At 43.5% G+C, this 144,179-nt stretch overlaps 3 protein-coding genes across 8 annotated transcripts in view; 2 read left to right on the top strand and 1 right to left on the bottom strand.

Annotated features, from left to right (window-relative positions):
- Positions 1-4,404, top strand: part of plpp2b (phospholipid phosphatase 2b) — a 17,947-nt gene extending 13,543 nt beyond the window's left edge. Inside the window, exons 5-6 of the mRNA XM_084548498.1 lie at positions 308-484; positions 1,527-4,404. Coding sequence (XP_084404624.1) covers positions 308-484; positions 1,527-1,685 — 336 coding nt within the window. The 3' untranslated portion in view covers positions 1,686-4,404. The remainder of the gene's footprint in view (positions 1-307; positions 485-1,526) is intronic.
- Positions 4,405-24,461: 20,057 nt separating this feature from the next.
- tle2a (TLE family member 2, transcriptional corepressor a) lies at positions 24,462-62,645 on the top strand. 3 transcript variants are annotated; one of them, XM_084547566.1, is made up of 20 exons: positions 24,462-24,997; positions 35,346-35,509; positions 45,662-45,725; positions 48,460-48,504; positions 50,688-50,750; positions 51,110-51,151; positions 51,727-51,940; positions 52,316-52,332; positions 53,292-53,387; positions 53,796-53,840; positions 54,708-54,869; positions 55,299-55,425; positions 56,377-56,573; positions 56,890-56,969; positions 57,799-58,048; positions 58,307-58,554; positions 60,336-60,483; positions 60,579-60,729; positions 60,963-61,039; positions 61,351-62,645. In XM_084547566.1, the coding sequence occupies exons 1-20, from the start codon at positions 24,974-24,976 to the stop codon at positions 61,456-61,458; spliced, it is 2,322 nt and encodes a 773-aa protein (XP_084403692.1). In that variant the 5' UTR covers positions 24,462-24,973; the 3' UTR covers positions 61,459-62,645. The 3 variants fall into 3 exon arrangements, with proteins under 3 accessions (XP_084403692.1, XP_084403691.1, XP_084403690.1); XM_084547565.1 differs by having other exon boundaries at positions 51,110-51,184; XM_084547564.1 differs by having other exon boundaries at positions 51,110-51,214.
- A 3,701-nt stretch (positions 62,646-66,346) lies between these two features.
- tle2b (TLE family member 2, transcriptional corepressor b) lies at positions 66,347-142,806 on the bottom strand. Of its 4 annotated transcripts, none has more exons than XM_084548671.1 (20): positions 142,024-142,806; positions 130,904-131,001; positions 129,332-129,395; positions 111,505-111,549; positions 92,900-92,962; positions 91,409-91,483; positions 88,866-89,046; positions 87,488-87,504; positions 85,330-85,470; positions 83,623-83,676; positions 80,164-80,331; positions 79,665-79,815; positions 78,598-78,767; positions 76,851-76,927; positions 75,602-75,851; positions 75,037-75,284; positions 74,349-74,496; positions 73,416-73,566; positions 73,232-73,308; positions 66,347-69,831 (listed from the first exon to the last, which is right to left on the bottom strand). In XM_084548671.1, the coding sequence occupies exons 1-20, from the start codon at positions 142,045-142,047 to the stop codon at positions 69,724-69,726; spliced, it is 2,310 nt and encodes a 769-aa protein (XP_084404797.1). In that variant the 5' UTR covers positions 142,048-142,806; the 3' UTR covers positions 66,347-69,723. The 4 variants fall into 4 exon arrangements, with proteins under 4 accessions (XP_084404797.1, XP_084404798.1, XP_084404795.1 ...); XM_084548672.1 differs by having other exon boundaries at positions 88,866-89,043; XM_084548669.1 differs by lacking the exon at positions 66,347-69,831 and having other exon boundaries at positions 72,787-73,308.
- Between the last annotated feature and the right edge of the window lie 1,373 nt (positions 142,807-144,179).

The raw sequence follows: 144,179 nt of genomic DNA, 5'->3' as shown, positions 1-144,179 counted from the left end.
TTCCAGCTACTGTTTTTGTGCACAAGAGACACAAAATCACCTTCCAAAATATTATGCTTCTGTTATTAGTGTTTGGACCAAGACCGCATGAACAGCCTAACCAGATATCACCATATGTTGTCTAGCTAAGCAAATGTAGAGATGGCAGAAATTTGACTGCTGTACTGCCCTGTATCATGTCACTGCAAACAGAGAGTGGCCCAGACATCAGTTGTATTACACTTTAATAACTCCTTTTTGGTTTGATAGTCTCTTTGCGGTCCAAGATTTGCTAACGGCGTATTTTTCGCTCTGTTTCCCACTACAGCTTTACGTGCAGGCAAGACTGGCGGCTAAGTGGGCCAGACTTCTCCGGCCCACCATCCAATTCTTCCTGGTGGCCTTCGCGGTGTATGTGGGTTACACCCGGGTTTCTGATTACAAGCACCACTGGAGCGACGTGCTGGTGGGCCTGCTGCAGGGAGCGCTTGTTGCTGCACTGAATGTGAGTCGCCAGGACGACGTGTTTCAAAGAAAACACTGCAACAGTCAGTGATTCCTACATGAAACTTCCATGTGACAGTCAACATTTCCACCCAGGGAAACTTCTAGGATCTTACATAAAGTCCCTAGTTTATTAAAACACAAGTGACTGGTCAAAGTTTTATAAATTTGCTTAAGCTTTAACCCTCGACATCGTCTACTTTTAGCCAAGACACATGTCAAAAATTAAATCTTTAAAGCTTTCCATGTGGGCAACATTTTTCAAGACATCTCCTTTGCTGTGAAGTAGATCCAGGATCCTACCTGATGGCATCTTAACTTTGAATGTTACCCCTGTGGTTTCTAACTTTTGCAAAAGCAAACATGGGTGGGACTCTGCAAATCATTAAAATGACTTTTAATGGAAATCTTGCTGTTAGCGATACTCCCTTCCAAGGAGAACAGCCCCGATGAAACCACATATCAGCATTATTTAATTTTCGGATTTAAAATCTGCATAGACAGGAAATGTGAGGAAAGTGAACCGTGTCAGCGCCGTTGTGTGTCCTGATGCAAACCCACAAGCTCACACCTGGCAGGTCTCATTCTCCTCACTTCGTCCAGCTGGGCTTCTTTATTGTTTGGCCACTTCCCTGTTTTGATTGAACCACTGTGAGCTCTGCCTTGTGGAAATTCTTGAGTGGTGTGTGAGTGAGTGAGTGTGTGTGTGTGTCTCCATGTATGATTAATTGGGATGTGAGCCCGCGCCTTTGGCCTTCGCAGTGCTGTGTGCAATTAGAGACCCTCCTGGGCATAGTGTTTTATGACCTACGAGGGCTGTACCTGCTCTCTGTGTGTTCCTCTCAGATGTGTGTTAGTTTGTCAGTGTTGGTGTGTCATTTACCAGCTGTGCACAGACTTCTCCAGACATATGTAATCACAGTTTCCAGCCCTGCCCTTACCTCCACTGTATCCCTTACATGTTTACGCTCCGATCTCTGTGGGAAAAATATTCCCTTAGTGACCGACTGCTTTGCCTGTTTCTCTCGTCTTTTCCTGTACAGGTGCGGTTTGTGTCAGATTTCTTCAAGAAGCGCCCTCCGCGTTGCACAAGGCAGGACACAGCCGATAGCGAAGAGGCAGAGAGGAAACCCAGCATTCAGATTGCAGACTCTGAGCACAGCAACCATTACAACTACCACCACACTCCGGGCACTGTGTGAAAGGGGACTGACGCTTTGGGGAAAAAAAAAGGCTGCAGCCTGCAGACCTCAAATCTGTGTGATAATCCAGCGGTTTTGAGCTTCTTTGTGTAGCCAGCAGTGTTTAGTTCCCTGGGTCATCTGCTGTCCTGACTCTGTAGGCTGCCTCCTATCCTAGAACTGTTAAATTCTGCAATCAGCTCTTCGTATTTATGTCTGATAGGAGCAAAGCAAGGGATCTGGTCTATGACTTTCAGCCTCCACTCCCCCAGCTGCCTTCCTCTGTGTCAACCACTCACACCCTGCATGCTCCACTGGACTGACTGAGGGCGGCTGCATCTCATCGTCAGGTGCCTAAGCCCCCCCTCTCAAAGACACCATGACCTCCTTTTCTCCAGCGAGAGAGAAAGGAAATTGTTTTTAAGACATCATTATTGATGTTAAAGTGTATATGCTTAAAGCTGCATTAAGCAAAAGACTCAACAAAGCTGCAATGTGCTATTTTCTTATTAAATGCTTTAGGCCAGCGTTTTAGCAAACACGGTGCGCACAACAGAAAAAGAGAAACATGGGGCACATCGTCCCGAGAAGTGTCTCTGTCTTTGGTATAATACGTGTTCCACTTTCTTTACTCATCACTTAAATATATATATATATAATGGGTTGCGAGGTTAAAAGTTCACCTGCATGAAGTGATAACGTTTACAACACATACACACATCTGAGATAGGAACTATCTGTTGTTGCTTCACACTGTGATCAGCAACTCTTTCACGTTCACCCCAGGTTGGTTATTTCATTCATATACCGCTTAATGGAGCTTTAACACTTTTTTTTGTTTCGTGTCTAATTTCTTTTATGTAGAGAACAACATTTTCCCGCAGTGATTAAAGAAAAGCAAGAAGGTTTGGGGCGAGAATGTTTAGGAATGTCGGTGAAGACCAAGGTTTTGAGGTTGAGCTTCGTTGGCAGTGCACCTTAAAACGTCTGTTGCACAATTCACAGCGGGTTGGCTAATATTCTTCATGAGTCATCGCGGTAGTAAAAAGCCCCTAAAAAGCTAAAAGTTCAGCTGCGGACCATCCGAAAAGGAGTCGTACACCGGCTTTATTTCCATGTCAAACAAGAACATTTCTTAACTGCCATACAAACAGGCCTGGTTGTGTATTATAGCAAACAACATGACCTTTTTAAAGTGAGTATACAGGTTCCTGGTTACTCAGTAATTTAATGAACCCTGGTACTGTTTGATTTCAACTCCCATTTCTTAGTCATATTGGCAACCTTTACTGTGACCAGTGCCAGTTGATATAAAGTCAGGTAAACGCATTGAGTCTTAAACTTTGTAGAATGGCTTTATGTACAGGCTGGCTCAAATTAACCTTCAGCAAGGGCTCTGCTTTTCTAAAATGTAAGCATTTGATTGTGGCGTTTATGATTTATATTTCCCCTGTGTGAACCGGGCTGCAGAGGTAGAAATCATCGATGCGAATGTCTTCTAATCTCTGTTGAGCTTTATGTGTAATACCACTACTATATTAAGATATCTGGCCTTTATGTTGTTTTCCTTTTTTTTTCTCCTCTCTTTCGTTGTATAGTTCTATTTCACGCACAGTAATCAAAGAAGGATGAGACAACCGTTTTGAAAATGGTGTTTAATTTATTTTAAAAAGATCTTTATTTACGAGGTTGGAAATACCAGCTGGTGAGGTTTGTTTTGTGCAATCACCCCTGCTTGCCACTATGAGCCACGATTACTGTATCTACTAATGCTATGAGACATGTTTCAAGTTTTGTGAAGGATGTGTGTGTATTCATATATACAAGGTTGTATGTTTTTACTTCACGTGTAGGTAAGTTTTAATTTCACCTGTACAGTGTGCTTTGGCCCGTTCCTTCTCAGACTGGTGCCGGTTGGAGTTGCCACAAAAAAGGATCCAATTCCCGGGCCAAACATAAGCCAGATGCCTTGGCAGGGCTTTTAAAGGGCTGTTGTAATGATAAAGAGTTACATACCCAACTGTGTTTTTGAACCTTGTAACAGTCCTCTGTTCCCACTTCAAAAAGATTTGCCTGTGTTCCTTTTCCCCTTCCTGTGTCGATAGACGGGGTTAATTTGTGGATAAGGTCTCCTGTGCAATTCTCGTACACCATGCAGAACCCTGGAGGACTGACAGTACATCAGACAGACCACAAACCTGATAGGCTAGGGGCTAGGCATAGACGGGAACACAGAGGGAATCTCACCTGGTAGTGATTGGGAGGCCTGTGACTGAAGAAAGGAGGGGTACAAAAGGGGGGGAGGGGGGGAGTGTTGGGTATTCCATGGAGGAGCTTGGTCCCCGAGGTCTTGCACACACCGAAAACACACATTTACAGCAAGAAACAGCTGGAACTGGTTGCAATGAAGTGCTGCGCGAGCCCCCTTTCCTGCTCCTTACATCTAAATCATCTGTGTATTACACAGTCGGACCAATGGCACAAGTGAGGATGTAGATATATGGGGTCTGATCGCTCTTCAGCTTTTTGGAAACCAGTGTTCCCAGCTTTTCATGTGGCCACACGTGTTTTTAGGCGTTTTTTTATTTTTCTGGTTTAGTATTTTAAAATGATTTTTTTTTTGTTTGTTTATTTGTTTCATATGTCAACTTCTGGCTGTGGTTCCTGTTGCTTTGTTTTATAGATTACATCTGTAGCCTTCAAACCAGAGATTTTTTAATAAAGATATCATCCACTTTCAGATCTACAGTTTTCTAGATATTTTTTTTTAATATATGTGACGATGTTGGGGGTGGCACAGTGGTGAGGTGGTTAGCATTGATGCCTCACTGCGAGAAGGTCCTGGGTTCGAATCCATGGGCCGATTGGGCCTTTCTGTGTGGAGTTTGCATGTGTCTGCATGGCTTCTCTCTGGGTACTCTGGCTTCCTCCCACCGTCCAAAGACATGCTCATTAGGTTAATTGGTGATTCTAAATTGGCCGTAGGTGTGCATGTGAGTGTGAATGGTTGTCTGTCTCTCTGTGTTAGCCCTGTGATAGACTGGTGACCTGTCCAGGGTGTACCCAGCCTCTTGCCCGATGACAGTAGATGACAGCGGACCCCGCGACCCTTCACAGGAACAAGCGGTTACAGAAGATGAATGAATGAATGACTGGGATTGGGATAGGATTACACCAGACTCTGTAAATATATATAAAATTTTATGTCAAGTGATGGAGAAAGGAGCATTTCCCTTTTTGGGCAACAGAGACTAGAGAAATCTTTTAAAGGAAATATAATAAACTATGTCATTGCAACATGAAGATAGCAAGATGTTCTTGGCAGGAACGCTGTAATCTTGGTTGCAAGCAATTATTCATTGGGATGCTGGGAAATAAAGGTCAGAAGGTCAATGCATTTCAGTTTCGTAACAAGCCATTCAAGGTCCCGCTGGTATCATGCGGATTTCTTTGAAAATGGTTAAATAAAACTTCCAGGATTACAAATAACATCTGCTACAAGAAACCAAGACCAAGTTGGGATGTCCAAAATTAAAAAAAAACAAAAAAAACAAAAAACAACAGGTTTTAGGATATTTATAGATTTGTTGCAGTAATCTTAGTAAAAAAAAAAAAAAAAAACTAAATGCCCTTCCAAAGATAATGTTGGTGTTATTTGGGGCAGACAGGATTATTTTAGAATCTATTTATAAGAAAAGGGAAAGAAAATGCACACCAATAATATTTGTGTGAAAATGGAAACTAGTGTTTGCGACTGAATGCCAGAATGGGTGTTGTCTGAAATATGAATAATCTGATGTTTAACAATGTAGTGCTAACACAGAGAGATAATCACTTTTTGTGTGTACAGAAATCAGTTTGTTTGTTCTTTCTTATGAATGGTGAGTTATTAATGTCCCACACAACATTTTGGCAGTAATTTTGTCACTGTTGATATTTCATTTCTGTGAAGGATGAAGTGACACAAACGACCACGTCAAATGATCACACGAGGCCACAGAAGCAGATTAATGACTACAGTTGCGCGTGTTGACGTGAGCACATGGTTTGACATGCCTGCACTGCAGTGCTTAAAGATTTATAGTTTTACCTCTGGAGACTTGCTGCCAAGTTCCTAATTTATGGCATGATTTTTGTGCACGCTTTTTTTTAATTTTTTTTCTCATTTTTGCACCAAGAATAATTAAAACCAAGGGCTCTGTATGCAGGAAGGTTTAATCAAGGCGTCCCCCCTCGCTGCCTCTGTGCGCCTGGAGAATGAAACCCACCGCAAAAATAAACACATATATTTATAACGAAATAAACACTGGACCCGTGGGGACATTTTGTGGGACTTTCGCTGGCAGCGGTTTTGAAAACCACTGTCATCCCTCATTTAAAACAATATTACTCACGAGCGTGTTGTGAAAGTTGTTCGGAATGGGGTTATTTTTTTACTTCACTGTCAAAACAACTGGGAATGGAAAACATTAAAGCATTTAGCTTCTTCTTCTTCAAGGTGATTTACTATACGTTAGTTCGCAGCTATGCCATTAATTCCTCCTGAGGTGCGTAATATACCCGAATATATTCACGGAAAATTAACCCTGTTGACGTTAAGAGGGGTGGTCTCTGTGGTAACCGGGGCTGGAAGCAGGGCTTGTAAATAACCGATCGAGGCACTATCTTAAAAGCATTATCCTCCGCATACATCAGATGTGCCTGAAGGGTTAATGAGGTGGATGAAACAAATACTCTACCTGCACAAGAGAGATGAGTTCCTGTGGTATGAAAATTGTGTTTAAAAGTGTTTCTGTGCTTTAAAGTTTGAACTTCAGAATAACAACCAAATGCGGAAGTGGTGGGAAATGTATTCAGATCATTTAGCCAAATAAAAGATGAACATTAAGTTAAACTGAGTTACAGATCTTCACAAAAGTAAAATAGTCAGCCTACTCATCAAGTATCACAGTATCAAACAACTCACCTCTCTACGTTTTCTATAAAAAATATTATTTGTATTTACATTATTTGTTCTTGGATTATTAATACTGATGACTGTAGCATTTTACATTTAAATCTGGATGAGATTGTGTGTATACTAATAGGTAGTTTAATCAAAAGAATGCATCATGTAGCAGCGGAAAAGTAATATTCATTCATTCATTCATCTTTTGTAACCGCTTGTCCTGTGAAGGGTCGCGGGGTCTGCTGGGGCCTATCCCAGCTGTCATCGGACAAGAGGCGGGGTACACCCTGGACAGGTCTCCAGTCTATCACAGGGCTAACACAGAGAGACAGACAACCATTCACACTCACATGCACACCTACCGCCAATTTAGAATTAACCTAATGAACCTAACAAGCATGTCTTTGGACGGTGGGAGGAAGTACCCGGAGAGAACCCACACAGACACAGGGAGAACATGCAAACTCCACAAAGAAAGGCCCAGTCGGCCCATGGATTCATATATTTCTTAACTGTAGAAAAGCAGAATGATATAAAAAACAATTTATAATTTTTAACAGATTTGTAATTTAATTTGTAATTTTGGATTCTCCTCATACGTGCAATCAGTTACTTTCCACTTGACTGAACTATACTATAAAAAAACAATGCACCACACCCACCAACAATAGTTAAAACATAAACAGCAAAACTATCATTCCTTAGAAACCATCGCTTGTACTGAATGGTCAGGTCCACAGGGATGGAATTCTGTGAATGACTAAGAGCCTGGTGGGAACTGGCCCTTGAGATGAGCGGCTTTGGGAAAACCTCTGTGCTGGATGAAGTGAAGCGTGACAGAGAGAGGCTCTGCTGCCAGTATTTTTGATGCTGCGGTGGACGGCGCTGGACGTCACGTACCCGACGGCTCGGCCCACTCTTTGCCAGCGTCCCTGTGGACGACGGCCACGTGGTTTAAAACCGGAATTGTGGGACTAGAAACTGTAGCAAAAAAGAATGAATGTGGGATGGGGTGCTGAGAAATTCAACCAATACAAAATGCCACTGTAAAAACCAGCTTGTGTAAGTGTATTTCCTGAACATGTTCTTTCATTTTCATCCAAATGGTGGTATAGTGAGAGTTCAGCACTTGAATTGAAGTACTGTGTCTGACACTGGCACTCAGTACAGCTGCATGCATTCTCTGTGTCATATGGGTCATGCTGGACTTTCATTGACTAAAATAAGTTCTAGGGAGAGGAGAATGTCATACTGGTGTGTCGTCCTGTAGTGTCATTGTTTTGCGCTTTCCTGTGCAGCATTAAATGATAGAGAGAAGGATATCCATTGTCTCAGAGGCAAATTCCCAGAAACGTTTGAAACAAAAGAACTAGCGTTATCAACATCTGCGTTTCTAAGTATTTTATCAATATCTTTTTTGTTTATTTTCCGGCAGCATTGACTCAGAGGTGTTGCAGAGAGCAAGCTTCTGGTACTTTCTCATGCCGGTTGCCAGAGGAGACATTTTTAGCTTGGCTCTGTATTCTAGCAATTAAAATGCCTCCAGAAATGAGCAGCTAGTCTCTGTTGTTTTTCTCTTCTTATTATAGACGGCAGCCAGTCCTCCTGCGCCGCGGCCAAAAGTATTGCTTCTGCAAAGACGCACATTAATTAACGCCTCGCCGTTCCACTCCCAAACATGCACGCTCGCTTGATGTTATTAGTGCGAGTTCATCAAGGAGTCTCGTGGCCTTCTATGATTTGAAAAGCACAATATAGATGTTAGTTTTCGTAATTAAGCCCGCAAGATTTGATCTGAGGAATCGTTTGCTCCCACCCTCATACATAGGCAAGGCAAGGCAAGGCATTTTTATTTATATAGCGCATTTCATACCAAGAGGCAACTCAATGTGCTTTACATAAAAACAGAACAAATTAGAACACACAGTTAAAAGCAAGAACAAAGAAAAAGAAAAAAGAAAAAAGAAAAAGAAAAGTGTATTATATTATACATATATTAAAACGATTAAGAGGACTTACAGTGTAAATCCAAGATTACGATTTAAAATGATTTAAAAGGGCTCAGCCATATGCACATGAAAAAAGAAATGTTTTTAACCTGGATTTAAAAGTGCTTACAGTTGGGGCTGATTTCAGCTCTGCTGGTAGTTTGTTCCATTTGTGTGCAGCGTAACAGCTAAATGCTGCTTCACCGTGTTTGGTTTTAACTCTGTGCTCCACTATCTGACCTGAGTCAGTCGATCTCAGAGCTCGACTGGGTTTATACATTGCTAACATGTCATTCATGTATTCTGGACCTAAACCATTCAGTGATTTGTAAACCAGTAGCAGAACTTTAAAATCTATTCTGTAGCTGACTGGGAGCCAATGTAAAGACTTAAGAACTGGGGTGATATGCTCTGATTTCTTTGTTCTGGTTAAAACTCGAGCTGCAGCGTTCTGGATGAGCTGCAGCTGTTTGATACTTTTTTGGGGGAGTCCAGTCAGAAGACCGTTACAGTAGTCAAGTCTATTGGAAATGAAAGCATGAATCAGCTTCTCCTGATCTGTTTGCGACATGAAGCCCTTAATTCTGGATATGTTCTTAAGTTGATAAAAGGCTGTTTTGGTGATTGATTTGATATGACTGTTAAAGGTCAGATCTGAGTCTATCAGCACACCAAGGTTTCGGACCTGGTCTTTAGTTTCTAGAGACAGTGACTCAAGGTGTTTACTGACAGTAACCCTCTTCTCTTTATTGCCAAAAACAATGACCTCAGTTTTTTCTTGATTTAACTGCAGGAAGTTTTGGTTCATCCAATTTTTGACTTTCTCTAAACAGTGACACAATGACTCTATTTGACTGCAGTCATCTGGAGACAATGCAAGATATATCTGTGTGTCATCTGCATAACTATGATAGTTGACATTTGAATTCTGGATAATTTGACCCAAAGGCAACATATATAGGCTGAACAGAAGGGGTCCAAGAACTGACCCCTGAGGAACTCCATATGTCATAGCCACTGGATCGGATTTATAGCTTCCAATGGTCACAAAATAACTCCGCTCCTCCAAGTAGGACCTGAACCAATCTAGTACTGTTCCGCTGAGTCCTGCCCAGGTTTCCAACCTGTTCAGCAGTATACTGTGGTCTACAGTGTCGAAAGCAGCACTGAGATCCAACAGGACCAGAACTGACACCTTGCCTGAGTCAGTGTTCAACCTTATATCATTCAACACTCTAATGAGAGCTGTTTCTGTACTGTGGTGAGGTCGAAAGCCTGATTGAAATTTATCAAAGAGTCCACTGGAGTTTAAAAAGTTGCTAAGTTGATTAAAAACCACTTTCTCAATGATCTTGGCTATAAAAGGGAGATTTGAGATAGGTCTGTAGTTGGTTAACATGGAAGCATCCAGCGTTCTCTTTTTTAAGAGTGGTTTGATGGCAGCTACTTTTAGGGCTTTAGGAAACGCGCCTGATTGAAGTGAGCAATTTATTATTTGCTGCAGATCTGTTTGGACAGAGCTTACAATAGTTTTAAAAAAGTCAGATGGCATTGTGTCAAGACAGTATGTCGATGGTTTAAGATGCTGAACTGTGTGCTCTATGGTTTTTTGGCCAATTGTATTAAATTCTGACATCCTAGCTGATTTATTCCTAGGTGGTTTTAAGGATGGTGTCATTTTATTATTTCGACGATTTGTGTCGATATTTTGTCTTATAGATGTGATTTTTTCATTGAAAAAGCAAGCAAATTCATTGCATTTTTCTGTGGAAGAAAGTTCTGAAACTATCTCTTTTGGGGGGGTTGTAAGCTTATCAACCAAAGCAAACAGAGTGCGAGTGTTGTTGATATTCTTATTAATCATTTCAGATAAGTGTTGCTGTCTAGCCTTGAGTAACCCGTGGTTAAAATTAAAAATACTTTGTTTGTAGAGGTCATGGTGAATTTGAAGTTTAGTTTTTCTCCATTTACGCTCAGCTTTCCTGCATTCTGTTTTCAAAGCCTTCACCATCATAGTGTTCCTCCATGGTGTTCTCTGTCTGCTCAAGATCATCTTAGTTTTAATAGGTGCAACAGTATCCATGACATTTGAGATTTTCAAGTTGAAATTATCCAAGAGTTCATCAACTGTCTCTGCACTCACGGCTGGTGACATAGCTATAGCCTCCATAAACTTAGCACTGGTATTCTCATTTATGTACCTTTTTCTAACAGACAAAGAGGTTAACTGAGTGTTTGGAGTTATCTGTAAGTCAAAGAACACACAGAAATGATCTGAAAGAGCCAAGTCCTTAATATCAACAGAAGAAATGTCAACACCTTTGGAGATAACCAGATCCAGAGTGTGGCCTCGAGTGTGTGTGGGCCCTTTCACATGTTGGGAGAGGCCAAAAGTGTCCAGTAGAGAACAAAGTTCTTTGGCATTTGTGTCCATGTTATTGTCTATGTGAATATTAAAATCCCCTGTTATGATAAAAAAGTTGTAGTCCGTGCAGATAACTGACAGCAGTTCAGCAAACTCATCAAAGAATTTTCCTGGGTATTTTGGTGGTCTATAAATGATTAGAAAAATAACTTTTGGATCCCCCTTTACTAAAAAACAGAGATATTCAAAAGAGCTAAAATCACCAAATAAAGTTTCCTTGCACTGAAATACTGATTTAAAAATGGCAGCAACTCCACCTCCCTTCTTACCACTTCGACACTTATTCATAAAACTGAAATTTGCTGGTGCTGCTTCATTTAGAATGGTAGCACAGCTACATTCAGTCAGCCATGTTTCACTAAGAAGTAAAAAGTCTAGATTATAGGTTAAAATGGAGTCATTTACTAACAGAGATTTGTTGGCTAGTGATCTGATATTGAGTAGGGCTAACCTTGTGGAGATAACAGAAGACACTGGTGAGTTTCGGGGTTGACAGGCTATACTCAATAGATTGGTAGATTTAATTGAACCCTTTTTATTTCTCCACAGTTTAACTACTTTTCTGTTACCCGTCATCACAGGGATTGAGAAGACTGCCTGAACTCCATAGGGCCCTGACTGTTCCTGGGGAAGAACATAGTTGATATCAGTATTGCAGCCTGGACCCGGCACATATCAGTCAGATTCACAGATATGGTTCAGAGGAGGTGGGGGGGCTCGGTGACTTTTGGTCGAGGGTTTTTTCGGAGGTGGTGGAGTGGGAGGGGCTGGACGATGGGGGAGGTTAATGGGGGAAAATATGGGATTTTGGCGTGGTGTTAATTGGATTCCAATATTGACAAGGCTCTTCATCCTGTCGGTGAAATCCAGAAGTGGGGAGTCCAGACTGAGTGGAGAGAGTTGGGGGCTGGGTGGGGTCTGGGGGGATGAAGGTTGGGAGTCTCCTGTTGGGGCTGGGGGAGACTCCACTTGTTGGGCTGTTGGGGCTGGGGGAGGCTCCACTTGTTGTGCTGTTGGGGTTGGGGAAAACTCCTCTTGTTGGGGGGAAGATGATGATGTTGCAGGTTCTTTCTGGATCCGCTGTCCTCCGTGGTCAGTCATTATCGCAGCGCCTTCGCATGAGCGCCGTCTTATCTGTTGTTTTGGCTTGTCTTGCCTCTTGTCCTTGACAAGGGCTGTTGGTGTCTGACGCAGAGAATAAAAAATGTTGGAGCTTAGCAGCTGTACTCCTGACTTGTTAAGGCAAACTCCATCTGCCTTAAAGAGGTGCCTGCGTCCCCAAAAAATGTTGAAATTGTCAATAAAGTTCATTGATTGAGCGGCACAGGTGTCTTTGAGCCATCTGTTTAGCATCATCAGCCTGCTGAAACTCTCATCTCCTCGCCGAACTGTCGGTAGGGGTCCACTGAAAAGCACCTCAGTATTTAAACACTGAACTTTGTTCATCAGATCAATAAAGTCTTGTTTTAATACCTCCGATTGTTGCTTCACAACATCAAGGGCTCCTGTGTGTATGATGAGAGATTTCAGTGTCGGATGCTCAGCAGCAATGTTTAGGATCTTCCTTGAGATATCAGACACCATGTCATTGGTAAAACAGAGTACTTTGGTGTTTTTTTTGGTGCAAAATTGTTTTATTTCATTCACAGCTCCGTCACCCACTATCAGAGTTTGAGGCCCAGTGGTTAGCTCTTTCGGTAGCCTTTTAGCATAAGATTTAGCTTCATACCTTTCTCTGGTGCTGGGAGATGAGCCTTTTTTTGGGGAGTGAGGGTTATGTGAAAGTGGAGCAAATCTGTTCTCTAGTAGAATCCCTGTGTCTTGAGACAATTTGCTCTTCGTTTTAGTAGTAGCCTTGGTCCATGGCTGCTTTCTCCTTGGTACTGGCGTTGAAGAGACATTCCTGTGTGATGGCAGTGCAGGCCACTCGGTGTCATCATGAGTCTCCGGGTGCTGGGTTCTGCCTGATAACCGTCTTCCCATATCTGAGGGAGGCGATTTGTAGTGTTTTGGCTTTACACCAAGAGAGTTCCAGGGAGGACAGGTTGCTTTACTGCCATTTACACCTGGCTCCTGCCGCGTCGTGGTGGTGCCAGTTAGCTTTCTGTTAGCCTGTTCCCTTTCATTGTTTAGGGATATCGGTAGAGTAGTTTCATTCCCATAATGTCCATTAATCTCCACATTCACTTCGAGCCGATGAATTTTTGTTTCCAGTACTGCTATCTTCTGGAGCAGTTTGTGATAGTCATCCATGGAAAAGGGAGGCATCTTGAGCAGTAGCCTGGCTCGGTTTGCTTAGCTTAGCTCCTCAATCCCAATCACTGCAGCTGGTATAGGTGTCCTTGTAGGCCACGCTCACGAAGTAAAACAGTTTTAAAATAACAGTGGTAGCTTTCAGGAACTTTCAAAAATAAAACTCCAAGTGATATATGGGTGTCCAGGATCCACTTTCCATAAGTTTATAAGCAGAAGGAATCGATTGCAGTGGGAAAAGATAGATAAAAGTAATAAAAGCGGAGAGCAAAGGAGTGAAGCGTCTGGCTTGCAACAGAGCGACCTTCGAAAATAAATCCCTCTACATACAGTAGAGGGATTTATTTTATGGTGGAGTTCTAGCATTTAATTCAACAGTTACCGAGGATGCACTTTTGTAAGGCAGCCAGTATTGACCTAAAACCTGTTTTCTATGTAAATATGCTGCCTAATTAATTCAGGAACCGGACAGTTAATTCTAAAAGTGAGGAGCCTTACAAAAGTATTTCCATAAATAGTTTATTATTTATCAATTAACTTCACGCAAACTTTAGCAAACCCATAAACTAAAACCAAGCACAATTTGACATCTTGGAAGACTTTTCATAGATCTCCTATGGATTCAGTCTCCATCATTCGTTCATCAGACTGACTCCATATTGTTCAAACCCTGCTTCTGTTTGGGCCGACCCCTCTGGTGCAGGACTCCTTGTTCTTCTTGTGGCTGAAAGTACCTGTAGTTCTCCACAGCTGGTTGCTTGTGCTCAATTTACTTCCGCCGACTGACTTTGGGACTAATCGGACTCCTCCCTGTTTGCATTGCAAGACGACCAACAATCTAAACAGAGCCTGGATCATTTGCCCGGCGCTGTTTATGGTGGGGTTCCATCATCCTTCAAAACCCCCGGCTCATTTTTCACACTTACAGCGCTGTCACACGCTATTTACATTCACATGGAACAGTGAGTTTGTTCTTGCTGGACAACATCCTATTTTCCTTTTCATATACAATTAAATCACTGAGAGCATTTATTTTAATTCCATTTGTTTCCAGTCCACTAGCCTGCAGCTGTTTGCTTTGGGGAACATAATTACTCAAACCGAGGCTATTTTCTTTTCTTTTCTTTTCTTTTTTTTTGCTGCTTATGATTTGCATGCAAGTTTATTTCTGTACAGTTGATGGTTAATAGTGCTCCCGTGTTTTTGCTGTGAATGTTTTTTTTTCCTTTTATAATCAAGAATGCAACGGTAGACTGGCTCTGCAGCTCTGATTAATTAGCAGTGATTTGCTGTTGGCAACTATGATTACACTAGTTAGGCTTCATTAAAAAAAAGAGGCGGTTGAGATGAGGAGCGATGAAGGTGGTGGTGACGACAACAGCAACAACAACTACAGTAACACGGATACTAACATCTGACCTTGACAAAGCTAGATCTGATGTGCAGCCCAGATGCTTCATCTGGTATGGAACGGCAGCGGCGTTGTCCCACCAACATCTGTAGCACAAAGTGAGAAGAGAAGAAAAAGCTTTTACAGCATGTTGTTTGTTGTTTTGCAACTGATTTAAGAGAGTCTGAAGTTGAATGCATGTTATTATTGTACACTCTCCTAAAATGTCTTAACTTTCATTCATTCATTCATTCATATTCTGTAACTGCTTGTTCCTGTGAAGGGTCACAGGGGGGCTGGAGCCTATCCCAGCTGTCATCGGGTGAGAGGCAGGGGTACACCCTGGACAGGTCGCCAGTCTATCGCAGGGCTGACACAGAGAGACAGACAACCATTCACACTCACATTCACACCTACGGCCAATTTAGAATCACCAATGAACCTAATGAGAATGTCTTTGGACTGTGGGAGGAAGCTGGAGTACCTGGAGAGAACCCACGCAGACACAGGGAGAACATGCAGACTCCACACAGAAAGGCCCAGTCGGCCCATGGATTCAAACCTGGAACCTTCATGCTGTGAGGCATCAGTGCTAACCACCATTCCACTGTGCCACCCTGTGTCTTAACTTGTCTTGCACAAATGTTTAAATTAACCTTCTGACCTCCAGTCAAATATATGATCGGTATTGCATGTGTGAAGCGCATTCAGACAATATTCACATCCCTGGTCTGCAGACACCATTCCCAGTCCTGATTCCGTCAGCGGGTCAGTCATAGCACAGCACGTCACAAAGACCCCAGAATGGACCCACAACATGATGGAGTGATCACATCTCCCTGCAGCTGCCACGGCGAGTTGTGAACTAGTTGTTGATTTTGATGTTTTCTGCGATCTGTTCATCTTTTATTCTATCAGGACTCTTGGAAAATCCTTTTTATTCCCTCTGATGATGAGATCAGGCTTTATATGATTCATTATCAAAATCCAAATTGTATTTGTCTTTATAAAGCACCTTTCTCCTTAGTAATGTGAGAAAGTATTACTTAATTGTCTCAAGAGCAGACAGCTGAAGACCACTGGACTGCTGAAGGAGACCTCTTGTTGAAAAAGCATTTTGCAGATTAATTTTTAATCTTCTAGAGATCGAGCGTCACGGGCGTTTCACTCTCTTTGGCAAAGACTCACTGGAAAGAAAAAAGCAGAGAGGAGGAATGTATTAGCCAGCAGAAGCTTTTGGCTGTTCTAGAGGTGGTCGTAAACAGTCTGAGGAGGTATCTAAAGCCCTCTAAAATCCAGCTACCAGGCTCCAGTCTCTTGGCTCTTGCATGTTGTCTTGGACAGTAGCTCCGAGCTCAGGGGCCCGGCTGCAGGAGCCTCGGTGGACAATGGCCCAGTTCTTTCAGGCAGCCCGAGAAGAGAGCGCCAGAATGCAGAAGCAGCTTATGTGGCTGCTAGCCATCCTCACCACCAGGACCAGTGACCCTGAAGGGGGATTTAGGGATTTATGTATTTATATATTTACAGACACACACACTCCGCTCGCCTTGACATGAGGGGCTTCATGTCCTTCCCCTCCTCGACCCCACAAGTCACGTGCGACTTTATAGATTTATGATCGAGGGGAAAATGTGTCCCACTGTGGAATAGTAGCGACACGGAGAGGTAAACAAACCTCAGGTGCGTCGCTAGAGGCCATGTGTGACAGGGCCTCTGTTGGGGAACAGCTCAAGGTCCTGTTTAAGGCTGGGATGATGTCACTACAAAGGCACAGTGTAGTCAAGGCCGCGTGAATGAATTCAGGTTCCAATTATTAATGCACGAGAACGATAATCTGGAAATGGATCGTTTTGTTTCTGTGTCATGTGTTTACACTGGTAGAATGACATACTAATACACAGGGACATACTGTAAATACATGGACCACCCACCTCATCAGCCAAGGATGACATGTGTCTCCTTCATAATGCTATGTGGACCTCTGTTAGCTCAACGCACGCCAAACTCTCTAACTCAGCATTTGTACGGTGGTGGGATGGCAATACTCTAATACCAACATAATTCCTGAGTGGCACTTTTACTAGATTTTTATGGAACCCAAACTAAAAGGCCTGACTCGTGATTAAATCATCTACACTGAGTACACAATCGCTCACCCCCTGTGAGATTAGAGGGTGTTGTATATCACTCACATCTTATCATTTAACACTCCTGTTTGTACTCCAAATGTGGTCTGTCATGGTGATACATTAGTCTTCTGCTAATAATAAAACCCACGGCTCTGCAAAAGAATGTTTTACTTGTCAAAAGTTTCTTTCCATTGGCTTGTATATAGTATATACATACATAGATTAAGCATAACATTATGACCACCTTGCTGATATTGTGTCGGCCTCCCTTGGGCCTCCAAAACAGTTCATCAGAGAATGGACATGGACCTTCTCAGGGTGTCTTGTGGTGTCTGGCACCAGAATTGTTAGTGGGGGCCTTTGGGTCCAATAGGCTGAGGGGAGGGGCTTCTGTGGATCATCTCACAGATACTTGATCAGTTTGGGATCTAGTGAATTTGGAGGCCAGGTCAACACCTTGTACTGTTCTTCATGTTTTTTGACTTGTTCCTAAACCATTTTAGTGTCTGTGTCTGTGTCAGGCTGCAGGGGTGTCATTGCTATGGGGTGGGGGTGCCTGGTCTGGTCTAAGTGGGTGGTACATGTCTAAGTGACATCCACATGTCCAAAAGTTTCCCAGCAGAACATTGAATTGTCACAAGATGGTCAATGTTATTTACTTCTCCTGTCAGTGGTTTTAATCTTGTGGCTGATTGGTGAATATGCCAAAGCGGGACGGGAAGCAGGAATGATTTTTCCTCCGGACATTATTCTTTGCCACAATGGATTTAAAACTGTCTCTCTCTCTCTCCTCTGATGTCTATGTAGCAACAGCAGCAACAGAAAGAGAAGGACCACAAGGGGAAGGGGGAGGCCTGGGTATACTCACCAGCCAGCTGGAAAATACAAACTGCTTCCCTGTGCCAGAAATCTGCTCAGCGTGGAGGAATAGTGAATGAAAGAAAGGAAAAAGTTAGTGTAGATGCTGCTGGCCAAGAAGGAGAAAGAGAACGAAAAGATGGTTCGTATCCTTAAAATGTAAAAGAAAGAAAGAAAGAAAGAAAGAAGGCAAAGAAAGAAAGAAAGAAAGAAAGAAAGAAGGCAAAGTAATTAAAGACAGACTTAAGGCCTGCAGTCTGTGTCTGAGCCATGTAGGATTAGATTTCTTCAGACATACTGTAGTATATCTTACTCAAGGTTTTGCTTACATGGAAAGCCATGAGGTGGACAATGTGGTTTGAAAAATCCTGGACTACAGGGCTATTAAAAAGTCCTCAGAGCTGACCTTATGTTACCCCACTGACAAAGTAAAAAAGAGGCTCTCCCTTGGTAGAAGTCTGACAGTGCAGATCATTTCCTGTACAGTACATGATTGATTTTCACTTCAGTGTTGCCTTTCACTGCACACTTGAACTTTTCATTTCGCCTTTCAACTTGCTCTTTCGTTCTTTCACGGGCTAAGATCACATGACCAGCTCATATAAAATATAAGATGTGACACATTCCTTTACATTGAGGATTTAAAACAGTTTATTCTCATTTGACTGCAGCAGTTACAAGTAGCCTCCCAAGCTATCTGTAGTCAAGTATTGAGCCCTGATTAAGATTGTGTGATAATGGCTCTTATATAAAGTGACTATCGTGCTTCAGACATGAAACCAATTAAATTGCCATGATAGTAACAGAAAGAGGTATATCGAAGTACATACTGGAATACTCCTTATGGATGTAAGGGCCCTGAACAGCCCTAATCACTGCTAAGACACGCAAAAGACTGCTTCTGTGTAAAATCACATCCAACTGCTTTATTACTTTCAGTAAGAAATCACATGTCATATATTTTCTTAGGGTTATAAAATGGATGGGTAGGCCTAAACTGTAAATTCTGCATCCTGCTGGGGATGGCTGCTGCCATCAAGGAGTGTCATTGCTATGGGGTGGGGGTGCCTGGTCTGGTCTAGGTGGGTGGTGCATGTACATCCACATGACATCCACATGAATGCCAGGTCCAAAAGTTTCCCAGCAGAACATTGTATTGCTACAAGATGGTCAATGTTATTTACTTCTTCTGGTTTCACACATATTTAAATACACACGAGTTTTATGACGGTGCACATTTTGTAGAGATCGTTCCCGGCTGCGATAATTTCCAATGTAATGGCGGCACCGTGTGGTGCAGGTTTGTAATTGCAACCGGGGGGCTTAAAAATGGTGTCTTTACATGCGGCAGCGATTTCCACAACAAAAGGTACAGGTATGCATAATATAACAAAGAAACTGACGGCGAGTTACTTTACAGTCTTTAGATAGTTTCTGAGTGTGTGCCCTTTTGCAATTTGTTCGCTTGGTGAAAATCCTGGATTTGCTTAAACCTGTTGAGCAGCAGAATACTTCTACCTTCCTTCAGAAAATCTGACTCGGCCGAGATTTTAGTCCACTGATTTATTTATTTTTTTATGTCATTTAATTTTAAAATGATTATACTACTTTACTGCGCCTTGGAACGATTAGCAAATTAGTGTCAACTAATATTATTACATTACTTTTTCTCAACAGCAGGTGGCAGCAAAATGTAGTGTTCAAGCTTGTCCACAGGTTGAAACATGCACAAATGCAGTCTGTTTGTTGTTTAATTCAGAGTTTATCTGAAAAACTGACTACATTGAAGCAGTGTAAACTTTCTATTGCCTAAATTTACAAAAACTACTATTTTTAAACAATGTTTGTCAACCATAATTGTGTGATTTGCTCCTGATATCAATAAGAGAAGTCATATTTTTGACGTATGTGGATAAATTCTGTAAATCCAACTGATCGTGCTGTTCATATCTACATCTTGTGTCATCTTTTGCATAAAAAAATAAAATAAAATAAAACAGAAATTGTCCTTCCTAGGTTAAGTGACGCACAAATTAACACCTGACCCGCACTCTGCAGCTTGCCGCCACTCAGGTAAAGTGGAAACCTGTGGCAGTGATTGCATACACTCACCGGAGTGCCTCCCTCCGCCGTGTGAGATGAGTGGCAGCACATGCAGAGCGCTGTCAGTGGCATTTGCAAGTCAATGCTCAGAGTTAACCTCTTCACTCTCCCTTCAGTGTGGATCGACTGCCTGCATTCAGTATCAACCCCTGAAAAGATTCTCTTTTCTTGCTTTGCCCTTTTTTTTTTAGAAAAAGAAAAAAAGCAGAAAAATATGAGATGCGTGAACCATCACATTGACCTTGTCTGAGTGTTTCACTGGGGCGCATAAAGTTGTCTTTTTGCAACACGACGCCATGAGGAAACTTTGTTTTCTAAGGAGTTTTCTTGCTTCACCGTTACCTCGCTTCATTTTTGGATTCCACGGCCAAATTGTGAAAGCTGCTTCACTGACAGACGTTTGGAAAGTCCTCACCTCAGACAGAGACACAAATCACCTCATTGTTCGGTTTTATAAAGCAAAAAAAAAAAAAAAAAACAGTGAAAGGGAGAGGTGTGCATTCCATCTTCTTGAGGCTGCAGCAGGTTATGTTGAAAATAAAAGCCCTATTTACAAATAGAAAGTACTATTTAGCAAATGCCACAGAAACGAAAAGACAGTTCGGTATTGATCTCGTCAGTGTGGTGTTATGTGGTCCAAAGACTGGAGGAGACTTTTGAGCGGGGAAACAATGTTACGACGCAGCAGTGGAATTCCTGAGTTCCCAGATACACATGCCTGTGGGCGTAAATGTGTCAGCGCCTGTTTTATGTGTGCATACGTGTGTGAGTATGTGTGTCACAGAGGGTATTTATTTGTATCCGCCTGCAAGGAGGAGAGGTGTGTGTGTGTGTGTGTGTGTGTGTGTGTGTGTGTGTGTGTGTGCGTGTGTGTGTGTGAGCATAGCTGCTGCTGATGTGGGTCATTACCCCTTCTTTTCCCCAGGGGCCATGCAGCAGGAGAGGACAGAAGGGGAGGGGACGGATGGAGGGATGGAGGGCGGAGGGGAGGGGCAGAGGATGGGAAAAATGGAGGGTGGCGGAGGGAGTGTAAGGAGATTGTGTGTGTGTGTGTGGATGTGTGTGCGTCGGGGAAGAAGGGAGGGGGGAGGTAGGGTCCCAGAGGAGTAGAGACCAATAAATCACTGTGCCGTCTCTGCGCTGACACCCAGCTTGTCTGATGAGGGACAGGGGAGGGGTGAGGGGTGGAGGGTGGGCGAGGGGGGGGGGGGTTTAGTAGCGAGGCGGCTGGGAGGGGATGAGTGTGGGGGTGGGGAGGGGCTCCGTCATGACAACACTGTGGCCTTGTCTTCCTGTCAATCAAGCTCACGCCGCGCAGGAGCCACTCTCGACCAGGGCTTGAAGGCACCGGGGACATTAGAGAGATGTGGTGGAGCCAGGAAGAGTGGGACGCCGCAAAATCCAAAGTTTATGACCTGAACCAGAGCACCTTCCACCGAGAGCATCCCTTTTCCCAGGGGATGCATTTTTTTTTTTTTAAATGGTCTACAGCTGACTTAAATTAGGCTGAACTGAGCAAAGAAAGATTCTTAAAGGACAGTGATTGGTATTCCAGTACTTCCTTGGATACTAGACGTGATTTTAAAGTCAGTTTCTTCTTTTCTCAGACCTTTAAACGGGATTGTTTCCTTGTAGGGTCTGGTTAAAAAACAAAACAAAACTGCATAACACTGACTTTGGAGAACAATGTAGTCGAGCCGAAATGCAACGCGTCTTGAGGCTCCAGTGCACTGTGGTCTCCAGAGGCTGCACTGTTATTGCACAAATTGGTTCCCCTGCTGTGTCTATGATACCGTCCTGTCAGTATGATTGTTCCAAAATTGTAGGCTTGGAAAGGAGAAGGTGCTCTTTTATTCTGAAGGACTGCCTATTCCTGTATTAGTTTAAAATAACTCAAAGAGCTTTTGATTCAGCTGCGTTGTCATGTTTGAGGCTGTGGGTTGTACTACTATTGACATGTGTTGTGCCAACTCATGTTTCTATTATTTTGACAACCAGAGACAGGAACCCTTTACTTCAATGTAGTTTAACAGCACCGCAAACTACATCCTCCAAGATGATCAGACAGGTAAATGACGCCGTTTGGACATGAACTGAACATTATAACACTCAAGAAGGACAATTTAGTGCAGGGCTGTCATATTAGGATACACTAGTCACTAGTGGACCTAATGAACTGGCAAGGGAGTGCATTTTTCTCTCCAGGGCTCTAGTGGTGGGAGACCTGCATCTGACCTTTTATCACTGGGATTAAACAAACACATGCGCCGATTACTCCCTTAAGTTGGAATTTCTCGCATTTCTGAATGAATCTGCCGCTTAATGTTTTCGTGTCTGGACGAGACGCTGGTGTAAAGGGCGCCAGAGAAGCTGTCGTGTCAACAGTAGGCCGGTAGAAGCTGTCGGCCGTTACCGGGGCGTCACTTAGTATTAATATCAGCTTGACGTTAACACTACGGTTGGCAACCACTAAGGAATGAAGCTGTCCCTGAAGTTTGGTGGGAAGTGGACTTGTTTTCATAAGCTCACTCAGAAACCACTCCCTCCTGGTGTTTTGCTGCTTCTTAGCGATAAAATTTCCCCTCCGCATGGACAACCGGTGTCTCTGCTTACTGTCTTTCTTTCCTTTAAGTTGCTCCCTTGGGCACTTTTCCACTGTTTTCCCTTTGAGACAGGTGTGTGTTTAGGTTAGGATGTGTTTACTCAGACTCGGCGTGCGCGCTTGACGTTTGACAGAACTGTCTCTTAGAACAACCTCGCGCCGTCGAGCTAAAACCAAAAGGTCCCGCGGCGTTGCAGCCACCGCTGTCCTCACCCACTTTAAGATGTCCCATTGCTCCTGAGCCTTTGAGGAGGAGAGAAGGGCACTGTGGACTTAGTGTATTTAATCACTGGAGCTCAGCCAACACACACACCTAGCACACTCCTTCATCTGACCTGCCAATAGCAATAATATGTGTCCTTCACTTATCATTTTCTATCATCTATATTATTATGCCCCCCTCCTCCCCATCCCAGCACAGCCGGGCTCATACATCCTGTGAGCCCTCCCTTCCTCCCCCCCAACCCCAGCACACACACAAAACACACACACAACACGAACCATCTCCCTGTGCAACAGCAGCAGACCTCAAAGCACTGCATTCCTCTTTTTTTTTTTCTAATAAATGTGATCCCAGAATCCGAGAGGGAGACCAGTGCCGTGCATTAAAATTCATGGGAAAAAATGGCAATAAAATCTTTCTCTCTCTGTCTTCCTCCCTTTCTCTCCTTTCCTCTCCCCACTTGCTCCCCTCGCCCTTCTCTCTTTTTCATTCCCTCACTTGACACACATGCACACTTCTTTTTTTTTTTTCATCACCCGTGCACTCTCTCTCTCTCTCTCTCCCTCTTTCTCTCTCCCTCGTTCAATCTCCCAACCCTCCCACTGGCTCGTCTTTCTCAGCATCCCCCCTGCCGTCCTTCATCCTTTATTCTCTTCCCCCTCCCTCCCCCTATGCCTTTTTCTCTCTCTCCATCTCACACACACACACGCGCGCGCACATATATGTATTCCCACACAAACACACACACACACACACACACCCATCTATATTTTCCAACTCCACCTCTGGCAGGTTGTGATTTCCACTGTCAGAAATTGCTTTTTCAATATCTCTCTCTCTAATTATGAGCCCAGCTAAAGGGGTCGTGCCACCAGAATACCAATTTTTCCACCGTTTCTGCCTTCTTCGCCTGAATAAATCTGCCTTTACAGGTAACAGCGGTGTGCACATTCAAAATACAGCCACGCAAGTCTTGCAGCATTGTCACTATTGTGCTTGTGTGGCTTCTGGTGCTTTATTGGGCTCTCCCATAAGATTTTTGTTTTATGTTGGGTCAGTTGCTCATGACTCATTTTCCGAAACTAGAAATTATGCAGACGTTATTTTGATCAAACAAAGATGAAATGGTGGGGAAATGTAAGATTTTATTTCTGAATCCATTGCCGGGTTCGTGGGGAGGAAGAGAGAGGGACAAAAAAAAAAAAAGGGGAGAACCACTGAATCTTGATACAGCAACCACACAACTCCTCGCCTTCTCAATCACTCCCAGGAAAGGGTTAAACCTCACGGAGCGGTTGTAGGCTGCTTTGATTGACGCGAGGAGCTTTGTGCTACCTGTGTCCTCCAATCAGCAAACGGTCACCACACCCCACGTGGGGCTTTCTCGACGCTCATTGGCTCGTTTTAGCAGTGTTTACTGTGCCGAGGCCGAGCCCCACGTGGAGATTTCATTCAATCACTGAACAATTCGTCTGAACCTTTCTTACTAAAAAAAACTAAAAAAATCTTTTATTTCTTTTTTTAATAATTTGTGTGTGGATATATTTTCAATTGCATGGCTATATGGGGATGAACCTAATTGCAATGCAACACTAACAAGAGATGAAACCCCAGCAAAGGTGTCTTTGCAAATATCATAAGGGTAGTTTGAAAAGCAGCATCGTGTGTGAATGCTTTAATTTGATTATTTAGAGCTTGGATGGTATAATTATTTTTTTCTGTGGAAAATCATTTTTTATAAAAACCAATTATCGAGGGGAGGGGGGGGGCGTCTCGAGGTCTCCCTGCTTAAAGGACTCGTATGTAATGTCCCATTGAAGATCAGAGAAGGGGGGGAGTGAGAGGAGTGAGGGACTGGGAGTGTTGTGTGAAAAGAGTGCAGGCCATCGAGCGAGACAAAAGAGGCTGCGGCTGCATTCAACGTGCTGCTGGTGTGTCCGTCTCCGAAGCCACAAGCAAACCACATTTCACCCCCTCCTTCTCTCCCGGCCCTGTGCGCGACAGACGGCGAAGATACACCGACGAGGGAACCGTTTCGCGATACTGTAATAGCTGGAAGAAGTTGAGGACTTGGAAACCAGAGCTGCCTGCCTCCCTGGGCCGGGTGTTTCTCCTCTCCTCTCCTCTCCTCTCCCCCGTCCTTCCCTGCGCGTCGAGTGCGGTGCGGTGTGGGGCTGGAGATATAACCCAGAACAAAGGAGTCTTGAAGCAAGGAATGAGCGAGTCGAGACTAGCGTTTTTGCCATTTCATTTGAAACCCGGCCAAATGCCTCTGTGAGACCGACGGCACCGCACACCGAGCTGCTCGTATTTCTCGACGAAGCTCTCTGCCTCGAAAGGGAGAAAGAAGACGGACGAAAAATAAAACGCGCACACGTCGCCCGGCTACAATGTTTCCTCAAAACCGACCATCGGTGAGTAAGCTAGCTACTATGAAACAGTCTCGTTTCCGTGGGGGGTTTAGCCTCTCGTGGGCTGAAACTCTTATTGAATAACCTCTATTAATTGTGGTGTTATTTGTCTCGTGCGTCGGGTTTACACCTTATTCAGCCTCATTGAGAAAGTACAAACCGAAATGTATCATCCTTGCCGAGCATTTCCGGGGACTCCTTTGTGGGGGGAAAGTATGGCTGCACTCTGCACAACATCATCTGTTATTTGTCTTTATTCCACATTTGCCTCACGAAGGGCTTGTAGGTTGTTGGGTAAGGGTGAAGCCTCCCTCATGCAGTCAAGCCAACTTTGCTGACTGTCTTTGTGTGAATCCCATGTCCTTGGTGGCCACCTCAAGAATCATGGAGCCTCCTCCTATCTCCATACTATTGTGGAGTTGACCCAGATGATGAAGTGTGTGTGTGTGTGTGTTTGTTTGTCCTCTTCCTCGGGAGCCATAAGTGTGGATGGGGGGGTAGTGAGTCAGCTCGACTTGTTGTCCCCGACTCTCAATGGTCTGCCCTTCTCAAGTGCCACTCATTGTTTTCACAAATTCTGCCGTTTTTCCTCCAGCCACATGAAGTGTGATTCATCAGCTGCCAGGTTTACAGATTAGATAGAAAGCAATAATCCCACTGTTTATGACAATCTCCAAAAAGGCTCTGCTCCGTAACGGCCGGTGATGCGGCTGTGAAAGTAAAAAAAAAAAAAGAAACCGATTGTGATTTGAGAAAGATTCCTGCGTGGTTATGGGCAGAAATTCGTGGCTTTAATTTGTTTTAGTGGAGTTTAGGTGGAGAGCCTTTGAGCGGGCTGAAATACATAAACACTGGTCCTCCAGCTGTGTGAAGTATCAATTAAGACCCGCTCATTTGCCTAACCCTCTTCTACACCCCTCAGTCATGCCACCCTCCTGCACCCCACCCCTGACAGTGTTTTGACATTCACATGCCTTGTATTGAAATCAGATTGAGCACACTGCGAAGTTCATGTTAATGTGTGTGTGTGCCACTTTAATGAATTCTTCACAATCCAGTTGAGCAGGTGAAGCAACAGAAAGGAATTGTGTTATTTATTTTTTTTAAGCTTATGTGTGTTTGCATGATTCTTTAACGCCATCGTGCATCGTTACTTCCATTTCAGCCTATGCTTCCTGGAGGCCTCGCGATTCCCCCAAGCCCAAAGATACAGCGTATACAGGAACACGACACACAAACACCAGCCGGCTCTGTATGTAGTGTAGCTGAGTGCAGGAAGGCAGGGCAGGAGGCAGACTGTGGGTCTGTGGTTTGCACTGTAAACCCAATCCCTCTCATCCAGTCTCTCCTCGCTGTGTTCCTGTGAGAGCTCCAAACCACATCTTAATGTATGGGCAGGCGTCCCAGGGTGAGAGTAGCAGGCTGTGGCGGGTCTGGGTGGGATGTTTAGGCCAGCGGCCCCGTTTCATTTCAGCTCTCCGCAGATCTCAGCCGTGCCGTGTGAGCCGCGCCGTCATGAGAAAGTCTCCGGTCATCGGCGGCTCTTGTTTGCACCTCGCAGTGAAGGGCCACTCGACCCGGCAAACTGTTTAATCTCTGAAATGCTAGACTGACAGTAACCTGTCATCGGTGGGTATTGGTGTGCTGTGATGGAAGTGACCAACTCATTACATAAAATTGTTGTCGTATATTCTACAATATACGGTGCTCTTTCATTAAATGATAACGTTGAGGTGCATTTTTAAACGCAGAACAAGAGACTTTGCGGTTGCATCGGCCAGGCAGCAGGTAATTTAACCCGCATCTTTATAGCTTCTAACACCAGATCTTCTTTCTGGATTCTTCCTGTAAAGTAGAAACTTGGTTATCGCCCGCCTGAAATATTGCTTTAACTTTTACAGAGTATGCACATACTCTTATGGTTTATGAGAACAACAAGCTAAAGGTCAAAATTTGAGCTGCTTTAATCTTTCACATCAAGCAGGTATGCTTACTAAACACAGCGCGTGCTCAAGCTAAGCCCCTCCCCGCCAGAAAGTAGGTAGTTTGTGCATGGATGTAATCGCACTGTTCTTTTAAAATGACAAACGACACACACAAAAAAAACCCCACATACTTTAGGTTCTCGGGTGATTTTAGGAGGCAGCGTGATGTGGTAGACTATCGGAGAAGAGTATAGGACAAGGCAGGCATGGCTGGCTGTCTTAGATCTTTAGTCTTCTTTCAGACGGTGACCACAGTGGCGGAAAACACTCGAGCAAAAAAGGAAGAAGGAAGTAAGAAAATCACAAAAGCTCAATGTGGAATTGTATTCAAATAAGAATATTATGTTTGTTGGCCTGACCGTAACCATCCAGCAAGCACTTGAAACACACTGGCACAAATGCTTTCAGAAGGAGGAAAATTGTGTTGGGTGGTTAGCTGTACGTGTTCATCTGCTTAATTTCAGTTGTTTTACGGATCTTTCATCTTTAGGACATAACAAACTTATCACTAAAGACGTCCAAAGGGCACAATAAGATCGGTCACAACAGCCCCAACAGCCCATCTAACAACCATTTCAACCTGAACAAAGCCCCAGGCCGGGGGGATGGGTTTGTTAAGAGGCCACTGTGTGGGGTCGGGACCTTGGTTAAAGTTTTGCAGCTCAAGACATCGTACCTTTCAAACAAACGGTGGTTTTGTTGTCGTGCCAATGTACACGCTTTAAACTACTATTCAAGTACAGGTCGCACGTCCACCACAACAAAATTAACTGCAAACTCCCGACACAACACACCCCAACAATTTACATCTTCAACGAAGTAACATGGTGAAGTTATTTTATTACGAACAAGACAGCTGGGAAGTATTTTGGAAATTTTGTCCATCTTTTTTTTTTTTTAAATCTGTATCTAATAGTCAGACATATGTAATTCCTTATTTTGGTATAGTGCCCAAATGTCAATGGTAAGCTGGTAGGACCTTTGGGAATATCAGGGTCAAACAGAATGATAATTTCAAGAAGTGTATCTTAATAATCAAGGGAAGACAAAAAGAAGGGTGTTAAAGCGGAAATGTGACCATGACCTTAATTTTCATCTCTTATCTTACGAGAGAGAGTCTTCATAAATTAATATTTAGACTGTGAAGCGCTAGTAGGGTCAGGTAGGGAACACAGACTCTGACAGAAGAGTGGCTTTAAGTGACTGAGATGAGGTCCTCTCCTCTCCACCCTTAGAGCCAGCGTAAAGCAAGCCTCCACTTCCTCAGACCTAGCATGCTTTTAGCTCTTTATCACCACTGTTGTCCAGTGGTGAGAGTGTGGCTATCGATCAGGAGCTTGCCTGCCTTGCTCTGCCAGCGATTAGAGAGTGAGAGAGAGAGGGGGGGGAGAGAAAAAAAAAGAAAAGGCAGAGGAAAACGAAGGAAAAGAGGCTGGAGGGATCTCAGGTTTACACAAGCTGTTGTGGAGGTGCGTCTCGGTGGAAGGAACAAACGAGCTGGGGGGCTTACCTAATAAAAGAAGGCACCTCCAGCAATTAAGCCAGCTGACAGGCAAACTGTGGCGCTTCGCTAATGTGGGCTGACAGCAGGGAAATTTGAATAACGAGACTTGCGGGAGGAAGGAGACAAGAATGAGGAGGCGGCGGCGGCGGAGGCGGAGGGGGGGCGACTGAGAAAGAAAGATGTGTGGCGCTAATGAAACAGGTGCCTGGCAGCCCCTCCCCTCTAAATGGAGGAATCATTGAGAGATTACCAACTCCTGCTTAGAGCCAGGCTGATAGCTACTTGATGTAAGGCGGTGGTGATATATGTGAGGACGTCTTCCACAGTGCAAATGACTGCTGAATGTTGACAGTCACGCTTTAATAATTTGATATAGGAGACTTTAATTTCACATGCTTTCGAGAAAGGAGAATAGATTGACATGAACCTCAGAAATGTGCCGTTTTAGGTCAGGTCAACTGTCACGGCGCCCTTGGATGTAGCAGGATAGGAGAGAGAGAGCGCTTGGTGGGTGTTTACTCTGATGATCGACTCTGTGGGTAAGCAGTGTAATTAGTGGCCTGACTAATGGGCTGAGCTGAATGAAGGGAGACGGCAGCAAAGCATATTCCCAGTTGAAAGGGAGCGATACAGAGAGATTGAGGTTTGATGAAACAAGCATATATTTGGCGAGGTAGTTTTTTTAGCTAGCTCCTCTGGGGGGACCAGTCGATTGATTCGCCCACTTTGCTTCACATGGAAATATGTCAACATTTATATTAGGATGCAGTTTTGTGAATATCTTTTGTTCCCATGCAATGAATGGACCCCACTGACTTTGGCGATCCCCTGACACGTTTCTGGTTTTGGGTGAGACGTGCTAAATTATGAAAGCCATAAAATTTGTTAGACATTTATGTTCCCCTCGAGATAATTGTTTTTGCCCGCAGACTTTTTATAACGTGACATCAAAATTTTTAGTGTACCAAGTCTTAATGACAATTCCATCACCCTCAGCTGGAGCCACTCACAAACCCTTAAATTTGTTTTTGTCAGCAGCGTTTTTAAATGAAACTTATTTTGATACCGGTTGAATTTTGGTCTTAAAACATATAGAGGTGTGACCAGTGCTTAAAATTTGAAATGAGAAATCAATGTTGGGCCTTTTGTTCTTTGTGGAAAAACACATTTTCAGCAGTAAATACTGCAAAAGCATGAAAGACAAACGTCTCGTCTATGAGAAGCGTATTCCTCCCCTCATTCTTACAAAGAAGCAGCTGCACAATGTACTTTAAAGCGAACCTATTATTTCTATGGTTGCACGGCCACAACTTAACAGTGACGGCCGCATTTCAGCTCCATTAGCAAATTAAGCATCACTGTGGGTCAGTGTGGGCAGCGAGGGTTGAGACTTATCTTGCGGGTTCCTATCGATATTGACGTTGAAGCTGCAGTCATGTGTGAATGCAATAAAGTGCATGTGTGCTTGTAAATACTTGTGGGAAGCTGCACCGAACACATATCCACTTAATGTTTGTAGTCGGCATGTGTGGGCGTGTTGTCTCATCTGTGAGTGTATGTGTGTGCACATGTTTTTTTTTTTTGGAGGGTGGGTGGGTGGGTGGGTGGGGGGTTGAGCAAGGATGTGAGGTCATAGTGGTTTGCTGCTTGTGGTGTAATTAGAGGTAACTCGAATGAAAACAGGAATGATTTCGTTCAGGGAATGCCACGATCATAATGGTGCCTTCGTGTCAGAATTTAATGTCTCGGTTAATATATTTTGTGTACGTAGAGTTTGTGTTTGGATCTTAACATTAATGTCTGCGCTGTGGTTGCAGAGACTAGATTCTAGTTTCTTTTGAGCAAGTACTAGTAACGGGGCACAAAACAATCAGCACAAATTTAACAGAAAAAAAGAATCTCCGACTTTTTTTATGGATTAACATCAGAGTATTGCTTTGTGTAAACAAACAAGTACAGCAGGTTGGGCGTCAGGATGGGGCTTAAAGCGGTATGCAGAAAACCTTAAAAGGAAGTTAATTAATTCTTTTAGTCCATGATGAAGACCTGGAAGCAGATAGAAAAGCTGTACTATGTGCTGAGAACTGGGTTGGTATCATGTTATTTTGTTTTGACATGGAGATTGTGATGGTAGATAGAAAACACATCCAGCTACACTTGCAGACGGATATTCTTTTTGTCCTGGTTTCCTTGTAGCCCCTGGTTCGTTTTATGATGCTAGCAAAGCGTTGGTAACATGGCAGCCACTACCAACCAGGCTACTGTCCAGCACAAGAAAGAATCTCAGTTTTATAATAAAGCACATTCTGGTTGTATTAATAAGTTGGCAGGTTTAGGATTAATGCCAACTGAATCTATGTTTTAAACCCTCTTAAGTCCCGGGGCTCTCTCCATCAGCTGAATTCACATCCCATGTTCATTCTTGTTCTTCCTTGTGTTCCTTCCATTGCCTTTTCAATGAGGCTCTCTTTCTTTCACTGGATGCAGTTTGCACAGTTGTTGTTGTTTCACCGTCCGCCATTTCCGCCACTTGGGAAAAGCTAACGATAGATACAGAGGAAGACAAAATAGCTATGCTCTTTCCGTTACGCACTTTTTTTTTTCTTCAATAAATTAAGCCATTGTTTTCCTGGGAGATTTCACACCTGGTGGCGAACAAAAGTTTGCACTGAATGCGAGGCTTATGGGGAGTCGACATCAGTGTGAACGTGATTCTGTAGTCACTACGTGTGCAATCAACATTAACTTCACAATGATAAGTTATAGCAAAACAATAGTCTCACTCACTCACTCACTTAATCTTTAACATCTTTATTGGATTGCTTCCACTGTCCTATCCCAATAAGGGAGGTGGGATTTGATTTAACACATTTCTGTCCTCCCAGATGACTTGTGCTCTCTCTCTCTCTCTCTCTCTCTCTTCCCCTCATCATCACAACCTCGTTTAATCATTGCAATTGACTTAGACCTTCCAGCACTGAGAGAGATTAGCGTGAATGTGTGTTTGTTCATTTGTTGTAAAAGGGTCACATCTAGGTTTCCCTCGTTGAGCTTGTACAACTCCTTCAGCTTTCTCAGCTGGCTTTCAGCTGGGAAAGAACCGACCGCAGTGGGGCTGGATAACACGTGACCGCTTGGGCCCTGTAAACACTTCTACCGATTTATCTAAATAGTTGAGTAATCAGATGATCTCTAATCATATCAGGGCAAAGCTTTCCCTCCTCACGTCGTTCGACCTTGTGCAATCCTTTCCTAGCATTACAGAATCTGACTTTACAATCGTGCAGGCCGCAGAAAGATCTGGCCTGTAATTGTGTAACAGTGATTTTCAGTCTATGTAAGCTTTGTTCAAGGGCAGACGGCATGTCTCTTGTTTGCTCTCGAGCGGGGACACGACAGAGAGGGAGGGAATAACTGACTGTGGGATTATCAGGTGAGGCTCCCTGCCCAGATCCATTCCCAGAGGTCACCAGGTCAGCTTAATGGCCTGACCTCTCACTTTCAAGCCTGCTCAGCTGTTTGCCAGATCAGGAGTTGGAACAGACTAATAGCATTGGTACATTGGAGCTGTAAGGTGTTAGGAAGGAGACTACGTGCGCTGCAATAGGATCAGCGTGTTTTAGAGACGGCATCTGTCACGTGCATCTCATCTAGTTGGGTGTGAATCATCATAACAAGAACCCTAGCCAGCAGACTGGAGTTGTACATAATGTCCTGAGGGCCTGAGCCAGCAGAGAGACAGTGGTTTCCTCCATCTTAAAAAAAAAAAATAATAATAATAATAATATTCTCTTGAACATCAGAAAATGGACAGTTCTCGAGCATCCTCTATTTTTGAGGGAGATGCTAGTTCTCCTCCCACCTGTCCTCTGGAGGCATGGCTGTGAGGAAGAAAAGAGAGACCCTGAAAATGTTGAGAGGAGGAAGGAGGTAAGGGAGCGATAAAAAGAGCGATATTCCCCTCTTTCTTCCCTCTTCCACCCTCCTATAAAATGGCCTTGGTGCTCTTTTTTTTCCTCCTGTGAAGAGTAATTGCTTTCCGTGTGTGTGTGTGTGTGTGTGTGTGTGTGTGTGTGTTTAATCATCATGGTTTTTTTTTGTCAGAAAATGGGGAGTGTGTATGTGTGAGCAAGACTGACAAAACGTGTATGTGTGTCTTTGTGGGGGTGAGTGTGTGCAGTAGTGGGTTTGAGTGTGCAAAGGGAAAACAGACTGTGTGTGTGTGTGTAGCCCTCTATGCTCTAGGAGGGGGAACTGGCCGACAGATTGAGAGCAGCTTGTTAGAAAGAAAGAGGAACAATGAGGCCACAGCCCCTCTTCTATCTTCTATTTTTTTTTCTTTCCTTTCTCTCCTATTTACATCTGCTTTCAGAAACGATTCTTCTTCCGAGTCTTCTCTGTATATTTCTAAAAATAGTCTCATCCATCTTATCTGTCCAGTTTTACTTTTCATCCATCTTATTATCGGTTTTCCTTTAAATTCTCCTCCCCCTTCATCTCTTTCTTCCATCCATACTCTCCCCCTCTTTCCTCACTATTTGATTTCCTCTCCTCAGATATCGTTCACCTGCTGGCACACCTTTCTCTCTCTTCTCTTAGACGCACCTGGCGTTCTTTCTTTCTTTTTTTTTTTCACGTTATCACGTTGTGATTAATCCATTAATGAGACATTATTAATGCATGGCTGACGCTGGGGGTGTATAGGACATCAAGTAGGAATTGTCACAAATAATTGCAGCTAATTGTCCCTTTCCCCCCACCGCACTGAACAGCCACATTTCTTTGGCCATTGTGTTGTCACCACATTAAAAGTTAAGTGCCTCAAGATGAGCTCTAATTTTACCCTCAGGTGCCGTTTATCCATAGCAGAGAAAGAGGGTGCAATGATTCGACAGCCTTAACAGACTGCCCGTCAAACCGCAAATGGCAGAAAATGACAAATTGTGGTGAATATATCGCATTTATTACTTCAGCAGTTATTCTACAGATGAGTGTAAACCTTCTTAGGTCCTAAATGATCATGGTCAGGTCAGATAATTGCAATTAAGCGATCATTGTGACTTTGTATTGTGATTGTTTTGTTGAGCTGGAAAGGTGGGCAGCTGTGTGTTTGGGACACGATATGTCGCCTTAACCGTCATGGTGTGATTAAACCAACCCTCAGTCAGGACAATTTAATGGGACGGTCCAATATGTCCCCAGAGGTTAGGACTTTTTACTCACTATAAATTCAAATAGACATTTAAATTGCCCTGCCATAAATTTCAGCCATCTTGGTTTTAAGGAAAGGTTAGCATACACGATGACAAAAGTCTCAGGTGTAGATGGGAAATGGAAGGTGTCTTGTAAAGAAGAAGCAAGAATGACGGTTAGCCTTTCATGTGTATGACATAAAAAGATGGTGTGTTATGTTCTCCGGTTTGGCAGATGCAACAGCGAACATACCTTTGTGAAGGAATAAAATAAAAAAGATGTTCCACATTATAACAAATCCCAAGGGAACCACACAAAGGCTGGTGAAGCTACATGAATACTAGTTAAGAATGCATACAAGGGAAAGACGAGTTGCACTCTTCGACTAATTCCTAGGAGAATGTGTTGCTTCAGGGCTAGCTGTGCGGCACCGGTCAGCAAGTTGTCTCTGCATCCACTGGAATTTAAAAAGACCCACTGTATTATATCATTGCTACGTCCTCTGAATATATTTTCTTTCTTGACACCCATCACTGGCTAAAAAAAAAATAATAAACATATCTGAATCACTTCAGCCTTTAGAATCCAGTTACCTGCAGGGGCTTATGAAAACTAATGAGCGCTTTCCTGCAATGACTATATAAGTCATATTACTTATCAGGTCATATTACTATAAGTGATAATGACTTACTTGATCATCATGAAGCTTGTGAACCAGCCTTTCCCAGACCCCGTCTGCTTCGGCACTCTGTTATTTTGACAGCGAGCCAATCGGACGGACAGACGGACAGCCCTGACCACCCTCCTAGGCCAGCTCTCAGCCCACTTTTGTCTGCCTGTCCTGCAGCATTACCCCTGTGGTTGTACTCTTCTAATTGCTCTGGACCCTGCAGAGAAGGGAGACTATGCACCGAGCTTGGGAGGGGTCTTCAGCCACGATGGGGTCCTTTCCCTCCCCCTTTCTCCCTCCCACTGCTCTATTTCTCTCTTTATGTCTTTCTTCTTCTCAGACTTGCAATTAAACAAAGTGTGCTCATTTGGCTGAGAAACTCTTGTACCTCTCAGCCCTCCCATGGAGGTTCTGCTGACCGATTCACATCTGGCTCCGCTGGCAGTGACGGTATCTGGTACTGTCGCTGGTACTCACGTATTTTTCTGCTTCTTGTGGTTGTTTTGTAATGTTGATCGCTTGAGTTGCCCTTTTCTTTTGCCCTTTTCTTGGGGGCGCCTGTGGCTCGACTGAAGAAGAGCGGGTTGTCCACGGCCCGAAGGTTTAGCGACCTGATCCCTGAAACACGGCGAAGTGTCCACATGGTCAAGTGTCCTTGAGCAAGCACTGAACCCCCAGTTGCTCCCAGTGCCTGTCCCTGGTGTATGAATGTTTGTGCGCTCATGTGAGCGAATGGATAGATGTGTCACCATGACTGTAAAGAGCTTCGAGTACCGATAGGTAGAAACACGCTTTATATAAAAATAAGACCGTTTACTATCTTACTGTGTGAAACAAGTCATTTTATATTGAATTCCTCAACGATTAGCCCGAGGTTATTGACATCATTTAAAAACCTAATGCCAAGAGTAATTTCTTTTGGCACATGTCTTGCACTTGTAAATGTGCTAAGTGTGTTCTCACTGAAATCCCTAAATCTGTCGTTTCTTCTCTTCTCAGGCACCTCTGCAGCCACCCCCGGGGTCCTCAGCCTCAGTGGTGGCAGCTGCAGCAGCGGCGGCGGCAGCAGCTTCGGGGACACCCCAGTCACTGAAACTAACCTATCCAGAAACTTTAGACCGCATTAAGGAGGAGTTTCAGTTCCTCCAGACCCAGTACCACAGGTGGGTGTGTAGGAGAGTTTAGAGTCTTTTTTTTTTTGCTGTGTGTTTATTGTTGGTTTTTCCCTTCAAGTCTCAGATCAAGAACTTGTTTAGAAAATGCAGGAGCCTGTCATTATGTTATTGGTCCAAGTAAAATGAACTAGAGAGTTAATTTTTCGTCTGCCAAAAAACTGTTACATCTGTAAAGATTTATCACATTGGCTATTATTTTATTATGAAAGACTGAGAGGTAAACGTTACCAATAGCAAGTAATATACAAGGAATGAGCGCCTACATGTTTCATCCATCAGTACACTGCGCTGCCAGATGACTGTGTATCAGTCGTGTGAAAAGTTGAGGCAAGTTGAACTTTATTTGCCAAGCCACACATTTTTCTTGCCCATTCTTGCTCTCTTGTCACACACAGTCTAGCACACTCGACCTCTGACTGAGATAATGCTATGTGATGTTTTGACATCTACTCCCTTTCCATGACTGTATAGTGTGTTTGATGTGCAGGAATGTGCCCAGAATCCCTTTGAATGTGGGATTTGGGCTGGCTGTGCAGTCCCAGCCATCTTTCTCCCCGTCTCTCTGCTCTCTTGGCACACCTTCACAGGGGCCCGCACCCCACTCCACTCCTCTCATCCTGCATAGATTTTTAGCTGGCCAGAATCTCCCCTCCGTCCCTTTCTGTCCCACTTTAAACTTCTTTTGTACACCCCCCTGTCCACAGCCCCTCTAACCCCTGCGGCTACTGTTGCCCTCTTCACACAAATGCCTGTATATGCGTGTGTGCTCTTTTTTTCTCTCACCACAAACTCAGAAGTCCCACTCCACGAGACCCAGAAGCTAGGATCGTTGCATCACACATTCAGATACTTTTGTTTTGACCACTGAGAAATAATGCCTAAAATATGTATGAAGATATATTATCAAATTCAGTTTGATAGCCATAACAACAGTAATCCTATCTGATTTTAGTGTTACAGGTCAGAGAGACTGGGCATGTGTCTATTTGTTTGGCCTAACTTCTCCTATATGTTGTTGGTTGTTGCAGCTAGTTTTCAGTTTAGAGACATACCTGTATATTAAAAGTATGAGTAGATTTAGAGAAGAGAAATATTCATAATTTGGAGATAAATTGGTTATGGTGCTTTAAGTTTCAACCTTAAGTAGTCTTTACATTTGTGGAGGTGTAGGTTAAAAGATTATTCGGGAACAAGACGGCAGTGTGTTGGGGTTGTGTTCATCTCTTTGTGTCAATTATTGCCACCTAGAACCTTGTATGTGTCTCAAGATGTGATAACTATTCTTTGGTCCTACCACATAAACCACTGCTTTGTCAGGTCCTCCACACACACCTATTCAGGGTAGCTGTAGAAGCTGTGATACTGGCCGCCTCTTTGACCTAGAATATTTTCTAATATATTTGTTCACTACAATGAACACTGAGTTTCGCCCCAATGTGGGAGACTGCCTTAAAAAAAACATTGGTTCTCGGCAAACCAGAGGGCAGCCCAAGGTTATCACATTGTGAACGATTTTTTTTTAAGGCCCAAAAATATTTGCAGTGTCCCTGTCATACAAGCCGTCTCTCCAGTCAAATCCAGCCATTCAGTGAACATGAGTCACCTCTGGATCTGTTGGTGGAGACTGTGTGATCGGCTCCACTGGCAGCAGTTCAGCATTACACCTCGTGTTACAAAACACCTGGATCAACGCCCACTTGCCAAGCACTGCTACTGAGAACTGGTGAGCAGGATCAACAATAAATGAATGATGAGATTAAGAACTCGATTGGGAGCAAGAGCGAGCTTGTGATTCCCACTGTATCTTCTAATTCAGTGCGATGGCATGCTGTGTTGGCAGGTCTGGTTCAGGTTTCTCGGGAAGATTGTTTAACCATTCTTCAAGCTTTTCCAACAGCCCAAAGACAATCCTGAGCACAAAAACACAGGAGATTATTACACTGCATATGACTGAACTGAAAACTAATGCTGTTAGCACCGACTTTAACAATAGCAACAGTTACTGGAAAAGTTTGTGTTATCAGACATTTTTTCTTGTATTAATCTGGCAGGTGGGTATGAACCTGTTAATTGGAACCACTGGCTTGGTTTGCTGATAATTGGCTTATAAACAGCAGAAAACTGTGACTGCTGCTCATGATGTATTTGAGGCCGCCGCACATATATTGATTTTCAAGACTGAACTATTCAGTCAGTGGAGTTTTCCTTAAGAAAAATACGAAATGAAAAATTGCTTCAGTTTTCCAAGCAAAGTCAAATTAAAACTAAATATTAGGTTTTTTTTTTTTTTTTTTAAATACAAGGTTTGATAAGAGTCCTACATTGAACACGTTGGCTCTATTTTACTACTTTTATTTTGGATACAGGTAATAGTAATAATAATCTTTATTTGCATAGCACTTTTCAAATCAACATAACAAAGTGCTTCACAAAAATATCAAAAAACAAATTTGCAATTTGAAAACAGGCACATTAAACAGTTAAGAACATAATTAAAACTCACAGACCAAGAAAGGCTCTCCGATAAAAGTATGTTTTAAGTTGCGTTTTAAAAGAGTTCCCTTTTCCTAGTTCTGGTTAAAAGCCTGGCCACTGAGTTTTGGACTGTCTGGGGTCATGAAATTGCTTCAGTGCTCAGACAGGTAAAAAGGCTGTTGCAGTAATCCAGATGTGATGAAATAAAAGTCTTTAAAAGATAAAATGGAACAGATCTTGGAAATGTTCCTCATGTGGTAAGAACAAGTTTGAACTGTCTTAGTAATATGGGACTCAGTCCAGACACCGAGGTTTTTCACAACAGTATACTGTTCTTGAAGAAGGAACCAGCCAAGGGTGGAACTTGTTTTGGCAGTTGTCAGGGTCCAATAATAATCATTTCCTTTTTGTCTGAGTTTAACTGCAGGAAGTTGTTGTTCATCCAGTTTTTGATGGCGTGTGGGCAGTTGTGTAATGAACTCAGGGTTCCCGTGTCTGCTGAGTTAAAAGAGAGGTAGATCTGGGTATCATCCACGTAAAAGTGGAAGGAGACACCATGCCTGCGAATGATGTCTCCCAAAGGAAGCATGTATTAAGAAACTAAAATTGGTCCTAAAACCGACCCCTGAGAAACACCATATTTGATATTACACACAGATGATTTAAAATTATTTACAGTAACATAAAACCTCCTGTCTAATAAATATGAGGAGAACAAGTCAAAGGCTGTCACTGATATTCCCGCCCAGTACCTCAGCCTGTTTAAAAGAATGCCATGATCTATCGTATTAAAGGCCGCACTCACGTCTAGGAGTACCAGGACTGAGCTCATACCATTGTCAGCTGCCATTAAAAGGTAATTTGTGACTTTAAACAAAGCAGTCTCTGTGCTATGATGCTTCCTAAAACCAGACTGAAAACTTTTAAATATTTTGTTGCATTCAAGCACAGAGAGAAGCTGCTTGGATACAAATTTTTCTAAAATTTTAGGGGGTTAGGTTAGAGTTAGGGTTACTTCAGTATTAGTAATGGGATAAAGCCAATTAAAAGTATGAGGCTGGGGATGTGTGATCTCTGGGTATGTAGAATTTGGACCAACAGAACTACGTATGGCATTCACTTTATCGGTAAAATAAGATAAAAACATTTCACAGTCTGCGTCACTTTCGGCTGGGGCACTTGGAGAGGTAGGGTTTACCAGCAGGTCAGCTGTTTTTAATAAATCCTATGGGTTGTGATGGTGGACCGAGATTAAATTGAAGAAATAAGCTAATAAATCGCTTCCTTAACCATCTTATTGAATTGCAAGTATGCGTCCTTCATGAGATTAAAATGTACATTATACGTAGGTGGAAGTTAAAATCAATGTAGTCTTATACAACCATTCTGCAGTGAATTCAGTCAATTAAAGACCTTTTTATCTATCAATTTCCCGTATTTCTTCATGTCATTGTATTGCACTTGATTGTCATGTTTGGCAAGGAAATGTTAGCTCACTTATCATTGACTGAATGGTTTTTATGTTTGCATGTGTGACCAAGTAGCTCAGTCATGCACGTCATCTTCTCTTGAGCCATATGCTACTTTGAGATCATAAAACAACCATTATGTAGTAAATAGGAGTTATTCTTTACCATCATCCAGGTGGATTTAGCGCAGTAAAACCACCTGGCTTTTTCCACTATGGTGTAACTATTCAAAGCTGCTAAATACCAGTCATTAAAAAGTTTGATTTGGCAGCAGTTTTGGAAAGGACCAGACAGATAGCGGCGATCGGTATGATTAGCGGTGGCCTTGTTTATCGGACGCATTGGACCACGGAGCAGAGCTACATCTGATTGCAGGCTACACCGTCATGTAATCAGACCCACTTGTGCACCATTCACCCTGCACGGAATACACGACCTGAATACCCGCAGAGACAGACACAAACGCACTGAGCCATTCAGACAGACATCCAATCTGATGCGTGTGCTTAACACATTTAGACACATGTACGGGCCTCCCCAATTATCCTCACACATAAATAGACGTTGTCTAGAAATAGCAAGGCTTAGTTGTGTATTTTGGCTGCAGGGAAGGTGGCCGGATTCTGATAGATGTTGGATTAGACGGCAGGAAAGAGACGGAGGGAAGGGATTAGCGCTGATGAGCTGCAACTGGGTGTTTTGTGTGTGTGTGTGTGTGTGTGTACAGGAGGGCGGGTGGGTAGATGTATGGGTGTGTGGCAGGGTGTATTTTTAAATTTGTGTGTCGCTTGTTGGTTTTTGGTGGTGTGTGTGTGGTTGGCTTGGGGACGATTTCGAACCAAGCTAAAGAAAGGGAAGAGTCAATTAATTAAAGGGTCATTGCTGGGTCAGCTGCTTGGATTTGTGTGTCTGGGTGTGTGTATGTGTGTGTGAACTATCTAAACAGGCTGTAATCAGCAGACTGAAGGGAGACGGGAGGAGCTGCTGACAAGGACCTCTCATTACTGTAATTTTCTTTCTTTACAAACGCACACACAGGTTGTTCTTGGTGACTGCAGAAAGGCTTGCATTGTAACGTGTGTGTGTGTGTGGTCTGTAGAGGGAGATAGGCTCTCCACTCACCACTAATATGCTGCCACTCATCACTAAAGGGCCCCTCCACTCATCTCTGCCCAAATACGACATTGGTATAACTACTGACGCACATACAGTGTGTGTGTGTGTGAGTGCCATCTTTAAAATATTAAGCGATCGCCAGATCGTTCCATAATCAGTCATCCAGTTATTTTCTGCCAGTGCCAAATTGTGACATTTCAGTTCTTTCCATGCATTCTGCCCTATTTGTATTTTTAGACAAGTAGGTAACCACTTCATTGTTTTACCATCAACAGCATTAAATCAAATTCCAGAAATCTGTGGTTGGCTTTTTACCAAACTCAATTGCTGATGCATTCCTTTAACCACCATCTGTGTTGGTCTGAACTGAATATATCCCTACAGCACATGTAACTGGATAGGCTGTATGTGTGTGTCCAGCTATAATCAAACAAAACAGTCACGTATCCTCACCAAATGATAAAATTATATTTGCTTTAGCGGAGGCGGTGGGTTTGTGGTTTCTTTATAGTCGCATTACGTTTGTGGGTTGCTTCATGTGATACAACCTCTCCCTGTTTTAATTCTGTGTGTGCACATTTGTGTGCGTGAAACATTTATGAAAGGCCATCCTTTTACAGTACGTCTAGCAGCAGAGAGAGAGGGTTACGGTTGGCCTACTATTGTGCGACAAGATCCGAACTCTTTGTTTTGTTTTATGTGTGTAGGTGTGTGTTTGCTGTTGTACTCGCCCTTGAGAGATGATGAAAGAGTACACGAGCAAGTTGGGTGGGTCCCTAGCGTGCATGTTTGTGTGTGTGTGTTGGAGACCGTGTGTGTGTGTTTGAAGACGGAGAGGCTGGAGGTTTTTGCGGCGGAGCAGAGAGGAAAGGTTGATCAATAGTTAATGAGATGTAAAGTGAACAGTCACATACCTGGAGGCTGGCAGGCTAAATGGTCCTGACACTGTAAAGGCATCACACTGGTGCGGTCGCAGTGTGTGTACACAGTGTAGGTGTGTGTTCTTCACTGGCTGGTAACTCTTTATTAATGGAGCACGTTTTGGCAGTTATGATGCTTGTTTGCCAACAAAACTACAGAGCCAGTTCAAGATTTAAAGAGATCTTAGTTTAATTGGACTAAAGAAGAAATGAGAATACAAAACATGTGGCTCAGAGAAATCATGATTTTTCTCTATAAATCAATGAATTGATTAATCTGTAAGATTCAACAATAGTAACTGATCCTAAGTGATTAATGTCTTTGTACAAACCTTCTTGCTTTTAACCTTGTATTTACACTGTTTACATTCACATGTGAGTAAAGATGCCTTAATGTAATATTTCTTTGTTTGAATTTATAAGACAAAATAGCTGATGAACTTGTTAATGGTTAATCTGCAGACGACTTTCAAAAGATTCGCCAAATTGATATTTGAATGTGTTGTTTTGTCCAACCATCAGTTCAAAATCTAAAAATATTCAGTTAACTATCACAGAAGTTCACGTTTTAGAACCTGGCACCAGCTTGTGTTTGGTAGTTTTAATTCAGTGAAAACATAAACAGCAAAATGACTCATCATTTTGGCTCTAATTAGATTCGCCGCCCAACCCCACACTGGCATTGTCTTCCCAGTAAGATGACAACAACATTTTAACGTCTTAAAATCTTTATACAGTGGAACCAGTCTGACCTCATGTCACACAATCTTAGTCCTCCCCTCCTCTTCCTCCTCCTCGACTCACAATTAGCTTATGGAAGGAGGAGGAAGTTAACTTTATTGGTCTTTGGGGTGTCATTTGCACAATGTGTGCAAACAAGAACTGTAATTGATCAAATTTTGTCATGGAGGAAAAAAATACAAAAACGACATAATTATTTTATCATCTGGCACCAATTTGCTTAGAGAAGTCCTGTTTCTGCAGTACATTGATGCCTTTTTGTATAAAGACAATCAGTGGAGTTTTCCCTCTATAAACACAGTCAGAAATATCCTCAAACAGCAAAAAGCAGCGGACAATTGTGCTATATTAAAAGGAAACATGAAAATGTCTTTGTTCCATTCAATGTGGGAATTGTAAATGTGAAAAAGTATTGTTCAGAAAAACAAATGCAAGAAAGGAAAGCGTTGACATTTTTACAATACCAAGTAGCCTGTTTCAAACATGGTGACTAAAAACCAGCATTTCTACAAAGTGCAAAATTAGATGCTTCACTGTCTGTAGGCTCTCATTAGAGTGCGTGTGTGTGCCTATTTGTTGTGCATGTGTGGGTGTATATACAGTATGAGCTCCCGAGTACATTTTGTTACGGTGCGCTCGCATACATGCAGTGTATGTTGTTCATCCACGTGCACACACACACATAAGCGCTCCCATGCTCCAAGTGGTATGTTTGTGTGCTTCCATGTTCGTGCGTGAGGAGCATCTCTATGTATGTGTGTCTTCAGTAGCAGTGAAGCACTGACAGAGCTGTCTGAAGGCTGGCAGGCTGCAGATTTGTAGCGCATTCGGCTGATCATCTTATCTCCTGTCACCGCCAGTGAAAGATTGGAGGAACCGAGCCCACCATGCTACACACACACATGCGCGCACACACACGCATACACACACACATTGTCACATCTCCGTTTTCCTTGTTGCTTCTCTCTCTCTCGCTCGCTCAGTCTTGTTTTCTCTCTGTGTTCCTGTCTTTCTCTCCGTCCTCCAAACCGTCTCTCCCTCCCTCTTAGTAAATGGTGCTGAGCCAAAGACTAATTATTACAGGCAATCATTTCGACATGAAATACCTACTTCCTGCTCACCGCTCTCCTTCCCTCAACCCCTCATTTTCTTCCCCCCTCCAACTCTTTTATGCTCCCACAGTCACATAATGGCAACACACACTCGCACAGTAATTCCATTCCTTGAAGTCCATTTTGCGGGGAATGGTTATTGCTTTCTGAGTGCGACCTTGGGGTCTTTCTTGTAAGCACAAGAAGTGTCCATCTGCACGGTGTGCATGCTGTGCCAAAAACAGAGAACTGATTTTACAGGTATACAGACACTGATTTTTTTTCTTCTTCTTGTTTCTCTTTACTGAGATTTAATAACATGTCTGACTGCTGCTCATTTGCAAAAACTAAATATTAAAGAGCCAAGGCTGCTTTGTGAATGTGACACTTGGGTGGTGAATGGTCATTTTCAAGCACCTTCAAAGAAACAAGCTGTCCCTTTCTGCTGTGGATTCTGTCAAAACATCCTGAAAGTATAAATCGTGTATATTCAACTGCACAGAAACATAATGTCTAGAGCTGAAGGATTAGTCTATTGGCTGATGTTTTTTATGTATATTATATATTTTTTCACAGTTTGATTAAAAACATAACTTAAACCTTTGCATTGAGGTAGGTTGGACACAGAAATCAAGTCAAAGCCAGCATGAGCGCTTGCCATTTTTGTGCCACTTTTTAAAATATTTTATACATAAAAATGATTCATTGACGAATCAAAACCAATCAACTGAAAAACTGCTGATGGGAAAACAACCTTCAGCTGCCGTTATTATCACGGCTGCACGTTTTATTGACAGAACAGTCGCTTATTATCTCTGCGCTGATCAATACCTGTTTCTTTGAGTGTAGTCATGACGAGCTCGAAGCTCATCACAAGTTCATGTCGAGCTATGCACACAGTTGCATTCGTTCTCCGCTCAGCTGTGAGGGACTTCTGCCGAGAGGCAATTCCACTTTAATAAAATCTATAGGGCGGGGGGTGGAGGTTTAATCCTCACCAGCCTCCCTCCCCTCCTCTTCCTCCACCACCTTCCTCTCCCACTCTTCGCCCTGCTTCTCTCCCTCTCCTCCCTCGTCGCTCTTCTCCTCAACTGGCTGGCAATGATAAATGAGTCAATTATGTGTGTGTGTGCACGCGGCGCTGGAGAAAGGGAGCGGATGGGGCTGTTATTACCTGTTGCGGCTGGGGGTAATGTTGCGGTATTAATCATATTCTAATTTTCCTCCGCCAAACGACCCCTCCACCCGCCACCCCACCCCCCACGCCTTCCTCAACCCACCTCCAATGTCCCACCTCACCACAACCGCCCCCAGTCAATCTATCTGCTGCTTGCAAACAAGTTGGCATAAACTGCCTAAGACCCAAAATGTACATCCCCTGTGGTGAGGGAGGGGAGAGTTAGAGGTAGGACAGAGTGTATTTCAGCGTGAGATACAGGAGAGATGGGGTGAGAGAACAGCAGAGGTAACAAGGGAGGTGTTTTGTGTGCTTGAACCCAAACACATTTAGAAATTGAGTATGTGTGTTCGCAAAATCCTGACATTATCCAATTTTAGAGGACACCAGGGTCTGGTTTAGGTGTGTGTAGAGACGGGCAGACACAGAGGACAGGCAGAAATATAGGACACAGGGGAGAGGTGTTTGGCTGCCATCACCTCAGAGATGTGTGTGAGTGTATGAGAGAGACTCTATGCCAGGCCTTGAATTTGCTTTGGTAGGGAAATGCTCACAGAGGGAGCAACAGATGCAGGTCATGTCCAGAACATAAGGGAAGAGATTTGTTAAAACAGAAAAAAGTACATGTGTTGTAGACGCCAAGCTCCATCAAAATTGATTTTTTTCCTTTAAGTGGGTCAAATGTGCCACTGAAGGGGAAAGAAGAAGAAGAAGAAGAAGGAGGAACAGTCAGATTGACAGACCCAAAGATGGAAAGGGTTAATTTGGATTCAAACAAAAACGAGGAGGAATGGAGGGGCACGTGGACATATTGAAAATTGTCCAGAGAGAAGTGGAAGGGGAGAGACACCTTGGATGTGCCTGCCTGCAGTCTTGGCTGGATTTCAGGCCCCAAGCGTGACTTTGTCTATTTCTGCTCTGCTCTGAGGTGATAATGGGCTGTCAGCACCCCAGTCACCCTGCTCCCTCCTCCCCAGTGAACGATGGAGAGAGGGGGAGAGGGATGAGACAGAGAGAGAGAGAGAGTGACTGGGGGAATAATTTGTTGCCATCTTTCTAATTGCATTGTGTATTTTTATTTGCAGTATGATACAAATCAAAACCAACTGTCTATATATTTTTTTTTTCTTTCATTCTTCTCCCTGTTTCAGTTTGAAGATGGAGTGTGAGAAACTGGCCACAGAGAAGACTGAGATCCAGAGACACTACGTTATGGTGAGAGACACGCACACATACACGCCGTGTCTCTCCACATTCACTCACAACAATTGCAGTGCCAAGTCCCCTCAATCCCTTTCATCTGCTAACAGCTGCCAAACAACACCCACCAGAAACCACACACAGGACCACACATGCTCACACAGACACATATTAAAGGACTACAGAATAAATATGTTTGTGACAAGACAAAAAAAAGTTGTCGCGAGGCTGACTGTGTACAGAGAACAAAAAAAAAAAAAAACGAGATCTGATTGGTTCTGATAAATGGGAAAAGGTGCTTTTTACTGAAAACACTGTTTATATTTCTCAAAGTAAGCAACATATTGGCACAAGTGTTGAATAACGGTACTCAGATATGTGTGTATTCTTAAATGCCTCTTTCTTATGCTACATCAAGCCCACAAATATTAAGCATCTTGAATGTGAATTTGTTGCTAGACAAACATAGTATGGCTTTTTTTAAAAAAACAAAAACCAAATGGTTTATTAGTTGATGACTTAAAATAATAATAATGATTTATCAAAAAAACTGTCATGTGCAGCCTCACACATGCCCTTTTTTGGGATCATCCACCCTTCCTGCTGATAAATTTGCCTAATTGTAGGGATTCCCGAAGCATTCGCATGTCATCACTGAGTGCAGATCAAGTTAAAAAGACAAAAAAAAACACGGGTGGTTTGAATCGAAAGGATTTCTTTAAATCTGGGGTGAAAAACAATCGCACAAATGCATTAAAGCGCTTCCTCGTTCCACTCAGAGATGGACCTGATACGTGAACCCCAGATCTCTTCTCCGGATAAAGGAAAGGCCAATGCTCTTTGTCCTTATTTTTAAAGCCTGCAAACCCCCAGCCTTGATTTACCTGTGATCAGAGCCATAAACAACCACAGCTGACAGAGTGTAGGCTGCCCAGAACCTGCTGTGCCAAAAAAGAGCTATGTGGCAATCTTGGCACAGAGTGGGGGTTTGTGGGGGGTGGTGAAGTTTTAGTGATGGGGAGGAGGGGGTAGCTGGCATCAAACACAGGCCAGGTCTCCTTTGCTGGCTGATGATTTGGGGGAGTTTGGATGTTGCTAAGCAACAGGCGAAACTTGGCAAAGCAACTGCCAAGCAGAGCTGCCAGCTGCCAGGAAAGGCGTCTTTTATGGAGGCTTACAGGCAAACACACACAGAAAGGGGAGCGCACACACATGCCTCGAACGCACACGCAACGCACAGAGATACACACGCCTACACAGTTGCAGAATTGTGCTATAAACACACACACACACACACACACTCATGTGCGCTAACTGCCAGGAAAGAAGTCTGGAGAGAGAGGACCCCTGCCATCTCCTCTTCCATCCTGCCAGCCTGTTCTGGCTGCCCAACTGCCAATCTCCTCTCTCCACAACCAGCCACACTGAAAAGCAAATGTCAGTCTGTCACTTTTCAAGGCATTTGACTTTAAAATGGTCTTCTTTTTCGCCCAACTCTGAAGGGGAAGAGAGAGACTGAGTGAAAGCGAGAGATCCTCACCTGTCTCTCTCTCTCTCTCTCTCTGTGGCATTCAATGCCTCCTGCGTTCCTCGCAGCTCCTTGTACTTTGGGATAAAAGCCAGGGTCAGATAGCTCACATTAGACATGATTATTGCAATAGTCTGTCACCTTCCTCCGCCCGGCCACAATTTCCCTGCCTCACTTCGGGTTTGTGGCTTCCGAAACACGCCTCAGGGTCATTTTAGTGCCGCTGACTTTCAGCAAAGTCAGTCAGCAGGTGAAATTAGCGGTGATGTGCTTTTAGGGACATATGGGCACTTCGGAGTGCACATGCTTGGGCCGGCATCGTGTGAATCTGGGACAAAAAGAACAGGCTTTCTGAGTGAACCGTTGAAGTCACGTGTGTGTAAAAGGATTTGCTGAATATGTCTTTTATTTTAACATAAATACATCAGAAATGGGATATTAAAATTCCCATGAAGACAGTTGTTTTTAGGAACTATTTTAGCTACACACAGAAAGACTTTTATCACCGAAACGACACGGCCGAAACAGGATGTTGTGATGACGCAAGCACAAACCGCCGCCAGCAGGGGCATGTCTGCTGTGTGGACGTATTTCAATATATAAAGTATTATATAAATATTATATAAAGACCCACTGATAGCGATTTGCATTTAATATATCACCTGAACTCCAAACATCCAAGCAAGGAAGTTTCCCAGTGATGGCGCCAAGGCAAAAGGAGTGCCCAATAAGTCGATCGCAATGACCAGTAGATCTTGAAGGCAGTGCGGGTAGATCGTGTGCCATTGGAGGGGAAAAAAATGTTTTAAATGTTAGTCTGATCATTTATCTGCTGCACCTCCAAAAGCAAGACAAACATTCATCTTTTTGTTTTGTTTTTCTACTTTTCATTGCAGCACACATCCACAGCCATCCCCTTCATTTTCGGTTTCGGCCAAGAGTTTTCATTTCGGTGCATCCCTAATTAATACAGCTTTATTGTGAATATTCTCTCTAAATGTGTGTCACGGGGGATACACTGGTGGTCTGGGACCTTCCATGGGAATAGTTTATTATAAGAACTCTCTAAAATATCATCAGACTGGACTGTTTCAATCACATCTACATTTTATCTTTAGCAGATAAACTCTCTATCTTCACCCACTCCACATGTGAAAGTTCTGCGTTTCTCTCTCTCATTGTAAATTCATGTATACTAACTGATATTCTCCTTTGTTTCAGTATTATGAAATGTCCTATGGCCTTAACATTGAAATGCACAAACAGGTGAGTCAGCCCCAAGTCTCCTTTTGTATTACTGCCACTTCCTGATTTCCGTTGCCTCCAATCAGTTCTGCTACCACTATGTTTTCGTAGTCTCTCTCTTTTTATTTTTTTCTACCACTGTAAGGTCAATCCTCTCTCTGATGGACTTATAAAGCAATGTTATGCTGTGGAGGCGTTAATAGGATCCACAAACAGAATTCATTTCTCCACCACAGACAGACCAGAATACCCTGCCCTTCTTTCTCGCCCGTCATAAATCCCTGTCTGTTCCTCCCTCTCTCCGTCCCTCTATCCATCCTCTCATCCCTCTCACTCCTGCCATGCTCCTCCATCCCCACTTCCTCTTTTTGTCCTTTCCCTTCAATCGCCGTCTTACTGTGTCTTCCTTAATGCTCCTCTCTCTTGATCTCCATTTCTTTACCATTCCTGTCACTCTTCCTTCCCATTGATTTCTCTTTCTCTCTCTTTAGCGCCTATTTTTTTTGTGCGCCCTGCCTCCACCTCTGTCTCCTCGCAGACATACAGTCCATGCTGAATTTCACTTTAAATCAGGTCACTGCCTTCCTGCCGTCTACTCTATCTTTCTTCTCTCTCTCCCTCGTTCATTTCACCATCTCAATCGCTTCACTTTTGACGTGCTGTTGCCGCCACCCCCACCCACCCCCACCTCCCCCATCTCAATTTTCCTCCCCCGCCTTCCTTCTGTTTCTTCTTTCTCTGTCTATTTCTCTTCTCCCTCCCACATCTTTCGTTCATTGGCTGTCATTTCCTCAACCCAATCTGCCCTTTTCCTTCTCCTCCTCTACCTCCCCTCCTCCCTCCACCTCCCCTTTTCATTTCCTCTCTCCTATTTTGTCCTCCCCTCTTTATCCTCCTTCTCTCGATTGCTCATGTTCTTTCCCTCTCTCTGTCTCGCTCTCCCTCTTTCTCTCTCTCTCTCTCTCTCTCTCTCTGAAGATGTCATTTAGTAGTTGGAGTTCTCTAACAAGAAATCATTGTGTCTCCCCTGGGGTGGGGGGTGATGGATTCAGAGGATGGAGGAGAGGAGGGTGGGGGTGGAGGGGTGTGTGGGGCACACTGGCTGGCTGGACAAATGGGGAGTGGAGGGAGGGAGGGAGGGAGAGATGTGGGCTAGCGAGAGGAATGAGAGAGGAAGAGCAAGAAAAAGGAGGGGTGGAAGTTCAGTCCGGCATCAATAAATCACTTAAGAGGGAGAATAGGTTGCGGTGAGAGTGGGTACATGTATGGCGCACACACATGCACATGCATTCTCACACATACTATCTCAAACACACACACACAGAACAGAGCCTAGCTGTCAACAAGATAAACAGCCCGTGGCCATAATGATGTTGTCATGATCTCTGCATGCATATCATTACTGGCCCTAACGGCCTTGTTGAGCCTGCCGCTAGACATGTTTGTGTGTGCGCGCGTGTTTGTGTGTGCTAGACATTACATGGCAGTGCTTCTAACGCTGATTACTGTGCTAATAGTAGGTAGGGAGGGAGGGATGGATGGAAAGAACGATAAATGGAGTGGGATGGAAAGAAAGATGGAAAGACAGATGACGATGATGATGAGGGAGGGATGGAGGAAGGCTTTGCTGTTGGCTGTGTAGCCAAGCAGATCGAGACAGACACACACCCACAGCAAGAACCGCTGACCCCCAGCAGGAAAGACACTCACACACACCCATATACACACACACACACACACACGGAAGCAGGCAAAATGAAAAAACTCACATAGACAGACATGCAAGGACACACCAGAAACACATACACACATCCAAGATTGCGAATCTTGTATCTTTTCTCCTTCTCACACACACACAGACACACACAGTCTGTGCGGGCTGGCCGTGGCCACAGCAGATGCTGTCCATGAATATTTTAGCCAAACTCTCTGGCAGAGTTTCCATTTGCATGGACCAGATGTAAGCAGCTGAAATATTTACCACATTGGCCCTGGGAGAAGCAGGCCAGAGCCACACTCGTTCTGTATGTGTGTGTGTGTGTGTGTGTTTGTGCACGTGTATGTGTGTGTGTGCGCGCATTTATAAGTGTGTGGCTTTTCTTTGTGTTCAGGCTTAGTCTTGGCTGTGCATGTGTGTGTGAGAGAGTTTGTGTGTTTATTCATCAAAGTGACAGTATCTTCTTTTTTTTTTTTTTTCCTTTCAGACGGAGATTGCCAAGCGGTTGAACGTGATCTGTGCTCAGCTCATCCCCTTCCTGTCACAGGAGGTGGGAGACACACACACACACACACACACACACACACACCCCCTCTCACTCTCTTGCGTGAGAGCAACTCAAACAGAAGGCATGCGCATACATACACATTTATCAATATCTCTCACACACGGAGCTGCAGATGGACAGAACTTCAAAGCACATTAATATTCTTCCGCCGCCAAATGGACGTGTGCGTTCACAAGATACTGAGAATGAAAACAATCTGTATTTCAAAGCCGCACTTTGCCAAAACGTGAACACTTTTTCACGCTAATTATGAAATATATTTATATAAAGTGTAATGTGTAAAACAATTACCCACATTTGGAAACCACCTGCCCGTACTAACTTCTTGGTTTGTTCCACAGCATCAACAACAAGTGGTCCAGGCCATGGAGCGCGCCAAACAGGTGACCATGGGGGAGCTAAATGCTTCGATAGGGGTACGTGGGCTCCCCCCTCTGCCTCATAGCGTGTGTACCTTAAACTCCCATATTTATTTTTCCTCCTTTTCTTTTCCTTTAAGTAAGGTAAAGTTCAATTGGCTTGATCTAAAACGTATAGATAAATCAACTAATAGTTTTAGAATATGGTTTAAGATACCTGTTTTAAAACATGAATTGGTTTTAAAATGATTTATTCGAGTGTCGAAATCATGCAGCTAAACATCTCCAAAAATAACAATTCCAAATTTTGAAATGACAAAATTAAATTCATGGGAATTTTCAACAGGCTTTTAACAACGTCTGAGTTTGTCACTTCAGTTCCCATCCCTTTGATTTGACAGCAGTTTCCCCTCCTAAAGAGTCCCTGCCTTGACCTCAGGATTCCTCCTCTCGTGCACATCGCAGCAATTAGTTCCCTTTCTTTCCTCCTCAATTATTCTTGATTACTTCCTGTGAAGCCGCTTCCTTCACTGCTTGTAAGTCACCCAGATCTCTCTCCTCTTCTGTCTCCCTTCTCTTTTCTGCTTTCATCTCTACAGCAACAGCTTCAGGCCCAGCACCTCTCCCAGCATGCGCAGGGTTTGCCAGTGGGCCCACACCCATCAGGACTGCCCCACCCCGGCCTGGCGCTTGGCGGAGGGTCTGGCCTGCTGGCCCTGTCCGGGGCTTTGGGGGCCCAGCTGGCTGCCAAGGATGAGAGGGCGCACCTAGAGGCGGCAGCCGCCGCCGCCGCCGCTGCAGAGCACCACAGAGGTACATCACCGCTCTTAAGGATGCATTGTTTATTTATTGCGTCACTTTAAGTAAAAGTATAAAGCTCTAAATGAGTTTAGGGTGGGGAAAAGAGCTGGATTGACTTCTAGGAAGATAAATACGTCTCACCGAGGCAGGAGAAGAGTTGACGTTTGGCTTGGGCTACTGATGATTAGTTTTGCTTTGGAATTTTGGCAGGGCTCAGGAGTGCTGCTGATAATAACACTCCTCGGGGATATTTTTCTACTGAGTCATCAGCTGCAGAGTGATGTAAATTGATGGCAGATAATCTTACATTTTCTGTGTGTGTCCGTGTGTCCTTATTTGCTGTCCTGTTGCCTGGTACCTGGATGTGCTTGTGCCTGGAATGAGCAGACCGTGAAGCAGGACCAGTGAGTACAAATTACTACACTATCACAGTCATACCGGTCCACTCTTTGTTCAGTAGCCTTTCATATTGTAGGCTCTCAGCGTTGAATACAAATGTCCACTCCAGGAGGGCTGCACGTATCGATTTAAATGCTTCAGACATCCCAAAATGACATAGCAATATGTACAGGTATTAAACACATCTTTGGCAATGTTTGATTTTGTGGAAATATGTGTAAAAAATGGTAAAACACTATTGGGAAAAAATGGGAATTTGTTTGAAACAAGTATTCTAACCCCTGTAAATAAGCTTTTCTTATTTATTTGTTGTTGGAAGCTTTATTATCCTCCCTCATTGCATGTGCTTTACCAATCAAAACTAACACATTTAAGGTATAACTGTGTGTTGTTTCATCTTTTATACACAATATTTATAACACATGCTTTAGCCGTCAAAAGTACACAGTCAGCATTGATACATTTTCTCTCATATCCATATAATGATAAAATTGTTTTATGAATTTAACCATCATGAACCAATTATACATTTTACTTCTCAGCACTATATAACCCTGACAGAAAAAAATACCTGTATCAGCGTCTAAGCATACTCCGACCTCACCAGTCTTCTCTGCTGCCAAGTTTCTGAAAACTTGAAGGATTCTCTTTCTTCCTCTCACTCCCACACTGAGCCGGCCAATCGATTCAGTCTGATATTCTTTCACATTCATCTCAGCAGCTCATGAGCCTGGCATGATTTATGCAGTCCCTCTCACCTCATTACCGCCCTCTTCCTTCCTCTCGGCCCTGGCGTCCTTTTTCTCCACTCCTTCTCCTGTCCTTCCCACCTTCATCTCCTCCTCCCCTTTGTGCCCCCCACCCCACCCCGACACACACACACCTCCCCTTTGCTCCTCGCCTCACCTCCTTGCTCTCTGCCTCGCTTTTCTCAATTCAATCCCCTCTCCTCTCCCCTCTTCAGAGCTCTCTGTCCAATGGGGATAAGGGTCGCCCGGCAGACTACCTCAGCAACGGCAAGAAGAGGAAAGCTGACGAGAAGGAGTTCATGACAGATTATGTGAGGATGCTTTCGTAACGCTCTAAAATGTTTGAGTAACAGTAAGAAAGTTTCACCCAGTGCAGACTTTAGAGACCTCCTGTGTGTTATTACACTGTATTTGAAATATTTACCCTTTCCGCTATCATTACTGTACTGTTGGAACAACCAGATAATGTAAGCTTGATAAGGGGTTATTTTTAGTGTGAGATAAATAATGGTTTTATTGTGAAACCATCCATGTGAAAGAGAACAGAAATCATTTACAAAAAAACACTTCCCTGTGTCTAAGAAGATGAACTTTTTCAAATGCATTAAACATATGCTGACACTTGTTTGCATGTGCTGTATATTTCTACATGTAATCTGCATACATCACACAGCAGAGCAGGGATATCTCATCTCACCTTCTCCCTCTTTGTCTCACAGGGCAGCGATGCAGATAAGAGTGATGATAATTTGGTGGTGGATGAGGTTAGTAGGCGGCCGCTGGCCTCCGTTTGCTTCACACCTGCATACATCATGTAAACATACCAAGCGGGACCATATGAATATGAATATGAATAGTAATAATAACGATAATCCTCCTCTCCTCTACCTCTGCCAGCCTTCATACAGCAAACACACACACACAACAATGGAACGTGGGGATACACAGACTCAGACTGCAGTTCACGCTGCCTACACATTTGAAAAATGCCTTCACGTTCAAAGCTGTTGATGTGGCTGTTGAGTTTTGTGAATGAGGGCAGGCAAAGTGGATAGCAAGGTTGGAAGAGGTTAGAAAATAAGTTTGTGTCCTTTAAAGATAAGAACAAAAAAAAAACTATGCATAATTGCAAAATTCTTATCTTTCATATTCATATCAGTATAGGTAAGGTGAGTTGGCCTTGCACAGTCTATGACAGAATAAATCAAAGAAAGACAGTAGTTAGAAGGAGCAGTTGCAGGATACGTTGTTGTTTTCCCCCAAGACTCCCATTGAAATTGACAGGAATTAAAAAGAAACTGTAAATATTCCTCGTGTTCACACTCACCATTCACATGTTTCTAATGGAAGCCCATTCTCTGTCCTGATATGTAATCCAAAGTATAACCACTAGACCGAGTTTGATAAATCTCTGTTTTAAGAGTCACTTTACCTCCTTGAGTCAGAGTTCTTTAATCTTTAGACAGACTGTGTACAGGACAAGGTCAGTGGTTCATGTCCCCTGTAACTTTGCACAAGGCTTTCAGCAAGATGATTACAGCAAAACTGACTATTGTTTTAAAATAACTGATGTTTTAATCTTACAGTTGTGCAATATGTTAATATTAATAACAATTTGTTTTTAAATTCAGGACCCGTCGTCGCCCCGCAGCGTGCAGTCCTACTCATCTAGGGAGAATGGTTTGGATAAAATGCCCCCATCACGTAAGGAGGGCCCCCCTCAGGCCAGCCCCACCTCCCTGGCCTCGTCCAGCAGTGCCACCTCCCCCTCTCGTGGCAAAGAGCCCCCACAGGTAGTTGGAATCTTACGAATAAATATTTAGCAGAGTGCAGATATGATCATAATTTTCTTTAATAAATACCTTTACATACGCACCTATACGTGGTATATTTCACTGAAGGACAGCCGTTTTTCCCATACTATGAGCACTCATGGTACTGTTTTGTTCAGGGTCAGTAGTGTGAGTTATTATGTTGGATATTCAACATCCCACACATTCCATCTGCTGACATACCACACATATCTGCCCTATGTCATTGTCATTGTCATTTTTCCCCCTGTATTTTTTTTCCCTTGAACTGCTCTTTCATTCACCAGTAAATTATTCCTACCCCGTGAATCTAATAAAGGCGGTCTGTTTATTTCACTTTCATTCTTGATATATTTACTTTACCTGTTTTTGTTGACACTTCTCTTTTTAACTCGACACTCTTTCTTTCAGAGAGAGAAGTCCAGCACTCCTGGTATGAAGCCAGGGACCCCCATGTCTCAGGACTCCAACACCCCAGGTCCAAGCGGGCCCCCACAGTTCAGACCTGTTCCTGGCAAGCCTGGCGTCGACCCCCTCGGTAAGACCATCTATGAGCTTGCCTTTATTCCCCAAAGAAAATATTATCTGTGCTTTTTACATTGCTAAAACAGACCATTGGACTTCAGACATCCGGTAGCTGATGTGAAAAAAAAAATCGTAATACATCTCTGGAAAAACTGTAGTTTCTTGCCATGTTGTTAGGAAACCAAGAAGACAGATTCCTCTCACCCTCCTCTCAGGAACCTCCAGCTTTCTCTTCACGCGCAGGATCAATTAGGAATATGAATCTGTATTTGCAGAGATGGGGTTTTAGCCTGTATCGGCTTTGTTACATGAAGTGATTCTATCAACATTGGTATGGATGTCAGCCAGCTCCCCGCCACCGACCACCATCTGGACTTAATAAGCAGCTGTGGGCAAAAATATTCACCGCGCCTCACTTTTTAAATGGAAAGATTAGGAGAGGTGATGGACTGTGACTGTGAGCTGCTTCATAATGAGCCTCCATCTATTCCAGTGCATCGCTTTCTCTCTTTTTTTCGCACATCACCTGTTAGAAGCGGCTAACACACACACACACACACACACACACACACACACACACACACACACACACACCATTAGCCATGCATACATGCATAATGCACCTACATGCACAGGCAGAGGATACCGAGGATGTTTATGTGAGTGCATGTGCATGCTGTGTGACTGCAAGAAGGTGTGGTGGCCAGCAGGGGTCAGTAGTGGTCTAGAGCTGCACTTAGACATGTTGTCTTGCCTTTAGTAGCAGCTTGTTCACAGCCTGTCAGTCACAGCTGTCTCATACACTGAAAGGCTCTGCAGAGGGAGTCACCCTAATACAACGTTTATCTTATTCTAATCAACACTAAAATTATATTAAATGACTCATATTAATGTATTGCTCAGTAATTAGTTCACTAAAATAATTCCAAACCAATGAACCCTCTCTGTTCTTTTCTACCTCCAGCTCTGGGTCTGAGAAACCCCTTGGCGGTGCAGGGAGCGTATCCTCCAGGGGCCTTCGGCCTGCCCCCACCAGGGGTGAACGGAGACCTGCCCGGGGCGGCCGGGTATGGCGCTGGCCTCCACTTGGTCCAGTCCCAGATGAACGGAGCTGCTGCGGCAGCGGCAGCAGCTGCCGCAGGCTATGGGCGGTCCCCCGTGGTGAGCCCGATGCTCTGCAGATAATTTGTCTTTCCAGTGTCACTGTCAGATGTAATACCTCAGCATATAAACCTGTCAGAGAGGGCAAAATATATACAGCCTGTAATATATGGCCAGGAAGTGTGTGAGAGTGGGGCTGCATTATCGTTTATTGTTAGGAATCTGTGACCTTGGCTCCTGAAAAGTTTCTTTGGTTTTTTGTGATCTCACTGTCTTCAGATTGTCATGTGAAACTTTCTCTCTTCTCTTCTTTGTTTTCTCAAGTGTTTTTTTCTTTTCTGATCTTAAGTTGAGGTTTCTGATCTGTCTCTTCCAGGTGGGCTATGAGTCTCCACACCCACATATGAGGGTCCCTGGGCTGACGGCCAGCATGCAGTCAGCCGCCTCCGGGAAACCGTGAGTTTCCTCTTCTTTTCCTGCGATCCCTCAAATCCTCACCTGTTCACTATTAACTGCCCTCAAAAGCTCAGCTTCTCCTCAGATTTCAGTTAAAACAACAGAAGAGAATGAAAGATTTAATAAGAAAGGTTTAGTCACAGGGAAAAATCGGAAAGCAAAACCTTTAATTGTAAGCTCTCAGAACTTATCAGGAGATACATATAACATCAAGGCTGCTTTGTTGAAAGAAGACAGTTTGTGTATAAGAACTTTGTTGTTCCTTCAAGCACATGAAAGCCGTTTCAAAACAGCTGCTAGTGATGTGCCTGGTCCTACTTAACTTCATTGTTTGAGGTATGTCTGGAGAATTTAGACGACATGACGTCAGTGATAGCTGTTGAGCAGCTCCAGCACATTAATGTAGTTGCATATAGTTTGTTTCACTTAGTCAGACGTCATTGGTAAACGTTAGCTTTCAGTCCTTTGGGGTTGCTCTTTCAAAAGTACTTCTGGCAAATGCAGAAATCCTGAGTTGAAGCAGATGAATCAGGGAAAATGCCTACACAAAAATGTTCTGTAACCTGTTAGGCCAGCACATCCCACGTGGGACTACAAGGCATGGAAATGAGCAGTAAATAAGCAAAAAAGAAAAACGTTCTAATATTATAACTGCTTTGGGACGCTTTCAAATAACCTTTGTGGGATGTAGTGATCTGTTATTTTTCATCCTCATTGAAAAGTTCAACCTAAAGACAAAATAATAACGTGCTTGCCCTAACTTAAGTGTCTAACTGCAGCCTTTAATCTGTCATTCATCCATTTCTGTTCCCTCTTGTCTTCTCCTCAGCGCCTACTCCTTCCACGTGAGTGCAGACGGTCAGATGCAGCCGGTGCCCTTCCCCCCCGACGCCCTGCTCGGTCCAGGAATCCCTCGTCACGCCCGTCAGATCCACACCCTGAACCACGGAGAGGTGGTGTGCGCCGTCACCATCAGCACCTCCACGCGTCACGTCTACACCGGAGGCAAGGGCTGCGTCAAGGTGTGGGACATCAGCCAGCCGGGAAGCAAGAGCCCCATGGCCCAGCTGGACTGTCTGGTGAGACACGAGAGAGGGACGTTTGTGGAGTCTGTTGTCCATGCTGTGTCTAATGAGGCTGCTTTGCTGCTGAAACTGATGCTCTTTTTGTTCACACATAAAAATACTCTTTGGATGATGAATCACTTTCGTGTAGTTGTCCTTGAGCCAAAACCTCCAGCTTCTTTATTTATGCTGTGGTAATGCTGTAGCAGCACACTTAACTTTGTATCCCGTTGTCGTTATGTGACAATTTATCATCGTGCTGTGTCCAATCAGAACAGGGATAACTACATCCGCTCCTGCAAGCTGCTCTCCGATGGCCGAACCTTGATCGTTGGCGGGGAGGCCAGCACGCTGTCGATCTGGGATCTGGCCACGCCGACCCCTCGCATCAAGGCGGAGCTGACGTCGTCCGCTCCGGCCTGCTACGCTCTGGCCATCTCCCCCGACAACAAGGTCTGCTTCTCCTGCTGCAGCGACGGCAACATCGTCGTCTGGGACCTTCACAACCAGACGCTGGTCAGGTAAGGGGAGAAGGAAGGCTGCACCGCCTTAAATATTTTCCTCCAAGCAGATGAAGAGAGCAGATGGAGACAAGGGAAATAGCCAGATTACTTTCAAGTAAGTTAAGAGGGGAGAGACTGATGAAAAAAAAAAAAAAAAAAGGAAGAGAAGCTATGGAGTGGGAAATGAGAAAAGAGGGAAGAGCACGCAGAGGGACGGAGGAAATGGTGTCATTTCCGAAATTTTACAATCTGCACTCTCGGGCGTAAAGTAGACAGAAAAAAAGGAAACCGGCAAAAAGATCTGTAGTCTGAGAGCTTGTCAGGAAAAACACCTTTGAAGGACCATGTCCACAAAGAGCAGCACCAGTAGCTTCACATGAATGGCATCTTGGAGTATGGCACTAGTTCAACTGATACATCAACCTCTATATTTAGTGGGCACGTCTGCGTGTCTGGGGACAAACATTGCCACTAGATCAGGCTGTTAAAGCTGTGGCATGTTGCACCAGTCCTTGCTGTTAACTTTAAAAATAAACACTTAAATACTAGGTATCCCTTCTAGGTATCAGTGTTACAGGACATTTAAGTTGTTCATTAATATACAGTGTTTGACGACAGTTACAGCATCTTAGAACAACTCATCCAGTGCTTGGATGATCATCAGTGCCTACAGGAGGAATTGTACACTGTATACTTTCCAACTCCAAGCTGAATAAACTTGTATACCTATTGGATTTAAATATACTAGGTGATGTGCATTTGTGTAATGAGGGAGGGTGTGGAAAGAGATCTAACAGACTCTGAAAAGTCAAAAACTACAGTACATGCAGCACTCTTGAAATTGCCAAGACATTAGGACGTGACCACGAAACCATCAAACGTTGTGTTGCAAATAGCCAAAAGGGTCCCGAGGAACGCGCTGAGAGAAAAAGACTCAAATTAACTGCCAAAGATTTGAGAAGAATCAAACGTGAAGCTACCAGGAACCCGTTGTCCTCCAGTGCTGTCATATGCCAGGAGTACAAGGTGTTCAGTGCTCAGAGACACGGCCGGGTTAAGAAAGGCTGAAACCCGACCGCCGCTGGAGAAGACGCACAAGTTGAAACGCTGCAGCTGGGCCAAGAAATATCTGAAGACGGGGTTTTCATAGGTTTTTTTATGGACTGATGAGAGTGACTCTTGATGGAGCGGATAGATGGGGCCGTGGCGGGATCAGCAGTGGGCATAGAACTCCACTCAGACGCCAGCAAGGTGGAGGTGGGGTACTGGTATGGGCTAGGATCATTAAAGATGAGCTTGTTGAACCTTTTCTGGTTGAAGATGGATTCAAACTCAACTCCCAGACCTACTGCCAGTTTCTAGAAGACGCTTTCTTCACACAGTGGTACAGGACAATGCTCCATCTCATGCATCAAAGTACTCCACTGCTGCTAGCGGCTAGCCAGTAAAGACGTTAAAGATGAAACTTTGTGTTGCTTCTCTTGAATGTCAGGGAATGGCATATGTTCATAGTTTGACTCTCAAAGACTGTTTTTAGATTCATGTTGAAGGTGGAAAGTTTCTACAACCCCAGTTTAAGGTTTGCAGGATTAGTGCCATCACAACTAGTTTGGAAACTTTAGCGTTGAAAGAGTCGCGCCTTCAAGAATATATTTAGATTTCTTAAATACGCCTGGAGGAGATCTCTGAGGAAGCTGTGAAGCTCGGAATGAGAAAAGCAAACCTGAGCAAATGACAGCAGAAAGATTTGTGTTTCTGTGTGTGTCGGGGCCTCATCTGGCATACGTCTCATCCTGCAGGCAGTTCCAGGGCCACACGGACGGAGCGAGCTGCATCGACATCTCCAACGACGGCACCAAGCTGTGGACGGGAGGCCTGGACAACACGGTCCGCTGCTGGGACCTCAGAGAGGGGCGCCAGCTGCAGCAGCACGACTTCACCTCGCAGGTACACACTCAAGACACGCACCTGATTTCTGCACTCCAGCCCGATCGAGCGTATTTCAGCTGATGCCGCTCTCTTTCCTCCCTCCCCGTCTCCAGATCTTCTCTCTGGGCTACTGTCCGACAGGCGAGTGGCTGGCCGTGGGGATGGAGAGCAGCAATGTGGAAGTCCTGCACGTCTCCAAGCCCGACAAGTACCAGCTGCACCTCCACGAGAGCTGCGTCCTCTCCCTCAAATTCGCCTACTGCGGTACGATCACGCGCCGCACATAAATCCTGACTAGATTGATGGCTTGGTTACATCACAGCACCCCGAGGGTATTTAATCACAGGGAGGCAGAGCAAATTTTCTGCTTCTCTCATTATTCGGAAGCAGTCTCTCTCCAGTTCTTTACAAAAGCAAGCGCGTCCTCTCAGGCTCCTCCGTATCTCACCTCCCCGGAGGCTTTATCTGCTGATGGTCGTGTGTGTTTTGTCCTGTAGGTAAATGGTTCGTGAGCACGGGCAAAGATAACCTCCTGAATGCGTGGCGGACACCGTACGGATCCAGCATATTCCAGGTACACCATCAAATACAGAGTTTTACGCGGAGTATTGTGCAGTTTTAGTTTTATTATGGTTTAAAAATAACAATGAAATATGGTGACAGGGTTTGAAAATATGATCTCTGGGCTGGATGCTGTTCACCTGTCACATTTGAAATATATTCCTGCTTTCTTATCGTCTTGTTTAAATATCAGAGGGTTAGTTTAGGACGCAGTTTGATACAGTTTTGACCTGAATGAGAGGTGACGTGATTATCTGCTTCTACAGAGGCTGGTTTGTCGGCCGTGTGTCGCTAACATGACTTCCTCTCTGTCCTTGTGCGCAGTCGAAGGAGTCGTCGTCGGTCCTCAGCTGTGACATCTCCCCTGACGACCAGTTCATCGTCACCGGCTCCGGGGACAAGAAAGCCACAGTCTACGAAGTCATCTACTGAGCTCTGATTGGCTTACAAACTAATAATCAGGGGGCGGGGCCAAGGCTCCCTCCTTGCACCAATGACTGTACAAAGCGTCGGTGGGATGGAAAACAAGAGACACTCAACTTGTACTTTGTTGTTTTGTTTGTGAAAGACGTGAGAAAGAGAGAGAGAGAAAGAAAGAGAGAGAGAGAGAAACGAGGAGGCGCAAAGTCACATCTCTGGAAAAAAAACAAACTTTGAACTTTGATTTTAATGCTCTGAGAACGCTGGTTAGTCTATAGCTGCGCAATTGTGGGATTCCTCCAAAGAACTTTTGTTTTTGTTCCTTTTTTTTTTTTTCTTTCTTTTTAACAAAATAAAACCTCTGTAGTGAACAAGAAATTAGCAACAAAAAAAAAAATTATTTTTTTAGCCTTCGAATTTTTTGCAAACAGTTGGACCGCATTGAGTGGACAGGAAAAGGACAGACATGGGACTGAGGGGAGCGTGGGGAGGGTTCAGGGAGGGCTGGAAAACTCTTAGTGGAAAATTACGGTCCATATTCTGTTCTGGTTATGAAGTGGAAGCCTGAGTCAGCTTGGCCCGCCGTGGCCTGGTCTGGTCCAGCTCAGTCCACAGCACGAGGCCGCTCCTCGGGGCAGCAGATGTGTGGCAGATGGCGGGATGGCGTGCTGTGAGGTTCCAGCTATTTCTTCTTTTCTCCTGGTTACGTTTCAGCAGCAGCAACATGATTGTATCATCTCTAGTGCATACATGACAGAACAAGGCTTGGTTTCTTCTGAAGTGACCTGAGAATCACACTGTCTTTATTATTTGACTTTTTTTTTTTTTTTTTGTCCTTCTTTTACAAAAGAACAAAGCTGAACTTTGACTGTGTTCTAGGGAAACCAACCTCAGACAGAGGACGGAAAACTAAAAATCACTTGAAACTGCAGGTACCCCCTCGGTTTCAGGACATCGCCTCTGCTACGTCATCTTTAACAACATTACACGTGTTTTTCTATTGTATTTGTGAGGGCACATCTAGACAGACACCGGTATTTTCACAACTGCATCATGAACCTTGAACCTTGCTATATATGGACATGTAAATAAAGTTCTCTAAAGGCAAACAAGGATGTTCTCTGTGATGTGCTTTGACACAGGAGACAGGAGTTTGTGTCTCTGAGAGATCAGCAGTGTCGTCTTTTGTTTTTTGCCTTTCCTTTAATGATAACTCTGGTATTTTACTTATTTATTCTACCATCCGAATGATTAATGGGGACGTAAGTGTCTGGGATCAGTCCACTATTAAATGCTCTAACCAGTACCTATGAAACTGCTGCAGTGTGATGGTATGGGGCATTTGTCTGCAGTAAAAGTGCTCGTTTTTGATTGACTTCAATTGATACGTCGTACATTTGCCATGTTAACAAAATGGGTTTAGCTAATAACATTACTTCCAATCTGTCTGCAGCAGTTCTCTCCACTCTTGGAGCAGTCGCAGAAAGTATTTTATTGTAGGATCTCAGTCCGCTAGGCTCAGCGTACAGAGAGGAGTGCTGCCTGAGAGGTAGTGCAGCAAGACGCCGCTTCTCTTCAGCATGTCCCTGGTGGAGCGGTGCATCATTTTGTTGCCACAGTTCAGAAATAAGCAAACAATGACTATTGCTACACGTTCCTCCATAAGGCCCTCTCTAAAACTAGATTTAAACCAATCAGAAGCAACATTACAACCACTGACAGGAGAAGTAAATAACATTGACCACGTTGTGACAATCCAATGTTCTGCTGGGAAACTTTTGGACCTGGCATTGGTGTGGATACTTAGACATGTAGCACCCACCTAGACCAGACCAGACACCCCCACCCCATAGCGATGACACTCCTTGATGGCAGCAGCCATTCCCAGCAGGATGCAGCCTGACACACACACAAACGGTATAGGAACAACTTAAAAAAAAAACATGAACAGCACAAGGTGTTGACCCGGCCTCCAAATTCACTAGATCCCAAACTGATCAAGTATCTGTGGGATGATCCACAGAGAAGAAATTAAAGAAATTCTCTTCACAATATTGTCTGTAGCTACACTGGTCCTGTGAACTGATGGCCATGCATCACATTTTTAGCTAAACAAAATAGACTAAAAGAAGTTCAGACATCAATCTGACATCTAAAAGTCTCAAGTGTCCATCAGTAAAGCAAGGACCAAACGGGTAAAATGTAATGACGTGAACAACCAAAGTGTATCACGCTGTCCAGAATAGACACATGAACAATAGTGTAGTTTAAAACTACATTTCAGTCATGTGACCCATTACACCCTGCATCCAATAAAACTATTTAACTACACATTCTAAGATGGTATATTTCAGACAACCTCAACACTTGACAGGCAGATGGCCTTTCAAGTGTTGAAAGGCCATCTGCCTTGTCAGTGGCAAAAACAAACGTTTACGGTGGATAATGGACAGTTGCCCCATTTGATTGCACTGCAGCTGTTTTAACTTTTGCTGGTTAGTTTTCTCCAAACATTGCACTACTGGCTGTTTTTCAACTTCAAACCCAAGACAGGCTCCTGACAGGTCTGACTTGGATGTTTAAAACCCAAAAGAAGAAGCATTTGTCGAATATTTGTTTAAGTCAGAGAGCCTCGCTCTCTCACACTGAGGTGCCAGAAAGCATCTCAGAAATATCGAGATGAAAAGTGAACGGCGTGAACGGCGTGCTCTGCCTCTGCTCTCCTGTGATGGAAACACTTCGCTCTCTCTGAGTAAACACAAAGCCTCTCTTGTCAGCGTCTGGATCCTCAGACGTGTGAGCAAAGTGTCTTGGGATTCAAACCCACAGCGTGAGCACGTTATGATTCACGGCTCCTTTGTGACTGGAGCTCTCTGTAAATAATGCAGCCGTACAGTTGTGTTTTTTTTGTGCAGAGCTCGCTCGTTGTGTGGTGAGACAAAGGTGAGCTGCAGCACAATGGGCTGTGGGGTAGATTATAATAGCAGTAATGCCCAAGAGGGAGTTCTTCGGTGATTACGGGTGTCGTGGTGACACTTTAACTGTGTGAGAAGAGAACCTGAAACAGAAAAAAAAAAACAAGTGAAGCATTTATCATCCGTCTCAAGTGGAGGATTGTTGGCATACTTGTAGATACTAATGCGTTTAGTTTCATTTAATTTCTTCTTGTGCAAGACTGAAACGCAGGCTTTGACCCCGTTTAAAACTCAAATACTTCTGCTAATACCCATAATCACATCAGTGATCTGCCTCAAGGCTATTATGGCTGTTGTATGGTTTCCAACCAGCGTGAACAGTGGAATGAAGCATAAATAAAAGCCTGGATAAAGAAAAGAAAAACATCGCTCACCTGATAAGCGCTTTGGTCGTCAAGATGAAACTTTGTGCTGGATTAAGAGTTTTTAGCGCGTCATTAAAGCAGAACAGAGGAGGCCTATACTTGCCAGCGTTGCAGCAGGATGTCTCACTGGGACGGATCTCGCACGGTTTTTTGATGGAGCACGTCTCTAAATATGCAGCGACTGAGAATCTCATTCTGCCAATTAAAAAACACACCGCCTTTGAAGAGATTTGGCATGTCTGTTTTATCCGTTTTAAATTTATGCCCAGTGTATCGGCTTCTTTTTAAAATTCTAGACATGTGGAAATGCATGTAAATGAGCTCCAGTATCTGCTTTATTTTTTATTTATTTAGTTAGTTATTTTTGATGTGTGTAGCATCTCTAAGGAGGTTAGAAGAGACCTCCCAACGCTGGTCACACTCCAGGAATCAGAGCCGGTCAGTGGGTGCCCGGTGTTTAATGATTTCGCCTGTTTGCCCCGTCGCTGTGAGGCAGGCAGCATCTGAGCGAAAATGTTTTTCAGAGAGCGAAAGTGAAGGAATGATGGATCGTTCGAGGAGAATTTGTACAAAACTGGTTCTTGATGTTGAGAGAATTAAGTATTCACCTAGGTTGTGTGGATTTTTTTCCCTTCGACGTCGACACATCGGCAACTTTGATGAAAGGAGTTGCTAAAAGTTGTAAACCCAAAGAGAATCGGAGATAGTTTGAGCTCACGACTCTTGGTCCACTCGCTGAGAAAAAAAAAAATGAAACCCAGTGCACAATATCTGCTTTGCACAAAATGCATTTAGCAAAAAGAGGAATATTTTTCCTGCAGCAATTGGTGGAGACAAAAAAAAGACCAAAAAAATGTTTGACCTCAAATGACTTCAAATGGCTGAATGACAACACTGCTCTGCTAGATGTGTCAATAGGCAAATATTCACCAGCTTGGTAGAATGCTAAGCATCGTCATCGCATCTTCTGGGGTCTTCGAATATCATAGCCATTTGTCGTACAGTTGTCAGCATACACCAATCAGCCACATCATTAAAACCAATGACAAGTGAAGGGAACATTAATAATCTTGTTGTAACGCCATGTTCTGCTGAGAAATCCAGTCCTGGTGCTCATGTAGATGTTATTTAGACACGCACAGGCACAGGCACCGCCACAATAACACTCCCTAAAAGGCAGCAGCCATCCCCAGCAGTACAATGCAGCTGGACACACCACAAAAAAACTGCTTGAGAACAGTACATGCTGTTAACTTGGCCTCCAAATTCACTAGATCCCAAGCAGATCAAGTTTCTGTGGGATGCACTGGAACAATCCTGGTCCACAGAGGCCCCTCCCCTCAACGCACACGTTTCAAAAACTACCCTAATAGCGTCCTGGTGCCAGACTTGATAGGACACCCTCAGAAGGCCTTGTGGGAGGCACAAGGGGAGAACTAAGCAATGTGAGGCAGGTGGTTTTAATGTTGTGGCTGATGAGTGTACAGCATTTCAGTCTGGACCAAAGCCGCGGACTAGCCACCGCCCCCGCAGTAAAATGACAGACACAGCAGACGCACGAAAGGATGAACACAAGTTTGGTTTATTTTTCACATATAGTATTTCTTGTACAGCACATGGGAAACGCATCAGGAGGGAAGACACAGTGCAATAATAAAAAAAAAAGTTCCTTGGCTTTTTAAAAGAGAAACCAAACATGAGCTTGTAAAACGGAGAAAAAAAAAGAAGAAAAAAGAAAAACTTTTTACACTGTTGGAACAGAGAAGCACAGGCAGGGGGGAGAGAGATGTTAGAGATGTTACAGATAGTTAAAGAAGAGTATCAAATACAAATGTCCCAAATATTCACGCTATACCACCGAATGCATAGCCATTATACAGCATCGTTTTGAGTAGTATACAAGCTTGTGTATGAGAATATCATTTAGGTCTGCCTGTGGCTGTCAGGCAGAACGGGAGAGAGGCAGGCAAAGGCATTAAACTGTACAGATTATCTCTGAGACCATGTTGGTTCAGTAGCCGTCACAGAAGTCCCTTGTTTTTCTTCTACTCTGCGTTAGCGCTGCAGCAAAAAAACTAAAAAAAACAAACAAAAATAACATGGACAAATCTTGCTTACATTTTATACAGTTGAACTAAATTGCATACTGTTGTGTAAAATGTTCTTTCTTCTGTAAAAACGGTGAGCTGTGAGACCATCCACCGTACCTGCTGATTATAATCAGCCTCACTTCCTTCTATCAGCGGTGGAGCTTTAGTGCAACAAGCATGCAGTAACAGTGGAACCTCTTCAGCGGCTGGATCTATACCGTCAGCCAACGCCTGCTGTACACGGACCACAGACTCAACAGAAACAGAGGTTAATAGTACACATTAAGGACTGAAAACGGACTAAAGTACGCTTACTACCACTTTTGAAAGAGGGGGATAAAATAAAAACAACAAACAACAGACAGAGGAGCTTTTCTCCCGTGTTTTGAGCGTGTCATTTTTTTTTTCTTTACATTGGATTGATGATGTTTTACGCCCTCTGCCTGTCACCATCACCAAGGATAAAAAAGGTACATGTTAAACAAACAACAAAAAAATCAAAAGAAAAATTTAAAAAAAAATCAAAAAAAATATTTCCCCCCCTGTGTTCCACTTCATCTTTAGTGTCTCCGTGTGTGTGTGTGTGTGTGTGTGTGCATCTCTCTCCGTTTGCTTCCCTGAACCCGAAACACAGTCATAGGCAACCGCAATACATAAACATATCATTACGTAAGACGAGCACTCACTATTCATAAAAAATACCGAAATGAATGAGTGATAAGAAAATCTGGAAATGTGCCTTTTCAATCTACACTGGTGACGCACGTCCTACAGAAGAAGAGAGAGCTCTGATATAGAGTTTGGCTGCCGGTTTGGAATATGATACAAGGAGGCTTCAAAAGCAAGAACCGAGTTTAAAGAACACAATTTTTTTGTTCCTTAGTCACTTTCTTGCCAAGAATTAGAAGGAAAGAAACAATACCTCTCTCTCATGTCTGCACAGTAATTATAAAGCTGGTTAGCTAAGCTAGCTGGTTAGTTAGCTAAGCTAGCTGGTTAGCTAAACTTGGCTAACCGAGCAGGAAAAGGAGGAAACAGCTAGCTGTCTGAAAGTTAAAAAATGTGTCACTAATTAACTGCTTGCTTCTCATTTGTTTAATCTCTGGGGGAAAAAAGTGTAAAAATAGTGATTTGTCTTTTTGCTAAGGTTCATGAGCCAGACTGTTTCTTAGTTTGGACTTGGAGTCTCCTCTGTTGCCGGGGCAACTGCCTCACACCCAGAAATGACCAGAAATCCTTTTCACGCTTCAACAATTAATCACTGTGGCTAGCATAACGCTAGCTGTTTCTCTCCATTTTCAGTCTGTGCACTAAGCTAAGCTAAGCTAAGCTAAGCTAGCAGGCTTCAAACTTGGCCTACAGACACGAGAGCAGTGCAAATCTTCCCATCTAAATTTTGGTGAAAAAATAAAAAAAGCCTATTTCACAAAAGTTTTCCTTTAAGGTGTTTAGCATCTCAATTAAAAAGAAATCAACAGCTTATCAAACAGGATTTAGCCAGAGCACTTTGAACACTAACACATCAGCAGGCAGGCAGAGATGATAGGAGGCGATAATAACTGATAAACATGTAATCTGTTCCAGCCCGTGAGTGAAAACGGCGACTAGTTGCATAAAATTTGAGAGGAATCGGATTAGCTGCTGCTTAGTCGGCCGCTGATGATGGCGTAATCGCGTGGTGTTAATTTGCCCTCTTGTCTGCCTTACAGTTGAAGCGGGCGTGCTGCTACTTCATCTAGCTGACAGTGCCTTTAATGAGAGTGAGCGCAGCGCCCGGTGTCAGGAGAACAATCCAGAGGAATTAGAAGGAACAGCTCGGCTGATGTTCTCTGTTTGTGTCTCTGGGCCCTGGGAGAATCCCATTGACTCCGCTGCTCATTAGACGCTGCCTTTGTCAGACCAAAATAAAATAGATATTAAGCAGTGAGACGGGGAGCGCTGCGATGAATGTTTAATTGGGTGCTCTGTGTGCTGTGTGTGTGTTTCTGTCTTCATACAACTACCTCAAGGGGGTGTAACGGAGTGTGTGTATTTTCTTGCCCGATGACGTGGGGGCTCCTGTGTGTGTGTGTGTGTGTGTGTGTGTGTGTGTGAGGAGGTCTGTGTTTCATGCTGGTGTATGTGGATATCTGAAGCAGCCCCCCTTCCATCTCGGAGCGTCATCATTCCCCAGCTCCTGACACCTCTCGCTGGGGAGAACGAGATGCGGCGTCAGCCTCATTAAGGCTTCCACTGTCTGGCTAATGAATCGATTGTGTGGTATCAGTGCTCCTGGCTGGCGCTCCCACAGTGCCGCTCTACGCCTCCTCTGGGGGCCTCCCTTCCACTGAGCTCTTAATCAGGAAACAGCCCTAATTACCCTGCCTCCCTCCCTCCCCCTCCACCTCCTTGTCCTCCTCTTCCTCCCTTTCATTTCTTTTCCTTCCGCATTTTCGTTTTCTCTTCTCCCCGTCTTTCCCTCTTTCTCCTCCCAACTTTATCTTTCTGCTCCACCGCCCTTTTCCTTTGTCCTTCTTATCTTGCTGCTTCCCATGCTGCCTCTCTCTCTGCTATCATGCCTCATCCTTGGGCTGAAAGTGGAAGGAGGAGGAGGGGAGAGGAGGGGAGTGGGCATTTGGGAGCTTCAACAGTAGCTTATATCACAGCAAAAGTGGGGAGAGGGGGTGATGTTTCAGGAGTGAGGGTCAGGAGGACTAAAGAGCACTGAGACGGAAGTGATGCAGTTGCTGATGTAATTAGGATCAGGAGTAGGTCGGCAGGGCAGCTAGTCCCCCCCCCCAAATAAAAAAAAAAAGAAAGAAAGAAAAATAAATCTCCATCCTGTCTCTTCCCATCTCGTCCCGGCCCTCAGTACACCACCTCGTACACCGTGGCCTTCTTGTCCCCGGAGCCCGTCACTATGTACTTGTCGTCTGGGGAGACATCACAGCTCAGCACAGACGAAGACTCCTTGGACTGGGATCGGTCAAGAGACAAAGGCACACACCAGGGAGAGAGAGAGAGAGAGAGAGATGGATAGAGAGAGAAATGCAATGATAGATGGACGGAGACAGATGGAGAGAAACAAACACAAAGAGAGACAGAGATGTTAGAAAAGATATGACTCATCACTTAATACTCAATCACACAAAGACATATTTGCATTTGAAAACAGTCGGCAATTATTTCCAAACAGACAGCTCCAGGATGCTGACTCATTCGTCTGCTCCAACGTCAGGCTCTTTTTTTTTTTTTTTTGTTTCTGTCTCTGGTGAGACGCTGCCTCATTAGCTGCAGGTTTAAGCATCACTAGCAGCACAAGTCTGACGGCCTCCGTGAACTGGTGAAAATCTTTCCTTTTTTTATTTGCTTCATTTTTTTCTCCTCTGTGTCTGAGAGCCAGACCTGGACACCTGGCTTTAGATGATCTAAAGCTCCTTCTACTCCCCCCTCCCCCCTCACTTCTCCGTCATCATTTATCTTCCTTCCTTTCGTCCCAGACTCTCCTCCTCCTCCTCCTCCACTTCTCTCCGTCGTCTTTCATCGAAAGCTTCCCTTTCACTCAGTCTCCCTCTATCATGTCGACTCCTCCTCCTCATCCTCTCTAAACTCCCCCACCCTCGCCTCCCTCCTCCCCTCCCTCCAGTGCTACAAGGCACAGCGGGGCTGTCAATCATCAAGGCACCGGTGAGAGGCCATTTCACACAGGATCCCTCATACTGTACCAAGATAGCAAGAAGAGGGGGGGGAGAGGGGGGCGTTCAGGAGGGATGGATGCAATGACAGGCGAAAAGATGAGTTTAAAAAAGAGCAAAGTACACGTAGAAAAACACTGAGAGAAACTTGGAAAGAAAACAACTTAGAGTCAACAACGCATTCTAACATAAAGATATTTCTGATGTGTTTTCTTCTCTGGATGTCTGTGACACTTTTTACACTGGAGAGAAAACAACAACTTGATTAAATCTTATTGTTCTTCACTTAATGTCAGACCTTGAATATTTGTCTAAAGACTGCTGAATTGGGTAAACACTGGGGATATAAATGGAAATATATCCAGGGCTCAACTGTTCTTCTATATTGTTCAACGTTTTCATAAAATGAAACAATACTGAATGACAAAAAAACTCAACCAAACGATGACCAACCAAAAAAAAAAAAAAGTACCTAGTGTACATTTAGTTTGCACTTAAACATGACAAACACCCATCTGACCACCATAAACACCTGACAAAATATTGAGGAAGGTAACCAGACAGACGCAGACAAACCTAGTGACCCAGAGGTGGTGATGTTTACTCTGTCTGCTGCAAATCATCGAGACAAGTCCTAACTTTCTCCTTAATGCACCCCCCCCCCCCCCCCCAAAAAAACACTTCTTTGTCCTGATGTGTATTCTTACAAGAACTGACACTAATGTACATGATTAACTGATTAAAAGTTTAGTCAGGGTTGCACCATCAGGACAGGCAAACCCCTGTGAAAAAACCTCTGAAGGCCCTACAGTGCATCGACAATACTCCATAAGCGCCCTAACAGAGGATTGATTGTGTTTTCTTTTCTATGTTTTTACTTTATTCTGTTCTGAAGATGGTGAGGGCTCTACCTTAGAAGTTGCAGCACACGGCGCGTGGGATGGGAAGCGGATTACAGCAGATCACCGTCGCCGACCGCAGCTCAAGCTCATCACTGTCCCCATGATATGTCTGCTAGTTAAAGGCTCGTGCGACGCCACAGTTCTCTCTCACGGGAATTACGAGTCTTACGTATAAGGCACCTACTGTATGTTGTGAAATCAAAGAGGAGTTGGCGCCTGTAATGTTTGAGCAACAACGATACCTGCCGCAACCCGCTTTTAACTTTAACTTCCCTTTGTGCCACAATAAGCCGTACTATTAGAAGAACTACTTAAATGATCACAAGTAACTGTTAAAAATCGCTGCTGATTATTATTTTTCTTTTGATCAGCTTTCACAATCTGGAATTTCAGCTCTATTTCGAAAATGAAATGCCAAGAACCGCCCAGGCAACATGAAACTAGCACAATGGTAACCTAGAAAAGTTAAAGTCAACCAAACAAGCTTCACTTTCTCACTAAATGCGCTAAAATATATTCATTAATAAATAAAAAAAAAAACAACCCCAAATGTTTGAGATGAGGCATAACAGCTCTTTTGGCTGCGAAATAAAGAGAACAGAAAACTCCTGAGACCAACTCATTGTTTATTTGTTTTCTGTTAATCGACATATGTTCATAAGATTGTACTCTTTACGGCATCTGTCTTGTTGTAATTTATCTCTTGTGAAAATGTTTGAAATTAATGAGAAAGAAATTAAGGGAAGATGAGAAAGATACCACGGACTAACACATGGGCTGGTAAAAGAAAAGGGGAAATAATGAAAGAAGTAATTATTAAAAAAAAAAAAGAAGTAAGGAACACGAAGAAAGGAAAGGACAGTGATAAACAAAAAGACAAGGTCAAAGAAGAAAGTGAGGGTTGAGAAAGATTTGGAGAAAAAGATAAAAATGAGCGAGCACAAAGAGACAACAGTAAGCAGAGAGACGAGGCGAGAGAAAGAGGGATAATGGGAGCAAGAGAGGAGCGGGGGTTTAAAAAGAGAAGCACGGAGACAGAAACGGGAAAGGAGAGCGATAAACCAGAAAGGAGGAAGAGGAGAGAGAGAGAGACTCTGTACCTCGCAGTGACAGGAAGGAGGTTTTTGGCAGGAGGAACGCTTTTGCATTTGGATTACAAAGCGAGATAGCCGGCGTTCTCCTTTCAGTCCACGGGGAGAGGCAGGAGCCGCCAACCCTGCTGCCCACTGTAGCTTACAGAAATATGACAGCACCCCCCCCCGACCCAGCCCCTCCAACACACACACACACAACATGCTCAGCTTAAACATGCCTTCATCTCCCCTCTCGAGTTTCATTCACACCCAGATGTACTGGCTCAGCTAAAAATACTGCATCCCTGCATATTCATGTTTCCTCAAACGGAGCAATTGAACACGGTGGAATGATGACGTTTTGTGTGCTTTTGTGTGTTTGACAGGCTGCACCCTCTGATAAACCCCTGCAAGTCACCTTGGATCAACAAATCTGGAATTTTAAAAATGTTTATCGTTGCATTCTCCCTCTAAACCCCCGTCATCTTTTTTTTTCTCCTTGCTTTTTGCCTCGAGGGCTCAGAGTGTGCGTGCGTGCGTGGTACAGGGAGAGTTTAAGGACGGGAAGAAGACACTGCACATGTCTTTGCAGCCACAACTTGCATATATATTTTAAGATATGGCAATGAATGTGCATATCCTGTATATGTATACAGAGAGAGGAAGAGAGCATAAACATCCTCAGAGCGCTGCGCTCATCTCTCACCTGGAAAATACTAGCTCCATATGGTGTCCTCCATGCATTCAACAGATTGTCTTTTCCCGTGCTCACGAACCACTTTCCTGAAATAACACACACACGGTACCACATGTTAAACAAAGAAAGAGGGGTGATGGAGGCGGATTAAATTACAAAATGTCTAGGGATTGATAGAAGTGCGTGTTCGTACCGCAGTAGGCGAATTTGAGGGAGAGAACGCAGCTCTCGTGGAGGTGCAGCTGGTACTTGTCAGGCTTGGAGACGTGCAGGACTTCCACATTACTGCTCTCCATTCCCACAGCCAGCCACTCGCCTGTCGGACAGTAGCCCAGAGAGAAGATCTGGAGACGGCGGGGGGGGGGGGGGGGGGGGGGAGGGAGGAGAATCAAAGGGAGGGGAAGCGAAAAGGCCGAAAGCGAAAAGAGAAGACGAGCAAGGGTGCAGAAATGAAAACAAATGTGGAATGAAAGAAGAAGTGAGGGGACGGAGGATGAGGGAGGAAAGAAGATAAGGTTGATGAAAGCAGGAGAACAATGGGCGGATGTAGGGAGGACAGATGGAGGGATTAAGTGGAAATGAAGGAATGTGGGTTATCAGAGAGAAGAGATAAAGATGTTGAGTGAGAACAGAAAAAAAAGGAAAGACGGTGGAAAGTTGAGGAAAGAAAAAATGAACAAGTGGGATAACGTAAACGGGGTAAACACGGAGTAATTTAATAAACAGGGTCACGATGGGAACAGATAGAACAGGAAAGGAGTGAAGAAAAATGGCAGATGTAGGGAGACGGAGAGCGAGAGAGAGAGAAAGTCATTACATGGTGGATCGAAACTCATTTGAGAACAGTGGTCAACTCTATAGGGCTGCTGTGACAGTGAGGAGTGAACGAGAGACAGACGGAGAGTGTGTGTGTGTAAACCAGTAAGGTGAAATCATGCTGGTGTTGCTGGTTCAAGGCCAGTTCAGCGTGTGTGTTTGTATTTACTGTATATCTGTGTCGACATGTGAGATATATGTCGATGTGATGCTTTCATATCATATATATTGTATTATCTGTGTGCATGAACTATGCGGGTACTTACATGTGCGGTGTAAGTGTGAATCTAACTGTGTCTTGAGTGTGTACCTGCGAGGTGAAGTCGTGTTGCTGCAGCTGGCGTCCCTCTCTGAGGTCCCAGCAGCGGACCGTGTTGTCCAGGCCTCCCGTCCACAGCTTGGTGCCGTCGTTGGAGATGTCGATGCAGCTCGCTCCGTCTGTGTGGCCCTGGAACTGCCTGCCGGGAGGAAAACACACAAGACCTTCTGAGAACAAAAAAAAACACACGCACCTGCAAACACACACAAGCTGCAGAGGCTACCTCCTGTGCTTCTTTTCTTTTGGATGTGTCAGAACAAATATATTTTAATGCTTTCCTCCCTGCAGCACCTACCGGCCTCAACTCACCCACACCTGATCCTCTTCCCTCTCTTGCTCCCATCTTCCACCTTTCCACTTCTCCCTCAGTTCCTCCTTCTTTAAGCCCTACCTTGCAGATACCTTGATGTTTTATCCTATCCATATCCCCTATGGCTAGTGTATCCCCCTTCCTTCTACCTGACCATGGGGTTAGCTGAGGGAGCCCCGGGCTGGTGCGATTTTGTCCATATTTTATCGTCTCTCCTCTTTTTTCCTCATTTGTCTTGAAGTTCCCGAAATATTTCCACATCCAGCCTCCTTTACCTTCCTCCCACTCCCTCCTGTGCCTCTCTCTCCCGACTACAATCTGTTTGAGGAGGTGAAACTTCTGATTTCTGCGTCTTTTCTCTCCCCTTACCTGACCAGCGTCTGGTTGTGAAGGTCCCAGACGACGATGTTGCCGTCACTGCAGCAGGAGAAGCAGACCTTGTTGTCAGGGGAGATGGCCAGAGCGTAGCAGGCCGGAGCGGACGACGTCAGCTCCGCCTTGATGCGGGGAGTCGGCGTGGCCAAATCCCAGATCGACAGCGTGCTGGCCTCCCCTCCAACAATCAAGGTCCGGCCATCGGGGAGGATTTTACACGAGCGGATGTAGTTGTCCCTGTTCTAATTGGGCAAGATAAGGAACCAGTTAGATCACGCTTGTTTTGATTGGATCTAGGAGTAAAAAGTTCACAGAGCTTTTTCAGGCAGATGGTAAAACTGGAGACATTCAGGAAATTAATGTGGACATTTTGATGTCAGTTACTAAAACTGAGGAGGAAAGATGACACAGCCAATAAAAACAAATCTGCTCAGTCAATACATTGTACGTACACACACTTGTTTGCTAGGACTTTTACGTGGGTGTTTGTCAGTGTACCCATCTCTACTTTCAGTGCTTGTGTATGTGCGCCTGTCTCTCCTCTGCCCTCGTGTCTCACCAGACAGTCCAGCTGGGCCATGGGGCTCTTGCTTCCCGGTTGGCTGATGTCCCACACCTTGACGCAGCCCTTGCCTCCGGTGTAGACGTGACGCGTGGAGGTGCTGATGGTGACGGCGCACACCACCTCTCCGTGGTTCAGGGTGTGGATCTGACGGGCGTGACGAGGGATTCCTGGACCGAGCAGGGCGTCGGGGGGGAAGGGCACCGGCTGCATCTGACCGTCCGCACTCACGTGGAACGAGTAGGCGCTGAGGAGAAGACAAGAGGGAAGGGACAAAAACAAATTGATTCTTCAAAATGAAAGAGCACGAAGGAGACTGAAAAATATGATAAAAATCAATCCGTGGGAAAGTGAAAGCCGAGTCCCACATATATAAGTCACTAACATCCACACAGATGTCAGTGTGCAAGTGGTGAAGTCTGACGGCATCATAATGGCCTTGAAAATGCCAATAGTTTAATTTTATATTTTCCTGAATTCTGGCAATTACTGGGCTCACTGTAGCTGTGGGTGGGAATGCATAATGGCAGATTGCATTACAGGGAAGAGGCAGTGAGGCATTGCTAATGGCTGATCAATACCATAGTGGTTGGGAGCCAGGGTTGTTTTATGATTTCAAATTAGCACCGCAAGAATGAATTGCTCCTCTGCAACAAATGACAAAAACAACATAATTCCTCAGTTGGCAAAGGCAGGTGAAAACGTGCTAATGTGTCACAGTAGCCGCTGTGGACACCAGAAATGTCCCAATGTTTCCAGCATGTGGGGTTTTCAGGTATCACACAGGGTTAATGTGCAAAACTGTCAAGTTCTGGGTAAAAAAAGAAATCAGCTCCTCATTTGGATTCCCTACTAAACCGAATATTTTTGGATTATGACTGAGCTAGTATTGAAGTGTGTGTGTGGGGCCATCTGTGCCTTACTATTTTTTCTAGTCCAGCATGATCTTATCCTCCTCAGCTTTCCTACAGCTTTGTTTCTTTTTTAATCAACAGCCCAAACTGCTCTGTACTAGCATCCATGCACAATATACTAATTTTAATGCTAACAGAAGTTCCAAGTAAAGATAATATCCAGCTTTTATTGCTAAATGAAGACAGTATATGCTTTACTTGGTAACAGAAACACACTGTAGCATGATATTCTGGCAATTACATATTTTTCCACAGTGAGCCTGTGCACGCTGTCCACGTATGCTGGAGTATAACTGTGTATAGGTAAATGTGATACAGAAGCATTAACGTACGGCTTGCCACCAGAGGATCCAGGCAGAGATGAGGACAGACCCGGGGCCCTCAAGTGAGACCGCGAGTCATACGCCACCTGGTGGGAAGTAAAGAGTGGATGAACAGTTAACATTTCGACAAGGAATACCTGAAGTGTGCCAGGTGATTTCTAGGTAATTGTCATCAAAAGGTGTAACAAAACAAGTACAGGGAGAATGAGTTCAAGTTCATCCAGTCAAATATTTTTCCCTACTCATAAAGATGATTGCAAAAGACAAAACTATTTGAATTTGTATGTTTACTGATACTGAAGACAACATGCAGCAAGTTAAGGAAAAGCTAAGCTTCCTTTTAGTATTTCTACTCTACTGTAGGTTAGCATCTTGGATTACACATTTCATAATCTGCAAAGCTTCTCTACGACTGTCAGTCTCTGTGTGTGAATTAGAAAATGTAAACATGAGCGACGGCCAGATGAAGCCCCACGAAGCCTTGGAGCTTTCCATCCAGTTGGTTCGGAAAAAGGCTCTTTTGTCGAGGCTTCATCTGCTGGTCAAAACCTTTATTGTCATTTTCAACCATTTGTGATGGTCTCTTGGCTGTCTTGCCACAACGTGGAAATAACGTGGAAATAATCCCAGACAAGAATAGAAATAACAACACCTTAATTTAATTTTCTGTGTTTCAGTCATTCATTCATCGAATCTGTCTTTGATTAATATGTGGGTAATGATAATAGAGGTCTATTAACGTCATGCTCAAGAAGCAGTTGCCTATGTGTGGTTTGGTCACGTGATCTATGACGTATAAACTACTTTACTGCTTCATTCGGTACAGAAACCCTGTCACTGGTTTGGTTGTCTCGGCTCTTTGGGAGAGTTGACATGAGCCTTCGAAGCAACTGAGTCAATAGAGGTTTAGTTTGACAGTGTTGCATCCAGTACTAAAGATCCTATGACACTACTGGACCATGATACCTGGAGCTGGAGTTAGCGCTGTAACATAAACATTGGTGGGAGTTGATGAAGACTCATGGAGAGCAGCTTACATTACATAAACAAGTGAAACATCCACAAGATGTTGTGATTGGAACTTGTGGTGCATCATGAAAAACCACAGCCCTCTAACAACGGCGCTGGGGTTCGATTCCCTTTCAAAGCTGACATTTACTTAAGCCTCATCAATTAAACAATGAAATAAGGTCACATGTAACATCTACAGTGAACACTCACTACTCAACATCTATTTTTAGAGCTATATTTATTTTATTTAGCCACAGCTTGAAACCATACAACCATGTAGTGGCTGTAGTTTCGAGTAATGAAAAATTTTTTGAATAAAGTGAAAAGCTCAAATAAAGCCTCTATTAGCCATCACTTAGTGCCATATAGGGGAAACTCTTCTCCTTTCTGTGTGACAGACAAATTGGCGAAACTCCAACACGAACACTAATTTTGCGGAGATCCATTGCGCTTTATTTATGTTCATACATCATGCCAACACTCGAACCACTTTCTGAACCAGCGAGGCTTCACACGTTTCTTAAAAGACTTCCTGGATTTCTCAACACGCGTTTCACAGCCTCGGCACAGTACGTCCCATCACTATTAAACATGAACATAAACTCTTACTATATACAAAATGTAAAGCACTAATACTGACAATGCAGAACAGATTCATCAAGTCTTTAAAAAAGTGCTATGACAGCGGCAAGGTCGAATCTGAACAATAAATCAAATCTTGATAGAGAACTTGGCCTTTACTCACCATGGGGCTTCGGGAGTAGGCGCTGGCTGCTGCGCTGATTTGTGGGGAGAGAGTCAGAGCCCCACCGAAACCTCCTGGGCTGGCCAGCTCCCCATTCAATCCTGCGTGGGACACCACGCCAAAATGAGCCGGGTATGAACCAGGGGGCACAGACATGGGACTGCGGAGAGCTGGGGAGGGACGGAAAGAGGAAGGAGGGGTTGAGGGATGGAAGGAAATAGGGGCAACAATACATAATACACAAGCACGAGCACAATTGCAGAGGGGCTGAGAAGAATGGGAAACTTTATGTTCATAAGACCACATCAGTTTATACACCAGTCAGCCAAGGTTCTGGCTGGGGAGCTATCAAGTACAACAATGGACTTCTCTGCTCGCCACAGGTGCGGTTAGCAACCTCGCTTGGAGCACAACAGTAATGGAGTCAGGGAACTTTGTCACTTTTCTTGAAAAACATGTAATCGATGCCTGAATGACTATGAGTGTCATAGCATTAACAAATGTGGACATGGAAAAACTCAGGGACAAGAGGATATATGGCATGAAGGACAGAGGAAGACTGGCTACAAATATACTCAGTCACGACACTCAAATAATTGAAAATAAATAATGTTTTGAGAGTGCCACTCAAAAGCTTTTGCGCCCTTCAGAATTTTCTACATTTCTGACATTTCTGAAAGCCCTGAAAGTAGAGAAATTAAATGTTATATTTGTTTGTTTTATTCACATGTCTGTGAAAGCTGATGAAGCCTTGTTGTTGTTGGTGTTGGTGTGACCCCTTATGCAGCAATAACAGCCAATAAACGTCTCCAGTACCTGCTTCAATTCTGAGATGTTGGTGGGTTTCCTAACATGAACTGCTTACTTCAGGTCCTTTCACATTTTTTTTATTTGGTTAAGGTCATTGAAATGAACTTGTAATCCTAGAAGTGCACTTACTTTTGAAACCTTGAAATAAAAGAATAAAAGAATAAAATAATGGACACTATATTAGCTCTAGTAAATACATTTATTAGGCGTCATATCAAGACCACATTTTTGGGCTCAGTCAGTCAGAAAAGCCTCACCAAGGGGGTCTGCACTCGTTGCTGCTTTGCTGACCAGGCGAAGGCAGGAGGTGCTGGGACCTGGAGCTCCTGGGGCTCCTGGGGTAAGGGCGTCACGGTGGGATGGGGATGGGGTGCCAGACTTGGACAACGGAGACTGGGACTTATCCATCTGCAGGGAGGTAAAACAAGTAAACTGAATCAAATTGACAACTAAACACATGCAGCATGATGCTGAAGGCCGCTTATACTGACCTATAGAATAATTACAATTAAAAGAGTTTGTCTTGGTGGTGCAGGCACAGCTATTGTTCAACAGTTTAACAGAATATGAATCAGTTACAGATGAGTAGTTATGGGTTGTATTAGCTGTAAGTTGTTTTTTAATTCCCAAAGCAAAACAGCATTAATTATAGTAGGTGCAACCAGAATAGACAACCTGGAAGTAAAAACTGATTAGAATGTTTTATTATACGTTAAAAGGGTTAGAGTAACACCATATGTCATCTATCTATGTTACCTGTGCAGAGTCCTTAGCCTTCCCTGGGGTGGGGCTGCGGGGATTCGGGGTAGAGGGGGCGTCACCTGTGCTCGAGGAGCCTGGCAGCTCTTTCCTTAGGGTGGGGGCCCGGTCTAACCCGTTCCCATGCGGCGAATGAGGAGGGCTCCCGGCAGGGGAGTTAGGCTCCTGAATGACAAAGAGAAATGAGAAAATGATTTAGTGCAAAGTACAACTCAGTCTCACATCACACTACTCTTAAAACAATCTGTTGTTAATTTTAGTACTGATTCTCATCGTTGTAGTGGGACATTTTTGCACTTTTTATTGTGCTACTCACCAAGTTTTAGATCCCTGGATTCACCAAACATAACATAACAAGTTTTACATATTCATTTAGACAAAAATCAACTTCCAGGACGTGTCTCCCATCAACTCAAACGAATGCAATTACAGGATTTGACTGAAAAAAAAGGGGAATACTTTTTGTCTAAGCAAGTTTCTGGTTACTGTTTTGTGTAACCAGAGCAATTATACCACTGTTGATTATTTCATCCGCAGTCCTCTGTTAATATTACTTTACTCCTGTCAGAAATAAAATGTGTATTTTAAAACCTATTGGTTGCAAAGTTTGAAAATACACCTAATTACAGGAAAACCTCTCAATTCTTCTGTATTGGATCCAACTTAAACCGTGGTCACAGTCTGTACTGTGATTTGTAAATGGACTCAGAGTTTAGGAGACATTACAGGAAACACCAGAGACTGTCACTGTTGCAGTAGTGTGTGTGTGGACTTGGAGATAATGTTGCTGTTACAGAGGCTTTCATCACTGGAGCTACTGTTGAGCCAGCGCTGCCTCCCCCGGAACAGAGTGCTGGAGTAAGCACTTCTCTCTGGGTCACAGTGATCAGCACAGACATTTTAGCGCTTATACACACACATGCTTAGACGCCTGCTTGCACGCACACACACACACAGTTCTGCTACTTCATCTACTCCTACAACTACACACGCAGACATTTGGATGGTGTGTACGCGTTCATCTACAAAGAGAAAGGCAAACACATGCACCCATGTATGTTTCAACACATGTATGTTTATTTTCTCTATAACACACATTCGCATGCAAATCACCAGAGAGCTTCCCTCTCTTTTTTCTTCTATTACCCACATTTGTCACATTTTCTCTCTCTCTCTCTCTCTCTCTCTCTCTGCTTTTGTACCAGTTTCCAAATCACACAAGAGACCGGTTCCGCTTTTGTGTGCAATATCAAAATACAGTGGGCTTGGATGAAACACATTTTTGGTACACTGCGTGAAGTATTTAACGAACCAAAATATTCCAGGGGCATAAACGGCTTTGCATATATTAAATGAACTAGACTGCAGTTATCTAATGAGGGGAAGGAGGAGAAAAGGGATGGGAGTGGAGCAGGGTGAAAAGAATGGAAAAGAAGGAGTGAAAGAAAGGGAGACGGCGGAGAGATGGGAGTGCAGAGTCTTCAGCGGGTATGGAAAGACGTCAAAAATATACACAGAGGAGGTAGGTGAGAAAGGTACAGACTGAGAATGGTTCACAAGCACAAACAGGCAGCTGATAATGAGCTTACATAGGAGCTCTTCCTATTTACAAGGAAACTGCAGTGGAAAGCTGAACTAACTACGTACCTGCTGACTCGCACATCCACACACACATCCACACACACATCCACACACACACCAAGGTTACTATAGTTGGGTAACACTAAAACAGGTACGACAGCAAACATTGTGTAATCAAAAGGATTGTTCCTGTTAATCTGAAGGATTGATTTTAATTTCAGACTTGTTTGAGTGCAACATTTTGAGTAAATGAGCTAAAATAATTGCCGGCAAACAAGTTAAAATAAAATAAATAATCAGCTATCAAATAATCAACTATTAAGTCTTTCAGTAGAGTAAGATTATTCCTCAGGCAATTATCTAATTATGTGTATTTTCTCTAAAATCCAGCAAAAAATCTTAGTTAGTTGTGAACTACGGAAAAACCAGACTGACAGGGTTATACACAGGTTGAGGCAGGTTCCCAGCTGTGCCAAGTAAATCTATAGTTATTCTCATGAGCAACACAGGTCCTCTCAGTGTTGGATTCATGCTTTATTCATGTGCGGGATGCAACACACTGTCAGAGCTTCTGTTGGAGGAAGGCTGCTCGTATGTGGCTTTGTAACGCAATCAGATATATTTCTCTGTAAGAGAGGTTTGCAGCTTTTTCATAGCAGAGAGGGGAAATCACAATTACACGTGAGTGTGGAGTAATTTTAAAGCGTAGAACAGTGTTAATCACTGGAAAGATGTCTTTCTTTGAGATGTATATTCTGTGCAAGTAAGACTGTCTACGTATAAAGTTTCTGAAAGATTGGACCATTAATAAAGTCGAACAAAAATGTCTTAGATAACAATTAGCCTTAGAGATGGTAGTAATGTACTGTCTTGTGATGTGCTCTTATTGTGATCTATTGTCCTGTCCTACGTCTTATCATGTTTTTGTGTTACTTGCCTAGGGACTGCGGATGCAAATTAGCATTGTTGCTATAAGCCGGCATATTTACGTCTATTGCTGTCTGACTAGATGTTCATTAATGTGCACTGTCCCTGTCAAATAAATAAATAAAGTGATCCAAGGTGTCATTCTTTATTTTTGTAATAGCAAATAATAGTAAATATGTAAAGCTAAGAGATTTCTGGCGTCTTCTGTGTAAACACAACACTGAAATTGTTTTACCTTTTCAGCTGATATGGTAAATCTGTTAGATAACAGTTGTCTGTTTTGACACTCTTTTAGCTCTGCTTTTGGTCTCCACTTCCTAGACTGCTAGGGTTTTTAGCAGCTAGATGTTGCTATAAATTCATGGGTTAATGACTAACTTTGTCTGTCGTAATGTACGATGGGTCAGTAATATTTTTATTCAGTGACAACAGCTGCACATTACTGCTAAAAACAAGGCTGATGAGAGGGAGACTGAAATAAAACGTAGGAAGCTGTATACCAGGTGGGTTTGTCACATCGAGCAAACCCATATACATACACATAGTCATGCGATCCATAAATTGAAATAAAACTATAGATTATGGCCACTTTAAGTATGAGGGTCTCAAAAATTCATTCATTCATCTTCTGTAACCGCTTGTTCCTGTGAAGGGTCGCGGGGGGGCTGGAGCCTATCCCAGCTGTCATCGGGTGAGAGGCGGGGTACACCTTGGACAGGTCGGCACTCTATTGCAGGGCTAACACAGAGAGACAGACAACCATTCACACTCACAGTCACACCTACGGCCAATTCAGAATCACCAATTATCCTAATGAGCATGTCTTTGGACGGTGGGAGGAAGCCGGAGTACCCGGAGAGAACCCACGCAGACACAGGGAGAACATGCAAACTCCACACAGAAAGGCCCCAGTCGGCCGATCTCAAAAATCATTCAAATAATACAGACCTCATTGGAGACGTCCACCACAAGATTGTCTTCGCTCTTGTCTCCATCACTGTCCTGAGGAGCAAAGAAGACACACGAACGGTAAGATATAACATTTCTCACTGTACATTAAGATAAGACTATTTATTTTCTCTAACACCCACAAGGACACACAGCGCACTGTATGTGAACATGGAGAACGAAAACGCGCACACAAGTGCACACACACACACACACACACAGATCGATATGTCAATTTCACTGTCTGCTCTCTGCTTCCTTCTGTCCTGCATGCAACATTTAACACAGAGATACCATATATCACATATTCTCACCAAACATCTCCTCTATACAAACACTGTTTCAACCTCTTTCACACAAACACACACTCTCTTCCTCCATGGCACATTTTTGCTCTTCGCCTAGACATCTCTCTATCTCTCTATGTCTTTTTTTTTTTTTTTTTTTTTTGCTGGGGTGAGAATGATTGCACTTAGTCACCATGGTAACAGCGCTTTGATGTGATCTGATGGTCTGATATTTCTACTGACATCAGTGTGGAGTGACATCAGTACATAATTATGCAGAGCCAAAACAGGACAATGTCTACAACCTATTCATAGAACCAAAATAGGAAAACAGTCGGCGAGGGAGGGAAGAGTGGAAAAGAGGTAAAGGGAGAAAGAAAATAAAAAATGAGTGGCGGCATAAAAACTGAAAGGGAAACAACGAGAAGGCAGCAAAGAGAAATTGAGAAACGGCGTTAAAGAGGCAGAGAGAGACGAGATATACAAGAGCAAAAGGCAAACAGAGAGAAATGGGAGGTGTAATACGGCTTGACAGACAGAACGAGAGGAAAAACATTCAGAAAGTGGAAACTATCTGTGCTCGTTCTCGCTCCGAACTAATGGGAAGATTTGGACTGTTGTTGTTGTTGATGCCAAACTGATTTAGCTGGAGGCCGTCTTGCACAGACAGACTCCCGTTGTCAATCAATCCTCCAGACTGCAAACACATAGCCATCTAATTCATTACAGCTATCTGCCTTGGCCGTCTCTCTTCTGGCATTACATCGCCTCTGGCTGCTTGCTCTTCCCCATCGGACCCATCCAAACCAAACACAACTCTAATTGGCCAGGGGCCCCCGACCCCCGCGTGGCCCGTAATGTCATAGACAATGTTATATGCACACACAAACACACACACACAACAGCAACACAGCTTCTCACAGGGACTTCCTGACATCTTGAGTACATTTATGTTTCTGTTTTCCTCCAAATGATGCATATGTGCACGCAAATTAAAAGCATTTAAGTAGAGTTATGAGCTGTGTGTTTATTGCTGATTTACAGGTTGACTTTAAGTTTATTCTTCAGTTTTTATAGATCCTCTGCAGGCATTTTTGCCTTAACTCAATATTGCAGTCTTGAGAGACGGACTATGGAGTCAGAAAAAAATAAAAAAAATGTATCAGACAATGTAGAAATATAAAATATGAATAAACTAAAGTATCCATATGTAAATAAAAATAATAATAATATAAAGAGAAATACATATGTAAATAACGTAATGTGGAAATACAAATAAACATATATTATTATTTATGTTTTTAATATGTTTAATTCTTGCGTATAAAGTTTTATTTGTGGTTTATGTGTGTTGCTGCAACTCAGCTTCCTCGTAGGCATCATTTAAGGCTCGGTTAATCTCAAACGCACAAACACTTACATAGGAGTGCGGCGCGAGGGACTCTTTGTCGTCACAGCGCCTCCTCTTGGCCTCAGCTCCTCCTTGCGAGGAGGAGTAACCTCCTGACGGGCCCTGGCGCTCCTCAGCGGGCTGGCTGTCTGTCGATGACACCGACTTACTCTGGAGAAAGACGAGGACACAAGCAAAAGCGTGAACACACAAACAGTATCTCACATTATCAGTCACATCAACATCAACTTTTTACAAACCCAGCACAGTAAAACACATATACACACACACATAGAGTTCTGCCAATGTACAGGTAATGGTGTGGAGAAACACAAATACACGTTCACTCTGCAAACAGAAGCTCAGGTAAGGACAAGGAACAGCACACTGAACGGCACCATAAAAACACACAGGATAACATTAAGCACTCACACAGTGAGAACAGCACACGTAAGCACAGGTTAAGGCGTCGTCATAGCAGCACACAGGACAGCTTATAAAGCTAATTAGTGCTCTCCTCTCGACACACCAGTCCTCGTGTAAAATATGACTCTCATTATTGGGCAATAAAGCTGTGCAGGCACATTTACAATGCAGCCTGTCCTGGTGCTCAGCACTCAGAAAGCCCGATCAAAGCACTGTGCCGTTTTTGCATCGGTGCAGGGGCCAGAGGTTCGACGAGGGCCACTTGTTATCTCTGTCCCCCTGTGGGGAGGACAAGAACAGCGAGGGTTTTTACACACCAGTGAGTCACACAGGAAGGGGCCCATGGGAATGACAGGAAGGAGCACAACAGAGGAGAGGAGAAACCACACAATGGACCTCAGTGCAGCTCAACAAACTTCCCTCTCTTCTTTCTCCGACTCCTCCACCTTTTTCACTCTTTTAAAATTCTGACATGTTTCACCAGTGTGTGGCTCTGTGATAAATGCCAATTGATATGCATCACTCCCCCGCCTCGCCTTGCTCCCCTCCTTTCCTGAATGCTGTAATGCTTGGCTAAGTTCAATACAAACCTCAACTCACTCATGAGAGAAATATTTTCCTGGTGGTGCTCGACAATCACCATTGTGTTTAGCAATTAAATTATGCTAAGGATTTCATTGCGGATGGAGAGCTGCGGAGGGAAAGTGAAGCCGGCAGGGCTCTTAAATCATTTTCATTTCATATTAAAAGCCAGAACAAAGACTTGCTGGTATTTTTTAACAGCATTCTCCTACTTCTTCAGCTTCAGTTTTTCTTTCTTTTCCTTTTTCAATTTTCACCCCCCTCACACCTACACACTATTGTGTTCCTGCCGCTTTTCTAGGAGGTCACATAGGTCAGACGGCAAAATGGTGGCGTGATGAAAGAAAGTCCAGTAAAAGGAAAACTATAATGTCATAACTGCTTCCTGCCTTCCCATCGTCTATGGTGGACAGAATGGGTTTTCATTAGGAAAAGGTACAGCACTAAAGGAAAATGAAGCTAAACATTACATTACCACAGCTTGGTCAGTTATGGACTGTTCATCCATTCAGGGTGAGCAACATTTCAGTTTTCTGGAACAGTGATTTTACGTCACTGCAGCAACGCAGTGGTGCAACTTTATGTTTAATATTAACTGTGCTCTGGATTCTGTTGGGAAACATCTAAATGAAACGGTTATCAGTGGTATGTCACACTGACCTCAGATATTTAAGAACCTCTGCTCTAGTTATTCTATGAATCTTATGGGAGTTTCTATTATTTATTCTGACTTTTGAGTTTTTACAGACGCTGCAATGTTTTTGGGCAATAATTGCCATTATCTGGGTTATAATCCTTTCACTTGTTCTGCAAGTCTTCCCAGATTAGCAGAACATTTGTGGTGCTCACATGCAAACTGTTGCTTGTTTATCCTTTAGCTCAATTTGTACGTTCTTCACTGATACCAGTGAAATGTTTAGAGCTCGCATAGTTACTGTGATGTGGAAAACCTGGCGAGGCTCAAGGTTGATGGTGATGAGCAGCTATTGTGCTGGTGTTCAGTTGTGCTACTCCTGGCTGAGCTCCAGCAACACACGGTATTTCTTTTTTTCTAGAGGCCACTTTACAGTGCGTCTCCATTTCCCTCAGTTTATCACTGTCACACATGCACACACAGCGAAATGTGGGTGTAGAGAATGCTTATATCAATGTACGCACACACACACACACAACTACTCACCCTGCTGGGTGCTCCCTCTGGGTTTGGGGGAAGAAAAAGAAGGAAAGAGAACAGAGTAGAGAAAGAGAGAGCGATAGAGATGAAAAAGGGGAAAAGAAAGAAAGACGTCAGTCCTGATAATAATAACAACAGTCCACATTGAGCCAAGGTTAGGCTGAGCTACGACGGCTCCTCTCTAATAAAGATACAAACGTGCTATTGTGCCTGAGTGTCCTCTCCCCCCTCTATCTTTTTTTTTTTCTGTTCCCCAAGCAGACAAAGCTGGCTGTCTTCCCCTGCTGCCTCTTTCAACGCTCGCTATCTTTTCACTCATTCTTCCTCTCATATGTAAGAACAGAAACACACACAGCTGCAGACATGCATAAGCTCTTACACAGATGCTTAACACGACAATATGAAGGCATTGATCTCTCTATCACTCTCCCTTTCTACTCTCACTGATTCCCTCTCTTTTTTTTTCTCTCTCTCTCTTTCCTAGCTCTCGTTTTATTCATGAGAAAGTCTCTCTTGGCTCGATGCCTGAAACAGAGCACAAAGATAAGATATTCTATCGGGGTGAATGGAAGTTCACGGGAAGAAAGCGTTTCTTCCGCATTTACTCAAGCGCCATGAATATATCTGTCCATATTATGACAGCAATCTAAACAAGAAAGTTCAAATACAGTCCAAAAGGTGATATTCTGTACAAATTACAAAAAAAAGCTTCCTGCCACAGATGATGCATTGTATTACTTTACATGTTATGTGGTCTAAAATGATCAATTCCTTATGGTGCAGCTGTCTCTCCTCTGAATATGTGTGTCAATTCCAGTATAAAATTAATTAACTTGAAGTAAACACCAAAAAGCACTAATGTAAACGCTGAAATACAAACATTTAGGGAGAAGCTAATAATTCCTGCACGTCTGATATCTGAAACTTGCATTCTGGATAATTTCCCAGAGCCTTTTGCTCTTCCTCGGCTTGCGCCGAACATGCTAAACATCTTCTCAAAATGTTCAATAGCATCATTGATTTTCAATAAACAAACATTTTGTGTACGCCGACCTTGAACAAAATCAAGTACACTGATTTTTCACAGTAGAACAATTATGGTACACTTCAGTGCTGCAGGGAGTTTAAGGGAAACAAAAACATCCACATTAACCAACAAAATCTGAAGGGGTGTGATAAAAACATACTGTGTGTTTGGGTCTTGGGCTGATACTGCCTAAAAGTTTCAATATCAGAAAATAGTGATATTCTGGAGCTTATTTCCAGAGGTTCAGACAATGTTTGCTGTAATTATACATATTTCTTTCCTGTAAGAGTTACAGAGTTTTTCTTCCGTTCTTTAATCCAGTTTAATAAACAATATTGAGGCTCTGAAGTTCTTTACCTCTGAGATGTTCCGGGTCAAGGTGGTTTCGCTCATCTTTGGAGGCAAGGTGTGCTGAGACCCCCAAGGCCCCGGTCAGTGCCAGAAGCCCTGAGCCCCCTGCACCCAGGGACAGGCCTGACGGGTGTGGCGTCAGGGGGATGCCAGGGGCGTGGTGAGACAGGTGCTGGAGCTGCTGCTGCTGTGGCCACAGGGAAAGAAGAAAGTGGGGAGCGAGGGAGCAAAGGGGAGGGGAGGTAACATACAAGGGGAGTGGGTGGTTAGAAAAGACAAAGTAAAAAGAACAAAGTGACAGAGAATAAACGAGAAGGAAGGGGTTAGGGGAAGGGAGTGTTGTGGTTTGAAAAAGGGGGGAGTGAGAGAAACATGAGAAAGGGAGAAGGTGAATGTAATGAAATCCACACGGAGAGCTCGACAGTGAGAGAGGAAATTAAGATGAAGGCAGATAGGAGGTGAAAGAGATTAGTGGATTAAGAGGTGAGAGAGACGGACACCAAGGACGAGAAAGAGGAAAAGGAAAGAAGGCAATTGATTGGTTAGGATACAGAGGGAAAGTAAAGGCAAGAAGTGAATGAATGAAAGAAGGAGAGTTGTTGAAAAGAGAAAGATATTCAGGCAATGGGATTTATTATGAATGAAAGGCAGGAGAAGGAAGAGGCAGAAAGGGGTCGAGGGAAGTCAAAAGATGAGGAGAAAAAGGAGGAAATCATTGAGGAAGCAGTGAAAAGTGAAGGAGAATTAGAGCAACAGAGGAAGGACGGTAGAGGGAGAGTAAATGAGTGCAGGAAGAAAGAAAGGAAAGTGTGCAGCAGAGAGAGCAAAAGATAAGACATTAAAAAAAAAAAAAAAAAACACAATGGGAGAGGAGAAACGAGGACACAGCCGAAGTAAGACGAAGAGAATGATAAAAGATTATGGGAAAATCCAAAAAGCAAATGAACACAGAGAAGAAAAAAAAAAAACAGAGGAAGAGGGGAAAGATGAGGATAGAGAGAGAGAGAGAGCAAAGGAGCAGCTACAGATAAAGAAAGGCTATTATCCTGAGGGGAGCATTATGGTGTTTTTTCGTGCGCTGTTTTGTCAAGCCCGGCGTATTAGACACACGTACACACACAGAAACGCACACCTTAGAGACGGCGGTGTTTGTAGTGCTGAGAGGAACAAAGGGCTTTAAGTAGACAGTAATGTGATCAGTGCTCTGACAAGCTGCGGAAAGCCCCGTCTACTACAGGACTCAGGAGCATCGCAGTGTGAGGACACACGCACACAGACCACAGCATGTATATAATATGATGTTGAGGTTGGTCAGATGATTGTGCACTGTTACGTGTGCAGAAAGGTTTCATTATGGTGTGTTGGTCTGTGTGGTACCTCCATTTTAAACAGTTACAGCTACCGCATAAGAGTATCATGTTAATGTGCTTGCCTGTGATTTATCGAGTTGGACCGGCTACTCCAAAACTCTTTTAGTTAGCCATAAGTTACCCATTACTTGTAAGTAGTTACCCATTACTCTTTAAGTAAATGAGAGCAGTGGTTCATTACATCTTTGTATATCCTACAAACAGGCAAGTAAAGTGGGACAAGAAATAGCAGATGCAGCTACAAAAACACCTTTAGTGAATTTAATACGGCAAGATAAACACCTGCATGGTGGGTGGATGCCATGCAGCTTAATATCTAAGTCTTTTGAAGTGAAGACATTGGCACACTGAACTGAGATATGTCAACAAACACCCCTTTAATTTGTTTGTCTTTCTTTGATAGGTTGGTGGTAGAGAGAGGCAGGAAGTAATCGGGTGAGAGAGAAGGGAAGACATGCAGAAAAGAGTTTGCGGGCTGGAATCGAACATGCGTGTCAACGGGGAGGCCTGTAGTTTCTAGAGAGTAATCTTGAAGATTTCACGCTAAATAAATGTCATTTAAGTAAGACAGTATCTACATGTGAATGAAATACAACAATGCTCACTGATCAAAGCACTGCAATATTTCTATATTTGCATTATAGAGAACAGGGTGTATCAAATTACAGCTAATGTAATCTCTATAAACACGTATCTGGATATGAATGCTAAATCGTTGTCAGATGGGGCCAGGGACAGCGGCTAATGGGAACTGAGCCTTTCCTACTGCTGCAGCTTCACAGTAAAAGCATTTCACTGACAAACCATGTGTTGACTCGAAGCAGTCACAGGAAATTCTGCGCTGTGCAGCTATCACTCGTCAAAATGAGTATATAATAAATTCTCGATTTCTTCTTTTATCAATCAGTGAAAAATATTTTGAGGGAGTTGTGGCACAAAGATTGAGCCGCCACTTTGAACTGGTGGATGAGGAGCTGCAGGCAATGTGCAGCACAGCTCTAATTCCTCAGTGAGGTAACCTACTCTTTTCTCTTAGCCCTGCTGCTAAACCTCACGGTTTATGACAGAATGATGGTATCTTAATCTACATATTTATGAATGAATAACACATTAATTATACTTTTTTTTGTTCATTCTTTCTCAGTTGATGTGTTTGTGTGATAAATAAAGGTGACTCACCCCGATAATGGCGTTGAGTTCAGCCATAGTGACCTGCTTGGCCCTCTCCACGGCTTGGACCACCTGTTGCTGATGCTACACGTATGCACACGTACAACAGAAAGTAAAAAACAAGGAAAGGTTAGACTGTATTATCATCAATGATCTACATTACCATATGCAATGTAAACATAATGTACAGTATAAAGCATGTACAGTCAGTGAAAACAGGAGGAACATTACATTGGCCAGACTTGAAAGAGGGGTTGTAAATACGAACGTCTGGGTTGGGCAACCATGCGTTCACACAACCCAAACACAGACAGAAAGCCACACAAACAGAAGCGCACGTTCTGCAGCCGGGCACGCACACAGATGTGTGTGCACGTCCACACACGTACCGAGCTCCGCACTAACTAAAATCTCAGCGCTGTTTACTCAAAACCCCAATGTAATCAGTCACACAAACGCAAACATACATGTGTGCGACAGCGCTTGCACACATCCACACGCAGAGACACAGAGTGTCAATATTGATCAAACTGACAGAGCTGTGACCTTGCTGTCTCCAGGTAGCACATTCATCAGCGCACGCTCACACTTGCAGACAAAAAAGAAGCGTGGCGTGAGGTGAGCACACACACACTTACAGGGTGAAATAAAGCTAATAGAATTAGTTCTGTTGTCTTGCCTGGAGTCAGAGCAACAACGCAACAATACAGTTAACTAAAATAATCTGTCTCCTTTAATTTATTTAGGTTTTATTGAGCAGATGTGAATCAAACACACCTTTAAGAAGTGATTAATGGAAATAAGACACACTTGGAGAAATACTGATAATGTGGCTGAATGATAAAAGCACTTAAAAGGAAGATTAAAAAAAAGTCTTAAAGGCTTTTTCATGAAATACTGCACAGCTTACTCCAGCTCCTTACTGACAACCTTGTATTGTTTCCCTTGGATAGCTCATTTAGTACAAAATCACAGGAGCATATATGAAGGTAACACATCTTAACTTTCCCGTTGCCTCAAAGATCAGCTGACAGTGAGCGCAGCCACAGCTCCTTCTTCAGAAATCAAACCAGCTTCACATACATTCAGCATTTAACTGAATGTTCATTTATTCCATAATTAGCCAGTTGTTTTTGGTTAACTAATACATCATTTGTTGGTTAATTCGCTTTTTTTTTCTCTTTTTGTCACAAACACAACAGACAGGAGTAATTTCCTTCAGAAACAATTGACCGCACAACACTGAAAGCTAATGAGCTGCGCTATTATCAATATGTATGCTTCTGAAGTGTTTTAATGTGTGTATGATTTGTATCAATTAACACTTTCACGCAGCAATTTAGAACAACATTGCGGGAATGTCTTTTAAAATGACTTTCTATCTATGATATAGTCACATTTTTTATGGCTTGGCCTGTGGTGTGAGTGGCTGTCTCCTAGCTTGTGTGGGTGCATATTTTGTGTACACGCGTAAGTGTGTCTGGCAGCAGCGACTCTTACCTCTTGAGAGAGGAAAGGGATGATCTGAGCACAGATGGCACTGAGACGCTTGACAATCTCCGCCTGCGATGGAAAGAGAGAGGGAGAGAGAGAGAGAGAGCGGGAGACAGACGGAGAGGGAAGGAGATATATAATCGTGTTGCATATTGTAAGAGCGTAAGTACACAATGAACACGGAGCATATGATACACCTTTACAGCACATTGAGCCTTCGCTGCATTTTAACGCCTTCGTAATGAGCGAGGAGTTACTCTGTGGGACTCTGCGAGAGGAGAAAACGTTGGGGAGTGTGGGAGTGAACGGCAGAGGTGGAATCGGTGGCGGTGGTGGCATTAGAACGCCAGTCGTCATCTTCTAGCACCTTCAAACTTTGGTCTCAGAAACATACAAAATAACAAGCACACACTCACAGAGCAAAAAGCCTCTGAGAATTTCCCCCTCTGCATTGGTCACAGTTCGGTGACATTACTTTTGTCCATTTCCTAAAACTCAGAAATTCCTAAAAAAAAAAAAGCTTTCTCTTGGTCCGGAAATATTGAATAACATCTTCTCTTTCTTCGATTGTGCACCCATTCACACAAACCACATACTCATTCTCGGAATACAGTCGCCTAAACGCAAAACCACATAAAAACAAAAGCACACAGACACACACACACACACACACACTCTGGCTGTCTCTCTCACACACAAACACACACTGATCCTCTGCGGTGTGTCTAATTCTATCTGTCTGAGTGCCCTCAGCCTCATTTTGTTCTCTTCTTCACTCAGCCATTCTCTCTTTTTCTACAACAGCTCTCACACTGAGCCATTATTACCCTATTCATCCTCTTCCTCCCATCCCACTCCCCCGTCTCTCTTTCTCTCATCTCCCTCCCGTCCCTCGCTCGCTTTGTCTGATTTTCTCCCATCTTTCTATTTTTCCGTATTATTTCCTTTTTCTCTATTATAATTTGTACTCCCCTCTTTTTCCCAGATACACCTTTTCTTCCTCTGTAACGTCAGTCACTCTCATCAGCCTTTTCCCCTTTGCTACTCTGCCGTCACACTTTACCATGCACAGAGTTATATATATTTTTTTCAGTTTTTCTTTCCATCTACTGCTCTTGCGTTCTCTCTTTCTCTCTGCATCACTCCATCCTCACTAACACATGTTCCCAACACTTGAGGATGCTGGCGAAAGGGGAAATGCGCAGCAGTGCAATGGCTCTACAGAGCCATATACCCCACCATACAAAGGCTCTCTCACACACACAGAATCAGCCAGCCTGTCAGTTATAGTTACCGCTCTCATCATGACTTCATAAACAAGCTCTCAACAGACACACAGATCTGCTCCAAGGACAGACGCAGCCTCGTCACATCATGCATGTGTCCGTGAACGCGTATGTGTGTGTAAACTCCGCTGTGCCGACCGCAAAGAGTGAGAAAGAGAGTGTTGCCTATGTGAAACTTTTATTTTTATGTCATTTGAGTTTTAATTCAATTTCTTATATGTCAAACTTCAAAATATGCATATAAGATAAGATAAGATAAGATAAGATAACACAAGGCAGACAATGCAAACTATATAAAAGTAAATACGTTATGGTACAAAAATATTTACATATTGCATCAGGTTTTCCGTAGCTAACCAAAAGCTGAAAGAACCAACTGATGTAAAGAGAGGCTTGAGGTGGTAAGGAGGCTTAATATACATACTGACATTCATGAATATCATGAATAAAACAATCTCCAATAGGAGTTGCACCAAGTGTTCCACAAAAGACAGACAAGACATTTATATATACATATAAATATACATACGCGCATAGTGTGTCTACAAAAAGAGTATATGATAGTATATATATATATATATATATATATATATATATATATATATATACACACACGAGTTGTCCTCCCCTCACATGACATAGGCACCTATTCCCCTCTTATATGATTCAGAAAATGGCCCCAGACCTGATAAAATTTCCCTTTGTTGTCATTCAACCTTGCTATCATCAGTTCATAGGAGGTATTATCCGTCATCAGCTTAAACTGGTGAAGAATGATTCTAGCTGCAGTGATGCTTTTGATATTCCTGGTGGTAACTCTGACCTTTCTCAGCAGGCAGAGTTGAGGGGATTCTAGTAGAGCTTTTCCAAGCCATGCACCCAATTTTCCTATAACCTCTTTCCAGAAAGGAAAAACCAATGAGCACTCCCACAGTGAGTTAAGAAGATACCTGCCTGAACATTACTCTTCCAACACAGGTTGTTCTGTATCAAGCCCATTTTGTGGAGCCTTATTGGCGTACACTAATACCTGTGAATAATTATATAATATGTGAATCCTATGTGAAACTTTTAGTACTTTAAACCCAAGGTAATCAGATCTGCTGGATTTCATGGGCAAGTAAAACAAGGCACTCATACGGTGGCGGCCTGCATATAGTCCGTACTGTCATTCTTGACAGGCGCCTGCAGAGCCTAACAATGGTGCATGAGCTTTATTAACACTAACAGGCTCCCGCTAGAGCAGATCTGTCCAACATCACAATGGGTCTGGAGGAAAATTTGATCAATAAATTGCTCAACAATCGATTGCTGACCAGTAATCGGTGACAAACTCTGCACATACATGGCATACTTTCATATACTTCCATCTAGTTTGAATGAACTGCCCTTCTCCTGTTACATCTCTGCATCTACCAGATAAGCCTCCCACCAAACAACAGGTTGCGCTCTTCCCACAGATCAAATGAGATGACCTGGCTCAGTTTTGGCCAGAAAAAAAAGAGCTGATCGGGGCTGATGGTGGACTATATGTCTGAACTGGCCTGAACGTGGTTGGTCGATGAAGGTGCCTTCGTTTGCCGTTTCTAAAGGTGGCAAAACTTTGATTGAAAGCTGCTGTGTGCATAAACTTAACTTGACGGATACAAAGGAAGATTAAGAGTAAAAGAGAATAAAAAATACAAAGAAAGAAGACATTTTGCTTGAAAACTTTGATCATATAACAGCAGCCCAAAGAAGATGATCAATAAGTAATAACTCTTTCCTGTGTGACAACAGAAGAAAAATCAGACTGTTTCCATTGCCTTGGCAACTACAATAACATCCACAAATACACACTCTTTACATCAAAGTGATGAGTTAACTGACTCCAAAGTAACCGTATATATATATTTCTGATACAGATGAACTGAAAGTAAAACATGAACATTGAACAGTGAGTTAGCGCTCAGTGTTTAATTTGCTATAAATGTATTGGGGTTTTACTGCTGTGCAAGGCAAATGCAGATTAAGCTTCCTCAAACTGCTTGGAGCTGCAACGTTGGGTGTTAACAGCCCAATATGAACAACCCTTTCATATTATACTGATGTGTTTTCATATGAGTTTATTATTAATAATATTGTATTTTACTATAACAAAAATAATTGAATATAAAATTGATTATTTAGTTCACACTTCATAAATGCGGAACTCAAGCCAACAAATGGTTGAAGGGTCAATTTCAACACCACAGCAGCATCCCACTAACTCCTGCTGAGAGGCAGTAGGTGTTATGAGCACAAGACACCAGTAAGACAATGAGTTTTACTATTGAATGAGCCGGGCTGAGGCGGGCCGGGCCGGGCCAGGTGTCACAGACAGCACAACACAGTCTCGTTCCACAGCTCGGCCAAAGCACAGCCACCGGGGAGTACTGGCAAAGGCTGGCCGGATGGAGGGATGAATGGATGAGTGGATACAAAGGGGAAGAGAGGGGGCTGGTCAATAAACACCTGAGGGCAGATACGCTGCCAGCTGGCATGGAGACCAGCAGAGACACAGAGAGGGAGAGGCTTTGGAAGAAAAAGAGATAAAACATAGGTGAGAGGGGGAGAGAGAGAGAAGAACGCACTGGCTTTTAAATTACAAGAGCAGAAAAATATCCCCCACACATTCTCCTAAACACGGATGAAAAAAACTATGAAGGAAGAAGAAGAAGTGAATTGCAGAACAAGGACAGTCTGTTCCCGAGGTTGTGGTGAATATTAGCCTGTCAGAGCATGAGGGACACACATACACACATGCTAGATGCAAGTGGATGTCTACGTATCAAACACACACACACAGACACACACACAGAAGCAGCCGGTTCAGACTTGCCATCTCATCAGATCTTTGACAGGATGATAATCATAACCGGCGAAACCAACCTGAGACGTGTAAAAAAATAAAAGTGACGCAGTGTTAAAGTCTCTGAAATCTTAAAAATATACCTGCACCAATACTTTGCTTACAAGAGTGTTTTTTCAATTGATTAAGGATCGCGGTCAAGGCAACGGACATCAACCTTCAATCCACATTAAAGAAATGGTAGCAATGCCAGAAACTCACACCCACAAACTCCCAATAAGAGTCACCGGCAGAGACGGCGCATTGTAATCTAGTCTACTATACCAGTTAGTTAGTTAGTTTCATAATGAAGATACCAATTAATGTAAAAATGAACAGATAAAAATCTATGTCTCCATTTATTTAATGCTTCAACAATTGTGGATAGACAATCGCAGAGGATGCTGGCAAGCGACAAGAAGCACACTGTTCACGGGAGAAAGAGAGCGTGTGCATGAGCAATGAGAACACACCCCGTGCGTGTTTGTGTGTGTGTGAGCATGCTGTGTGCGCTCCCAAACACGCACAAGCATGGGTGTGAAAACACTGGATAATATCGAGGCAAAACATAAGAGCCGGATTTGAATTACAGAGAAGTTCACAAAGTAAACAGCTTCAACACAGGAGCCTGCTGCAGGTGGTCGTGTGTGCTGAAAGAAAAAATTATCTGGGTCCGAGCGATCTTTCATTATTATTATTTCTGCAGTATGGGCAGTAGTAGGTGATGCTGTGTTATGTAACTCAAGCATATATAATAAGTATAGATGGTGCAACAGCCACTTTGTTCTTTGACTTGACGTTTTGCTCTTGCATTCAGCTGTCAATCAGGAAGAAATCCAGGTGTGGTAACAGTTTCTTCAACATTTGGCTGAATGGACCAAAACAAGGAAAAAAAGAGTTGCGTTCTTCATAGAAAGTGTAAATCACGGTGCTCGACTGAAAAAACAACTAATTCACCTGAATTTACTTTCCAATTGCTATCGCTAATGCTGCTGCGTGCTCTCCACCTCTCTCTCCACCCACATGTTTAACCCAAAGTGCAAATGCAACACGTTCTTGCCTCATCTGTGGAGGCTGTCAACAGGCATTCTGGGAAATGTAGAAAGTGACTGAAGCTGAAATAGTCGAGACAGGCAGGTAGACGAGGCGGTGGGATGTAAAAACCCCACTAAAAAAAAAAGAACATGATAACAATTTGAAAGCGAGCATTCACAGACTGATGGCGTATCAGTGTGTCATTGTTTCTTTAAATAATGAGACAGTGTGATTGTTCAAAGACAAAGGCTGTTTCAGACGGACGGGGTGTTACTGGAATAAGATCTGCCCCCCCCCCCTCCCAGGTGTTTTTCTTGGAATGACATGACATCCTTCGTAAAGCAACTGGATCAAACAGGCAGACTTGTAAGAGATAAAGCGTGATGTACGGACGCTCATGCATGTCTTCTGATGAAGCCCAGAAACACAGATGAAGTCAAACAGAGAACCGAAGTGACAGAAAACAAAGTCGTGTTTTTCCTCGCGCACTTTTCGCACTTGACATTAAAGCGAACTTGAACCGGAGCAACAGGGAAGCCGCTTCCCTGTGAAAGATCAGCATTGTATTTGGTCTCCCAGCATGTCGGCGAGCAACAGTGGCTGCGTTCATGCTGCCAATAAAGCTTGGTGAATTTGAATGTGATGAGCGTGGGCTGAGATTGGCAAAGGAGGAGGAAGATGGTGCCCAGTGTGTTCTGGCGGTGCCAGCTGTGCCAGCCTCTGAATCTCACAATGACAGAGCAGGCCATTTTCACGTACGGGTGTGTGCGTGTGTGTGTGTGTGTGTGTGTGTGTGTGAGATATCCCTCTACTCACAGTAATTGCTCTCAACAAACATCTCATAGCTCCTGTTCTGTTGCTATCCCTAGCACCTACCTCTTGCTCATTACTGGAATAGCAGTAGCAGGTTTGAGTCCCTTGACATCAGTCGGCGAAAATAAGAAGAATCCAGTTGCAACAGACAATTTCAAAGTGAATGCATTCCACAGTGTGAATGTAATATTAATGGGGGGGGGAAGACGCAGTCGACTTCACCTTGATGAAAATAAAACTACAAAATGGGTTTTGCAGTGACAAAAAAAAAAAGTGTGCTGATGCTCTGACCCTTTGTACTTCTTATGACTGGAGGATCTTATTTTACTGCTGCGAAATGTGAAATAGCTGTGTGAACGGCAAATAGTCCAACTGTAGCTTGTCAGGATGAAGGCACGGAAGAAGAAGGATGTTAAGCTAGACTTCCGTGTTAATCATAATTCGCATCATAATTTTATCATCAACTACTGTACATGCTTTAAATATTATAAAAGGGATTTTAGACACGTAGACAACTTCCCTTAATTTCAAGAGTCTGTGTGTGTGTACGTATCTCACACACACATAAACCCAGACCTGCAGTTTATCTCGGTCCCCTGCTTTCTAATTGGACTGCTCTCCCCTCTGTCAACAGTTTAAGGTAAATATTTGTAGCCAGTGACGTACTAATCACCTACTGATTGGGGTTGCAGACACAGAGCTGTTCAATGAGAACAACCATTCCTGACTCCTCTCTTCCACCCCAACCCCGCCCCACCTTCCCACCCACCCACCCCCCCGTGCAATCAGCCTTCTTCTTTCTCTGTTCTGCCAGCTCATTTTTACACTTCCACGGTGTCTCCCTCGTTCTCTGTCTGTGTCCTCTCGCTCCATTATCCCTCAGTGCATTTGGCCTTGCTCTTTTGCTCTCTGTGCCCTCCTTCTCTTTCTCTCTCATTTCTCTCCCCTTCTTGCTCCATCTCTCTGCCCTGCTTCTCCCTCAGATCCTCGCTCTCTTTTCTTTTCTTGCTCAGTCTTGTTTTTTCCTCTCTCTGCTCCCTCTCTCTCTCCTCTGGGCAGCATGCCAGCTCCTCTTCCCTGGCAATGAGCCAACTCCTCTCCTCCATTGCGCCTCCTCCTCTCCCTCCCTTCCTCTATCCCCCTTGCCTCTGATTGATGGCCCCTCTATTCTGGAAGGAGAGGAAGGGAAACAGAGAGAGGGAGAGGGAGAGAGGAAAGGGGAGCACTAAAGCACACACACATACGCAGCAGTAAAAAGACTCACACATGTGCATACATGTATGCACACTCAGAAGTGTGCACACATATACAACTACACACAAGTATGCACACAAAAGCCACTGCAAATAGTGGTGCGCACACACACACACACACTAAGCAAAAAGTGTACACAGAAAACCAGTCCAAACAGAGCAGAGGGGAGCGCACACACAGAGCTGTGTGCAGAGCAAGCAGCCTCCCAGCATGAGACCAACAAGCACACACACACACACATGTGCACACACGTCATCCAACACACACACACACACAAAGACACTGATTCAACCTTCAGTGCAGAACCAATACGAGATAGGCAGCGGACCAGGCAGCAGAAACATTTACAATGAAAAATGCGGACAGACAGCTCACTTCTACTCTCTCACAAACACACACACTCAAACATGGAGTCAGAAACATGGACTTACAGTGACTTCACATAAACACATCGGTATGGGTTTAAGGACACTGATGTAAGGCGCCTTTGCTATACACACAGAAACACAGGGATGTTACCATGGGATACAAACTCTGTGCCTCACAGTTGGGGTTATAATTTTATAGTTTTCTGCATCTCTCTCCCTCTCTCTCTTTCTGACTATATTATACACTAAGCTATTAGTCATATTCACACAGTGCCAGCTCACCAGCTTGCACTGACAGACTGCATACGGCTTCAAACTCATGTCGTCCGCAATGCAATCAGACACAAAGTAGCCACAGTAGCAAAGCTGGCTGCACAGTATGCATGCATGAAAATGTATCCACGCACACACACTGACACACACACACACACGAACACTAATGAATGCTGCTGTTGTTGTTGTTGTTATTACACATCTCATAGTTGTTTGCGCCCGAGAGAAGCTGATACAAGCGCACACTGTGGTGCAGGACAACACTGTATTCATGTCTGCTTTATGGCCAAAGGCAGTGCACACACACACACCGAGCGCTGGAACATCCTCATCCTGCGGGGCACATGCATTTCTGAACGGAATTTCATAGCTAATAATTTTTTGAGACGTTTCGCACACAAATGTGAACCTCATGGTGACTGGGAGACTGACATGGTCTTTCCCTCAAGCCATGCTGCAAGCGTGGCCAAAAAGCTTTTCGTCCTTTAACCGTGCATTTCCGACTGTGAATTTGTTTTACCGTTTAAAAACATAATGACTTGCACATATGCTTCTTGTGAGGGTCCCTTCGCACAGCAGCAGATTTCACCTGAATACGTTAAAAGCCACAAGCTGTGCAACTGTTTTTTCCAGTTTAAGCAGTAGCCACAGAGCATGGCACCACATGCACCAACTTTCTCATACATATCACATCACATCACACACACGCATAAGCCAGTAAAGTCTATGAAGCTACCCAGAGCTCCTCTGCCAGTGACAAAGCTATCACGCTAAAAACGCCAGCTCCCTAGAAATCTAATCACTCGTTTTTCTCTCTCACCTCTGTCTCTCAACTTATACTCCATCATTCCTAAAGGGCTATATCACAAACTATCCCGCTCTTTCTCTCTATGCCTCATTATTCACAAATGAGCTCTGTCACACGTGTATGTATAAACACAGATTGACGAGAGGAAGGGAGAAGGGGAAAGAGAGGGAGAGACATCAAAGCTGCACACAGCACAGATGTGACAACATGTGGAAAGAGGGACCGCGTACACCGCCGATCAGAGGGAGAGCGAGCACATACCATAAACACACACACACATAGAAAGCAATTTGACCTCTCCAAAGGCTGTTCTAGTTGACCCACATATGCAGCCTCGTCTTAATCCAGCCTTTTAAATAACACCAAACCGCAACCGTAAGATTATGAACCGACTGGGTGGTGGAAATGAAAGAGGGAAAAAATACAAGGCATATGAGATGGAAAGAGTGAGACTGAGAAAAGGGGCAGAGAAGCCCAATCCTATTATGAACCCGAGCGGTGAGTTGAAGATGAAGGCATCTCTTGCTCGCACTCTCTCCCTTTCTCATTCTCGTTCACTCCCTACCCTCTCCCCGATGAGATGAGGATTCAGGTCACAACTTCAGCCAAATATACCAATCCACACACACACACACACACTCTAAGCGCACACATGTGTGCAAGCACATGCATAAAAACAGCCAGACAGCTCGGGCTAATTAGACAGGAGGATGAGCGCAGGCACACGTTTTTATACGACGCAAGCAGATAAACATTCTCTCTTGTGATCTCCTGCTTGCACTCTCTCTTAATCTGCCTCAGTCCCCTTTCAGTTTTGTGCTTTTTCTCAGTTTATTTTTCTGCTCTGTCTCTTCCCCGTCTTTCTTCTCAGCTTAATTCAAACACATTTTCATCCACTGGCTGCCAAGAAAATGCAAAAATTGTTTGCTTTATAACATGAACTATCACAGAAAAGAGGGCAAAAACCAAAAAAACACACACACATATACTCCCACACCCTCAGCCTCATATGTGTGGTGGTGAAATGAAAGGAGGGAACAGGAAGGAAGGACAGCCAGCTGCTTCATCTGTCCTCAGGAGTCCACAGGGGAAACAGTCTGGCTGCCGAGCATCCTGACTATCAAACACAGCCTCCTATAATATCCTGCCTGGTCTGTGAGCCACGCAGTCTCTTCATCTAGCATTCTCATACAGTATATAAAGGCTATATGTATATTCTCCCTTCCATTGTGTGTGTGTGGATGCGTCTTTTTTACTTGTAGTGCTGTTTATTTTGCTGTAAAAGAAAGAATAAGCTATACGTCACCTTGCTGACTTCTTTTTACTTCAGTGAGTCTTAAAGTTAAGAACACAAACTCCTGCAAGATGGCACACTGGTTTGTGTATGAATTTATGTCAGTTGGCGTTTTACTATTCAATATAATAATTTTTTGTTTAGCCCTGCGATAGTCTGGAGACCTGTCCAGGGTGTACCTTGCTGGGTCATACACGGCTGGGAAAGGCTTCAGCGCCCCCGCGACCCTTTACAGGAACAAGCGGTTACAGAAGATGAATGAATAAACTATGTTTACCGTAACCAAATTCCCAGCTGTTAATTTTCAGGCTTTTATCTCATGTTAATACCGTAAATGGCTTAAAATTAGTAACTAGCTAAAGGTCCACTATCCAGCTCAGGGACACACTGAAACCTTTCACTAATGGAATGCTTGCTCTCACCGCTTGGCCACTTTCCGCATGCTAGCCTGTAAAATTATTATGGAGCATATTCAAAAGCATATCTGACTCTGAGGAAATTTTATTACTGGGTTATTTACACGATAATTTTTTTATTTTTTTTGCAAATAATTATCAGATTGAAGTTTTATTCATAATCAATTAATGTGACATAGCTGTCAGATTTCACAAGCTGCATACTTAGTTCAAGGTAAAACACAGGATTTTCCTTTGCTCGTAACATGAATGATGAGTTTTTAAGATACTTGATGGAACAGTAAGTTCAGTTTTTCAAATGGTGAAGTCACACGAGCACAAACATACAAAAGAGGCAGGAATTATAGGACATTACAGTTTAGTATTACCACTTAAATTACACTTTAATTCAGACTAAATGAACTTGAATGGGGCATTTTGACTGCTTATTTACAGATCTTGCTTTAACTTAATTTCCGTGAATGCAGTAGTCAAAGACTTACTAACATGATGCTATATGGGCTTTGATAGTTAGTATTGTTTGTCCGATGTACAAGGTGTTACATAGACTTGCCCCACCTCCCGTGTTTGACTGGTCCTGAGGGCTCACAGCGGTCTCAGGACCAGGGCCATCTCATAAGGGAGTGTCCCACATTACAAACCTTCAAAACTTACTTCAAGCAGTGGTTAAAAGCAAACCATTCTCGTAACCATTGATTTTTATCTTCTTAGTAATCTACTGTCTTGTGATGTGCTCTTATTGTGATCTTTTGTCCTATCCTATGTCTTATCATGTTTTTGTGTTACCTGCCTAGGGACTGCGGATGTGAATTAATACGGCATATTTACGTCTACTGCTGTCTGAATAAGATGTTCATTAATGTGCACTGTCCTTATCAATTAAATAAATAAAAAATAAAGTATCTATCTTTATGTTATTAATGTCAATTGTAATGGGGCCTAGAGCCCTTTTGTATTAGTTATTTTGATTTCATGTTGCTTATATATTCTTGAGCAATCTTCCATTAGTTGTCATTGAAAACATGTGTACACTGAAGTAGTGTACTTTTTTTATATTTGTGAACTGGATATTACCTTCTTGTGCACAGCTGTGTTGACTTTTTCTGAGTCTGGCTGAAAAGCAAAAAGTTCCTTTTCTCATCCTGCAGCTGTTTTGTAAATGCGCGTATCCTATCCACAAAGAAGGCTGGCCACTTACAGCAAGAACTATAATGAAAATTCAGCAGTGACCCGGCTTTCAACTGCACAAGCCCCTCCAGATTCCTGCTGTTTAATCCTTAATTAACTACCCTCCCTGCCCGGTAGCCTTGTTGCCTAGCATCGTGTTCATGCTATTAAAATGCATACAAATATACAGTTTCAACCCCAGCAGCCCAACAGTTTCCTAACATGAAGGATTTCTCCAGCAAAACTAAAATTGGTGTCACAGCTCGGTGTTTAACCTCGTGTAAAAAGAAGCACATCGTGTATTTCAATCATCCGGCCACGCAGGCTTGACTTTGCTGCTTCTGCTGCTGCTGCTTGATTCATGTGGTTATTGATTTCTAAATAAATCAGGCAGTCATTTATATATACACACACCTAAAAGCGGTAATCATTGTACACTCATAATCATAATGAATTACCATGGCCAAGTCATCCAGACTGGAGTCAAAGACAGGATTTTCCTGTTAGCAGTGATATGATTGTGGACTGACTGCTGAGGAGGAGAGTAGCTACATGATGCAACAGGAGCTAAAGCTACGTATGTTTAGTGGACTGCTGTTTCATGCCAGGTATAATTCAGGCACTAATGTGTGGTGTTTATTTCTGATAGGAGGTGATATGTTGTATATGCAGTGGCAGTCTAAGGAGGGATCTCCGATTATTTTTTTTGTGATGCATCGTCACATCCCATCCCGGTCGTAGAGAAACACTTTACACAAGCAGTTATTGAAATGCTGCCACGGTAACTTCCCTACTGGCCTCAGGGGACTTCAGAGGGACACTGCTCCAGCAAAGAAATAATGGACATTACTGCTGAGATGGCCTCTGTGAAGATGTACAGTTAATGTGTCAGGATGAACCCCGCACTAGAAAATAGATGAAAGACAGGTTAGCATTTCTATGTCCAAGGTCATTTCAGTCTGTTAGGCTATCAGTAGAATAATGTGCATCACAATGTAACTTTATAGAAACACGGTGACTGCTGCGGTGATACAATGTCACCGTAAAAGATGAAGTCCTTGCAGAGTGCAAGGCATATCTCTGCTCCTGGCAGCGTGGGTCTAAAGTGTTCATCTGTCATTATGAAGTTAAGTGGAAAACGATGTCTACTGTATGCTCTTCAGCATAACAGAACACAAAGCATTGTAGTTTGATATGCCTTCTGCTCCTCCAGCTGCACATCTAACCGTGTGTAACATTTTACAGTTTCCTCAGGAATTAAAGATCCTGCTCACCCACACAGTTTTTTTCCCGACAGTGATGTTACCAAACCTTAAACTTAAAAATGCAGAACTTTTGTCTCCCCCAGTTAGAGTGGGAATAATTATGGTCAATGCATGTGTACAGTATGCCTACAGACTACACTCCCTCAGCCCCGTCTCTTGTGTCGGTGCTCCAAAGAGGATAAGTGGCCAGCCAATTGTAATGCTTCTTTTGAATGCAGCCACTTTTATGAATGAAGTTTCTTTTTATATCTGGAGCATCAGAAACTTTCCATCAGACGCATTCTCTGACCTCCTCTTAGCTGCTGCAGTTTTATTCTGTCTCTATTCCTACGGTGGCTGCCTCTCTTCAGCTTTGGCAAACTAATCATCGCTGAAAGTCGTAAAACAAATCGTTATGGGCGCAGAAATGACACCACAGACGCCAGATATAAAACCCCAGCGTACCTGGAAAACCTGTTTACCTGTCACTGTTTGGCTTAATCTTAAACTTGCTTGAACTTGATGCGGCGTTCGTTTGCATGTAAAAGTCCCACATTCTGGCTTTAATGTACCAGTTACAGTGATAATGGGGAAGAGGAACAATACTATACAGCGAGGGAAATGTCTAATTAGAAAACATAAGTGAGTGGGTGGCATATGGGTGCGTAGGGACTTTAAATCTAGAGACTGCCAACAGGAAACCTTTTATTTTATCCACATTGTATTTGAAAACAGTCGCTAGCGTCTCCTGTTCACGTAGTGCACAACAAGCATCAATGTCTTTGTTGAAGAGAAACAGAGACATTGAAGAATGAATTAAGTTAAGGAAAAATTATAGCCATTGCTGTTCTTATTGAATAAAGATGGCTGTTAACTGGTGCCACATCACGCTGCTGCCAGCAGTGGTGATTCTTTATTTGGGCCGGTTCACGTCTGCCACATTTAGGATAAGATCTAATTATACTTGGATTTATTTGAATTTGATCTGATTATATTCCGGTTGTTTCTGTAATATCCCTGAATTTCGGACAGGACAGATGAAGATCTCGTCTGAAAAAAAAAACATGCGCGATTGCAGTTATGAAATCTTAGCTGTCGTTGCGTGGTAAGCAGTTGTCAGATATGTCTATATTCCATATATTCCCATGATGCGACTGGGCTGCTGCTGCCGCTGCCTGTTGCTGGACACAAGTCCGTCAAAGTTTCAACTCCTCGGGCTGTCGGTGCCAAACCAGCTTCGATCACATTCAGCACACACCTCGCAGCTTGACAGCACATAATCATATCCGTTAACTGACCCACCCCAAATACCGCAGGTCCGTGGTATACGTCTGAATTACAAAGTCACTGAATATGAATGTTATGCATCTGCACATGGCTGGTGATAGAGGCGAAGCTTCCCAGGCCCCAGAAGTGCTATATCAATGAATATAGAACAACCACAGAGAGCGGCATAAAGTCCTTATAGCCTCCTTCCCTCCTCCTGGGGATACAGCTAGTATATATATGATATGATAATGGAAGAGAACCAAGTGAGATAATGTGATGGTGTGTGTGTGAATGTGTGCATGCATGTCACTGTATCCATACAGCTTAGGGAGGGAGGGAGGGAGGGAGGGAGGGAGGGGGAGATGCTATCGTTCTAGTGCCTTCATATTGTTGAGATACAATCATCACAGAAAGAGACGGAGGAAAAGGAAGAGAAGGAGGGAGGGATAGAGAAACAGAGAAGGGGGAACGATAAAGAGCAGGTGTGAAAATTAAAGTAGGGAAGAGAAGAAGAGGAAGCGGAGGGAAAGAGGGAAAGGAATCAAAAGCGACTCAAAGGAAGGGTAGGAAGGCAAGAGATGACTGTTACAGCTCAATTAATGCTGGGACATGAGATGGCCCTGCCACTGATAATGACAGAGTGTGTGCTAGAGAAAGAGACGGAGAGAGAGAGGCAATAGCAGTGATCTTGACAGGATGTTAGGAGGAAGCTGGAGGTGGGGGGAGAGAAGGAGGAGGAGGTGGAGAGGAAATAAGAGCAGATACTGTTAAATCTATTCATGATTCATTATTTCTTGCAGCAGCTCAAAGCTCCCCTCCCTTCCTTGATGTCTCTCTCGCTCTGTCTCTTTCTCTCTGTCTCTCCCCTCGCTGATCTGCCCCCTTCTCTCTTTCCTTTTCCCTTCATTGCTTTTCTTGGCTCTCATTTTCAGCTCTATCTCTTTTTTCCCCCTCATCTGTTCTATGAGGTCTTTATCCGTCTCTTCTAAGACTCCATCCTTCCTGTTTATCCTCTCCTCTTTCATCCGTTCAATTAATCTCTATCTCCTATTTTCCTTCTCCTCCCTCCTCTCACACTTTTCCAACATTAGCACTCCCATTTCTTTTTTCAGTTTCTCTGCCTCCCTTTCTCTGGTAATGTGATCTCTCTTTTTCTTGCACAGAGGCCTCATTTTTAAATGATCTTACTTTTATAACATCCTCTTTTCTGTGTGTTGTCCTTGTCCACTTGTTCCTCTCAAAAAAATCTTATGCTCTTTCTATCATTCTCTCTCCTTGGTAAAATTCTTAATAGTAATTTTTTATTGTGTCACATTTCTGTAAATGTAGCCGTCTTCGTTCTCTTTTACTACCTGCCTCACTGACTGCCCTTCTTTCTTTTCCCCCCGTTGGTTTTCTTTTTTTTTTCTCCACATTGCTCAAACAGTATATACTTCTTCCACCTCTCCCTCATATTTCCCCTGTTGGCTCTTCTTGTAGCCCTGTTCACTGGTTCCTGACAGTTCCTTCTTCGTTTCTTTCTCCCTTTCTTTAGTCTCATTCGTCTCCTTCTGTCATTCTCACCACCTAGCCTTTCTTCCCCTCTCTCCTTCCAGTCTTCCTATTTTCCACACCTTCCCCTCCCTTGGCCTCCCCTCTGTCACCCCCCCACCTTATCCTCCTTCTCCTCCTCCTCCTCCTCCTCCTCCCCCCTCTCTCCATCTCTCAGAGGTGCAGCCAAGCTCCCTCAGTCTATTTCTTCTTTTTGGCGACAAGAGCTGACAGACCAGTTCTGCCTGGCTTTGCTGCCAGGCATCTCTCTCTCCCTCTGTCTCTCTTTATCTCTTTCCTTCCTGCTGAGTAATAGTTTCTCTTCCTGTGAATAAAGTACAACTTTCAACGCATTTTCTCTGTGGCATTAAACGGCCAGGAAAGCATAAGAAAACAGTTGCCTTTAGATAATGTACAGTTTGTAGTAGGTCATTTGATCTTAGATGAAGCTGTAGCAGAATAATTATTCTCTCATTTCTGATTTCTGATGTTTTATAGTGTTTTGTATGATGTCAGTTTAAGATAAAGTCACACTACAGGCCTAACCCTTCCTACATTTAAGAAGAAACTTCTCAGATATTCTTCTCTGTAATGTCAAATTTGCACACGCTACAAGATTTGAAAACGACAGAGAGCACTGAACGCGCCGCCTAAAGTGATCTCTAGGGGAAGCAGATGTAAAGAAAACAGAGAGTGTGGTGCAACAACCCGCTGTAACTTTGTTAAAGAGGGAACAAAGCAGAAGGTAAAACAAGGTGGAGATGAGAAAGCGGAGAAGTGAAGGTGAGATGGTGAGAAGTGTAAATTACTGTCTGTCAGCCGCGGTGTGGTAGCGAACGTTGTCATCAAGGACTACATGTTTACTGTTGATTTGAAACACCGTCAGCTGCTCCTTCTCCTTATTTATTAAATTGATGATTTACCTGATGTTACCGTACAGATTTTAAATCCCAAAGATCAGACATGTTTGATATTAACTGGGGCGGCACATCGGGAGGTTTAAGAGGGAATCTGTAAACCCTCACCGCGCAAAGAAGAAACCAGATTTCTTCTTTTAAAGCTGTGAGGTGTGAATATGGGCAGCCCAGACTTTATTGTGCACCCCATCAAACACAGACTGTGTATTAGTTTTCAGCCAATAACAGAACCTAAGAGACCATAGCTGCAGAAATGACGGGAAACTTTTTTGTTCTATTACAATAATCTGCCTTTGACAGATGCTTCCTCTGGAACAGAAAAAAAAAAACATTACAACGAAAAAAATGATCCGGTGTGGACTTTTAATATAGCTGATGCTGATAAATAAACTCATCTTTCCTTATTCCTCACATCAAGCATGACAACTTCACCCAGAGGTGGAATATGAAGCAAGTATGTGTACTGCACTCAGTATTTGGACAGAAACCAACTGTTTGATGTCTCGGTGCTATAATTACCTCGATAGCTAAGTGACACAATGATTATGAGGTTAAAGTGCAGAAGCTTTCATTTGAAGGCATTTTAGAGATCGCTCCAAACACTGAGATGCTTTCTGAATGTGTATGGCAGCATGCTGAGGGCTCATTGTACTCAGACACTTCCATGACAGTGTCTGAGTCCACCACGGAGAGCAAGTTAGCATGACAGATAGATAGACATACAGAGAGAGGGAGACACAGGCAGTCACCTTAAAGGAAATGCCATTCAGCTGGATAATAATTCTGTCTATGTGCACGGAGGTCCGTCAACACTGCTGAGCAGGTATCACATCTGCTATCTGTCTGTCTGCCTCGGCATTTATCTGACTGTCTGCCTGTTTTTCTTTCTGCAGGCAATTTGACTTGTCTTCCTTTCCTGCAGCATGACCCAGGCAGCAAATTAGCAGCCAGGGACTGACAAGCAGTCACTGGCTGCTGAGAGCGCGCACTGCTGATCAGACACATGTCTTCTTTCCAGAATACCAGATCTCAGCAAGGACAAGTGGAAATGTTTCACAATTTAAACTGACCTTCCTTTGGTGTTTTCTACCTGGTATTTGGTCTTTGCGTCGCCGGAGGAGAACCACACGTTGCAGATAATAGCTAATCCTTGTCGATATCTAGTGTCAGTTAACCACAGCCTGTCAGCGGCGGCTCTGTATAACATACATTTGCCACGGTAATTGTGTCTCCTCTCCGCCACTGCAGCCACAGTTTGTTCTGCTAGCACAAATCCACACAATTCAATATTTGACGGGGATACTTTTGCATTTTGCTAAATGCACTTTGCATTTTATGTAGCCTGTTGTTTCATGCTACTGCGCTTGCATTTGAAGCACACAGAGTCTTGGACAGTGATGCTTGATAAACTTATAAATAATATAAACTCTATAATATCTTAAAACTACTTCACTGTCACTAGAAAATCAAAGAAAGTGAAACACATCATCTGAGTGCTGTTGAGTTGATTTTGTTTACAACAAAATGGCTGCAGTCAGAGAAGCCAGACGCTTTGGATTCCACTTTCACTACAGTAACTTTAAAGGTTATGGGCATTTGTTCAGAAGCGTGTGACACATAATTAGTTGCTCTGATTAGTTGTAGGGCTATTCAGTTGTTTGCAGAGGTATTTCCTTTCTCTGTATTGGTTGACACATACATCCCATAATGAAATCCAAATGGTGTGCATCTCAAATTCTGATAAACTGGCAAAGGCAGTCAGCCTCCTAACATGAAAGTGAAATTTTATAGTTGTTATTGAATCTATGTTTGTGGCCGTGCTGCATTAGACAGCATTACCTGGTTAGATATTTGCCTAGCCATTTATTTACATATATGCAAGTATAATGACAGTACAAACTCACCTACACAAAATGAGTCACTTGTACACACCGTTTGTTTGTGTGTAAAATAACACCTTCACCTTCTCCTGCTTATTAGATTCAATATTTACACAGTCACGCGTGCAGTACACCAGCAACAATTGGACGTGGAGAAATCCAAACACACCGAATACGGGGTTCCTTACCTGTTTGTGCATCTCAATGTTGAGACCGTAGGACATTTCATAGTACTGTGGAGACAAACACAAAAGCCACAGCTTCGTTAGCGTTTTATTCACAGCACGCATTCAGCCTTACACAATATCTCCAATTGAACATCTGTTGCTCGGCACACTCGCATATGTTGCCGTTTGTCACTGTGGTTTTAATGAAAGAAAGAGTAGATAGAGTGGAGAGATGGGAAAGATGGAAAGAGAGCCTAGGTGTGTGAGTGTGTAGGTAATGAGGTATTTATGTCTTGGTGTGAGTTATGTGCGATCGCTGTCTCGGTGTGTGTGTGTGTGTGTGTGTGTAAGGGGGTTTTACAGTGTGACTATATGTGTCTGCGCACCGCTGCCAAATGAGGATGGTTACGCGTGTGCCTGTATGTGTGCTTATGAACACCTATGCCAGGTATCATGATAATGAGACTCTGTGTTCTGCTCTGTGTGCGTGCATAGTGCATGCTTTTTATCAGCTAAACACCCTTTCATGACTGGCAATGACACGAAATGAAGTAAAAACGCACGGTAACACAAGGTGGAAATACACACAAAACACAATGTGTCTGGAACGCTATCACACTGCCCAATCCACATCTGACGTCTCCTGTTGTGGGTATATCTGAGATAGGTGTAAATGCAGCCTGCGCAGGGTTGCTACGCTCTTAGAAACAGACAAAAAAAAAAAGCTGATATGTCAAATAAGAGACCACACAACAGCGTGGCTCGCTTTGAAGTGGGACAGGAGAAGTAAAATGCAAATACCTGCGATGAGATCATATTTCAAATCTCAAACATTATCCTGTAGCCTTTTCTATTGTAAGATGATGCAATAAAATAAAACAAGCAATCAAAAATATGTTTATTTGAGCTTCAGGAAATTGTCATGTGACATTTTATAAACCCAAAGATTAATTAAGAAAATAACCAGCAGACTGATCATGTATAGAGGTATAAATAATGTATCCAGGTCACCTGTTTTCCCCAGCTGTAAAGGGCATCAGTAACACAACCAATCGTTGCCATGTATGTCATGTTCCTAGCCGAATGTGCGTGTGTTTTTTTTGTGTGTACTCCTTTGTACACTTGACACTAGCGCTCCTTTGTACGTTTGACACTAGCACAATAAACATATCCGTGCGTGTGTGTGCGTTTGCTGCTGCCGCCTCTGCACGCGTGCCCTTTCCTAAATATGTGGTCCTCTCTCCTCCGTGTGCGTGTCTGTGTGTAATGTTCTGTAATGGTGTTGGCGGCGAGCGGCGCGCAGACAGCGAGGATCCGTCATGGTGACAAAAGCATCCTCCGCCGCTGGATGAGCAACGCTCTGACTGATGAGAGTGAGCCATGGCTCTCTCTCTCTCTCTCCTCCCCTCTCTCTTGCTCATTTACACTCGATCGCTCCCTTCTCTCCATTTATTCCCCGCCTCATTCAGCCCGTCCCTCTCGCTCCAGTCTCTATCTTTCAGGGGCTGTCAGTACGTCTTTTCTCTCTCCCCTTGCCTCTCTATACTTATTCCCTTCCTTCTTTTTCTAGCTGTCAAATGTTCTTTTGCTCTCCATTTCAGTCTATTTCTCTATTTCCCGTCCCATTTTACTCACTTGCTATCTTTGTCTGTGTGTCTCTATCCGCGTATGTACCTATCTATCTAAATTCAAATTCACTTCATTGTCACGAATATAATTAAATGCAGCACAGCCAGATCGCACTGTACAAGGTTGATGCTAAATCGGGATAATAAAAAAGGAAACATGCGCACACCACAAAACTATATATAATAAACAACATCACATTTAAACTACAGCAGATCAAATGAGGATCAAAACAGAGGAAGCAGACGTCGAAGACGCCCAGTACAGTTTCATTGTGTTGTCATTGGTTTTCCTCTGGCTGTGACATGCTCTCACATATTTTGCTGTTTCAGTGGCAATGCCAGACCCCCACCCCAGGTATATGTTCAATATCTCTGAGTCTCTGAGAGTTTATGGGATTCTGGGTAGAAACAAAAGAACAGAAAAACGATGTATCCATCAGCTATAATCCACATGATACACACTGTTTTCTCCTTCGGTTGTATAAAAATGGTTTTTAACTTTAGGGAAAATACATTACTGTTAGCAGTTAATATTTACTAGTGAGAGTCGATATAACAGAACTGCTATTACGAAAGAAAAACTCAGACTAATGCATCTTTACCATTTACCTACAGGGGCTTTATTGGCTTTGTGATGTATTACTAGTTTACCAGGAGCAGTGGGAGACTTTAGCCCTGGGGACATCATGTGATTTAGAAATTACCCCTCTATATTTACTATCCAGGTTACGATGTCTCTGCTACTTTCCACTTCACTCCACTACATTTTATACATCTACACTTTCTGACAGTATTAGAATCAGCTCCACCTTTATCGATGTGATGACCACATTAATACTTGACTTAATGAGATCCAACACATCTAAATATGCAGCCACGCATGTCATCCAGCTCATCATCCTCAGCTATTTTGTTGGTCTGACAGTCGGTTTTGAGCTTTTTTTTCTGCTGATCGGTTCAGCGGCATCTCGATTTTCCAGACTTAATCCGTCCAAACTTTTATTTATAGCACATCCTTCATAATTCTCTAGTGAAATGAAGCAAAAAATGCTGCAACTCAAACAAAACCAAATCACAGAGATGTCTGTTCGCACTGGATTACTTTTATCACAGGACCTCTGTGCCTCTGTGAAAAGTGATTTGTAATTTGTAATTTTTTACATTACAAATTATGGAAATGGCCGATTCACACGGGATTAAGATCACAGACGACCTCTGCAATTATTACAAATTATAAGAGGCCCCCTGCTAAGACTTGTCCCGTGCAAATAGGAGCTATTAAATCAGCAGTGATCCTTGATTCTGGAGGAGCCCCGGGCAAAAACGTATGTGTGTGCTATCCCTCCAGTCTAAACAAGCAAAATATGTCTTAGGGTATATAGAAGGGGGGTTTAAAGGCCCCAAACTGTTGCTTGTTTGCCTGTCCTGACAAAGAGTGACATTATTATCGTAAAACCATGATCTGAACCTTAACTAAGTCTTTTTTTTTCTGGCTGTGATGAAACCTTACACAAGGCAACGTCTATCTGTATGCCATTCCCCTGTCGTCACCCTCTTGTCCCGTCTCTCCTTTGTCACCTCCATCCTCCTGTTCATTCTCTCGCCCCTTTGCCAACAGCTTTCCTGTATTTTTTGCCAATTATCCTTTGTTTCCCATTTCTCTCTCTTCTCTCTTTTACACCCTCCTGTTTATCTGCTGTCTCTTTCTTTTCTGTCTCTCGCACCCTTTTCTCTCATTCTTCCTTTCCCCTTTTAGTCATTTCTATCAATCATCTCTCTCCTTTATGTTCTGCCTTTTGCCATTTTCTACTTTGCTCCACCGCTTTGTATATTTGCTCTCTCGTCCTTGTCGTGCGCTACATCTATATTCTTTTCTCTCTCTCCCCTGTTGAGCTCACCTCCGCTGTGTATTTAGCTCTCCTTTCTTTCGTTTTCTCTCATGGACAGACTGGCAAAAAAAATACATAAAATAATGTTTTAGTGAGCACAAAAAACGTACACCATCTTGAAATCTCCTTCACGTATAAAAAAATACTTTGCACACATAGGTGCACATCTGAAAACACACACTAAAGCACACGCACCTAAACATACTTGAGTAGCTCTTTGTGTTACCATGTCTGCTTTTCCTTCAGCCCTCTCGACATGAAAGACATGTGACATCTCTCTTTGTTCTCTCCTTTTCTCTCCCTCTCTCTCCGTCCCTCATCAGCCTCTCTCTTCACCTCTCCATCATTACACCTCTCCTCGGCCCTCCCCGTCTTTTTAACTCAGTTCCTGTCTGTCTCTCCCTATTAATTCTCCCTCCTTCGCTGCCATCAGCCTCTCCAGCCCTCTGCCATTACTCTCCGTTTATCTTTTTCCCTCCTTTTCATTCCCTCCTCTCTGTGATCCCCTTTTCGTGTAGTATCTCACTTTTCCCCCACCACTACACTAATAGCTGACTGCTATAACAAGGGCCCGGATATTTTGAATACAACCTTGAAAGTCACTACATAGCTCACTTCAGCAGCTGGCCCCAGCAAGGGCACTACACTCTGAACTACAATGAAGCGGCTGACTGTTAAGTTGTATGCAGAGGTTTTGGCACCTCTAGGCAAATTACATACTGTGTTGACTTCTGGAAGAAGAAGAAGAAAAGAGGAAAAGACTAAATATAACCCCTGCATCAAACAGTCATGAAAAGGTGGAGTTAAAAACTGAAACATTTGAACAACCGTCTACTTGTTAAGTCTCAGATCTTCATTATCTTATTAGGACTTGTAAGGCAGGTTAAGAAATGTTAATAGGGATTTACAGCTGAAGATTCAGAGGTTGCTAACTTCTGACACTTGAAGAACCATGGCCTCCTCTGAACAAAGGACAGAGGATCTGAAAATGAAGCTAATTGACGCATTCAAAGCAGAGAAAGGCCATAAACGGATGTCAAAGAGTATCTAGCTTGCAATATGGTAGTAGAAAAGCCCTGGAAGACCAAGAAAACTTTAGCATCTGATCATCAGCAAAGTCTGATCAGCAGAAAAGCGAACTAAAAAATGACCGGAGCGCACCCTTCCAATGAGAAAGCAACTCAGAAGGAAACTTACCTGCAATCTCTCTACAAATACAATTCTCTGGACAAAAATGAAGACACAAAGGTGTGTTTGGAGAAAAATCTCAATTTGATGACAGCAAGGTCTTGACAGCAGGTAACCATAACAGTAGAAGTACCGTCCGACCCAAAATGTATCAAGCATACTTCAAAATCCATCAACTACTTCAAGAAAAGCTTCTGGAGTCGCTCTTACAGACGGCTGACATGAACGTTATTGAACAACTATGGCTGGTTTTATACGTGCTGCAAAAACAGAACGCCTAAAATGTAAAAATAATGAGCGTGGCTAGTATTTCATTATAGCTTTAGCTTTGAAAAGTGTAGCTCAGATACCTGCTGTGATGTGTGCTACGCTTCTAAGCAGTGAGAAGGGTGGCCAAACGTTTGTACAAGCTACACAATTTCATGTTTGTTTGTTTTTTTGTGTGCGTATTTCGGTCATGGCTTCTCTTCACTTCAAATATAAAAAAGAAAATGTAATGGTCAAACTGTGGTCAAACTTTAAAAACATACAACCAACAAGTTACGAAAAGAAATGTCGTGAAAAAAAATTCTGTGAATGCGCCGTGCGGAGAGTAAAAGCTGAGGAGCCTTGATGCTGCCTGAGCCAGAAACTGTCATTGGACTGAATGGAAAGGTGTTAAGTTCAGGTCTGGCATTTTTATTTTATCTTTTCTGTTTAATTAAAAATATAATTCATGTCAATGCATTTCACTGACATTAAGGAGGATGTTTTTGTAACTCTAAGAAAGAAGTCAAGGTAAGGCTCCAATGAGTCACACACTGAACATTTGTTACACACAAATGTTTCACAAAATATATAAGCGGTGGAATGAAAGTATTTTCCCGCTCTCTGCCTCTTCCCGATTTATATTTCTACTTTACACAGCTTCAGAAAACTCGTAACCTTTAGCATTCAGCATCTACAACTGCAAGAACTAAATAAATGGTTCAGCTGCTGTCATAAGGAGCTATAAGGAGCTTATACAATTAGATATATTGCTCAACATTAAACGACCCAAGAACAAAATCCAAATTGGTTAAATTTAGCCCCACATCTCCCAGTTAAATGGGGTTAGGGTCGATATACAAGTGAAAGCAAAACTCTGTAAGTCATCATCCAAGCAGCATGCGTTATATGCCAATAACAAGAAAGTCCTAAATGGACCCAGAGCCACAAGCCACAAAGGTCAGTGACCTTGTAAGTTACAGTGGTAACTTACTCCATCTACAAATAGGCTCTTTAAACGGGACAAGCAGTTGGTCCAATAATTGGCCCAGGCAGGCTTTCCTTCGAAGCGGTAAAAAAAGAAGCCGAAGCAAGTGAAATGTAGTAACAGTTGTCCTGTGGGTGTAGGCCAGACAGCAGTGAAATGACTATTGTGCTATTTATGCCATCTGTACAACACTCTAGTGACGACACTTGCACTCTATGGGAGTCTGTTGAAACGCACACTGTTAAAACTCTTAAAACATAGTGTTATTCGTCCAATACAGACCACTACTCGTGTTTTGTTTTTTTGTAATATTCAATTCAACCAAAACACGCTCAAATATTCTCCATAGGCCTGAAACTATAACGGGTCAGTATTATATTGTATGGTGCGTGTTCTCCAGTAGTAACAGATGCACTGTACAATCCACTATGACAGGCACTGTGCTGCACTGTGACTTTGCACTATGACTAATAACAGTTCTCTCTGCACAGTAGAAATTGCAGTCGTACAGTATGTGTTTTGTCTGTTGTAGACACATTTTTAATAGGTTCATCCTCCCTTAACTGCCAGCTCCCCCAAACCTCCAATTATACCCCCCGATGCCCGCTCCTCTGCCTCATATAATCGTTCGGCACTCAGCGTACGATCTATGGCCTATGTGGGGTTTGTATATGTGTATATGGAAGAATGAAAGGCACATGCAGTGGATGTGTATGTGTGTGCCGTGTTAAGCCTGGCAGAGGGCTGGTGTTACCCACAGAGTACAGAAAGAGAACAGTGTGTGTGTGTTTGTGTGTGGACAATGTTTTTTTTTATTTTTTTCCTCTGGTATGCTAAGTAATAACACAATAGCGATGTCAAGTAAGATTGATTCCTCACAAGAATGTGAGTGTTCTTCAGCTTCCTAACAATCTTGAGTGTCAAGAGAAGACAGAGTGAGGTAAGTGAGCATATATCTACATACATCAGTGGGAACTGTGATTATGACAAGAATACACTGATATCTTTTTACCTAGTCAATGCTGAGAACGGTAAGGGGAGGAAGTGAAAGCATGGGAACGTGCAACAGTAATTTATTGGATTGTTGTTGCACAGACTGATATCAGCATCAACACGTATCTACAAGGTAGTACACAGTGCTTATAGATTAAAGCAAATCCACGTCCAAATCCTTACAGTATTACGATGTGGACGCTGTTGTCACTGGTGGCTTTAACTTGAACTTGCTACCGTCTGTCCACATACGAACAAATACATACAAACACAAGAATTAAAGCTGAAATCCATTTATTTTTAGCAAAGCTAATAAAATCCAATTAATGTTGGTGGAGGAGGAAATATCACCAACCATCAGGGTAATGTGAATTAATGTAGTGGTTTGTTTACTTTCCGTGGAATGGTCATGATGTTGAACGATATAAAGTAGTCTATTCAGTTTATAATTCAAGGCCAAAAATAATCACTTCCCGGTATTTATGAGATTGCTTTATTTGCTGAACAGATTGGAAGCTACTGCACTTGCGGCATCAGTGTAAATAATATTCTCTTAGAAGTCGACAATGAAGAGGTAACTCTGCTATTTAAGTATTGGATCCATGTCATATCCATTCATTCATTTTCTGTAACCACTTGTCCTCTAGAGGCGGGGTACACCATGGACAGGGCAGGGTCGCAGGGCTAACACAGAGAGACAGACAACCATTCATGCACACGTACGGCCAATTTAGAATCACCAATTAAAAAGCATGTCTTTGGACGGTGGGAGGAAGCCGTGGAGAAACATGCAAACTTGGCCCAGCTTTGAACCCGGACCCTTCTTGCTGTGAGGCATCAGTGCTAACCGCCACACCACTGCGCCGCCCTCCATACGTTATATTAAAACTGCTTTATACTTTGACAGAACTGAATCGACGTTATTAATTTAAGTTTTTGTAATTGTTTGAACTCCACTCCCACTTGTAAAATAATAAAATAATCTACCATGTTTAAATATATTTATTGGAAAGTTAAATACTACTTGCTGCAAAGAACTATGACTTACTGTATATGTGCGACGCCGCTTGCAACTAAAGACTGAAGCTTTGATTGTTTTTCATTTTCTAGTGTTACAAAAATATAAAGAAACGCATTGTGAATGTACACTCACTGCCATTATCGTCTCCACGTTCTTTGCTTTTTGGCTCATTATATCAGCTCAGCAGGCACACTACTTTAGATAAATGGGGTTTTAGTGTAATTCTTGTTTATCTGATCGCACTCTAACATTGCCCTCTTCTGAACATAGTTCGTATATCCAACGTCTATAACCCGCTAATAACATACACACTGTACTGTCAGCGTCCGGGGCAAAACAGACAAAAAGCATTCCTGCCTTTCTCTCAACGAGCCGTTTCTTTCTTCCCTCTTGTGTTTCCCTCCTCCTCTCCACTCGTCCATTCTTCAGAGAGTGTTTGCTCTTTCGTTCCCCCCTCCCTCCTTCCCTCCCTCCACCCCTGCGCCGTTGAGAGAGCGTCAGACCACGGTGCCAGACTCTCTCTCTTTCTATCTCTTCTATGCATTCTGCAAAGAACGCTGGCAGACTTTAAAATGTGCTTTAGGAAGTGGGTCTAATCCAAGGTGATTTATTTAAATGGGACATTTGTGTGTGGGGGCAACTCTACACTCTCTATGCATGTGTGCCCTTACAGCATGTTTGTATTCATACCGTGTGTGTGTGTGTGCAGCTTACGTGTGTGCACTCAGGTGTGTGTTTACTCGAGCATTTATTATTTGTGTGTGTGTTCATCAGCATTGTTCATCAAAGTCTCTCGGGTGAGCTTGTCTCTTTCATCTGCCCGCCCACACACACGCGCTTACACACACACATAACACCACTGTTAAAACATTTATTAGCACGCTGCGCTAACCCGCGTCAGAGGTTAGGTTAGCGGGCTCCGACTTCTCCATTGTGTCCTGTCAGTGGGTGACGACTAAATCAGTCACAGCAGACGTTCAGCCTCGCTACAGCGTCCCTTGCAGCCAGTTTCATCAAAGGGAGAGACGGCAGGACCAACCGGATAGCACCGACCTGGAACTTTATATCTTCATATCTATAAACGTACGTGTACAGTGTGTTCTCTGAGGGAGGCTTAGGCCATCTTTATGAATGCTCCTGTCCGGTTTGTTTTTCCTGCTCCAGACAGTTCAGACAGGTTTAAGACGCTTAAAACAGACTCAATCCTTCCCTACATCTGGCCTTGCTTAAATCCCCTGGCCAACTCCCACTGACGGATGGCAGAGCAACGTTTAACTTAGCAAGGAGCAATCCCTGTCAAGACTCTGCCCGGGTTCCTTCCTGCTATCTTACATCAGTTTCATTTCTACTTCCCTCTCCCATTCTTGTCAATTCTCTTCATCTGCCCCCTCCTCCGTCCTCTTTGCTCCGTCGTACTCATGTACAAAAATGTGCCCTTTTTTGTCTTTGCAGTGTTTCTTTTTCTCCACTCCCTCTCTCTGTCAGTGCCCTTGCTATTATTGCTTTTTACTTTCCTCTGCTCTCTCTGCCAATGCCCTTGTGCCCCGTCTCTCTCATATTTCTCTTTCATCTGTGTTTTACTCTCTCCTTTTCTTCCTATCTCACTGTCCCCATCTCTGTCCCCTTCACTTCCCTTATTATATCTATTCCCTCTCCTTCCTTTTCTCTACACCCTCCATCCCCTTTCCTAAGCAGTCTGTGACTGTAATGTTGCTGAAGAGAACACAGTGTGTCAGCCTGAATCAGACAGATGAGCTGGGAGCAGAGTAAGAGGCTGAGAGCACTGCATTAATCCACACACACACACACACACACACACACCCATACACACACAGACTTCGTTCCTGCCTGAGGGACTGCGCAGGACGGACGACGCATGCACATATATATACACACACACGCACACACACATACCACGAACGCACACAATCTGACAATGTTCCAGCAAATGACCGCATAGCAGGCATGAGATAAAACACCGACTACATGATGCAATCCCCATACACACGTCATGATACTGACGTGTGTATGGGGATTTTTGGGGACTGAAACACAAATGTAAGAACGTAAGAAATTCAAGTAAAATTGGCCTACTGGATCACTGATATTTTATTTTTAAAAACTTAAAATGTGAATTAAAAAATCATATATGTTTTGTAATATTAAGCTTTAAACTGAATGTTTAACAACTTGTAATAAAAAGTCTAACGCAGACGTTTGTAATGAAGCAACAGCAGGAGGCATCACATTTAAATTAATGGGGCTCTGCTTAGCTTAGTTTTCTAGCAAGGTTAGCAGTTAGTATTGACAGTTTTGTGGATCAATTTCACACACACCTCCTAAACTATGTTGCAACAAATTGATGTTGTTTATTTGTTCTGATTAGCAGGCTAACCAAATGTGACCTCCAATTTGGTGAAGGCCCAAACAGGTGATATGAGTCAACGTTACAGTCGCTTTATCACCTGTGTTTGGGAGATATAAAATAACCAAAATGCTCGAGCCTGCACAAAAAGATATAACTTTTCATAGCTCCAGCCTGTGCCCATTATTTAAAAGGGGAAACTAGAAGAGCTAGCCTCTCCTGAATCATGCCGTTTAGTTGGTCTAAAGTTTTCTAACTTCCTTCTTATTGTGGAAATATTTGCTAATTGAAAATGAGAACTCGGCACAGTGGCGAGGTGGTTAGCACTCATGCCTCACAGCGAGAAGGGTTCCCGGGTTCGAATCCATGGGCTGACTGGGCCTTTCTGTGTGGAGTTTCCATGTTCTCCCTGTGTCTGCGTGGGTTCTCCGGCTTCCTCCCACCGTCCAAAGACATGCTTCTAAATTGGCCATAGGTGTGCATGTGAGTGTGAATGGTTGTCTGTCTCTCTGTGTTAGCCCTTAGATGGACTGGCGACCTGTCCAGGGTGTACCCCACCTCTCGCCCGATGACAGCTGGGATAGGCTTAACAGGAATAAGCGGTTGCAGAAGATGAATGAATGAATGAATGAAAATGAGAACTGCTTTCTGTGTGCACCCCCTTAACAAGTTGTTTTCTTACTTTAATAACTTCCATTTCTCATCTCACTAAACTAAACAGCCAATCACAGAGCTCTCTCTCACATTCTTAATTGGCTGAAAAGTCGCCACCAGGAGTTTCACTAACGCCAACAGTGCGGCACTCACTGACACAACGCTCACCAATGGCCTAAAAACAAGAACGTTTTTCATTATTTTTCGATCTGTGCTTAAATCTAAGACACTTCCACGCACGCACTGTTGATAACAGGAAACAAAATATGGTTATTCGTTCATTCATCTTCTGTAACCGCTTGTCCTGTGAAGGGTCGCGGGGGGAGCTGTAGCGTATCCCAGCTGTCATTGGGTGAGAGGCCAATTTACGGCGGATTTAGAATCACCAGTTAACCTAAGGAGCATGTCTTTGGACAGTGGGAGGAAGCCGGAGTACCCAGAGAGAACCCACACAGATACTGGGAAAACATGCAACCTCCACACGGAAAGGCCCCTGTCGGCCAATGGATCTGAACCCGGAACCTTTTTGCTGTGAGGCATCAGTGCTAACCACCACGCCGCTGTGCCGCCCAAAATATGCTCAGAAAATCTATAATTTAATATCACATGTTTCATTTCACTCGTATTTTGTATAACGAAATTTGATACACCAGTATTTTATGTCTTGCCAGCAGCATGGCCGTTCATTAACACCGGACCCCTGCAGTTCCTCTGTACCTCACTTAAACACACACACACCCACCCACACAGAGATGGAGAGGCCACCTAATGTGACTCCCGACTGTGAGCTGTCACCCTCCAGTAGACATGTCTTTTTTATGCTCTGTGTTAAAGGGGCCAAGGCAGTCCACTCCCTCCACCCCCCTGTAAGAGTTTTGTCTTCTGTCTGACAGTCAGGATGAGAAGAGAACAGTCAAGTCTCTGGGTAAAAAGAGGTTTCTGAAGACATTAACTCCTCAAGAGAAAAGAACATTCAGAAAACCAGGGCAGAAACCCTTAGTTTCCGTACAACCTTCAGGCGTAAGACCATCATCAAGGATTTTCCTATTTTACGTCAGCAAAGTCCATTACATCCTGGCAAGGGGAACGAAGGAGAGAATTGATAGTTTAGCACAAAGGTCTATTTGAATTAAAATGATGACTTTGGGGGGTTTTATGATCCAAGACAACAGTTATGGTTATATCCTCCTCCTTCTTTCACATCCCACTGAGCCTCATGCTTATGTATCTGCTCTTTTCAAGATTCAACCTCAGGCCAGCAGGGGTGAACACGGCTCTCCAGGCGGGAGTCTCGCTTGCGCTCTGTGTAAGCATGTGACCAACATGTCTACCGCCCCCTGATTAACCAGGGCAACAAAGCAACCTTATTTAAAAATACACAGTGGAATTCCAGGGGAGCAGTGAAATCTGAGAGCCATGAATTATAAATACAACAGCCGGAGAAGAGCGAGACGCCCACGGACACACTCAACGTGTGTGACTTGATGTCTGTGTGTGTGTGTGTGTGTGTGTGCGCATGGGTGTGTTTGTAGGTACCACTGAACTTGCACGTTGCCAATGTCTCTCTACAAATACGAAGAAATGAGCCAGCATAGTAGTACAGCCAACCGAAAACATATATTCCATCCAAAAAGCTATCGTTTGACAAACATACAAATGTATTGTATCCAAACCTGGCAGTGGCATTTTACTGCAGCAACACTCCATAGACAGGAGCAAGTTGAGAGGGTTGTGGCATCATCTCTCAAAGCGTGAAATGTGTAAAACTAACCAATTGCCAACTGGGGAATTAATGTAGCAAATGTGATTTAAAAAAAAAAACTTCTGAAATTTAAATGTCACAAGGGGATATCTAGCAGCACGGTGACTATTAAGGCATTTCAACCAATACTATTTTTGTTGCAGTTATCAGCCTACCTATTTACTTTAAATAGTTTCTTAGCATTTGGTGTTTGGTGTTTTTGCTCAATAACTAGTGAGCAACATTAGCCTAAGACAGTTAAAGGGGAACTACTGTTTTTTACAAGCTAGAACCTTATTTCTGGCATAAAATACAATCGTTTACTCACCCATAAAACTTTGGTGTTATTTGGAGTCGTTTGTCAGATATTTAGATCCGCGTATATCCATATAGTGGGAGTGACTGGGGCACCGAAACACAGCCTCTAAATAAAGCATTATCTGCCGCGAAACGTCACCATTATTTTGTTATGATACGCTAGTGCTATTCCCCGTTGCGTTACCGGTGCCCCAGTCACTCCCACTATACGGATATACGCGGATCTAAATATCTGACGAACGACTCCAAATAACACCAAAGTTATATGGGTGAATAAACAATCGTATTCAGAAATAAGGTCCAGGTTGTAAAAACAGTAGTTCCCCTGAAAAAAATTTTATGTGTAAAAACCTTGACCAGATACACGGTGATAAAACAATAAAAAATAAAACATGTATATAATTACACATTAGTTTCTCCCAGCATTGTGATAAATGCAGCAATTACATGACAAAACATATTGCAAGGCTTCAAGTTTTGCACTTGTGGTTCATCCACAGAGGTGCAGACCAATCAGCATCATGCTTTAGTTGTGACGAAGGTCAATCTTTGAGCACATTTTATACACAAATTTTACTTACATCTACAACTACAGCTAGCCAGACTGACAGTTTCCCTCACTATGAATTGTTGTGTTTAGACCAAGCAGCAACCTCTAGGGCTGAAAACATGGAAGCCAACATGGAAGTGCAAAAAAAAATCCTTGAATAGCCACTTAAGACTGGCTCCATAAGTAAACAGTCTCCATTAGGATGTGAATTCATTAGATTTTATCAAAACCCCACGTCATTGTTGATTCTGCTTATTGGTCCAGCTCTTTTTCAGTTTCCTTATCAATTCCTGATCAGTTTTCTGTGTGGAAAAATAGTAATCCTACATGGTTTTAAACACCAATATTATTAACATTTGGTGTTAAATTATTTCTAGGGTTGTTTAAGGCGTCAATAATGTCAGAGCCCTGTAATTTGGATGAACTGTAAAAATGGGAGGCGGTTCTATCTTTTTTATTCAATTCTGACCCCTGATCCTCATTGTTGCAGGCATGTTCACAGCTTAAGGCATCTGTATAGGAGTGAATTTTACATAACTCACTTCTTTATGTTGTACTGGTGCTTTAAGTTGTCCATAATTTTGACAGCACTGAGTGACAGGTGGGTGCTGTCACAGAGTGGTAGCTTTCTGCCTAGGCTTCAACCACCCACAGAGATAAACACAGTTCGTACAATCACCTGTCAAGTATTGTTTTTTATTTTTTTTGAAAGTGCTGTTTCAAAAGAGATTCAGGTAAACAATAAGCAATGTCATAAGATGGTGCAACATGTCCTTAAAAATCCTTACTGATGGTTGGTAGTGCACATGACGCATGCAACAAACTCAATGGTTTGTTGATCCACAGAACAACCTTCAACCTCAAAGGACTGCGCTGGTTTAAAAAAGCATTACATTAAGTTTGCCACAGTATGTTTCTGTATATTTCTTAACTGTCATATCATCTCAAGCGATAAACAAAAAAATAAAAATAAATCCTTATGCATCAGTTGTGCATAACCCAGTATAACTATCTCCCTACGCTCCAGTCCCTCACCCTAGCATTTAAAGAGCTTAAAACTGATGAATAGTAGAGGCAGGAGCAGTGCAGCGTGGTGAGCAGAGCCCCAGCCGGTGGAAACAGGCCTCAGTGTGGATGACAGGCCTAACGAGCTAAATATAGCCTTCTGGGTTATCTCCTCTGTGGGCGCAGCGAGTCCGTTGTTGCTTCACATTATTTACGTGTCTGTGCGTGCACCCTCTCTCTCTCTCTCTCTCTATCTCTCTTTCTTTCATTTCACGCCCCCCACACAAACACATCACTATCTCTTTCTCTTGCACTCTGGGTTGTATACTCTTCTTTTTATCCTCTCTCTCTCTCTGTTTCATCCCTTCACAGCATCTTTTTTCACCCTCCATCTCTCCTCTCTGCAATTCTGTCCCCTGATATCTCTCACTTTCTCATTTCTTCTTCTCTCTTTCCTTTTTAGAATTATTCACTCTCTTCTCTCTCTCTCTCTGTATTTCTCTTTTGTCTCCATCACTCTCTCCCTCCCTCCTTTTATTCTCTTTATCTCTGCCTCCCTTTGTATCCCTCTCTCAGCAGCTCCCTGTTTTTTCTGTCTGACACTCTCCGAGCCTTTTTTCTCTCAAGCTATCTCTCCCTTTGAGCCTCTCTTTCTCTCCCCTCCCTCTCATTTTCTCTCCCTCTTTCCCTCCCTCTCATTTCCGAGCTATGCCTATGAAGTGGCATAACGCTGTTTTAGCCATTCACAGCACCGCAGTGAGCCCTTGCTCAAATAATATAGCCCGGGGTGCTAACTGTCTGACGTGCCAGCCTATATGGATATGTCACGAGCATCTGCAGCTCTGTGACCTCCTGCCATAGGGAACCGTTAAAGCCCAGAGTTGAACCCAAACATACGGTAAAGAATACTCTTCTCCCCCGTCCCCAGTTTGCCAATGGGGCAGTGGTCACAGAGGCTGACATTTAATATGCACAAAGTTCAATTAAATGTCACCCATTGCCCCTGTCCATGGAAAGGCACAAAAATGCATATGAGCCGGCACGCCACCGCTTCTATTGTAAAAGAAAGGGAGGAGAGATTTACAATAGAGAAGGTGGATGTTTGTCTGGGCTGTTTGCTCCACACTGTAATTCTGTGAAACCACAGCTAAAATGGGGAGTGCCTGAGATTAGTGAAGTGGGTGTTTTTGAAAATCTGTGGCTTTCAGGGTTTTCTTTTCTTTGTGTGTGTTCTCCACAGTACGGTACCACATTTCTGTACACATCAAGCTTTTTTTTTTTTTACACCGAGATGCACAGTTAGATCAGTTTAGTGTCCTCAACAAAAACTCACACCTGGTTGGTTATGCAGATGCATGAATTTGTTGATACGCAGTATTACATTGATTGACAGTTGTATTTAAGAGCTTGCCAAAAACACAACTTCAAAAGGTGGCCATATGTATGTGACAAATCATGTTAATACAGTAAAGTAAATAATTCTGCATAGACTGTTTATAAAAGATGAATCCAGCCACCTTTTCCGAAAACTGAAGCCAATGTGGATGAAGTAATTAAAATGCAGTAGCACTAATGGTTGTTAACGTCTCTCAAGAAATAGTGAATCCATAAATGTTCTCCACAAGATATTAAGATGTCATTAATCATATTTGAAGCGTCAGGAAGCTAACTTAGTAAAGTCACTTATGCTATATTCTCACTACAAGCGACAGACGTTGCACAAAAGTGTGGACAGCTACATTGTTGGAGAGTCTCCATTGTCTCACCATTGTCCCTCTAACACTTCCTGACATGGTTATGTGACTGGTGAAACAAAGACATGATTGGCCGACACTTCCAACCCCCAATCACTGCAGGCGTCAGTCGGTCACTTTATATCATTGTGCCTCGTGGACAGTTGCGATTTTGTTTTTAATGAACGCATTATTTTAATTATTACATTCGTTAACTAGCATTAGCCGCCACGAGATTATGTTCATGCCGAACCAAATAGCAGAAACCCTGAATGTATAAAATCGATCAAGATGTTTTATTTCTTCGATACCCAACTTTTATTTTGCAAGAGAAATAATGTTTTTTCCTTCTTTCATTAGTTACGCGGTCTCATTTTAACTACTGTCAGCCATATGAATAATTACCACAATGCCAGACAGACTTATCACTGTCATCAGTTTCAAAAATCACTTTTAACAACAACAAAAAAAGCAGTGTTTCACTACAAAGTTATCTCTTTTGAAGAAAAAGTAAATGTGGCATTTTTCAAAAAAATGTGACACTTATTACATTGACATGGTCCTCATAAGGACACAAGACCAAGAGTGTGTGTAAGTGTAGATGAATGAATGAGTTTGCGGTATCTCCTGTGTGTTTGTGTGTGTGCGTGTGTTTATCGGTGAGCGTCTATATCCATTTGTCTGCCTGCCAGTTCGCCTGTCTGCTTGCTTTCCTCTCACACTCTCTCTATTCGTCAGTCTATCTGCCTGTCTACCTTTCTCTCTCTCTCTCTCTCTCTTTCCCTCCCTCTTTCCGTCTATCCATCTGTGTGTCTATCTAGCTTACGGCCCTGATCCTGCCTGCTCTCCCAGGTTTATGAAATGCGAGCAGCTTAGCAGATGGTGCATATCGTATTCTGGTCGGCTCTGTGTGGGTTTTGTACCACAGACGAAGGCTTACAATACATGAGAGCCTTTAGTCGCGCAGACACACCGACACGGAGAGCTCAGGCTGTTAGCGCACGAGAGAAAACACAGAGAAAAACAAGGGCTAAGAAATATAGTCTAGGAGGAAGGAGGAATAAAATATGGTGAGAGATATGGAAATAAGTATGCGTAGGAGAGTTACGAGAGAACAAGATAAACAATGTGCCAGAAACACACCGCAGAAAAACTCATGATAGCAAATGTTTCCACGGCTACTATTATTGATATTTAAGATACTCGGCTCTGCACGTAACTTGTTTGTTAAGTGAATAAATACCAGATATTAGAGATATGAGGGCTAATCTATAGATGTGGAGTCTCATCAGTTCAGTTCAGTTCGTCATTTAAAGGACAGTTTATATAATGTAGAAATTAGAAATGCTCTCACTACTTTTGAATCTAGAAAGTAAACTGAAACATAAAAGTGAACAAAGAGAGAGAGAGAAAACACAAAGCAAACTTTAGCTGCCATTGACATAAACCCTAAACAACATAGTGTCAGAGTTTCCGGGTGTCCCGGTCAGTCTGATAAATTTCAGCACGGTAGTTGTGATAGGACTCACCATGATGTAGTGCCTCTGCATCTCAGTCTTCTCACTTGCCAGCTTCTCACACTCCAGCTTCAGGCTGCACAAGGACAAAAGGACACAAACATGATTTAACCCTTTTATTTTTCAAATTAATTTTAATAATTTCCACAGGACTCAAACATTTCAAGGGTCAAACTAAGTTTAGGGACCTGTAGGAGAGCAAAAAATGATTTCTTGTCATAGACATCTATTGCTGAAAGTGAGACTATAAAATGTCACCTTTATGATATGTCGTGGCCTCTACTGCAATTCATCACACATAGTGCACACGAGTGCCTGATTATTTTTATTATGTTACTTGTTACATCCCTGTGTGACAGTTGTTTCTACTTAACTAAATGGATCAGCTTTACTTGCAGTGTTCCTCTCATCCAAGTAGCTTCTTCAGTTCTAAAAGACTGGTGGGGAGTTGGGGTTTAAATCTGTGGTTGTTGCTCATGAGCAACTTGGATTTTCAAGAAAACCAACAAGTCCAGTTGCCCTTGTTTTCAGGTTTTTGGATATATGACGACTCAGAACCTTCTCAGACATACAGCCATTTTTGTTGCATTGTTTCTTTATTCGTGTAGTAGTTCTGGGTTTAGAATATTATCTTTCGTTTTAATGCTTTAATATCAGATGGTTTACTATAATGAACATCTACAGCATCACTGTGCATGTGCGTGAGTCCCTGAGATCCACTAGTCCGAACCTTGTAGTTAAATAGTGTTGCTCTTGTATCGCAGCAGGCTGTTCAAACTGCCCACTGAGGTGTGAGCAAGAGGCTGGACTGTTTATCTTTCTTAGCCAAGGTCACTTCTGGTCAGCCATATGACAACATGATCATCAGTGGCCTCTGGCTGCAGACAATAAAAGACCTTAATCACCTAACATTTCATTCGATACGATGGAGACTACAGTATAATATATGTCACAAACATGTAGGTACGCTTTAAACGTGTGACAGAATGACTAAAATCATATATTGTATTTTAGATTAGACAAGACATATTTGTTTTATTTTATTGATGGTGGATCTTTTATTGACTTGTCTAATTACAGTAAAAGTACACGGATTATAACAGAGGCAAGTTGCTAGTTTTAGATAAAGATTGTGAAACTAAATTTAGCAAAACACACCACATCTATGGGTTTCCTATGTACACCGATCGGGCATAACATTATGACCACCTTCCTAATATTGTGTAGGTCTCTCTTGTGCCTCCAAAACAGTTGTGACTCATAAGAGAATAGACATGGTCCTTAAATTTCCCTGAATTAAGCACAAAGGTGTTTCTGTTGTTTACCCTGACTAAAATGGGGTTGTCAAAATAATAGAAACATGTGCCGGTACAACAAAATACAATTCCATAAACTACAAACAACAGCCTCCAACATGAAAACACAGTTAAATCAACATCTCTCTCAGTTATTATGAACTAATGCTGAATACCATAACCTTCATGAAGATAGGACTTAGAGCATGATTGCTGTATTAGAATGCATTCGTTTTCAGTAGGGTACCTAATGAACTGGAAGGTGAGACTGTGTGTCGTGTGTGTGTACCTGTGATATTGAGCCTGGAGGAACTGGAATTCCTCCTTGATACGGTCCAGAGTTTCCAGGACTGTGAACTTGAAAGACTGGCCAGGCTGCAAGGGGACCTGCACAGGAAAAACAGAGAGAGAACGCATGAAAAACAGATAATGAGGCAAGAATGTGTGTGTGTGCCTGTTCTAGAGAAGACTGTATGCCCTGTGCTTGTGCTGTATGTGTGCAGGTGCATGTGAATCTCTAAGCACCATACATTTGAGTGTGTGTGTGCGCATGAGCTTGTATGTGTGTGTCAGGGAGCAAGGCAAGGGGAGAAAAAAAGCCAAGATGAAAGTGAAAGGGAAGGTCACTTCCCCTTCCCACACATCATAAAGCCTTGTCCTCTCTCTTTCTGTTCTCCTCCTCCACTAATGACTCTGCCTCCTTCCCTCCACTGCCCCATCCTTTCTTCCACTCCCTCTCCCTCTCCCTCGCTTCCACATTAGCATCCTCTCCACTCTGCCAGGTTGCTAATGTATTCCAGCCTACAAAGAGCTGAGAAGGGAGGAAACATCAAATGAATAACTTATAGGGAATCACGGCACCGTCTCTCACCTGCTAAAAGCTATAGAAGACCCAACAAAACAATCCCCTCCCAGGGGTCCACCACCAGCCCTCCATGTCTGTCTAAAGCGCTTTCAATAACAGCCCTCCTCCTCCTCCTCCTCCTCCTCTATAGTCTTCATGAAGTTTGAGAAACAAGGGCACTGTTGATGTTTTTGACGCCGTGGTTGTTTTGTTTGGGATTCGAGATAGAGTAAGCAGCAGTGGCAGGGTGTTTTTGAAATTGCATATTCTCAGGGGAGATTTTCATGCAACAAAATACATCCTTCTTTGCATTCTTCTCCCTTTTCCTCACAGTTTGGATTGGCTAATTTCCCCTCCCTATGGGACTCCCACCGTCAGCCTGGGGAGGATACAGACTGACAGGTATCAATGCCACTTTCCATCAGTAATTTAATTTCAACTAGAGGGAGTTATAGGCTAAAGCAGGTGGGAAAAGACCTGACAGGAGGTCAAGTGTGACTAGGGGAAAGCTGGGTCTGCCAAATGAGTAGGAGATAGGACGCAAATATTTACACGTCACCAGTAGCGCCCCCCTATAGACCGTATTGCATGAAACTTGGTGGGCTTGTAAGGAGTCATCCACAGATTATTATTGTCAAATGTCAAGCAGTTTACTGTAGTTTGTCAGATATAAACATGTAGTCATTGTAGCGCCCACTACAGCCCGAATTTCACAAAACTTGGCATGACTGTATGCAAGTATATGCCAGATCTATGGTTCTGAGTCTACCCCATAGCCTGACGTTCACCTCCCCATAAATGTACAGTAACCGCAAGCCATGGCAATGCAGACCACAACAGGTGTGATTGGTCCAAAACACATTTTGTGTTCGCATCTATCAGATCCCGGCAACAGACAATTCTCCCTCGGTCTGCCTCCTACACACCATCCAAGACGTCTTTTCCTTTTTGTGCAATACAGTGATTCCAATAATAGTAACTATTCAACATTGATTAACTTTGAGTAAAACATGAGCTGCTCACTCCCAGTCACCACTGTTTGAACGACACAATCTCAACACAGCGAGCTGCATAATTACAACATGATGCCAACACACCAGCACACAAGTATAAATGCTTACACCAGCAAAGCGTGCACATCTTTTTTTAGAGCCAACCTCTCGATCCACAAGCATCCGGATGCAGCGTTTCTATCAAAGACAAGAACAACTTGTCTGCTTTCACCTTGCAATGTAACCCACTATGACAATGAGGCCTCCTGCCGAGCCCAGAGCATCAGAGGTGGCAACAGAACCCCGATTCCTGCAGCAGTTGGGCGAGTGACTTTTCTTTTGCTCCCCAAATCTATGTTTTCAGTCTGCATTGCAAAGTGATCTGGTAAGCGGAGAAAACTATGATTTTCATCTGCTGTGGTCAACCAGATCAGGTTCAAAGACACTATGAGTTGTAAAGTGAATTTCAGCTTTCTGTTCATCTGGTTATTCATCCATGCATCAATTCATTTACTCAGCCACCCATCCATCCAAACTGAGTGGCACCGTGCAGTCGCTACAGTGCAGCTGGGTGGCTATCGGGCCACAAGTACGGCTAAAAGATTGGCGGTTTCAGTGGCGGGGCTTCATTAGTCTAGACAAGCACAATTCAATTAGATTTCAATTAGTCCGACGGTGGAGGTCAGAGACGCGGTGGGTTTCCCAGTAATTAATCCGCGGAGCCGAGCTGAGCCTGAGCTAAACTGAGCCGAGGCAGGCATAGTGGGGACATCTAGATGGCTGGATGGGCACACTACACACAAACCCGCTGGGTGTGTGTGTGTGGGAGGTAGCGATTCGGGGGTAGGGGGGTGTCTGGCAACAGATCCCCACTGACCTTGATTCACACCACACACACACACAGAGAGGGGGAGGGGAGGAGAGGAGGGAGGGGCTGGGGAGGACAGATAGCGATCTGGCACACGCAGATACACACAAACCCACCCGTGCAGCCATAAGCGCATTGAAAACACAGACACAAACAAATACGGCGCATGCAGATCCACACTTCAAGTACACACAAACCCTCAGAGGGAGGGCAGGGACAGAGGGATGGACTGACAAGGGAAAGAGTCAGAAGAGACAGATTCTCATCTGACAGGCAGAGAGATGGATGGGCCGAGGGATGGAGGGAGTGATAGACTAGTCTGACATTCTTACAGAGAAATGAAAGAACGAGCAGAGAGACAGATGATGAAAGAGCGTGGTGGCTGCTGACTGAGAGAGATAGCCAGCCATTCATCCGTCTGACACTGAGGGGAAGAGGACGAAGAGAAAGAGAGCGGGAGGGAGAGAGGGAGAAAGAGCCATGCTGTCTTTGCTGTAGTCAACACAGCCTAGTTGCTCTACCCTCCCTGTCCATAGGCCTGTGGTAATACTGCTCCCACCATCTGCTGCCATGCAGACATGAACACAGGGACATGTGAATGCGCGCAGACAAAGTGCTGCTGGCGCGTTACATCAGCAGCACTAAGTCATATAACAAAGCCTATAATCACAGATCAGGATTATACAAGAGATCTGCGAGTCACAACCGACGGTATCGTCCTATGTAGTGCACTGATGAGAGAGATTTGAATTCCTTTCATCTGTCGGACTAAAAGTCTTACTTTTGATTTGCCAGTTGCACCTTTTTTGAATGAGTTCCATAGACCCAGGAGCGACAAAACTTCTTTAAAGAGCACAAAAGAAATTTAAAGAAAGAGTTATGAGGTCCACAGGCAGAAGGAGGAATATTCCCCGCTTGTGTTGAGCTCTGTCTGTCAGGATAAAGAGACTAGCATGGAAAGCTGGTATCAAATTAGTTCACGCTTAATAGTAATAACAAGAGACTTGATGTCTTACATGAGCTGTGTGTGTGTACGGTTCTGCAGTGTTTACAAAGATGGAGGCATCAGCAAGTTGTGCCGTATGTACACCAGGACAAACATTTGTTGTTGGAGTGTATGTGTGTTTCGTCTCTCCTGTATTGTGACAGATGGCAGCACAGACTGTCAGGGGTCCAATAGCGCGTCACAGAGGGCCAAAAAAACAGCCGAAAGCCTCCTGTGTTTTCGTGTGTGTGTGTGTATACATATGTGTATGTGTGTTCGAGTGTGTGTGTGTGTATGTGCGCGAGCGCCATATCATTCAGCATAGGGGATTCTGAAACCCAAAACGGATCTGGTTAATCTAGGAGGGGGAGGTGGAGGAGGGGGAGAGGAAGAGGCAGAAAGGTCAGTAGTGCATAAACACACGCAGACACACAGTACGCTACGTGTGGGACAGCAGTCAATCACAATTTGGACGAGCTGGCACGGGGGAAGAGAATTAGGAAGGATTATATGAGGGAGGAGGAAGGTGAGAGGAGGGGAGGAGTGGTGATTGAAGCCTGTTTTACTGTATCATATATCAGGTTGGAGTTGAGACACGCTGGCTATCACCCGTCTGTGTTTAACTGCGTGTCAGTAGGACTGTCATTAGTTTGACTGTAAGAGTTGATTAAAGTGGCATGATGACGTGTAAGCATGTTGATGAAATGACACTTCAGCCTGTTTCTATGTGATGAAGCTACTGGACACCAAACTTCCCTAGGGATAAATAATCCATCTATCTGCTCCAACAGAAATAACACGATGATACATCCCTCCATTTGAAACATTTGTCCTCAAAAATCATCTACAAATCTGCTTTTACAATCTGAATTTGTGATGCATTTCTACTCTTCTTTGCGGATCACTGCAGCTGAATGTCAATCAGAAGTGTGAAATCAACTGAAGGATACAAATCACGCCACCCGCATGCTTGGTACGTGCATTCATTTCAGTGTGAACGTTACCAATCCCAGTCGGCTATCGACTGCTGACTTAGGCGCTCTGGGCCAGAGTCTTGTCTGTAACCCTAACCATTCAAAGATTAGGACGTTACAAAGAACAGGGATGCACTTGTAAAAACGTTGTTCCTCTGACTTTTATTGTACTGCATAGAACATTTGATTCAATCACGCTCTCGTAATCTTTTCATGGTATTACGTGAAAAAGGCAGCATTGCCAAATATTGTTTTTTCTGTAACCCTGTGAAGGGTCGCGGGGGGGCTGGAGCCTATCCCAGCTGTCACCGGGCGAGAGGCGGGGTACACCCTGGACAGGTCACCAGTCTATCGCAGGGCTAACACAGAGAGACAGACAACCATTCACACTCACACCTACGGCCAATTTAGAATCACCAATTAACCTAACCAGCATGTCTTTGGACGGTGGGAGGAAGCTGGAGTACCCGGAGAGAACCCACGCAGACACAGGGAGAACATGCAAACTCCACTCAGAAAGGCCCCAGTCGGCCTGGATTCGCTGTGAGGCATCAGTGCTAACCACCACACCACTGTGCCGCCTGTAAAAGTAAATATATTCTGAAATGAAAAATAAATAAAATTTGCAGAAAATGACCTGTTTAGAACCACGGCAGACCTCTCACAGACGTTATAAACTTTACCTTCGATTAGTATCTCCGAACGGTATTGCAACAGCTTTGCCGTTTGCCACACTTACTTCCAGACAGGCGTCATCTCCTTTTTCACATTCCGTTTGATTATTAGGTCAGTCTGCTTCTATCTGTCTCTGAGTCAGTCTCGCTCCCTGTCTGTCTTTCTGTCACATGGAAGTCTTCTGTTCGAGCAGCTGCCTGTTTTTCCACCACTGGCAGCGGCTGCACGACAGAGGCAGCAACTGTGAAACAGATGCAGGTCTGGAAGTGATTGGGAAAGAAATGATTCTATCTGTCTGCTTGTCTTCTCCTTCTATCTATTTAGCCCCTGGCACCAACACATGAACGTTCACTCCATAGAGGCAGGCATGCCTATGCATGCATGTATTCATTTCAACAAAACACCCACAAAATATTTTCTATTTCCTATGGCCTTTCTCTTGTCACCTCATTCCTCCCTCCCTTTTCTCTTCTTTTTATTTTTCCATCTTCCTCCCTTTGTTCTTTCTTTTGCCTGTGTCTCGCTGAGACAAGCAGAGACACATTCAGATAGTGCATGAAATAATAATTGGCTGGTGAAATATTTAGGGAAAAGGCACATGAATAGATGAGAAATGCCAAGTGTGGCAGAGGAATGTCAGTGCCCCTTGTGTACACGTCTGAGTGTGTGTGTGTGTGTGTGCAAGTGTTTGTGTCTGGTGAAGTGAGCAGCGATGAACATAAGCAACAGCTCATTGGTTTGGACTGTGTGCGGATGATAGACTGAAGAGAGGCTGGATGGAAGAATGGGAATGTGACTTGCATACCAGCCATCTTTTCATGAGATCATCATACTTTATTTTTTATGTACAGTACGTTATTCACAGTTTTGCCTCCATTTCCAGTCTTGATAAAGATTCAGCCAGCGTCCAAACAATAGGGACCAATAAGAACCAACAAACATCTTTACCACTCTTTACCAAGTGATTCAGTTTTCAGGCACTCAGTCAGTCAGTTCTCCAGCGAGCCAACTGGTCAAAAGTTGTTCAATCAGCCAGCCGGGCCACAACTTAACAAGTCAGCAAGTCTGTCAGAGAGCTAGCCACTTAATGCTGCAGCTTACTAGTCAGCCGCTAAATCAGCAGTGGATTACAAATCAGGGAAAGATTGGCAGCCAAATGAGTCTCTGGACTCCATCCAAGCACCGCTCTGATCATTTCTTTTAATGGCAAAGAAAAGAACACAGGATTTGAGGATAGAAAACGGCCTGTTTTTAATCAGAGAGCAGAGTTAATCTGGGCGGATGCAGACGTCAGATCAGACTTTATTGGTTGCTTGTGTGACTTTTTTGCATGTTCTGTGGTCGGGTCTCGCTCCAGCTGTATTGTTGTTACTTGACGTCTTGCCATTTTAAAAGGGCTTCCTTTGAAACGCCGAACGGAATCAGACCAAAACAAGACAAGGACAGTCCAAAGGAGGGGAGGATGTCATCTGTGGGAGGCGACAAATATTCACTGTGCTGTTTGCCGTACATGGCTTTCATTACAGCCACAAATGTTTGGGGAAAACAAACTGCCTGACACAGCTGTACACCAAAAAGACAGACAGGTCCAGTGTGTGCGAGAGTGAACGCCTCACATCTGCGAGTCTAAGAAACTCTACACACACATTAGCGAGCACTTACTCAACACGCACTAATAACTAGTTAAGCACTGCCACTGAGACAACAAAATTACGCCCAAATTACATCTTATGTGCATTAACGTGCAAGCATCAAAATCCAACTTTAAGACACACGGTAAGACTCTTAAAGGGTCCCGCATTAAGGAAACACACGTGACTGCTGTGGCCAAATATTTGGCTTTAGTTTGTTTACTTGGCCCTTTTCATGGCCAATAGGAGAAGGAAGCTCCACCTAAGCACACACATGGAGGATTATACACTTTGGTTGCGAGGATTTCTGTAAATTTAACCACACACGCTGCCAAACTTGGTTCTTTGGCACCTTTTCTTTTATGCTTCTCATGCTCTCTCAAAACACATGCCTCCTAATAATAACAACCCAACAGTTATATTAGTGTCACGACAAACATTTCCAAAGCAGCAACTGGCTGAATGGTGTTCCCACACAATAAGATAATAGTTATCAGAAAAAACTCTGTGTATAGCGGTAGTATTTTGTTTGAATATAGCATTGTTGCAACTCTAGATGCAAACTGAGGCCCAAAGTCCACACTTCCCTCTCTTTCTCTTTCAAGCGCGCTCCGTCTCATTTTATTTGCACGCTTGCAGAATAAACTCAGTTTGATCCTCCAGACTACAGCCACCGCAACTGCTAGCGCTGGCGAAAAATGTGTAGTGTGCGCACAGAGCGACAGCTTAAAGTGTACACACAGGCCAACCTTTCCAGATTCCGCAGCTTTCTGTAAATGTGCAGTCGACAGAACAGAAGCTTGCATGTGAGCTTGTGCCGGTGTCGAATACACACTGTATAATTATTAAAAAGACGTGCTGTGTGCGCGGGTCAGTGTGTGCATTCGAGTGTAGGGGTGATCAGAATCGCGAGCAAGCTAGCAGTTATCGACATCTCTGTTAGCCATGAAAACACGCTCTAAATTCTCTCCCTCACTGGGGTGTGGCAGCTAATCAACGGCTTGTACATTCACAGCAAGAGTCGAGGTTGGACTGGGACCTTATTTATTGTTATTGTTGTTGGCACACAGTGAACATTCACACACACACACACACACACACACACACACACACACATGCACCAACCTCCACTGCTCTCCTTTCCCCTTCCTCTCCCAAATCAACACAAGCGCACACAAAGACTCACTTTAACAGCTACACACAAGTTCTTTTACAGGAACACAAGGACAAATACAAACACGCGCAAAAGCTTCAGGCACGTTAGCGGTTTAGATTCTTCTCCATCACTCAAAATGAGCAAGGAGGCGTCTGTTGAAGCCCAAATTAATTCTGCAGCTGGACGGCGACCCCATTAGTGCAGCCAGAGTTGTTCAGAACTATCTTCAGAGACAAGAAGAACAAGAAGTCATGCAACAAACCCCAACAGAGCCCAAATGTGGACTTGGTGTGGGGTTATAGTACATCACAGAAGACAGTGAGACGGTCTGAATCCACAAGAAGAACTGTGGCAAGAACTCCAAGATGCTTGGAGCAAAGCACCTGACAAGTATTTCTGCACCAAGGCAAGTTCAGCATAAAGGCACTCAACAACAGACCTTAACCTCTCACTGGAAATAAAGTACACAAGTCAACACGGACAAACCCACATATTCACACATCTACGTCGACAAACAAGCCGCACAGCTAATACAAATATGTATGCACTCGCAAATAGAAGAGAGACACGTAAATGGAAAATCACACACCACAAAAATACACATTAAGCAAACACACACCTCTCTCTCTCACACACGCGCACACACAGTTCTGATAACGCTTCCCACAAAAATCCAGTGGAACCAATTACAGTTCTGTTCGCCTGGCAAATCAGCCCTCAGTTTTTAACCCTTTCCCACCAGAGAGCGAGCAGAACAAAGTCTGACTTCTTCTCTGATAAAACTAGAAAAACAACAAAGCCGCTCGAGCCTCGGATGCAAACTTTATTTACACTGTAGATACCTTCCTTATCGCCTTCAAAGGGGACACAGAGGGGCTGAGGGGAGCGGCATTCACGGCACGATGATGGAATTAGACCGTGATGGCCGACTGACTCCAGCAAAGCATATATCAAGCCTTTGACTAAATCATCACAACACAAAAGGCATGTATTTTACTAGACTTCAGACCGTTTTCACACAAATCGTCATTTTTAAACAGACTTTCTTCTTTCCAGTTGAGAGTCACTTTAGTGACATAAGAGAAGACTGTCGACAACAATTTGATCAGTGCTACTTTTCAGTCAAAGTTTCATTATCATCATGTAGTCATGCCGTTCTAAATAGAGACCATTATGAAACGTGTGCAATCAAAAACAGTTTGATAACCAACTTCAATCTTGAACAAAGTTGGTATTGTATTTTTACACAGTGCTTCTGGTTTGGCTTCTGGTTTTATTTTCTGGCATGTACATAACTGCAACAAGGAAAGTTCGTTTTCTTAACATATTGAGATGAATGGAAACTAATAAACAACAAATATGAACAATTGCAAGTACGTAAACGATGAACTCTAATGAATAAAGCTAACTTAATAAATGAATAAATCAATCTAAGCTAAATTAATATAGAAGTTGCACTTGGAAAAGCAAAAAATTCAATTTACAAGCAGTTCTCTACTGCATATACACATACATACATGGATATTAACATGTACACATGCACACAATCTGTAACCACAAACACGCAATAGTATGGATAAGCAGGCAAACACACACATCCATGCGCACACACAACTGTTCTTTGCACCAACACACCTCTCCACAGATCACATTTCACAGCAACACTAGAAATAAAGTTCCACTGGCAGAGGAGGGTCGCAGAGGAAGGAGGAGAGAGACGGAAAACAGAAGAGGGAGAAAAACAGAAAAGAGGCAGAAAGAGCGAGATGGAGGCTATATCGATCGGTTGGAGTTGGCTCAATCTGGGATTGAACTTTATCACAAACGCAGAGCATCGCAGCAGGAAGCTCTCTGATACGGCTCTAAAGGAGAGAACAGAGGAATGCTCACACTATATTCTTCCTTCGTATCACTCATTCATTTTCATTTCTCTTTCCACCCCCGGCCCTATTCTTTTTAAAGGATTCTCTCTCTTTCTTTTTTTTTTCTCTTGGTTCTTACATCTTTCACTTTCTCCCTTTGTTTTTCACTTCTCGGTTTCTCTCAGAGTCTTTCTCTCCCTTGTTTTCCAGCGGCTGGCTTATTAGCATTCTCTCTGTACACATAATTGATTCCTCATGCCTTCCTCTTGTGAAAATGTCATTCATAATTCTGTGTGATAGCTGGCTGGCTGGATGGATGGCTGGCTGACTGAGTGGTTGGCTGGCTTGCTGGCTGACTGTGAAGCAAAGTGGCCACTGACCCATTTGTAGCAGATACAAAGAGACTGAAAACCAAATCTGATTATAGCAACCAGACCAGGGCCCCCGTGAAACGAATGGCCTAAGCCAGATTGAGCCTAAGCTGTCATTCATCCTTCTGTGTTTTTTAGTCTGCGTGTTTAACCTTTATTTTACCCTGGCAGGTAAATTAGCAGCAAATTCTCACTGCTGACGGAGGGTGAAACTGAAGGAGGGAAGGGACTTTAAAGAGGTATTAAAGGCGAAGTACTTGTGCTCTCAGGACCTTTCTTAGTGGTAATGGAAATGAATTAAGTAGAATTAAACTATCAATTAAACTGTCCATGCGTGTGTGTTTACTTAGCAACAGAAATGAGCAAATGGATGTCTGATGGCTGGACAGAGTCTGTCACACAGGCACACACACACACATTCTCAAATACATACTGTCATGCACTCCACACACACGCACTGATGAATGTGCAATAATGCACACACACATGCATATACACACTCAAGCTGAGTGGTGCACACTCAGTTGAATGCCACCTACACAGCCAACCATCAACAAGATATCAAAGGTACCTGGTTGTAGCTGACACAGAGGGGTGGTGTGTGTGTGTGTGTGTGTGCGTGGGTGGGTGGGTGTGTGTGTGTGCGTGGGTGGGTGGGTGTGTGTGTGTACATAACAGGGAATCTCTTAGCCCAAACACCCAACTCCCCTCCGGTCATGTCTCACTCCTCGTGTTACAGTACAGTCCCTGTAACTAAACAAGAGAGGGGCCACAGAGACATGCCAGAGAAAGACGGACCGAAGGACATGGACACAAAGACACGGCGAGACATGGAGAAAGATCAGAAGGAAGTAAAAGGAAGCAAAGGCGCGTAATAAGAGAAGTCCGGGGGCAAGGAAGGAAAGAGGCAGATAGTGGTGGCAAGGTAAATCTGAGACATAAAAAGGCACAGAGACATTGGAGGTGAGAGACAGACAGACACGGAGAGAGATGGAGAGACAGGTAGGGAAAGTGAGACAGACAGGAAAAAGAGACATGAGGAGGTACTTACCGGATGCCTGCCCTGAGGGTACATGATCCCAGGAGAGGAGAGGCTGCCAGTCCGTTTGATGGCCAGGTTAGTCCCCTGGCCCTCCACTCCTCTGCCCTCCACCGGTTACACAGCCACACACACACACAAACCCACACACACACACACACACTCACACTCAGTAAGTCCAGTCCCTGCTCCTTAGCCGGGGTGAACGCAGCAGTCTTTACTCTTCTATTTCTTCCACTCGCTCTTTATCGTTTGATGTTGACGTATCACCGAAGAACACTCAGTCCGTCGATTTGTTTATCCAAGAATGTCACGATAAAATGGAGCAGCAGACTTCACCTCTTCCTCCTCTTCTTCCTCCTTCTCCCGGTGAAGTCTCAGTTTGTCCTCTTCTCCTCGCCTCCGTCACCCTGTGATCAGTCAAGGTCCACACACAGTGACATGACACAGAGAATTTCCCATCTCCTACTTCTCCTCCTCCTACTCCTATCCTTGTGCCCCTTCACCCAGCGGTCCAAGGGCGAAACATGCAAACGTAAACACACACTCAGCTCGACCAAATAGTCTTCTCCTGTGCTTTCCCTCCTCTTCACCCTCTCTCTGACACACTGAAGCCTCTTCCTTGACTGCTGCCGCAGAAAAGAAGGAGAAGAAGGAGAAGGAGAAGAAGAAGAAGAAGGAGGAGGAAGAGGGAGGGGAGAAGGGAGAGAGAGAGAGAGAGAGCTTTGTTTTTAATCTAAATGTGGAAAAAAAAAAACGCAAGAGGAAAGCAGGAAAGAACAGCAGGTCAGTGGAGGATCCAGCGGGCTTTTCAGCAGCAAGCCCTAGACTGTAATATATTGTGCCTGTTGGCTTCAACACAAACACGACAGGCTGCTAAAGCTCCTCTTAAGGTGGAACTGAGTAGATAGAGACACCCAGTCACACACAGAGGGGGAGAGAGAGAGAGAGAGAGAGAGAGAGAGAGAGAGAGGGAGGAGGAGAGAGAGAGAGGCAAGAGATGGATCCCTTTTCAATTGTGGTCAGACAGACAAAGCAATCAGTCATGCACAAAGACTCAGGCTCAAACTGATATGAATCGAGACTCGAACACACAGACGCTCCGACACTCACACACAATTTCATGACAGCTCTGTGGACACGCTCAATATGCAGCACAAACACACACAGAGTAGCACATAATAGTTACTCGGAGTGATAGGTCTATTAGTCACTTTACACCTCACATAAAAATGAGTCTTAGATGACTAGATGGCATTTAATTGCCTACAAATCCAGGTGTGCCGCTGATATGATTCCATAAAGCTCCTCAGGAAATGGTCTGAGAAGCTCTGCGTCCAGATGTTTGTCAAGTGCAATTGTGTCTCCTTCCAAACCACAAATCCACACGGTATTGTCGGCCCTCACTATAAATAACTCGCCAAAATAAATCCAGGTTAATCCAGTTAATGGTTAAAACGGAGGCAAATGTATTTTAAGTCACAGCTACCGTAGTTTATCACGGGTTCAGACCAGCAAAAAGCACACAATCACAACGACACTGAAACAACAAAGTTCTGCTAAGCTCACGCAGATTTTTGACCTGAATATGATTCTTATAAGCCAACAACATCTATAATCAGTCGGCCTTAATCTGATTCTTATCAAGGACTTGGTGTGTGCCGCTTGACTTTCAGTTCCTGAAAGGATTGTAACATTCACAGCTAGCACATGCAGTCATACGGTAAACACGCACAACAAAGCTGGTCCACATTTTAAATGTAGACCAACCGAGCCACGCGATTCAGGAGAGGCCAGCTCTGTACGACCATTCACAGCTTCCTAGCGTTGATGCTAATCGTAGGTCTTCAAGCTTCCCTTTGGCCTCAGACATAGACGACATGAGGGGACATCACAGTCAGCCATAGTTGCATGTAGTCCTGGGATGTCGGTTTGGTTGTACGTACATTGAGAGATGGATGCTGATGGGGACCAAGCATTTTTAATAAAGAACTATTTCATACGATGGGCGCAATTTGCAGTAAAATTAGAAGATTAATGTTTGTTTTGTTGATCTTTTTTTGGCAGTTAACAGAGTACAATACAACAACTACATTAATTCATTCGTTCATTCATCTTCTGTAATCGCTTGTCCTGTGAAGGGTCGTGGGGGGTCATCGGGTGGGAGG

The sequence above is a fragment of the Chelon labrosus genome (genome assembly GCF_963514085.1).
Source record: "Chelon labrosus genome assembly, chromosome: 7".
In the NCBI taxonomy this organism is placed as follows: domain Eukaryota; kingdom Metazoa; phylum Chordata; class Actinopteri; order Mugiliformes; family Mugilidae; genus Chelon; species Chelon labrosus.
This window is presented reverse-complemented; position numbering and strand designations above follow the sequence as displayed.

What these genes read in the sequence shown, in the direction of transcription:
- tle2a (XM_084547564.1), top strand. Translation starts at nt 24,974, where the DNA reads ATGTTTCCTCAAAACCGACCATCG. An exon ending in TCAGCCGCCTCCGGGAAACC is followed by an intron (nt 56,970 to 57,798) that starts GTGAGTTTCCTC and finishes TCTTCTCCTCAG; the next exon opens with CGCCTACTCCTTCCACGTGA. An exon ending in CCTCAAATTCGCCTACTGCG is followed by an intron (nt 60,730 to 60,962) that starts GTACGATCACGC and finishes TTTGTCCTGTAG; the next exon opens with GTAAATGGTTCGTGAGCACG.
- tle2b (XM_084548669.1), bottom strand. Translation starts at nt 142,047, where the DNA reads ATGTACCCTCAGGGCAGGCATCCG. An exon ending in TGGCCCAGCTGGACTGTCTG is followed by an intron (nt 75,285 to 75,601) that starts GTGAGACACGAG and finishes TTGCCCAATTAG; the next exon opens with AACAGGGACAACTACATCCG. An exon ending in CACAACCAGACGCTGGTCAG is followed by an intron (nt 74,497 to 75,036) that starts GTAAGGGGAGAG and finishes TCCTCCCGGCAG; the next exon opens with GCAGTTCCAGGGCCACACAG.